The sequence below is a fragment of the Haliotis cracherodii genome, unplaced genomic scaffold (genome assembly GCF_022045235.1).
Source record: "Haliotis cracherodii isolate W230 unplaced genomic scaffold, xgHalCrac1.p SCAF_9, whole genome shotgun sequence".
NCBI classification, from domain to species: domain Eukaryota; kingdom Metazoa; phylum Mollusca; class Gastropoda; order Lepetellida; family Haliotidae; genus Haliotis; species Haliotis cracherodii.
Genome location: NW_027266343.1, coordinates 49,936,920 through 50,069,560, shown reverse-complemented (window position 1 = coordinate 50,069,560; position 132,641 = coordinate 49,936,920). Strand labels below are relative to the sequence as shown.

Genomic DNA, 132,641 nt, shown 5'->3' with positions numbered 1-132,641 from the left:
TGTCTTATAGCTAAGTGGATCAGGAGAATATTGTTTTTCAAGTCGTGTTTCCGCCCGCACCGTGGGTCGGCATTTGGTAGGTTTACAGTGCAAGTCGGCCTATTCAAATGTTGATTCAAACAAATCTGAGAGCGCATTTCGGTAACACAGAAATAACATTAATGCTTGTTACATTAGAAAATATCAGAATTATTTCAATCGATTTAATTCCCAATTGATTTACGAATAACGTGGGAATGGCAATCGGTTTAGTCTTCTGCCTGTGGACACTGGCTCTCCCACACGCCTCTCGCCCTTGCTCGCGAGACTTTGCCCGCCAACATGACAACTGCACACTTCCGGCAGATCCAGTAATTCGCAGCCCGCTGCTGAACAAACGGCACATACGGCGAATGCTTGTTTAACCGTGCACTCAACTTGAATACGCCATCAATAGCTTAATTTAATTTACATCCCTGAACAGAGGAGGATGAATGCAAGCTGCAGAGGAGATATAATCAGCTCCGAGCACAGGTGTACAGGGACGCCAATTTAGCCAAATAGATATGAGTCTTCCCACAGCTATTCAGCATTCTCTTCATCAGGAAGTATTCAATTCTGGTGCTCACCAGTATCTTCGTATTAAGCCAGTATCCTTTTAGTATCTTACGCCCCAGCGCATTAATCAGAACAGTCAGTAACCTTCAACTTGCGTTTACTACATGGAGGTGATGGGTCTGGTGAACGAGATGTGATCGGGTGGGGGTGATGGGTCGGGTGAACGAGATGTGATCGGGGGGAGGTGGTGGGTCGGGTGAACGAGATGTACTCGGGTGGAGGTGATGGGTCGGGTGAACGAGATGTACTCGGGTGGAGGTGGTGGGTCGGGTGAACGAGATGTGATCGGGGGGAGGTGGTGGGTCGGGTGAACGAGATGTACTCGGGTGGAAGTGATGGGTCGGGTGAACGAGATGTACTCGGGCGGAGGTGGTGGGTCGGGTGAACGAGATGTACTCGGGCGGAGGTGGTGGGTCGGGTGAACGAGATGTGATCGGGTGGGGGTGATGGGTCGGGTGAACGAGATGTACTCGGGTGGAAGTGATGGGTCTGGTGAACGAGATGTGATCGGGTGGGGGTGATGGGTCGGGTGAACGAGATGTACTCGGGCGGAGGTGGTGGGTCGGGTGAACGAGATGTACTCGGGTGGAAGTGATGGGTCGGGTGTACGAGATGTACTCGGGTGGAGGTGATGGGTCGGGTGAACGAGATGTACTCGGTTGGAAGTGATGGGTCGGGTGAACGAGATGTACTCGGGTGGAGGTGATGGGTCGGGTGAACGAGATGTACTCGGGTGGAGGTGATGGGTCGGGTGTACGAGATGTACTCGGGTGGAGGTGGTCGGGGGGAGGGTGGATGTTTTGTGGATGTGGGGATTTGAGAAGTTTGGCGTATGTACAGTCATCTTAAACTGCATAGGGATCCTTCCGTCACCAGCTGCACTGTGACCCTTCCGTCACCAGCTGCATAGTGATCCTTCCGTCACCTGCATAGTGATCCTTCAGTCACCAGCTGCATAGTGATCCTTCCGTCACCAGCTGCATAGTGATCCTTCCGTCACCAGCTGCATAGTGATCCTTCCGTCACCAGCTGCATAGTGATCCTTCCGTCACCAGCTGCATAGTTATCACTTCGTCATTAGGTGCATAGTGATTCTTCCGTCACCAGCTGCATAGGGATCCCTCCGTCACCAGCTGCATAGTGATCCTTCCGTCACCAGCTGCATAGTTATCCCTCCGTCATTAGGTGCATAGTGATCCTTCCGTCACCAGCTGCATAGTGATCCTTCCGTCACCAGCTGCATAGTTATCACTTCGTCATTAGGTGCATAGTGATTCTTCCGTCACCAGCTGCATAGGGATCCCTCCGTCACCAGCTGCATAGTGATCCTTCCGTCACCAGCTGCATAGTTATCCCTCCGTCATTAGGCGCATAGTGATTCTTCCGTCACCAACTTCACAGTGATCCTTCCGTCACCAGCTGCATAGTGACCCTTCCGTCACCAGCTGCACAGTGATCCTTCCGTCACCAGCTGCATAGTCATCCTTCCGTCACCAGCTGCATAGTGACCTTTCCGTCACCAGCTGCATAGTGACCCTTCCGTCGCCAGCTACACAGTGATCCTTCCGTCACCAGCTGCGTAGTGATCCTTCCGTCCCAAGCTACACAGTGATCCTTCCGTCCCCAGCTACATAGTGATCCTTCCGTCACCAGCTACACAGTGATTCTTCCTTCCGTCACCAGCCGCACAGGGATCCTTTAATCACCAGCTGCTTAGTGACCTTTCACTGTACATATCATACGTTAGCGATACTACATCGAGAACATGAACTGCACTGCCGCTTAGTCAGCACTCAAAGAATACTTCGATATGGCATTATTTCAATAAATATATAATTTTATTTAAAACGTTTACCTTTAAAAAGAAAAGTCGGGCACAGTACACGACTGAAAGATACAACAGTTCAAACATGGTTAGGGTCATGTGGTCGCACCTTCAGTTCTTACCTCAGTCTCCATTGAACCAATTTATGTTTACACAAAGTTACCCAGCCACAGATTACATTTTACAAACTGTTGCAGGAATGAGTGATGTTTAATTAGACATAATCAAATTTAACAACATTTCTTTCAATTTTCAATTACATAAAAACAAACACGGAATACTGTCTTTGCCCCTCGGTCTCTGATGCTACTTTCATCAAGCCTGTAATGCCACGTGGAGCACCTTCAGGTTAACCCCTACAGAGCCACATCAGAGCAGATACCAACGTGACTCTCGGTTTCAGCCCGTTCCTTCTGTCAATGCCTTAAACCTGCCCATAAAAAGTATATAATCTGTCTGTCAATAAACTACCGCAAGCTAACCGTCGAAAGAAAACATCAGAGAAGCGTTATTTCAAACCAGTTCCAAGTAGCAGTGACCGGAAGAGTTTTCGAAGTATGGAAGCGTATTTATGTCACATTCTATATTTAAACATATCACCGAAGTAGATGGTACTTTCATCTTAGTAGATCATACTACTCACATCTACGAAGATACTTACATCTACGTAGATGATACTTATATGTATGTGCATAATACTTTCATCTACGTAGATGATACTTGCATCTACGTAGATCATACTACTCACATCTACGAAGATACTTACATCTACGTAGATGATACTTATATGTATGTGCATAATACTTACATCTACGTAGATGATACTTGCATCTACGTAGATCATACTACTCACACCTACGAAGATACTTACATCAACGTAGATGATACTTACATCTATGTTGGTGGTACTAACATCTACGTAGATCATACTACTCACATCTACGAAGATACTTACATCAACGTAGATGATACTTACATGTATGTGCATAATACTTACATCTACGTAGATGATACTTGCATCTACGTAGATCATACTACTCACACCTACGAAGATACTTACATCAACGTAGATGATACTTACATATGTAGATCATCCTTACATCTACGAAGATTCTTACAACAACGTAGATGATACTTTCATCTACATAGACGATTGTAACATCTACGGAGATCATACTACTCACATCTACGAAGATACTTACATCAACGTAGATGATACTTACATGTATGTAGATCATCCTTACATCTACGAAGATTCTTACAACAACGTAGATGATACTTTCATCTACATAGACGATTGTAACATCTACGTAGATCATACTACTCACATCTACGAAGATACTTACATCAACGTAGATGATACTTACATATGTAGATCATCCTTACATCTACGAAGATTCTTACAACGTAGATGATATTTACATCTACGTAGATCTTACTTACATCGACGTATATCATACCTGCATCTATGTAGATGATACTTACATGCATGTAGATATTACATAAATCTACGTAAATGATACTTTCATCTACACAGACGATTCTTACAGCTACGTAGATCATACTTACATCCATGTAAGATCACCCTACTCCCATCTACGTAGATGACACTTACAATCTATGTTAATGGTTCTTACATCTAGGTAGACCATTCTTAGATCTGCGAACGTGATAATCTCCCACCTACGATGATAATCGTGAGTATCGTTACTCAGACAGTAGTTCGTTCGAAGATGGTACTTTCTTTTACGTAGATTATAATATCATCAATATATTCATTTTTAGAATATGGGGGGCACGGGTAGCCCAGTCGTCTAAGGCGCCGCGATTTGATGTGGAGAGTTGCGTCCCTTGGGCACGCCAGAAACCTATGATTGTGGGTTCGAATGCCGGTCCGCCACGATTATTTTTCTAGGTTTGTCAGCACTATACCCGTGCTCGTGGGTTTCATCGAAGTGGTAAACGTCTGAGACTTGCATCACTTCGGGCTTTCCTCCCACATTAAGCTGACACGCCGTGATATAACTGGAATACTGTTAAAACGGCCTTACACTCAACTCACTCACTCACTCATTTTTAGAATATGGCACTGATACTCTTCCATATCGAAGCAACACAGTTCACTCCACCGTCAACCCCATCTAATAACAGTACTTTCATATTATCCATCACTTTGGAACTGTCAGCGAGGTATTTTGCACTTTCATCATCAAAGTTTTCTCTAGTCTTGCATGAAATACAGGGAAAATAACTGCAGAATTTCTGTGCTGATGTCGTAGTACCAATACTACTGCCTCCATGCAAGTCCGCCGGCACTGTTCAATAAATACATCTGTGCATCAATTACGTCCTCTGCAACGCTTTTGTACCCCGAAGACATGGAGGATCGTCTCCATGACGGATTGCTTGTAAACAACATACGGTATCATTTATATAATGGATGACAGTTTGGAAAATAATTCATTGTGGGTTCAGTTTGCGTCAAGTCTTTGTGTTATATATTTGTTGAAAACAATCAAATGACCACCCCCCAACTTCCTCTCCCTATACCCCCTGCAAACTGTGAGCCCCTTTAACATAGTCGAGGGTTAGTTGACATTTTCATGACGAGATATATCGCTCCTAAAACCAAGAAACAAGCGTTGTTTAATAATCGCGTCTGGAGCAATCAAAACAGTGATTGACCATCTACCAAGTCGACGAGCCTGACCATCCAACCCCGTTAGTTGTCTCTCACGACAAGCATGTGTTGCTGAAGACCTATTCCAGCCGGATCTTCAAGGGTTAAGTGTTTTTGTGGACAGGACTTGGTAGATTGGGGTGGTGTGTAACACATAGCTTGAGGCGAATTGACATCATGATGACATTTGTTGTGGGCGAACTGACAGGTGACCAAATGACATGTAGGCGAATTGGCATGGCGGACTGTCATGTGAACGACACACCGCTGCACCGAGTGAGTGAGTGATCAGACGGGTCATCAGTGTAGCCTCAAGATGATAAGGATGAATTAACGGAAACAACGCTTGTTTCTTGGTCTTCAGGAGCCATATATCTCGTCTTGAAAATGTCACCTAACCCTCTATTATGTTAACAGGCCTCATTGATCCCAGTTTAACCCACACACTGCCCAAGGCCAGATCCTGGTTAGGATTGTGTTTGATCTAATTGATCTGTGTGATAGACTTTCCTCAATACACTCCTCACCGGGATCCAATGGATTCCCAATACGTGAGCTCCTCACAGTGTTTAGCAAGATGAGATTGATGTGGTTAGCCGAGTCCAGACACATGCCCTTGGGCTGTGTGGAGCTCTTTACGGCCCGGAAATCTTTCGTGCCTGATTATTACCAAGTTGTTGAGTGTAGGGGACGCACAAGGTCGACATTGAAGCTCATGGTTTCCCTATTGCCTTAGTTATAATTGGCCAGTATGAGTCGCCAGGTCTGGACTGGGCCCGACTGCCACTAGGCCACATATAGTTCTCACTAGGGAATCATTGTGAAACACGCCAAAGGAACTCTACTCCCTACAGGGGCGCGGGCCTATCAAGCGGTATAATTGCTTAACCGGCCACGTAGTAAACACGAGTCGCTGATTGATGGCGACCTGAAAAAATGCTTGCGGGAGGTCGATACAATAGGCAGATGGCAATCATATCAAAACACAAAGAATGTCAAACAGATCGAAATAAATGTGACTGCAGAATTACGAAGTTTTATTACGTTCGATAAAACACGCAGTCGTATAATAGATGCTTGACTTACAACTATATATCATATTCTCACGGTCATATGGGCATGTGGAGAAGTGAAGCGAGCGCTCAGTCATATTTTCCAGGTTGGACGCTGGTTCTTGGTTTGTGAGCACCGGACCCGTGAAGATCCGGGGTAGAATAGGTTTTCAGCAACCCATGCTTGTCGTAAAAGGCGACTATACTTGTAAGAGGCGACTGACGTGATGGGTGGTCAGGCTCACCGACTTGGTTGATGCATGTCATCGTATCCCAATGGCGTGGCTCGATGCTCATGATGTCAATCACTGGACTGTCTGCATGGTCCAGACTCGATTATTTACAGACCGCCGTCATATAGCTAGAATATTGCTGAGTGCGGCGTTAAACAACAAACAAACAAATTGTGAGCACCGTACCCGTGGGTTTCACCAAAGAGGTGACCGACCTGTATCATTGTTGAATTTACTGAACGTTCATCTTGTCACGTGAAAACAGAAGTCTGACACGCGCTAACTGAAATACGTTTCTAAACGGCGTTTAGTCCAACTCACTCACTCATCTTAAAGAGAGCGAGTGATTATTATTTAACGCCGCATCAGCAATCTTGCAGGGTTCGCGGCAAGTAATCTTCAAGAACGCTCTCCCTCTGTAATAGAGGACAAGCGCATCTCTGAACGCTGAAAGGAGGAGTGACTGTCTTACGAACTCGGACACACTCCATTATTGTGTGAAAGCATGCGTCACTTGACTCCGGGCAGAGTGCTCCTGGGAGATCCCAGAGGGGTGAGGAGGGCCGCGCTTCCGGATATAACCCAGATCAGCTGACACTTCTTTAAGAAGCGCCGGAAGTGACGATAGCATCTTGATTCAGTGTCCTGACATTTCCAGGCTCTTTCTCAATTGATCCCCGGTGTCTGATTTTAGACTTTTTGCAACAAGAATAGACTGAGCGGGAACGAGTGGTCATGTTCAGGCCGGAAAGAGCAAGGGCCGGGGGAGAAGGTTAAGGCTAGTTAAATAAGGAAGTGTCGAAATATCCGGCCAGTATTATAAGCTTTGATTCATAAAAACGTCACAATAACTAGGGCTGTCAGACAAATTACGCCCGGATACAGAGCATCATTTTGATACAGAGACGGATGTTGAAATATTTTGTGGATGTACACATTCTTTGTACGTAAAGGGAGTACTCCATTATGTTTCTAGGTTTGTCAGCACCAACCCGTGCTCGTGGGTTTCACAAAAGTGGTAAACGTCAAAGACCGACATCACTTCGGGCTTTCCTCCCACAATATGCTGACACGGCGTGACATAACTGAAATTGGTTAAAAGCGGCGCTAAACTAAACTCACTCACTCACTCACAACATACTCCATGGCCGTGGGGTTGTGTGTAGGTCTAGTGTCTGGGCCATCCGTGCACCTCAAACATAACAGACAAATAACGTGGGTTGAATGACTTCAGACACTTGCATGTGACAGACTGACAATTGGTCGGAGACGGATGTCTCTTTCAGGAACACTGTCTGGACCTCTTACCGTCGGTACTATACAATAAGTCTGTTTAATGTTTGTAGTTGCGTCCGGGCCCATGAAGATCCGGGCTAGAATAGGTCTTCAGCAAACCATGCTTGCCGTAAACGGCGACTATGCTTGTTTAAGAGGCGACTAACTGGACCGGGTGGTCAAGCTCGCTGACTTGGTTGATGCATGTCATCGAATCCCAATTGCATGGATCGATGCTCATGATGTCAATCACTGGATTGCCTGGTCCAGATTCAATTATTCACAGACCACCGTCATATATCTGGAATATTGCTGAGTGCGGTTTTAAACAGCAAACAAACAGACATTAACAGATTCACAGTTGTTTTCAGCGCACCTTGACAACACCCACGTGAGCTTACGTCGTCCCCCGTCCGTCCGTCCATTAGCACTGAAACTTAGCACTGAAATCTACTGAACGTAGCAGTATCATTTTTTAAATAACATGGTCCGCATGTCACTAAACAACAAATAAACGAACAGAGTTGCGTCTGTATGGTGTGCATCTGTCCGAAGGGTGTACATGTGTGTCTTGTGCATGTCTTGTGTATATATCCGTTTTGTGTGTATGTATGTTCGTCTTGTGTGTGTATGTCCGTCATGTGTATGTGAGTGTTCGTCTTGTGTGTAGGTATGTCCGCGTTGTGTGTACCCCTACGCCAGTGACGTCATTGAACTACCCTCCGATGTAATTTGACTCCGTAAGTTAGTTCCTTTGAATAAGTCCTAGTCCCCAAAGTCTCGTCAAACTACCATCAAATGACTACTTCAAGCGATCTACAACCAAGTAAATCAAAGCATCTAATTTGCTTCCTCGTTTGGGATAAGAAAAAAGGAAACATCCACAGCAAAGAGCTAGCACACCACGCGCTGAAGTATCTTTGGAATGAAAGAAGCCCTGCCACCATAAAGAAGCACATCATTGAACGAATCGTTTAACTTCAAGTAGATTGCCTCTGTACCCATCACCGAAACCAGCACGCCACGCGACCGTTTGACGCAAGCCTCGTCTCAAGGGTACGATATCTTCTAAGGACACAAGGGTTAAAAAGCAACAACGATCAAATCATTATAAATTATCTCATCTAACACAAACTATTTGCACTATGGTGTAATAAGGTAATATTTGTACAATGCTGAAAGATACCGCTGGTTGTTTTTGACTGGGGAGTCGAGAGGTAGTTTCATGTCTTGTCCATGCAGACAGGACCTGAACTTCAAGAGTAAATGGTTTTCGATCGTTGCCGACGTCGGAAAGTCGGCGACGTTGGAGTCGGGAATTCTTTACAGCGTGTTGACGCAAACCTATAATCTCCTCCATTTAAAACCCCGGATGATGGGTGGGTCGCAACGCGACTTTAGAATTCAATTTAGCAGTGTTACCTTGTGTAGAGGGCCGAAAGTCAACGGAGTCGGTCTCCTTAGATGCGGCAATTGTCGGGCAATCAGACAAGTGTATTTGGTAACCGGTCTGAATAGTGAGCGTTCCTTTGATGGGAGATGGAAGGCGTTGTAGCTCACCTCCCGACCTGGCGAATAATATAATACTGTAAACGTCCCCTGCGAGCTACCCGTGAGTGAATGAGTGAGTGAGTGAGTGTATGGCTGAGTGAAGGAGCGAGAATGTGAGTAAATGAGTAATCAAGTGTTATTCTTCTGGTCCCTCTCCTCTACCCGTGAAAGAATGAGTGAGTGTGAATATGGTTTTACGTTTTTTTTAAAATATTCCAGCAATAATCGCCCCTCATGTTGGAATCCGAACCCATGCCTTGTTTTATTTTCTAGAACTATACAATAATTATACAGTTTCTTAATGGTATTAGTGAAATTTCTTATTGACACCAAGAAAAGGAATGTGTGGTTATTTTCTGTCACGCCTCTCAAAAACAGGTATATTTTTGGGTTTTGTTTTGGTATTGGTAAAGTAGTGGTCCTAGTTTCTATTTTAGGACTGAAATATTGATACTTGATCTCATATCGGAAATAGAAAAGGCAGGCATTCTATTTTTGTCGACGCTGGTAATTTTTTTACCAATGCAGAGTAAGCAGATTTCCTTGTAGTAATATTGAGGAAGGGTTTGGTCCCGGTCTTATATTTGGAGAGATAAAGCGTGTTATATCACTTTGCAGTAAAAATTGAGAGAGAAATTCTGTGCTATGTTAGAGATGGAGGTAGTTACTTCACTTTCGAAACGAGGCTATGGTCGCAAAGTGGTCCAGGGTATTTATCCTAATGCTATGGAGATATAATACACTGGATTATCGAGGATGAGACGACCACTATTAATGTGTGTACGACGCGCTGTTGGAGGAGGGTGTCGTCAGGATGACAAGATGCGGTTATTCCACGCAACGCATTATTTCAGAAAAAATCTCCATCCACTTGTGCTGAATGTTTGCTGCTGAAATTATGCATAATTTCCGGCCCCAGAAATCCTCTGCAAGAAGCGCTTCAAACATTCCCGTTACACCCTGACGGCCCCTGGCTGTGCCTGTTCAATTTCGCCTCCTCCGCTATCTAAGAAACCAAGCTTTGATAAAATAGTCCCCTTGCAACTTCCAGCCTTGAGTATGGTAAACCCTTAATTTTATTTCCTTATCTCAAACAGGAGGTCAATTTCCGAGCCAGTGTGGCCATTTTAGGAAATAATTAGAATTTCGATGATCTCTTGAAGCTGAAGGCCGGGTACCGCGCCCCATGCAGTTGGCTAAATTGGATTCCATCGTTACTAGGCTTGCCGCTCCCCTGCCTTACCGATGTCCACTGATCGGTACGAGTGGGACACGCGGCAGCCAATACTAAACTGAAAGACCGAGACAAGTGATGAAAAGACTTCCATACAGTTTGGAAGAGGAAATCAGAAAGAAAAAGTATTTAAAAGTTTTATCTTCCGGTGACCCGGGACCGGAAGTGCGTAGTAATAAATTCTTTGCTTGTGTGACGGGTCAGCTTGGGCTTTTTAAAGTGTGAAAAGTTCTCGTTTTGTCAAGGTTCTTCCCGCCCTGACTCTGTACCTGAGGCCGAGGCTGAGGCTGTTTAGTCCGTAAACGGTTCATCTAATCAGAGATCGAAACACGTGTAACTTCATGATGGGGTAATTATTATATTTCTGATGTAGATTTAGTGAGTGTATGAGTGGGTGAACTGATGTCGATTGAGTGAGTGAGTGAGTTGATGTCGATTGAGTGAGTGAGTTGATGTCGGTTGAGTAAGTGAGTGAGTTGATGTCGATTGAGTGAGTGAATGAGTGAGTTGATGTCGATTGAGTAAGTGAGTTGATGTCGATTGAGTGAGTGAGTTGATGTCGGTTGAGTAAGTGAGTGAGTTGATGTCGATTGAGTGAGTGAATGAGTGAGTTGATGTCGATTGAGTAAGTGAGTTAATGTCGATTGAGTGAGTGAGTTGATGTCGATTTGGTAAGTGAGTGAGTGAGTTGGTGTCGATTGAGTGAGTGAGTTGATGTCGGTTGAGTAAGTGAGTGAGTTGATGTCGATTGAGTGAGTGAATGAGTGAGTTGATGTCGATTGAGTAAGTGAGTTAATGTCGATTGAGTGAGTGAGTTGATGTCGATTTGGTAAGTGAGTGAGTAAGTTGATGTCGATTGAGTGAGTGAGTTTATGTCGATTGAGTGAGTGAGTTAATGTCGATTGAGTGAGTGAGTGAGTGAGTTAATGTCGATTGAGTGAGTGAGTTGATGTTGATTGATTGAGTGAGTGAGTGAGTGTGTTGATATCGACTGAGTGAGTGACACCAGAAATGGTCTTGTACCGCTGTGGGGACTCGAACCCGAGTCTGGGGGATGACGTGTTACCCACTATGCTACCCCACCTCCCTATGAGGTACGGATACTGGGTGACGTAAAAGCCCTCCAAAACAAAAATACCAAAAACCGACCTAAATTAATAAATCAAATACTTAAAAGCTCCAACGACCTAACTAAGGCAGGCAAACAAATAACCTTCTTGTGGATACCCGCCCACGTCGGAATATACGGTAAAACGCCGATAAAGCAGCTAAACTATCCCTCAAAATCCCAGAAATAAGCTTAAACTTACCCATCTCAAAATCAGAAATTAAAAGTGTAAACAAGCAAAAAATCACAAAAAATGGCATAACCTATATCTAAACTCAAATAGCCAAATCAAAAAAGTGCTCAGCAAACCACTAACCAAACCAAAAATTCTCCATCAAAAAAAATCGACAGAGTAATCACTAAATTCCAAACAGGACACACCAACCTGAATAACCACCTAAAATTTAAAAAAAACAACACTACAGGTAATTGCCCACACTGCAAACAACCAGAAACCCCAGAACACGCACTCATCCACTGCACACACTACCTAACACATCGAACCGCATTACAAACCACCCTCAATCTAAACAAGGCTCTAACTCTAGAAGCAATACTAAACCCACAAAATAAACTAGAAAACTTCAAGGCCTTAGGCGTATTCTTAATAAAAACGGAACTAATAAAACCCATCTAAAAACACAATAACCTACCAAATCAAAATCACATAAACAAACAAACATCCACCATACCCAGCTCCCTTAGTTCTCCTCCCCAATCCCATCGGCATCTATTCCAAATCTCAAAATTCCCAAATTCTATATAAGCAACCCCTAAAACCCCCCTCTTGGATTGCACAGACCACTTTCGCCCCTTTCGGAAACACATTAAATGGCCTGGCCGGGCCCGTGTGCGAAATACGCATCAGTCGGAAAGCGCACGTTAAATCTCCAAAGTAAGTAAGTAAGTAAGTAAGTAAATCGTGAGCGGTGAGGTCGCGCTGAACCATCTTACCTGTTTTTAAAACTACCAAATACTTCCACAACAATGAATTCAGGTTCTCTGAATATTTGGGATATTTGAACTATCTAACAGTGGCTGTAAAAGTTTTAAATCTGATATCGCCCTGCTACGTATTTCGACGTAACACACCCATATATTTTGTTCACCATGTCGTTTCTGAGCGCAATGGAATCTACACCCAAAGGAGAGTGCCATTGAATGAATACTAGTATATGTGTTCTGTGTGGGTTTTCTTTTGTTAAAATCGAAATTTCTTAATCGAGATTGCAAAAAAATGAAACCGAGTCGATTTAGAAAGCTGATATCTGATTGACTCAAAGAACTATTCGTCCTTTTTTTAGATTTGGCGCCCACATTTCGCTCAGGGGACACCTGCCGCGACCTTCTGTGGAGATGTCCAAGATGGGTATGATCGAAATGAATTTTATAGCATTCTTAAAATAATCTCATGACTAAAATGCAGACTGACATTTAGTCCCAGACATAAAGTTATCGATAATTGAAAATATATATCTACAAAATCAACAAAATAAAATCCAAATGGGACCCAAAACAATAATTAATTTCAGAGCTGAGGCAATTTAGACTTGCCAAAACATTCTAGACTTGAGTTGGTCTCCCCCTTTCTTCAATTTATTCTCTAGGGCCTGGAATGAGTGAGTGAGTGAGTTAGGTTTAACGCCGCCTTTAACATTATTCCAGTTATATCACGGCGTGTCAGCTTCATGTGGGAGGAAAGCCCGAAGTGATGTAGGTCTCAGACGTTTACCACTTCGGTGAAACCCACGAGCACGGGTATGGTGCTGACAAACCTAGAAACATAATTGTGTAATAACAGTATTCAATCAGGGGATAACTGGCCTCATTAATATTTTATATAATCGGGCGGTCGGGTAGCCTAGTGTTAAAACGTTCGATCGTCACGCCGAAGACCCGGGTTCGATTCCCGACATGGGTACAATGTGTGAAGCCCATTTCTAGTGTCCCCCTGGAATATTGCTAAAAGCGGCGTAAAACCATACTCACTCACTCACTTTGAGACCTGCATCACTTCGGGCTTTACTCCCACATTCAGCTGACACGCCGCGATATAACTGGAATAATGTTAAAAGCGGCGTTAAACCCAACTCAATCACTTATGTCATGCTAAAACCATGAAAAACCTCTCATTATATATATTCCATGCCATGAATATTAGAAGCTTTTTAATGTCCATTGTGGACCTGACTATCTAAATGTACAGTGGGCCGATGGCCTACAGTGCGAAATGAATAAAGAATATCTATATCTACTGTGTGTCTCTGCAAATCTATCATTTAAAAGGATTTTATCAATTTGATCATGTGACAGCAGCTTGATAAAATCGGAATGAACCATTATTCCTATTGATGTGATTATAGACAGGACCCGAAGTGTAAAAAAACCCGACCTGTGGCTTTGTTCTGTGAGAAAAATGTTTGTCTGCTTGCATATCTATGCATATATTTTTCATTAAGGACAGCTGCCACCTGAATTGATAATCACTGCAACCCACCTATTTATATCAACCTACATGTAATTGGATGATGTGCCCCTGATAGTCAGAGTCTATATTGTGTATGGCAGTTTGTGCACAGAGAGATATTTACAAGTGAAGCTGTCATCCGATTGGCTGAATTCCATGGATGTTGTTTTTCTTATATTGATAACCAGTTATTAGTAGATCAGTCTGAATGACGTGATGCGCTGGAAACGACATGGTTCCTGTACTCCGGCTATATCGCGGTGGACTGTAAATATCTATGGCGGATGAGAAGTGACAAGTCGGAAAAAAGCGATGTCCTCCTGGGCCACCATAAGTACTCGTGTTTGGAAAGACAAACCAATGGTCAATATTTTCAGCAACATCCCATTCAGTCGGGGTACGGTACGACAAGCACAGGTTGTATGGAACAAATTCTTCCCCGGAGTGTCCACGGGGAGGCTTCACGGCTTTAGTTCAGATAGTTGTAGCAATATTCCTTGACCCATATTCCCTGGCCTTGTTCTAATTCCGTAGGTGAAATTGTCCAGAGTCTAGGTTAACATTGTCGAAGTCCATTTCAGTGTGGTGTTATGCATATTGTCAGTCCATGTAAAAGAGTGGACGTTACAATTATACAAGTCCATGTTAAAATTTCGAGGTTACGATGTATCGTAAGTTTATTTCAAAGTGTAAAGTGTTCCATGTCATGAGTCCATGTTCAAAGTTCGAGGTTTCGTAAATTCATTTCAAAGTGTAGTGTTCCATGTCATGAGTCCATGTTAAGAGTTCGAGGTTTCGTAAATTCATTTCAAAGTGTAGTGTTCCATGTCATGAGTCCATGTTAAGAGTTCGAGGTTTCGTAAATTCATTTCAAAGTGTAGTGTTCCATGTCATGAGTCCATGTTAAAAGTTCGAGGTTTCGTAAATTCATTTCAAAGTGTAGAGTCTTCCATGTCATGAGTCCATGTTAAAAGTTCGAAGTTTCGTAAATTCATTTCAAAGTGTAGAGTGTTCCATGTCATGAGTCCATGTTTGTGTCGAGGTTACGATGTATCGTAAGTTCATTTCAAAGTATAGTTTAAAGCCTTGCATAATTCCCATGTTACAACTACATGTATAGCATATGCAGCTATAATTAGTCGCTGTTAAAACTGCAATAGTTATCAAAGCGTAGCCAGCCTCCAGAACCAAATGATCAGATGCTTGAACCAGTTATAAATGTCACTGTATCGTGAAGGTACCCATGGAAGGGTTAGCAAAACTGCACATGCCTTTTTTAAAAAATTAATGAGGCTATGAATGATTCTGACAGTTTAATGAAATATGCAGAAAGTCAGATTTCGCAAGAACATATAATTACCGTTCGAAAGGTCAAAGTATGGCGTCAAGTAAAGCCAGGGCGGGGCGTCCGTGATCATTCTTGTCACGGACCTGTCAAATCTGATTAAGTCAGAGTAGTTCAGCGCACAAATAATTATACCTTTTAATGAGGACTCTGGGGTTACCCCCCAAGTGAATAGTTTTCTAACGAGAAACATGAGGCGTTTGTTGAAGTCAGTATGAAAATATCATGCCAGCGTTACATGTAGTATGCGAGAGTACCCCTGTGGTAAATCATCACTCATAATCAATGCCTGTTGTATACTTTCCTGTACACATGGTAAACGTGTCACGGTCATGCTTATAGTAAAACCATGAATAGTGCCTACGTATTTCGTAAGTCCATGTTTAGCTATCGTAAGCCCATGTTTAGTTATCGTAAGTCCATGTTTAGCTTTCGTAAGTCCATGTTTAGTTATCGTAAGTTCATGAAAACCGCCTACGCCTATCGAAGGTCCTTGTATAGCAATCGTAAGTCCATGTTTAGCTATCGTAAGTCCATGTTTAGTTATCTTAAGTCCATGTTTAGCTATCGTAAGTCCATGTTTAGTTATCGAAGTTCATGAAAACCGCCTACGCCTATCGAAGGTCCTTGTATAGCAATTGTAAGTCCATGTATAGCGGTTCTACCTTAACCATGAATGGTGCCTACGTATTTCGTAAGTCCATGTTTAGCTATCGTAAATCCGCGTATAGCTATCGTAAGTCCATGTTACGCTATCGCAAGTCCATGTTTAGCTATCGTAAGTCAATGTTTAGTTATCGTTAGTGCATGAAAAGCTATCGTAAGTCTACGTTTAGCTATCGTAAGTTCATGAAAAGCGCCTACGCCAATCACAAGTCCTTGTATAGCAATCGTGGGTCCACGTATAGCGGTTCTACGCCTATCGTAAGTCCATATATAGCTATTGTCAGTCTATGTACAGCTATCGTAAGTCCATGTCCTCCACCTATCGTAAGACTCTATACAGGTGACGCCTAGTCCGTGGTTAAGGTGGAGGCTAGCTGTACGATGTCTTGTGAACCAGGAGCTGCGTGTTGCGGCTGATGCTATAACAGTGATAATGATGGAGACGCGATGTCCCCGCCTGTCGGCGTAATCAAATCACCTAGTTGGGAGATACGGTTCATGGAGGACTAATGGCACCCACCGCTTGATCACAAACACCCTAACAAGATTCCTCTGTTAAATGCGGAGTTATCCGATCCTACATCAGACACGTCAGTTCTAATGAACATTAGATAACAACAGTAGCTGGAGCGGCTTCTGCCTAATCCGGGCTTACACGCGGCATCTGGTGATGTAAGACCTTGTTATACAATATCGCAGTCTCAGTTCATCCTGCTTCTCGGACCAATAATTGAAGCCCTGGCACTGTCACTGGCGCTGTTAGCGTTCACAACCATGAAATACATACCCTTATAGATGAAATAAAAGCCAAACCAAAATCCCACGAAAGTCATGTCAAGAACAAACCCCCGTATTCCCCTAGATGCGGTTGTCTCAGAAAATGAATATAGAAATTCCAGTGAAGTACCAAAACATAGTGAGTGAGTGAGTGAGTTGACGTCGAGTGTGAGTGAGTGAGTGAGTGAGTTGACGTCGAGTGAGGGAGTGAATGAGTGAGGGAGTGAGGCAGTTGATGTTGAGTGAGTGAGTGAGGGAGGGAGGGAGGAAGAGTTGATGATGAGTGAGTAATTGAGGTGATGTTGAGTGAGTGAGTGAGTGAATTGATGGTGAGTGAGTGAGTGAGTGAGTGAATTGATGGTGAGTGAGTGAGTGAGTTGATGTTGAGTGAGTGAATTGATGTTGAGTGAGTGAGTGAGTGAGTGAGTGAGTTGATGTTGAGTGAGTGAGTGAGTGAGTGACACTAGACATGGACTTGTACCGCTGTTGGGAATTGAACATGGGTCCTGGGGGTGACGTTTAACCCACTATGCTACCCCACCTCCCCAAGAGGTGCGGATGCTGGGTGACGAAAAAAGGTGAGGGGTGAGGACGCGCTATGCAATCTTACCGGTCTCAAAAACTACCAAATACATCCTCCATAATGAATCCAGGTTCTCTGAATATTTCGTGATACGTTTTTTTTAATGATTTGGGATATTTGAACACATTGACCAAAATATCTAACAGTGGCTGTAACAGTTGTAAATCTGATCTCGCCCTGCGACGTACTTCGATGTAACACACAACTCACTCAAATACTCACTTGTGCTGGCACGAATAAGACTCCTGGACAGAGTGGGTGAGTGAGTGAGTGAGTGAGTGAGTGAGTTAGTGAGTGAGTTGGGGTTAATGCCGCTTGGAACAATATTTCAGTTATATCTCGGTGTGTCAGATTAATATGGGAAGAAGCCGGGATTCGAATCGATGATCACAGGTTCCTGGTACGCATAAGGGACGCAACTCTGAACAGCGACTTGCGGCGCCTTGACGACTGGGTCACCCGTGGCCCCTAGTAATCAATACCCCGATATCAGTGCGTTGCAATCTTAATAGACTTAGACATCATTGTAGCACTTCACGCGATTGGGCAACCATGCCCCCAAATAAATGAGTTAATCGCCCCGAACCCTGCTGTGAACAACAGCCGATGGCCTCCGTGCACTGTGGCGAAAAATGACCTCCGTGCTGCTATGCGCTTTGCCCATCAGCTGATTTAACCAGATGAATTGAATAAGAGGTTTAGTCTGAAGTAATTGGTGAATTACCATGTAGGAATAGCTACATTAATATGGTCTTATGATTACGGTAAGAATGGCTGTTACGCAAGACTCCAAATTAGGATGGAGACACATTTTGTGGACGTGGGGCAATTACAGTAATAGAATTGCTGATGGTATAAATAGGTTATGGAAATGACATAATTCAGACGAGCAACCACTGCGCATAATTCGACAACATCAGTATGGGAATGGCGACGTCACACAGAAGATCACCTTGATTCAGAGAGATCACATTTCGTGTGTGTGTGTGTGTTTGTGTGTGTGGTAGGGGATTGGGGAGGTATGGGGGTCGTGGCGGTGGGGTGGGTGGGGGTGTTGGTTCACACTCTTATTGCAAAACAGATGTAAACTGCAAAACTGCTCGCAACAGATAGACAAATATATATGGACACAAAGCGTTTGTTTTAAATCTTTTACGTTGTCAGGACATAACTGGTTTGAATGATGTATTTTGTTGTATATGCTAACAAAGGAATGATGACTACAAAGTCATATTTCCCTTATCTATGAGACCGTCTCCGTAGTGTAGTGGATAGAGGGTCTGCGGAAGGTCCGGGGTTCGATGCCCGGCAGCCATTCGAAAAGACATTAAAAAATGGCACTTGTTGTTACCTGCCTGGTGCTCGGCATTAAGGGGCTAAAACATGGACTGGTCGGCTCGGAGTCGGTATACTGTGTCTGAGCGGGTATATTCATGTTAAACTGCGACATGGTATCTCAGGAGGCTAGCATCATAAATCGGCAATAGTCCGAACTAGTACAAGCAGCCACACACATACACACAGTCAGACACACACACACACACACACACACACACAAACACACATGCATGCACGTCGCTATATAAGCGCAATAATGGACGCGACCTTAAACCCCATTTCACTTCACCTCAACTTGTATCTTGGGTTCCAGTCAAATTCATGTAAACAGATACTATATATATGAAGGACTTTTTCTTTTCTTATTAATAAGGGGCGGTCGGGTAGCCTGGTGGTTAAAGCGTTCGCTCGCCAAGCCGAAGACCCGGGTTCGATTCCCGACATGGGCACAATGTGTGAAGCCCATTTCTGGTGTTCCCCCGCCGTGATATTGCTGGAATATTGCTAAAAGCGGCGTAAAACCATACTCACTCACTCTTATTAATAATGATGCTAGATACTGGTAGAAATTAGACGAACTAGACAGAGAGTTACTGGTTATTTTTCAAAGTGGCTGCCAAATCAGGTACACTCAATGAAAGAAGGACAGGATGCACAACAAATGTTGCTTGCCTTACATAATGAGATGTTCAATTTTGATAATGTTGAACTCTCAAACAAGTGGGAAGGGTTGATAGTTTACATATCGCCAGTGAACATAATGAGGACTTCTTCATTTAAGACAAATATACGCCAGAAACCTATGATTGTGGGTTCGAATCCTGTTTCGCACCGATTATGTTTCTAGGTTTGTCAGCACCATACCCGTGCTCGTAGGTTTCACCGAGGGGGTAAGCGTCTGAGGCCTGCATCACTTCGGGCTTTCCTCCCACATCAAGCTGACACGCCGTGATATAACTGGAATACTGTTAAAAGCGGCGTTAAACCTAACTCACTCACTCACTCTGTAAATAATCGTGTCTGGACCAGACATCATAAGCAGCAATCCATGCAGTTGGGATACGATGACATGCATCAAACAAGTCAGCGAGCCTGACCACCCGATCCTGTTAGTCGCCTCTTACACGGATAGTCGCCGTTGGGTTGCTGAAGACCATTTCTTACCGGGATCTCCACAGGTCGTATTACATGATATAACTGAATAATGTTTAAATCGGCGTAAATCCCAACTCACTCAACTCATGTTGCAACACATTCAACAGTTAAATTTTAATGAGGTTTCTAACTATAAATTTAACGTAAAATACTAATAAATCCAGGTATTTTCTGAAAACCTGAAACTGTTCCATGGCGAATACCTGTGATAGAGATACGCAAAATACCATGACGTTATGGCCATCATACGTTGTTTATGCAAACGTCGACTGTGTAGTTGATTCCATATTATTTGCAACAGTTTTGTCTTCTGTCTAATGGGGAAGGGGGTGGGGACTAGTTGAGAAAGGGAAACCTGAAAGACACAAGAATTATTAGGAATTACAAATAGATGTCATATACAGATATTACTCCTGAGTGGAATGAATTGACGGTCGCTGCTAAATATATATTGATAACATACGAGGGGTGGCTGGAAGTAGGAAGGATGTTTAAGTAAAATACTTTCTATTCTTACAGGCTGCATTTGAACCAAATACACAACCGGGCAGCGTGTTTCTGCAGGCTTGTAGGCTGGCTGGTTGGTTGGGTTTAACGCCGCACTGAGCAATATACCAACTATGTGACGGCGGTCTGTAAATAATTGAGTCTGAACCAGACAATCCAGTGATTGACATCATGAGCATCGATCCACGCACTTGGGATTGATGACATGCATCAACCAAGTCAGCGAGTCTGACCACCCGATCCTGTTAGTCGCCTCTTAGGAAAAGCATGGGTTGCTGAAGACGTAGTCAACCCCGGATCTTCACGGGTCGGCATAATGGTGACTAGATATTCTCTGTTGATGAAAATAAACAAAAGTTTCGACCCGACCCAGTTGTCATCAAGTATTTCAAACTAGAACTCCAATAGCCATCAATTCAGTGAATGATGCTCCTTCCTTTGCCAAATGCCGGCGGTCAGAAAGGACAAGAGAGAGCATGGAAGATTATCTAAGATCAGGGGGACTTTCTGCCGTCACATAGCCGATAGAGTCTCTCATGAGACCGTAGAGGACATTCTGAGGGATGAAGTGGGTATGACACAGATTCATCACGCTGGGTTCCACGTCTGCTGACTCCTGATCAGAAATGCTCCCGGCTCACCATCTCTTGTGTTGAGCCAGAAAAAACAGTGGATGGGTCTTGGGTTCACCACAATCAGTCAGATACTAGCAGTGGAAACACCTAACGACACCTCAGAAGAAAGCACTTAATGGGAGGTTATCGGTGGTTCGGTTCTACAGAACCCAACACGCACAGTCAGCGATCTAACCACTCTGTCACAGAGGCTTCCCTAAAAACTGAAGTCTGTAGGGCGCCATCACAAATCTGGAATATTGGCGTGAAATAACAATCACGCATTCACCCCCGCACACCATCGCAACTCATAAAGAAAATTCAAATTAATTGAACAACCTTGGTCCTTGGTCTTGAAACTCCCAAACCCATGCTCGTGGTTATAGGCAAAGTGACAAACGTCTCACACCTCCGCGACTCTGGCTTTCCTCAGAAACCAGGATGACACGCCGATGACCTTAATAGCGGCGTTGAAACAACACATTCACTTTCACTCTCTACAACATAGCAAACAAATATTCCAATAGTACGTCCGTCGATTCTAAATTCTAAATTGCAAAAGGTTCATGGATAATGTTTAGGCAATGAAAAGTATCCCGTATTGGCAATGAAAAGTATTCAACTGTAAAAGTCTGTATTTAAATCGTTTCTAAATGTGAATGTGTAGCACTTTATAGCCTGATTGATGTGCGTTCAACGTTTTATGTGGATTGCTGCTTCGGGGTGCTGCTCATGGACGGGATATGGTTATTTTGCCATAAAAACGCAAACATTGAAGTTGAAATATCAAAACATATTTGATTGATATGCGTGCACTTCCATTCGATACTTCTCATACAATTACGTACCGGAAACGAATCGTAACTTCTTTATGGTTGGGAAAGTCGTAAAATTATTGAAACGTAGCGTAAAAAACAGCAATGATTCTGAATAGCAACATTTACATTAACGAGCTATGGCCAATACAATGTCATGAAAAAATAGACAACGAAAGATTCATCTTGCCATATATATCTGACCATATACCATGTCATTCTGCACTGGTCTATCGTGGTGGTCGTCTGAACAAGCACTTAACAAAATAAGCCGTTGCGGTGGCCATGTTGAATGTTTCATAATGAAAAGTTTACGTTGTTGTAGCTAGTGACATGCGAACCATGTAATTAAAAAAATGATACTGTTATGTTCAGTAGATTTCAGTGCTAATCGACGGACGGACGGAGGACGACGTAAGCTCTCGTGGGTGTTGTCAAGGTGCGCTGAAAACAACTGTGAATCTGTTAATGTTTGTTTGTTTTCTGTTTAAAGCCGCACTCATCAATATTCAAGCTATATGACGGCAGTCTGTAAATAATCGAGTCTGGACCAGACAATCCAGTGATTAACATCACGAGCATCGATCTACGCAACTGGGATACGATGACATGCATCAACCAAGTCAGCGAGTCTGACCACCCGTTAGTCGCCTCTTATAGGAAATGCATGGGTTGCTGAAAACCGATTCTTACACTGATCTCAACGGAGTTCCAGAATAATCAATGGCCTAAGGTCCACAATTCTAACCAAGAATCTTCACGGGACGTACAAGACCCATCAAATCTATATACAGTGTGGACTCGTTGGAAGGTTGTCACAAATTCCATTCGATATTTCTAATACACATTTTAATACGTTCCTTAAACGATTGTAACTTCCTTATGGTGGTGATAGTCACAAAATTACTGACATGTTGCGTAAGAATCGACAAACATGTACTTTAACGAGGTATGGCTAATACAATTTCATAATAGACCGAGATTCACCCTGCGATATATAGCTGACATTAGCATGTCATTCTGCTTTGGTCCATCATTGCGGTCGTGTGAACAAGCACTTAAACCGATTGTCCGTGCAATCCGGATATAACCAGATACATCTTGCTACTCTGGGATATAGAAAAATACAGTTCGATTTCGTGAGAACAGACGATCGTGTGTTCCCAGTATAACTCACAGCCAAGGTCAGATAGAAGATAATGCGATGACAAGATACCTGTGCATGTTGTTTTTTTTATGGGAGGTGTGAAACTATCAAACCCTTCTGCCACCAGTACATGTAATACGACCCGTGAAGATCCCGGTAAGAAATGCTCTTCAGCAACCCAACGGGGACTATGCGTGTAAGAGGCGATTAAACAGGATCGGGTGGTCAGGCTCGCAGACTTGGTTGATGCATGTCATCGTTTCCCAACTGCGTGGATCGCTGCTCATTATGTCTGGTCCAGACTCAATTATTTACAGACCGCCGTCATAGTGCTGGAATATTGCCGAGTGCAACTAACAAACCAACTAACTTGTGATACAATACTATTATCATACACACACGAGTGACATGTGTGGCTAGTTTTGTTTAGTTCTAGTGGACAGTACTGTCCTTGTTAAGACTAGAAAGTGGCTTCAAGATGGATTTCCTAATGATATCCGTACCATCTCTGATGTATATTCATCGTTAGGCCAACTTTCACAAATTTACCCCCAGGCAGGTCTAATCATTAGGAGGCAATACCATTCCTCGCACAGACAACTGATTATACACTACTCCATCAATAAGTTAAAGTATCTTGTATGTCAGGTTCTTGTTCTTTGAAACAAAATTGAACTTTAGGCACAGAAGATCACAGATTAGCTTTGGTTTGGTCATTGAATGACAGTTGTTTTACTGTCATTAATGTTGGCAATGACAAAAGGTAGCCGTGTCCGTTTTGAAACTAACACAATACTACTCAACATTTGCTTGGGGGTTGTTCACACACTATACCAATAATGAAACCACAGTTTGTGTCTGCGGGAGCAAACCGTGAGGTACTGCCTGGCCAAAAACTCTGGGGCCATTTAAAGTAATTGCATAGAAGCGCATAAGCCATTTAATGTAATTGTGTAGAATTGAATAAGCCATCTGGAGTAATTGTGTAGACGTGAATCATCTTAGCAGTTTTGTTGGCATGGTAGATTTCAAACAACTGCAAAACAGTTAAAGGTATCCTCCAATTGTTGATTGATTCCTTTGAACACAACACTTACCATGCCTATCTGTTTCTATTGTTCAATCCAATAACTGTTCAATGAATAACTTTATCCTATATTTCAGAATGGGCAATGTTCCTCATGTTAGGACTTGAAAAAGATGATCAGGCTTGAAAAAACAGGGTTTTTCAATTACATAACTTTAAAAATGATGGTCAATCACTAGAAACAAGTGCTTTGTTCAGAAAATTAGTATTGGATCTGGACATCAACACAGTGGCTCCAACTATTGTGGTTAGTCAGGTAATCATTCTTTTTATGCCCATCTTTGGAAGCAACTAGGGAAAGCAGCTTCTGGGTTAAACGGCAATACGCCGAACATTCTGTGGCGAAACATGCATGCAAAACACCTCAACACTTCAATCACATCCTTGATAACTTTAGTAGACATTATTAATTGCTTAGTCCTTGAAAGCATGCTTTTGGCATACATGAATAGTATGTCCCAAACACCAGTGGAGCAAGCTACTAGTAACATGTTAGTTGTGTTAGTATAACAAGCATGCTATTTCTATCGAAAACCTTTATTTGCCTGAAGAAATGTCATACACAAATTGTTAAGGTTAGAAAGATATTAAAAATTAGTTGAAAAATATAAATAACATAGCAGCAAAAAAATTGAAACATACCAACCACAGGTTACTAATACCCATAAATCTGTTGACCATTGAAAGTGCTCTACTTAGAAAACTTACAAAAACCTTCATTGGTGACCATTGTAACTTAGTTTCCAATGACAGCAATGGAACTGTAATAGTCATGTAAAAAAAGAACAAGTCTTGTTTTATTAAAACATAGAAACTTTATGATAATTCATAACTCTGCATCCAACAAAATAGCTAAGAAAAACTCCCCATATACAAAACACAACTGGTATGAAAATTGGTCAAGAAATTGAAATATTCCTCATGCAGCTACCCAGCATTCCACACACAGCTAAGAATACAAACTGCTTAATTTATCGAAGTCCAGATAAATGCCAACCTACATACTACAGGATTATTCTCATAGGTAGTGTTTATATATTAAAAATCCATAGCTCCAAAAATAATTAAGACACAAAATAATTTGAATATCTTATAACATTAAATAATAATAATAACTTAATCACATACTCCGGCAGCAACAGATGAAACATCAAGACTAATACTGTGTTACTGAATGAAATGATAGCACACATCACAGATGACACCGACAACAGATCAAACTGATCATGTCACACACATGTCTGGCTGGAAAAGGTGAACAGGAACAATATCTTGAGACATGCCAGTGATCATCAAAGTGGGAGATAGAAAATTATACTATATATTAAATTTAGAATACTAAAATAACAGCAACTGTTATTTGAACATGGAATAATATAAACTTTAGATGAACTATGTGTACATCTGGGTTAAAATCACTTGGATACAGTCACTGTAATCCTCGGCAACAGTTAATGTGCTATAAAAATAAGCATTTGAATAAATACATACACATAATAACCAAAATAGAAAGTCTCCTGAAATATTGCACTTGTAGAAAGATTCTGCTTATCCCAACACCAACAGAAGTGGAATCTATGACCCCTGCCTTTATCTACTATTGTATACATTTGTAATGTCCATCTCTGAAACAGAATGGAAGGAGTCGTGGGGGAGGAGGGGGAGGGGGAGAAAGTGCTCCTCTCCTCTGTTCCCCCACACATCTCTCCCTTGGGGGCTGAGACAGTATCGGGCCATGCTGGCAAGCACTGGGGTTGTAGTTCTCTACAATATAAATAAATAAGTTAATTTAAAATACTTGCAACTTTAACAATGGTTTTAAAACTTGTCTGAACCATTCAGACAAACCTTAACTCCATAAATGATTATTTTCCAGAGTATCTCTGGCTTCACATACACAACAGTATGCTTGAAGTTATTTCTTTGACTAGCATTATGTATGCATTTGCACTCCAAAGTTCTGTAGGGATTTTCCTTATATGCAACAGTCCACATACAGAAAATAATATTCATAATCATAATACAACTGGCCATAAAAAATAAACAGAATAAATACACATATATATCTACAGATGAAAATGGGATAAATAATTTGTTTATGTTTACACTTTGATTTTCATCTGTCATTTTAGATAAAAATTTCAAACAATACAAATGCTTTGCATTTCATTGGAAATGATGTCAGACAGTCTTAAGTAAGAGACAATTACATACTAAAATACCAAAACTCTACATTTTTTCACTGTATCAAAATATGTAACATAAACATATCAAAACTGAGTATTAAATGTACAAAAGGTGGACCTATTTTCAGGAGGAGTCTGTTTTCGCTTGAAATTGAGGCAATATGTGAATAGGAAGAAGTTACAGGAAGTGATATTTCACACTTTCCCACTATTTTCGCTGTAAAAAAACTTTGGCATAAAGAATGGGGCGGCTGATTAGTGTGACAAAATCACTTATAATTGCATTCTCTGGAATTGATTCATTTGATGATATCAAAATGCAAGCAAAAACTGACTCCTTTCCAATTATCTGTATCAAAAAGTGTTTACTATGCAGTGTGCCTTTTATTGTAAGTTTCAGGCATGTTGGCATATACTGCATTTAGTTATGATCACAGGTATACCACTACAAATGACCCGCAACATTTTTCAATGTGGAAAAATATAATAAAGTACAAATTCTTCTTTACTGTGAATGAGCTAGCACATTTCATCAATAACTGATCACAGATCTGAGAAAAGGCAATGTTAAATACAGTTAACTAATTCAACAACACAAGCATGGAGAAAGTACAACTTAGGATAATAAATAAAAACAAGTTGTGAGGGTGCACCCCTCTCAGTAGCAAGTGCAACAATACTCTTCCTAATGTAAAAAAAATTGGAAGCATATGTCTTTTTTCTCTCACTGTTTAGGTAGCTAACATTATAAAAAACAGACAAAAATACAAAATACCCAACATCTATTAAAAAACTGTAGTAGATAAAAAATAATGTGAATTATCTTATTACAAACATCATGCAAAGTTGAAAAAGTCCAAATGTCAGAACAATGTAACAAATTCTGCAAATTGCAAAATGTCGAGTAAGGATTAATGCAATACTTGGCAATTATCAATTAACTTGAAAATCGGTCATAAACACAGATAGCCCTCCTACTAATTTGATAAAGAGAACTGATAAATATAGAATCAGTTCCATAGAAAAGCTTCATATGGAAGCTAAATAGGAAGGATAGAATTGTGCATATTCCAATGTGCCATGAATTATAAAAAGGATACATTTAAAGTCAATTTGTGCCAATAAAAGGGAATAACTTTGTGAAATTTTAAATTCTTAAATGCATGTAAAACAGATCCAACAGGTAACTGTGGAAAAGAATCAAAGGTTTAAAATCAATCTCATAGTCTGTGCCCCATGCTTGGACAAAGAGTGTGATTATACAAAAATAAGGTGTCTTTGAAAACATTAACAAAGATGAAACTAAATCTCTAAGGTTCAACAACAAAATATAAGTTCATCTTCATTGAGCAATATATGACTGAAACAAAATATATATAGTGACACAACCTTAAACAAATTGCACGATTGCACCAGAGAAAATCTATGTGCGACTGACAGGAATCAGAGATTTATCACAGGGAAATGTGTCAAACATTCTTGCAGAGAGGTGAAAAATAGCCATTTCATTATAATTTCAACCTTTCACAGTGCAAGACTAGATACATGATGTACAAGTTAGTGAGTTTGACTGAAGCAGTCATGATCTGACTATCTCAAAAAACTATCACCAGAGATAATGACTGCAGGAATTGGCAACTGACTTGATTAGTTTGAGAACATTTGACACATACCCAAAGAAACATAAGTTTCTTCCTTTCCTGCACATTAGGAGAAGGGTACAGGTCTGGAAGCCACTATGGCACTAAATGACGGGGAATGCATGTGAAACGTCATGGCACACTGCGCACATTCTCCTTGCCAACTACAGATTTGCTTTTGGTGTAGTGAGGAGGCCAATCTATGATCATAATAATTGCCAAAAATACCCAGTGAATGTGTTCAGTGAATCACAGTAACGTTCATAAAAAAGAAATGGCAATTGGTAACAAAAATAGTCTTTTGCATGCAATAAAAGATTTCAATTCTGCGCAATGTATAAAATTGACTATATAAATAGTAATCTTACAAAGTGATAAATGCTGAATTTCAAATGAACATGTTACAATTACCATACATATCTCTCTACAAAATATATATTCCCTGCAGATTTACACATATGCATAACCCTTTCCAATGTGCACTAGCTAAGGTGCATCATGGAAACTCTGCCTTGGTGACTAGATACAGCTCACAATAGAAATGGATATCACCTCAAAATGTCTAGAGATACATGAAACATACACCATCATTTATTTTGTCATAATAATATAGGAAGTGATCCTACCTTATATGCCAAAATAAACTTTTTTTTTCAAATTGTTCTTCCTCCTGTATATAATCCATATAAAATACCACAGACACTGAAGACTAGAAAAGGTGAAAAGATTTACGTACCACTGTTGCCAACCATCTACTTTGAATATGCACATACACATCTTTGGTATCGTGAGATCGACTCATCTTTCATTTGAATCTGCACGAACAGTTTCAGTTGTACCAAATGATTACCTTTATCTGACCTCATTCTCGGTAACGCTGTAACCTTGGCAAGTACATTTTGTGTTGTTTCGTAAACAGCCACCAGCTCATCGTCCACTTCCATGAAATGAGTGTCATCAAATAGTAAGATGATTCACAATTATCGCAGTGTCAATTCAAAGGTTGACGTTTACTTCAAGGACAATATCACAATAATTGAGGCAACCCTGAAGAAAATTTTCAACTATAGAAAAAGTGGATGAACAATAAAAAAGCATAAGCCCTATGTAAGAGTTGATAGTCAAAGGGTCAACATGTTCATCCTGCCTTGCTTCCATTGCTGGTTAGCACCAACGAAATGGCACAGCACGTGGTCGATCTGCTCCCTCCTTGACTAGTGGCTTGTGGAACTCTCGGCCGGGTCGGGAGTGGATCTGTGCCCAGCAGTATTCACAGTAATACTGCAGGCACGTCACATTTGCACAGAAGAACGGGGCAAACTTGCCTCCACATCTTGCTCCCTGGCACTCATCACACATCTGGTCATCCAATACGTATGGCTTCACCTCAACCTGAAATACAACACATCAATATTTATTTTCAGTTCAAATGAGCATTTACATACATAATGAGCCTACTCCAAAGGTTTTACTTCTATTTCTATTTCTAGAAACATAGACACACACTTATGTACAAAAAAGAGATTGATGCAGTGTTTGACATAATGCATCACATCAACAAGACATGTCACAGAATGATCCTTCCTTCAGGATAATAGGCATGCTTTATTATGCTCATTATGTTATCTTAAAAGGTAAGTGAATAAGCATGGTTTTACGTCTCTTTGAACAATATACCAGCAATATCATCGCTGGGACATCATAAATGGGCTTCACACATTGTGACCACATGGGGAATCAAACCTGGGTCTTTAGCATGAAGAGTGAATGCTTTTAAGTCCTCTGACTAACACTTTAATCACTAGGCAACCCCACTGCTCCCAGTCCCCATGGAAGACTTTCGGGTTGTAGTTTGTATCTGTGAAGTTCAGGCACAACATGCAAGATACTTACTCTCTTATCAATATCACCATGTTGTAACTGGACGAATCGGGCACTGATAGCAGCTATGTAGCTTTGTTGATTTGAAAATGCAACCCTCCCAGCTCCCTTTGGGTACTTCAGCTCTGGGTCTGTGTCGATTCCTGCATAGCATACTCCTCCGTACAGGCGGTCCATTATCATTGCTAGTTCAACTGAAAAATAAAAAGAAGCAAATTATAATGTGTTTGTGTCTGCTAGCCAGAGCATGGTTCTGAGCATCATTTCCATCAGCTTGTAGCATCATAAGATCGATTGTGATTAGCTGAGATTCCAGGGTTAGTGCTTTTTCTATTTCAGGGTAATGATAATATGATATAAGTATATAGTATTTATCAGTTTCAGCAAGGCAAATATAGGTCATCATAAAGAGGCATAGGGTAAAAAATAACAAACCTGCTCTCAATGGTCTGGGAACACCACCCACAAATATGGTCTTCCTTGGATCCAAAGGCTGAGAACCATCCATGACAAAGTCAGAGTCACTTAAGTTCCATGGTCTGATCTGAACCTGTGTCAGGAATTATCACAGTCATTAACTTTATGGTAACAATTTCCTTTCTCTCTATGACAGCCTAGGACAACTATTTGCCCCTCTATCTTCACAAACGTAAATACCGGTAACACTTTCTGATGTTTCTGCCAGGTGTTTTTTTAAAAGATACACAACAAATAGTATCACAATATTAAAAGGGTGACTTCTAATATATGAATATTTGTGTCATTAACATATTCAAGCAATAGGATGACTGCCACGAAATATATCAATTATAGCAGCAGTAACAAAAACAAATAGATATACAGCTAAATACGGGAAAAGATTTAAGTGACAGTCATCTTTGATTTCCGCAACTGCTCAATTGTTTCCTTAATATTGACAAATTAACAAGAAATGGGTTTCCTTGTTGAAAGCACCAAACTTACAGGTTTATCCTTCATGGTTGGGCTTGACACACACCAATACAGCTTGTCATCATCCACCAAACATGACTCTATAAGTGCTTGGACCGACATTTCATCTTGGAAAATCAGGAAACAGTAGCCTGGAAGATATAATTTCATTAGTTAAAAAACGACAGCCATTGATATGATACAATTTCAGTTAATGGACGGGACCAGAATATTGATCGTTTTCCTTGACTGACTGAAGTGCCATAAAATATCCACCATCCTGAACTAAGTAATGCCAGCACTCAAATATTGGAGGACATACCTTTTGGAGGGAAGTATGACTTGGACTCTGCTTTGTGTGGCCAGTCAACAACAAGAGGGCCAAACCTTCGGAAAGCTGCAGTTATCTCCTCTGTAACAGAACAACATTAACAATGATGAAGCAAAGTATTACATTACAGATTCCACTCTGTTGTTACAGTGACACTATGTTGTCAGCAGCTTTTCATACTCAAGATACACTTCACAGCCTAGCTAGTTCACATGTTTTTACACTACTCAAAACTGATAAGCTTCCTTGCTAACTAAACAACACAATACTCATTTTGGTGGCAATATCATTCTCCATTATTGGTGATTTGGGGAATCAAAAAGTAACTGATATGAAAAACATCTAATCTAGATCACCCTCCCTCCTAGATTAATTAAGTTAACAATGAGTCCTTTACTACTTAATGATAATTCAGTTAATCATTAAACCTACTCCATGCCTCAAACCCTGAAGATGCAACATACTATATCAATGTATCTTACAGAATCTTTTTCTGATACAGAATAACAATGTTTGAAACTAAGCATGACCAAACTAATAATTTTCAAAAATTACCATGATTACTGGCATTGGGGGGAAAAAAGTGCTATCAATGTACAGTAATCTACATTAATAACCGACACGCTTATGATGAACTGACGAATATAACAAACTGTTTTTTGGTCCTGTCCCTTTGCTATATATATGCTAATAATGAACTACCGTCATAACGAACAAAAATTAGTGGTCCCCTTAAGTCTGTTAAAACCGTAGTTTATTGCATGTTGTTACATAAGTGAAAAGTATTAAATTACAAGCTGCAATATTCCTACACAGGCCACTGGTACGTGTAGCAAGTATAATTAACAGTTGTTAACTGTTGCAAAGCATTTCCTCATCATGTGCACTGGTTACCTTCATCAATGTCTGGAGGGAGACCCCCGACAAAGACCTTCCTGGAGAATCTCTCGACTCTATCTCCAACACCAGACTGTGAGCTGGGTGAAACACGGGGCGGAGTGCCTATGTTGGGAACTGTCTGATCTAAGTTGCCAGAATTTAACTGGTTCTCTTCCAAGTCAAACGGAGACTTCCCTGCAAAGTACAAATCATCACATGGGGTAAATTTCACAAATAAAACAACTTTGCACAAGTTGAGTAAATCTCGAAACTCTGGTGCAGTCCCTTTAGTCATCCTTACATACGTAAACTGGTTAAGTTTGACTGCCAATGTCTTATTATTTGGATGACATTTTGTCTGAAATGCACAAATCTAATCATGCTAATTATCCTATTTTTATTAAGGCTTAGAAACTGGTACTTTTTCTGTTTCCCGAACGAGCATAATAAAAGATCTATAAAAGATAATAAAACAGTATCTTGGGACAAGAACTTACTAAACAATGAAGTATTTACATAACATACTTAAGGTTCACACATTCTAATAAATGTCATATGAACATCATAAGATGTACCTAGATTCAAATATTTTCTGTGAAAACCTGAAGGTGTCCAGGCCCCACTTAATTTTTAACACTGATAAACATAAATAGATATTTGTAAGATATATTAACAAGCTTTGACTTACAGATGTTAATTCTATCCAATTACAACAGCATTTAAATGAACCCTTACAAGCTTTATACTGAACAATATTTTCAGTAAGCATGTATGATTGAACACATGGACTATGAATGCTAAGCTGACTAGACCAACAAAATTTTATAACTAAAACTTAGGCTTTGAAATTGTGGCTTTGTGGTGTTGCACTAAAATTGCAAGCATAAATTTGGCATTAGAACCAGATCTCCAGTTTCAGGTAAATCTGGCAGACATTATCACTTGTTCATGTTGATGTGATACATAATACCCTGCTGGGCATGAGTGCATGGTAATACTTTGGACAAGTAACTGTCAAATCAATGCTAATTTTATGCTGAACAAAGCTGACGCTATAAATAGTCCACCTGGTAAGGTAATTGCATCAGCAGGTGCCCTACGTGGCGTCTAGTGTTGCAGCATATGTCTTAGTTGTTTCAGGAATCTGGTGCTGAACCAGTCAACATTCCTGCATAACCTGGCCTCTGGTACTGAACTCTGACATTACTTTGCAGGTTGAAAAACGGTCCAAATGTTATGCAACTCTTCTGAATTGGTTGATATCATTTGGCCAATGAAACAAGAGCCATCAGAAGATGACAAATCTCCCCGGCCCCCACAATAGCAAAAAGCTACACTTCAGCCCCTGGTTAATACATGAACCAAGTTTGGATGAAACATCTTTCACAATTTTCAAGTTATGCACACGAAATACGGAAGGACAGTCCATATGATGACTATATCCAGCATGCATTAAATGCCAGGGGATCAAAATATGAACAACAAATAACAAAATGAATGTTTCATTCAGTTCAATGATATCATATTAGGTCAAAAGAGGGTCAAAATTAATGTTTAATATATATGTTGACAACAAACATTGCTTACCAAACTATGCACCCAAAACATTCATTTATGGGTAGGTTCTGATTTCAAACATAGACAGACATCTGGTGACCATCTACAAGATCTTTTTCAAATTCTGTGAGCATATTTTAGACACTATTGTGACCATATATGCCAGGGTTATAAATTAATTATAATTTTACTTGTCTGCAAAAATAATCTGGCAAAAGTTGCTATTTCTTCAAAATGGTAGGGGTAGCAGTCCATAAGGAAATTTCACCTGTCCTTACTGAATTTTACAAGTCTCTGACTAGCAGATTTATTTTAATTTCTGACTCTCTATGTAAATTTTTTATAGTCTTTAGCTCCCTGCAGTTAAAATGAAATGTGGTCAAATAGCTGCGTAATGGGACAATTGAAATGACAACATATTAGATCAGGGCTTTGGTGAACATAAAACAGTTAATCATTCGACAGTCAATCAAAACAAATCAATTGTTACACTCCCATTCAAAAGCAAATTGAATCTTCCACTCATAAAGAACAACCTGTCATAATACAGGGTTTCAGATCGGATAATTTTCTAGGACATGGAGTATAATCCAAAACGTCCAAAAGATATTGTTCAAATTACAAAGAGCCATAGAAGAATGTCCTATCAAAAATTGAAGTCCCAATGCATTGCCTCCTGCATGCAAAATCCCTGTAATATATTGTGTATGAAGGCTGTAAATGCATGGTAAGAAAAAAAGTCAACCTGTCACCAATTTGTAGAATCGCAAAAAGCTGGATGTTGCAGCTCATTCTAAGTCATGTATATGCAGGCTTGATGAGCATCTGATGATGACAAGGCAGATAACTTGTTACTGCTAGAAATATACACATTGAATATACAGCCATGTTGACTATGCCAGTCATGATCTCACTATCTGTTGCCAGGTCAAATCACCAAAAACATGGCACTGTCAATAATGTGAGTACTAGTTGATCCCATTAGGAATTGCCTGGATATACAACACCAGCCAGTGTTTGAAGGGAGAGGACAAAGAGCATAACATCAGAAGCTGATAACCATGATAGCATGACTAGAATAATATATACCCTTCATATGTTCAGCGAAGTGTTCAGGTCCTCCTGTCTTCATGATATCAAGCAGCTGACTTTCCAAAGCAGGAAACCTCATTGTGTCAAAACTTGTTGGACGGTCCTGAAAAAATATTGTCCAAGATATAAAATAAAGAAGAACAAATTATGCAATGAATATACATAGATATTAAAAACAACTGATTATTAACAATAAACTGTCATGTGTATTCTAATTTGTCGTCCATGTTGTTGTAGTTACTGTCTAAAAGATAAAAATAACAGAAGCGTGTTGTGGCTTCAGCTTGCATAGTCATTTGACAATAAAGCAAGAAATGTGATCAACTTCTTAGTAATCCTTTCTTGATTTTGAAGAAATGTTAGAAGACATACAAAACTTGTTGTTATTCATTGAAGCTAAATAGTAACTTGTACTGGCAGTGTACTATTGGGCTTTAATGATTTCATACATTTTTCTAAAACCATAATCATCATATGCTGTTTGCAGTTCTGTACAAATTCCTATGATCACAGTTACTCTTGTTTTCGGGTATATATCACTTGAATATCATACCATTTAATTCAAACTGCAATCAAAATTTAGAAAGAGAGAGTGACATTACTGCACCTGAATACAAGAGGTACAGAAGCTCACCATAATTGGAGTTTGGATGACTCAACCATTGGTCAACACGTTTCATGAATTTATACAGGCTTTTCCACACAAGGTCAGTCGAAATACAAATTAGAATAAATAGTGATGACATTCATTTATTTATGTATATGAAAGTCATTCTGCCATGGAGTTAAAACTGCAGCTGGCTTCTTGAATCTCTGATAAAGATATAGACGTGGAATTTATACATAACATTTTATATTGTACAAGAGGGTCTATATTACTAGCAGCAGACATAATAAACATACATATTTTTATGATTAATTTATTTATTTTCCAGCTAATTTTCAATGGGGGCAACGGGCCCCTGAAACGAAAACCAAAAAATGCCTTATTAAGTACAATGTCCTTTGTTTCCTTAACATTTCTTTAAACCTTTCAAACTGTTCTAGAAAGGCACTTCAAATTCTGTTTAGTTGTGTATCCTGATTGATGATATCGAATGCTATATTCTGAAATAATCTTAATGTTTACACAACAAAGACATCATGATCTCATAAAAGTTGTATCCTCAAATGATACATGAAGAAACTTTACAGTAATGAGTAAAAGCATGCATTCTTAAACTGGTAAAAAGACATCCAAAGATCTGATATCAGACCTCCATTTTTAGACACAAATGTCGTTCATGAGGCATAAGATAAAAGTGAAAATATAAGTCCATGATAAGTCATCATTTCTTGTAATAAATAAATCAGAAATAGAAATGAGGTAGGGAGCTCATCAGTTAGGTTACTACTATAGACTTCAGACATGTAAGAACAAAAAATCTAATTATCCTCTCTTGTCTGTGAGAGTTACAAGTTGATACAGCACATTTTTGGCAGCAGTTTCTGAGAAATAGGAGAAAACTTACTTTTTTATGTCTAGAACGGCTGAAGTTGAATTCCGATCGTGATGCCTTGAAAAAACATGAAACTACTTATAACCATTATCATTCACAAAATTTCAGGTTTCTAAGTCTTGTCATTAAATTTGGACATAAAATGCTGATATTTGATTCTTACAGATGTTTTGGTCTTATTCTATAACAAACAACTGACAATAAACTGGTGAAATCAGTATCCAAAGTTCCAAGCCTAATCAGTTTACAAGTTTCAAAAAGGCTCAATTTGCACTATCAAAACATAAATAATGATTTCAAAAAATTTCATAATGTAGAAAATTGTCACATGCTAAATTTCAGTTAGCATTTTTGCATAACTTATCTAAGTAAAATAACATTCTCATACAAAAAATTAACAGCATCAGTCTGTGACAAGAACAAGTTTGGGCTAGAGATTGAGACTCAAAAGCTTTTCGTAGATTGAAAAGCACTGAAAAGGATAAAAGTTTGATTGGCCACTGTAGCAATAAATGCTTGAACTTTGAATATTTGATGCTACTTAATACAAAACAATGTTTATGTTCATAATCATTTCAAAAATTTAATTTAATACATTTTGATAGATTCCTAATAATTTCCAGCAGCACAAAATGACAGCTTTTAACTTCATTGAAAACATTTAGTCTTATCATTAATTATCAAGTAAAATGTAAACAAAAGCTAATGATCATGATGATAGATGAACCAAACATATTTGCTGAATTTTCAAGAAGAACTTGTGATTACTATGATTTAGATTAAGTTTGACTGACCATAATATATTATGACCAGATATTTGGTGCAAAAGAACAGATGGATAGGAGGGACAATGGCCGATAACATAAGCTCACTTTCAGCCTGTTGATTTCAAGGTGAACAAATATGTGCGATTGGAAAATGTCATAATAACACATAATATTATATGATATAAATACATATTAATTTCCAAAATGCTCCCTCAAGCAGGACAAGCTGTCCCTCAAGCAAGACAAGCTGCTACTTATTAATAGATCAGCTTAAACCCGACCCTTTTTCATCCAAATCCCTAGTTCCTGAGGCTAGCTTCATTTAGGTATTGCTAACACAAATGCATGTCGGCGACATATGTCAGGAAAACCAATAATCACAATATTTCTGAATATTTCTGAATTTTTACCTTCAAACATACTGGTTGTCCATACATTTCAATCATTAGGTAGGGAGAAGAAAAAGAGGGGTGTGGTGTCTTTTAGATCATAACTTGAATTGTTGACATCATATTGCGACAATGAATGATGCTAGGATATTATTATTTTTCCAATAATGTTCATAATAGACATAAACAAAGTTGTTTACTTTTGTTAATAATTTTTTTTATTCTAAGGTCGGCTGATCCATAAACCAAGCAAAACGAATTGCAAGGCCTTACTCATGTTTTCCAATACCATACTTATTTTCTATTTAAATAATTAATACATGTTAAATAAATAAAGCAATCAACCAAAATGATTCTACAAGCCTGAACCTGTCATGTGACCAGTAGAACTTAGCACTAATCTGTGGACTATTGTTAGAAAGTTTACCAAACATGCTACAGAGAATGAAAGTTTACAAGACATTGGCTTTGGATTAGTGGCTAAATTGGTAGATTGATCAAATTATAGTATTATTGCTCTCAACATGCACAAGAAATGGTATATTCGTATAAAGCAAAAGTGATTCCAGTATTTTTATCGATGCCATAGGGAAACCTTAAAGCAATGTTTGACTAACTGCAGCCTTTAATCAACAAAAAATAAAGTTTTAATAAATGTAGTAACATTCATATATTTTAGTACACATTTCAAACTTAGCTCATTTTACTTAATTTGTCTATTTGCATTCTGGTGCCCAAACCAGGTTAAAATCTGGGCTAAAAACAACTTTTGTTAAGAACTGTAAATGGGCATAAGTTGATCACCCCTAAGTTATAGAAGCAAACAATTTTTGGGTCTGTCTGATCAGGTGGCAATAGGATCATTAAAGCTCTCAATGCTACTGTCGAACCAGTTCGACAGAGTTTGTCACTACCAGTGTTGCTACTGTCGAACCAGTTCGACAGGCGAATAGCATAAGGACACCCACAAACAAAACTCGCCATATCTATTTACCAAGAAGGCTTTGCGTTACATTTAAATTACGTATGGCATGCATAAATGCTCAGCTTGCTCAATATCAAAGCTTTCAGTAGTGTATTTACCTCAAAAAGAAAATATCGCGAGTTTAAAAAGTTTCAGCCAAACTTCGCGGCACACAACTACCACAAACGGCCATTGTTGACTTTTGGCACCTCACGCTGATCGGCATGCAGTCCGACATTTTCTTTATAATGTTATGATTTTTCACAATCGATCATAATTTATTGTTTGCCGACGAAAGGAACACACTCAAGTTCCTTAATTTCTAAAAATTAGCAATTTTCGAAGTAATTAATTATAAACAAAAACAATCTGAATCGTAACATCATCGATTGGATGAAACTTGTGCGATCATGGCAACGGCGGTAAACAAACAACTCCACATGCATAATGATCCCGTAAGACTATTATAATAATTTTGTTACATCTAACTTCATTTTCTAGAATTATTGACACGAATGTATAAATCTGCGTAAAAAAATATAATTTTTATAGAGTTTTCAAATGATTTCGTTTGATAAACTTTCGGACACATCAACAAGCCGACAAACGTCGGTGATACGTTTGGGCGTGGCCTAACTCGCGATTTGTGTAGTTGAATTAAGTCAACAAACACTGCAAATAATGACAAATATTGGATGATACGCAAAATCTGAACTGTTATACATTCTAGGTAAATCATGCAATAGCAATATAATGCAGTTTACGGAAAATAATCGAAATACTTGCAATTTTACCTATTATTTCTGAAACCGGAAGCACGTACCGCATGACACATTGAAGCAAAATATGCAAAAGTTGGTAAGCGATCATAAAACAAATTCCGAAATAGATTCAAATTCAAAAGAAAATACATAGTTTACTTTTTTTCGACATTTGTTTACTATTTATTGATCTGGATAGCAGTCTTCACTCCTATTTGTTTCATATTTATACGTGATTGCCGCCGATGCGTAACATCAAATTTGTAAGTCTAAATCCGAAACCGTAAAGGATTCCGCGCTCGATGATTTTAAAATTATTTTCTGAAAACGACGACAGCGGAGAGCGATTTAACATATTAATATGCCATAATAATAACAACAGAAGATTGTTATTGTTCTGTCATTGCAAGAAGGACAATTTAGAATATTAAGGATTGTTTTTAGAACGTTTACTCCCCCTCCCCAATCTTCAGAACGGATGGAAGTAGGTACTCACGTCGACTGGATAAATGTAGGGCCTATGTGATTTTGTACCCAAAACAAAATTGTACCCAAAGCACTTGATGATTTTGTACCCAAAAAACTAAACTAAATCTTTTTGATCATATTTATTTTTTCATGTTTATTGCAAACAATGAGCTGAACATTATGGTAAAACATTTCATCAATAATATGACTAACCTAAATGTACGTGGTCCTTGAGTGTAGTCAGTCCACATTGGCACAACTCAAATAGACTGATTGTGATAGGAAAGTAATAAATTCTTGTCACTAGAGAAGAGGCCAGTAAATTGGTAAACCGTAAGGTAATTGTAGATCTAGCGTTTTGACAGAAAAGTGATAATAAATTAACTTTTTTCATATAAAAAGCAATGTGTAAGTTTGAAACTACAAAACTGTAATACAAAAATATTCTGGGCACAAAAGCACATACCTGTTTGGGTACAAGCTCTCAAGACATTTTACGTACAAAAAAGCACATTTCAAATGGATTTCATAGAACAATGAGATAAAAAAGATATCTAATCAGTGGAATTCCATTTCACATTTTAAACAAGTATTTGTTTACGTAACCAAGCTCAGGTAGACGGCTCATGTTTTGTCCTAAAAGTAGAAAAAAAATATGGACACCTCAGAAATGAGGGCTTTTAAAGTAATAATTCAGTCTAACTTGTCAGATGGTTTGATATTGGTCCATCAAAGAAAAATCCTTAGGAAATTTAATAATTAATTTATGACACAAAAAATTTGAAGCACTAATCCTAAGATTATTCAAGAAAGGACAAATGTGGATTTTTTGTTATTGCAAATGCTTTTGTTTTTGGCATTTCTTGTTTCATGATGGCAAGGGCACTTTTATACACACCAACTGAGGAACTAGTGACACACCAGCTGATTAAGTTTGATACTGTGATTGCATATACAAGGGAAAAACAGGTTTGCAGCAGTACATGTATGCGAAAATTAACCACATAAGGTGACATAAAGTCAGGGGGTGAGGCTGACAGGACAAAATACATCTGACAAAGGTAATCATGTATACAGGGACATTTCTTTTCATTCCACCCAGAAGGCTGAGACACAAAGAACATAAGGACCTATACTGACTGTATATTCAGAAACCCATCAAAATGATTAAGGATGTCAGATCCAAAGCTGGTGATGATCTGCATTTATTTAGAATTTTTGTACATTATATTGACTGAAGACGAAAACCTGTTGATCACATTTCACAATGGTTCATGTTCCTTCAGGGGACATGCATGAGTGTCACTGTCAAGCACACGAGAGCATACTGCAACAAACCTGGAAAGTCCTGCCACACTAATTACACATTATTTCATTGGTGAGAACCCTGAAAAAATACATAAGGTAGGATATTTCCATGTACATTTCTCCAACCGAACAGAACTGCAAGAATTGTCAATGTATGTATATGTGCCCTATTCCTTTTTCAAAAGATAACATTCTCTTATAAATATATGGCTAACTCACCAGCTAAGTGCCACCCTGGTTCTTGTGATTAAACAAACAAAAATATCATGTTCTGTTACAAGAAATTAATGTATCGTATTCATATTACAATTATATTTAAGAATTAGTTTTTTGGAAACAAACAACTTCATACACAAGATTAATGTCCATATGAGTTGTGTATGTATAGGTTCATATAAGGATCTTATCTATTTCTATATTATTTTATGAAATACTAAACTTAAATAATGACATCAAATAGTTACTTATTCACATAATTTATGTTCAGGTGAAAGAAGACAATTGTTGAATAAAATATGTAATTAAAGTCTGATCAGTTACACTGTGCTGATGCATTGACCTGTTGACCAATATTTAGTATCCATACACATAATCATTGTGGAAAAAATAGATACTAAATATAACTTAATATTTTAGAAGCTGTGAACAGATGTATCTAATTAAACATTAACAAATCTATCATCAATACGCAATCATGGCGGTCTCTATATTGATGGAATAAATTTTAAGATGATCCATGAATTGTTGTAAAATCATGCTAGATCTAGAATTGATAAATGTATTAAATTATAAAAGGAAAAAATATTTAAATATCCCACATTTAATTAGAAACTAACACTGAAAATATGTATATCGTATTTTTTAATATATATATTTACATCACCCACCTGCGTATATCCTACCATATTCGGCATCGCATGAATGCTATTTTGAAACACGTTTTGTGACGCCTATTATCGCGCACCTGTTGTGGGGTGTGATCGTCGCCGATCGACGATTTCTATGGACTTATTGCTTCAAACACATAATTATTAAAGTGAAAACAAAGTCATCAACATGTACATCGCAGATACATGAATCATATCACTTTATATTCAACGTAACATGGAATGGTGATCCTTATGTATCAACAAAAGTTCAAATAAAAGATACCGAGAAACTTGCATGTGGCGTGTTTCCGGGTCACGGGAGCATGCAAGGTCCAACGGATTAAAAAATACGTCAATTATATCGTGAAAATCACTTTGTAATTTCATGTTAGTGGCGATTACTGATAGTATGTAGTGATTTGTGTTTATTCTTTATAATACAGGCGAAATATTTCAAAATTGACTGTAATTGTTTTGTTTCGAAAGATTATCAGCAGACTACCCCTGTCTGTGACATCACATCCGGTGACCTTTGCGCAAACTGAAATATTGCTGTCAGAATTTACGATCTTTATTTTCATTTTTCTCTCGTCATATTAAACGGAAAATGACAAATGAAAGAATCTTCGATTGAGAAGATCGTCAACTTTCGCCAAGTTATAAACATGAAGACAGTGTAAACTTTGTTGATATTAAAATAGCAATAAGTTACGACGAGGTCGGGCGAAGCGCGCCATGTTTGATGTTCGAACGTCTGCTAGCATCATGACACGGTATTTGTATTTTCGTATATCGTAAATATTCAACCAAAACACTTGAAATAAGGATTGGTGAATATTCATGAGTCATTTATTGTTTCCTGCAAATTTGATAACGTGACATGTTAGATTAACGCGAATGTTCGTATTTCTGCAACTGACATGGTGACCTCGAAAATTTAGTTTTTTTCTGTTTAACGTTTTGATAATAAATTTACAGAAATGGTTCATAATTTACCACCGCGCTGTTACTTACCAATAAAAAACATCGAATTTATACTCAGTTAAAATTAAGATATCGGTGATCTGATTATTGAAATCAATTAGCACAAATTTAACGATTTAGAAAGGTTCCTAACATGAAACGTAAACTACCTTCAATATCGTAATTCAGGCAAGATTACGAAAATTTACAAATTTTGTGTTCGTTTTGGTCTTAACCTTGGTATGATTGAAAACATCAGGATTTTTTTACATAGTAATGTGTATTTTTCTGTCAGGAATAAATGTGCAAAATATTTCTTCAATTGGCCCTTGTATAATGAAGCACCAGCTGTTTGAAATCACCCACCCTCTTTAGAGCGCCTTATGCTAAAATTAATCCAGCAGGCAGGGCCAAGAAGTCTGAAAACAATTCAGCAGGCTAAAGGTTAAAACCAGAAAGTCACTCTTCCAAATCTACTGCCAAGAATGGTATCACAGAAGCTCACTAGGTCAGATATTCAAAAGCATTAGCAGTGTGTGAAACTAATTGAGGTCATGGGGGTCAATAAAGCTTGCAGCCACAGTATCTTTAACTAAAGGAACCTCTAAATTTGAACTCTTAACATGAAGATTATGACAAGAAACCCTTTGGATTTCATTCTTAATTACAAACAATGATAATTAGTGGTCGAAGCCTAAAAATAGTGGGTTATGTCCTGCTCGCTACTAACCTAAGAGTCCAAATTTTGGTGTCATTTTGCATGTCATCATATTCCAATTGTGTAGATATATGCTCATGATGTCAATCACTGGATTATCTGGTCCAGACTCAATTATTAACAGACCGCCGTCATAGAGTTAGAATATTGCAGAGTGTGGCATTAAACAACAAACAAACAAAGAATCCAAATGCTAAAGCAGCAAACCTCTAAAACCTTGGAAAACCTCTAGGGAAGGGAGGGGGAAATATTAAACAGTACTAAGACCAATCTTGCCCCACCCCCCAATAATAAATGACGAGTCCCTAAGTACCAATGTTGGGTATGATAATGTTATAGAAGTTCATATACTAGGACATTGACTGGTTGTCATGCAAAATGTACTATCGAAAATGTACTCTTGTCATTTGTCTCCACCAAAATCACAGTTATAGTTGGCCATTGTTTCAATGCAAAATACTTAGATTCACACAAATTTGCTAAATCTTTGGGCTTTGAAGATGATTTACAATGTGCAAAATAAAAGCATAAAAATCAAGGGGTCTTTGTCATAACCTAAATGTTTTAAACTATAGGTGATTTCGGGGGCCCTAATACCAGAATTACATCACAGTGAACCTAAATGATCCCATGACACCCCCTTACTTTCAATCATTTGATACCAAAACAATATATTAACTTTTGTTAGAAGAAACAACATTTTAATCTTGACACCTTGAACAACAAGTTATGTTAAGAGCCTTGTCTTTGCCAACAGGATCTGCATAATTTACAAAAAAAAGTTCTTATAGATTGTTATTCAAGTTATCAGTTGCGTTATCTCCAAATGAATAAGAACTAGACTTGTTCAGTTCAAAACTTGCATGTTGCACCATAGTAACATTATATGGCTAAAAAGTGCCCCAAATGCAGTTTGTAGCTTTTCTTGGAGCATTTCCGAAATATTTTGACATGAGAAATTCTTTGACCTGAGCTAAGTTTCTAAGATTATGAAAAACTAATTCATCTTGGGTGACAGACAAGCTCATTGTTTGATTTTCTCTTAGGTGTTATAAGCCTCTTTATCTGGTTTTAGCCATTCTGATATACTTGATCATGACAGAAGTCTTGCAACGTAAGATAGAAAACAGGCATGTTGTCAACCATTGAAATATGTCTGATAATTTCCATTTGATCAATTAAAAGTTATTTGTAACTTTCACTGCTCTTTGAAGTTGAGAATAGTTGATATTTTTCACGAAATTTCTTTTTTGGTTGTGTTTTCATTTCCCCTGCAACAAACTGCACACAGAGCATTGTTGAAGGCTGTTAGTTTGACAATCAAGGCAAATTGCTTTAGAAAGCAACTTAAGCCAGGGATAGAAGTTAAGACCCAGCCACGTACCCTAAGGGTTAGTAGAATTTTGAACATTTGGGGGGTGTTCCAATATGTTTGTCACTATTTGGTCAAGTAGATGTCTGGGTTAATATCTATCCCTGAAAGCTAACATCTGATTGGCTCAAAAGCCCAATCATCCTTTATTTTGATTGGGGTGGTCAAAGTAGGATTGCAAGGGGTTTGTCAGCTCTTGATGGTGAGAGGTATCGAAGTGCAGCAAAATATTTTAATGTGATTGGAAATCAAGGGGATTCCTGATGTCCTTGATGTTCAGGGTTGCTGTTTTTCAATCTCTTTGAAGAGAGAGACTATGCTGCTTACTGAAATGTTTACCGGTGTATGTATCATTAATGACAATGTTCACTTAAAGGATGATTTCAGCTCTTGCACTTGCTGTGTCGACATGTTAATTTTTTATTTTTTTAACATTACAAAAGAATATATTTCAAATTTTTAAACATTTGTTTCTGTATAGATTAAGTATGATAGTAGGTCAATTGTGAATTATTGACAAATTTGTTTATCAATAAAACTAACAAGGAACCTTCCACATATCCTAAATCTGAACATCTTGACATTATTTCAGAATGACAAGAACTCCTTGATGTGCATCCTATCCTTGAACGCTGCTTAGTATTGTTCATCACTTGCTTGATAACGATATTATGAGTCTGATATTATTTCAGCGATAGAAACTGAAAGTTTTAGTCCACTAGTCCTTATAATGATAAGATATAGCAAAACCCTTAAAAATGGCAAATTTCTACTAGTCCTTGTGATACCTTAACTATTGGGCAGTTTGGCAAGGACTACAGGACTAGTGCCAATTTCTAACGCTGTATTTATCTTTATCTGGGCTCGTAACACTTTTTAGTTTAGCTTAACCCTGCCATGTATGATGACACTCAAACGAAGTTCTCGAGTCTGAACAACCACTGCGTCATGTCACTTCTTAGAACAAGCTGAGCAGTTGAGTAGCCTGGTGGTTAAAGCGTTCACTTGTCATGCCAAAGGCCCGGTTTGATTCTCCAAATGGGTACACTGTGTGAAGCCCATTTCTGGTGTCCGCCACCAGGATATTGCTGGAATATTGCTAAAGTGCTCCCTAACTCAATCTTACAAGCTTAGGTTGCTGGGGGCACCATGAGTCTTTGTGAAATCAATTGTAAACAAGAAGTTGATAATCAACACTATTCTATTCTTCACATGTTTAGTTAATAAAAGATATATTCTAATAAACAAGATAAACAATGATGAACCCATTTGTTTGTTGTGCATGAGGTACTTTACTTCAACAATGTTCAACTTGTCTTCAGAAAACATCAAAAGGTAGATAAGCACAAGTCCCAGCATTGGTGAAGTTTCATCAATCAAATACAATCATTATAAAGGAGTGAGTCAGTTGGGTTTAACGCCGCTTTTAACAGTATTCCAGTTATATCACGGCAGCTTAATGTGGGAGGAAAGCCAGAAGTGATGCAGGTCTCAGATGTTTACCACTTCGGTGAAACCCGCGAGCACGGGTATGGTGCTGACAAACCTAGAAACATAAATGGGGCGAACCGGGATTCGAACCCACAATCATAGGTTTCTGGCATACCCAAGGGACGCAACTCTGCACAGCGAATCGCGGCACCTTAGACGATTGGGCCACCCGTGCCCCCTCAATCATTATTAAAAAAAAGAGAAAAAAAGAAACATGTGGAATTTTGCCTGTGTTAACTTTCACTGAAAACCCCCTTAAATCCTTACTGGGAACATTAGATAATGACCATGGAGTTTTCAAAAAAAAAAGCATGCAAGTCAAGGGGTCTTTAAGCATGGCCTGATGCAAAAAAGTAACCGTTTATTTCTTGGATTTTTTAGAAATATTCAAACTACAACACGCCACCTGTAAGTAATAGAATCTGGTCCAGAGAAACCAGAAGTTGCCATTATGAGCAACGTCTCAAGCCTGCTGTGCATGGCTTTACTCGATGCAGGAATGTGCGTCCAGTATGCACAATTGAGAAGAATGGATGGAGAAAACAATATAGTGCATTTCAAAATAATTGTTTTAGCCCCCCTTGCCCAATTAATATAACATCGCCAGGTACAATATGGTGACTAAAATATTGTAAGCACAAGTAGTGTCCTCCTGAAAATGAAATGTAGTAATCTGGCATCAGCATCAAGTCTTAACAAATTGCATATCAGTGTGTCTACCATCTTTTATCATGATAAGTTGAGTGCTTATTAGACAGATATTTCTAAAAAAAACATTGATACTATTAGCTAACTCTTCTTGATAACTAGTATGTACACACAATCATGCATTGTAATATTACCAATAGCAAAGTAAAATTAATGTCTCTGCATCAAAGCTGTTGGAAACTAAGGGCCCTGACGTTTGTTAAGAATTTTAACAATGTCATATTACATCCTGAGAATGCAATTGTACCTAATTTACACTCTAGTTTCCCTAGGGACAATTTCCTGTAAACTGGTAAAGTCCCATATATCATTTCATCACCATACTGTTTTTAGAAAATAACCTATGTCAAATTTGTTGAACATAGGAGAGAAATACTCCCCTCACCTCACTCCCAACAATGAGATGGAAAAAAAGATAATATTATATTATTTTAATTGAAGTGATCAAAGGAGTCCTATATCCAAAATATCAAGATTTTGACATGGACATGTTCGAAACTAAGATTGAAAGTCACTGATCAATAAATGATTAAAAATGTGATGGTCCCTGGATTCAAATAATACAGAGAAAAAACACAAAGATGTCTTTTAATGTTTTAACATTGAGGACTCTTTAACTTAATTTGTACATTCAATTGTGCAGTCTGTAACTTTAGCCACTATTGGGCTTGACCACGGCCATATATCAGAGGAAGAAACAAACATTTTTAGTCCACAAGTCCTTATAATAACATACAGCAAAACCCTTAAAGATGTCAATTTTTCACTGGTCCTTATGATACCTTAACTATTGGGCAGTTTGGTAAGGGGAGTCCTATAGACAGTTAGTTCTAGTGCCAATTTCTAATGCTGTATATTAAAACTTAAATGTACTGGAAACATGCAAAGAGATAGTTGATTCATTTTGTATGTGCTGGATATATCACTTGCTTTTTTTTTAATAATTATGTAATACAATTTTTTACAAAAACATTAATTATAAGCTATCCAGTGACTACCAGGGATAGACGACAACTATTTCATCAGTCCGACACTAGAAAACACCCAGGAGGACTAGTTGTTTTCTCCCAAACCTAGAGGCCCCTTAATCGTCAACTGTTTAACATTCAGGCTTTCATGCATAATTTCGAACACGGGAGCTGGATTTGACAAGGGTGTCTAGCACTTTCTACACATGCATAGGTTAAACATCATTGGAAATAATCTAAATAAAAGTGTGAAACGGAAACATAAATATTAAGTAAATAACTCCATGTTCTATATTCTTTTACAATGCCGAAAAGAATCACACATGAAATAAGGAGCAATATTTTCCAATCTTACATAATGATTCAATGTGTTTTAATTCTAACCTGAAACAAACCTTTTCATCATGTATGTCTACATTAAGGACGTCCACAGAAAGCCATTCGATAGCTAATGCTGCTATGCCTATCCTGCCCTGTACGCACACTCGCTAACCAAACTTGATGTCAGAATGTAAACACTGGCTTCCTTCCCACATCAATTGCAGTTACATTCACCAATATCGCCTGGAATTCAAAGTTGATACATGGAACATACTCAGTGGACTTGGTTGCAACAATACACATGCATATATGACCAGAAAAGACGCCATAAACACTGCTACTCTAGGACATATGGAAGGATGGTAAAACAGGTGCCCCAGGACTAGAAATCTAGGCCATATTGAGGTGACCTGACACAAAACTGTAAATGTAAACACCACAGAAACATACTCAACGAAAAACATCCAATAATGTACACAAATGAACTGAGAATGGGTATCCATTTGGTATATACTCCAATTTTGTTGATGAATGACACAAACCCTCACCTGATTAAACACAACAGAATTCATTCCGTCCCTGTGAAGGTCATCATATGCTTGGTATTCAAACTGCGGTTTCATTCCAAGAGCAGCCTGTTGTATTTGACCAGGAAAGGAAGTGCTCCGACGAAATTTGGACGGAGCAATGAAAGAAGATTGGGGAATTTGTGGAAAATTTGTAGCCCTCTTCATGGGGGCGAGAGCGTTGATATTTGGCACCGATCTACGCTGATGATTTGGCTGAACATTCCCCCAAGGTGACAACGTAGCTGGGTTTTGTTGACTAGACCAAGATGTTTGGGGTGCGTTACTCCAGTTGGGGTAACTTTTCGCATTATTCAACATAACATTTGGACTCTGGCGTTGTGGAAAATTATGATGGGCTGTTATGGCCCGTCTCTGAGGAGGGGGTACATTCATACTCATATGCTGTCCAGTAAAGCTTGCATTCATCACCGAATTTGGTGCAGGGGGAAATTGTTGAAATGTAACTGTTCCATTCAACGACTGGAAACCGTGTACAAACGTATCATCAGCAGACGCAGTAGACCAAAAATTAGGTGCCGATGAAAGAGATGTAACAACCGTGGTACTAGGTTCAGAAAGACCGATTGACAGCTGAGTTACTGAACTCAAACTCATGTCATTTTTCTTCTCTTCCGATAACCCTCCATTTACTGTGTTTGTAACTATATCTCCATTTTGTTCAGAGGTTGAATTTCCTTGGCCAATGGACACGGGTAGCTGTTTGGGTGATTGTTGTTTAGAAGCAGGCTTTTCGAGCAGCGTGTCATCTTGCATGATTTGACCACCACAAACACTAGGGAATGGGTCCGATGCGAATAAGGACTGATTGTTTGCAAGCTGGTCAAAATCCACAGGCGATAAAGCTCTTACGTTTGAGATAGTGTCCAGTCCAAAATCACCCATGAGCCGGTCGTTATACCTTGTTCTCAATATTATATCCTTTTGGTGTGGAGAGGCCCTCACAAACTCAAATTTAGGCTGATCTTATCGCCACGTCTGCTTGATTCCGAACCACGTCTGCTATCACAGCTGAACTCTCGTACCCAGTGCTCTTTGTTGCCTATGTATTCAGTGACGTTTTCAGTCACCCCACAAGAAACAGTAAATTATGTTAGAAATGTAAAACAGTGAACATGCAGAGAAAACGGTCAGACTGGGATGTATTCTCAAACGACACCAAAGTCAACTATGGCAAATTTACCCAGACCCGCTCTATTTTAACAGCGATGGGAGTATCGCGCAGATGAAGCGGGCACCTTGAAACAGTCACGTGCTTTGGTATACACATTCCGGGCCTGAGGAGGCGTGTTCTGTTATTGGTCGCTTTTTACGTTCAGTGACTTTAGTTGCTGTTAAGTTTATTTACCGTTATATCTATTCACAGGTATGTGGCAGTGTTATTTCTTTGATCCAGAATTTGATTTTGTGTTTTAATGTCGTTCTGACGTGTACAAGTCGATTTCTTTACACCAAACGTAGCTATATTAGAAACAGACCTGTTATATAAACTGGAGTGAAAGTATAACAATCTGTGACAAAGTTATAAATACAAATAGTCACATGGCCATCACATGGGATAGTGGACCGTTCTAAGATCCGTTGTACATAAATACAATCTCACGCTGTATCGCCATGCTGCCACAGAAAGTTATCTTAAATCAGCCAGTATGTCCAATGTTACAGAAGACGGCGGTATAGACAATTTAGAAACGCGGCACGTGCCAATTATTTATTTATTTAAGCGAAAGTGATATCCATCATTGACGTATTTACCTGTGTTTTTGTTCTGTATCTAATTAATTATTTGTTTCACGACAGCGAACGCGATCGGCTTACTCGTTGTGTATGGAAGTAGGGTATAGGAAGGTGTTATCTGTTATCAATGAAATAAAAAGTTGTTTTTTTTAACACTGCACATGATTTCCGTATTTGGCAGTTTGGTTTTCAGGACGTATATTGAAACACTGTGACATTTATAAAGCATTCATTTTAAAGTCGATACAGCACGGGTAACCGTTTCTTAAAATAAGCTGTATTAAATTGTATTTTCATGACAAAATCCAATCATTCATTACACTCAGGCTCACTCTAGCTACGTATAACAAGCTAGGCAGTCAACTATCACCCATCGCCCACCCATCAGTAATAACTAATACAGGATCATTTTTCACAGATTAAATTCTATACAATTTTGATTAGAAATGCAAACTTTCTTATTTTTAATTAAATATATAATCATGCTGACATTGTCTCCCCCTACGACACATATACTAACGGGTGACAATAATTTTGACAATGGGTATGTTACATTTAAATATTTTTGGATATTTCTTTCATAGGTTTCTTGTATCAATATAAATTATACTCTCTGTTTTATTCAATCACTGTAAGATTGTGTCGGGTAGTATCAATTACATAGAAGTACTTTAAATCTTTCATAGGTTTCTTGTATCAATATAAATTATTGTCTCTGTTTTATTTCATCACTGTAAGATTGTGTCGGGTAGTATCAATTACATAGAAGTACTTTAAACATACCAAAAATAAAAACAGTAAATAAGACTGCTGGTTTATTTAAACCTCGCACAACCACGTTGTCTCAGCGTGAACGCGACTATGACGTCACGGAAGTCAGTGTGTGGGATATCGAGCGCATTCCCAGCTGATACCAAGGTGACAGGCGACCAAACTAGAGGCATAATCGTCAGAGCTCCTTGGTTGCAAGTTGGATTAATTGATTAATATTGTGATATTAGATCATTTGAGTCTGCAAGATGATGCATTTGGGTGTTTTATATAAATGTAACCAAATATTTCTGGTGTTTCAGAAAATAGTCAACATAGGTATTATTTCACTGTCGGCGCGTATAGAACTTTCATATGGATGTTATGTATGTGTAACAAACTCGACGATCAGAATAACATCAGTTTTAAACGTATATAATTAATAAAGAATAGATTTAGTCCTTCTACACGACCACAACACTGTGCACAGTGTGCATACACGGGTCCCGTTTCACAAGGCAGTTGTATAGCGCTAAGACGATCGTAAAGCCCCCGTTACACTATCAAACTCCCATACTTATATACTTCAACATAGACTTGTGGCAGTCATAGTGCTACGATCGCTTTGTGGAAGGGGCCCAGGTATGCCTAGTGTTGCTCAATGGCTATGAAACACCCAAGTTTTAGTCCCAGCATGGAGATGATATTCAGTGTAGGCATTGATTCCGGCACCGCGAGACAGGTGATCGACGTGAGGATTGTGAGAATATGCTGGAAATACTCACCTGTGCATAAAATGGATTTGTCCGACAATGCCGAGGTCGGATTCTATTTAGGGAATCATCAATATTTAAATACGGGTAAATATTTTTAAAGCTTGTACATTTTATCACCACCCTTAAAAGAGGCTGTACATAATATTGATATCTCATATAAGACATGATCGTGGTCGTTGATTTGATTATCGTACAATAAAACACTGCGGTGTGAATAAACCACTCGGGGCTGGACCCTTGATGGTTTATTTTCCCTGCAGTGTTTTATTGTACGATAAACAACTCCCGCTCGTCCTTTATATCTAAACACAGTGTCCGTCGCCGTGACGGCGATACACAAGAGTAACATGGTCTCTCTCATTCTCTCTCTCTCTCTCTCTCTCTCTCTCTCTCTCTCTCTCGATCATCCCCCAAAATAGACTTGGATACGGACGTCATTACATGTTAATTTAAATCGATGCTCAAAGAAGTATTAATATGCGCATAGTTGACACGTGACAAAACCAGACTGGAAAGGAAGCGGCTTATTCGACCGGCAAAGTGAGACCCTTCCAGGGGGTTGTTCATGACCACCTGTCCCAGAGGGAGGGAACGGTGGGGGCGGGGCTACAGGGCGTGGACACTCCAGGTCGTGTCGTTTAGCTGGAGTAACGCCCTATCACGCATTGCATAACACTGCGCACTGCAGGAACACAACCAGTTTAACAGATGGCCATTTATTTGAGGAATGCCTATCCAGGACTCTCTGACGGTGTACATGCACATGTGACACGGCACTGCCTCATAGTAAACAACTGTATGTACAGTATAAACAAGCAAAACAATGTCAGTAATCCCTAGATATTCTATACTTGTAGGATGACGTTAATATATTCCGAAAATGTTTAAACGCCGTAACAAATCCAGCAGGACAAAATGTATACAATTACTGTGAATTCATCCATGCAGTGCATTATATATCATATCACCATTTAATACATATTTATAATATTATTTGAAATGTAAATAAAATTAGATTGATAACTATTTATGATACGAGAATGGAGTTCTAGTTCTGTCTGTTTTTTTTTTTGTTTAACGCCGCACTCAGCAATATTCCAGCTGTATGACGGCGGTCTGTACATACATGAGTCTGGACCAGACTATACAGTGATTGGCATCATAAGATCTATCTACGCAATTAGGATACGATGACATGCATCAAGTCAGCGATCCTGACCACCCGATCCTGCTATAGCCGCCTCTTATACAAACATGGTTTGCTGAATACCTATCGTCACGGGTCTATATATGTAAGCAAGGATTATATCCTGCCTAAATATTATCCCGGGGGAAGTTTTACTCTAGAGTATAGAATAGGATACATGATTAAACACACTGGTATGGGTTCAAATTCACTAGGGAGAATCATCCTGACACTAGAGAATTTCATCCCCGGGATAAAAAAAATAGGGTAGGATAATATTCACTCTTACATGTACGCTAGCAACTCGACGATGCTGTCAACTGCAACCTATACATATTGTTCACATTAAATGAGGCATGTATTTACATATTGTAAAACTGCAACGAATACAAGTAATAAATGTTATCCGCCACGAGGGACTAGCGTTTCTGGGACTGCTTTTATTTGGTTTAGGCGAAAAAGAATCTTTATGAAGTATGAGATGTTCTGTAGATTTAATTTAAAGAAAATGTGATTTATTGCGTTAAGTGAATAATAATGACAAAAATCCATCTCATCACACGTGCAGTCACACCGCAGTATAAATATGTAATGTATCACGATTGTATCACACATACATCTGCACACATCCAGTGGAATATTGAGGCAAAAGCATTCAACAACAATGTTAAGCAAGTCGCGGACTTCAGTGTCACGCAGGCCGCACGTGCTAATCACGGCGCGTGTCCTCACAGTAATCACCGGCGTTGTATCGATCTGGCACGTGCTACCCCCACGTGCACTCACACACGGGTTGTGGCATGTCTCGCACGCCTACACATGCACGCGCTCACGCACATATTGATCATGTGCTGAGTCATGGTCCATCCTTTTCGGGACGCAAGCTGGAGTTACAGATGGTAACCTCTGTATCCTTCAAATTCGACAAATATTTCCAGTCACTCTTGGAGTGAAACGTGTATCTAAATATGCAAGGAAAATTGGAAAATACAAATAGCGAGAAAAAAGCATCCTCGATTATCTAGGGTATAATATCTCCATTGTATTACGGTAAATTCCCTGGACGCTTGCGCAGGCAAGGCTTCATTTTGTTTCCATCTCTCGTATCACTGGCCAACGCATGATTTACCTCGCTCGTGAGTGTAATCTGATTGGACGGCTATATCTTTTTCTTTAAGAGAATGGAGTCCTAGTTCTAGTTCTGTCTGTTTGTTGTTTAACGCCGCACTCAGCAATATTCCAGCTATATTTGACGGCGGTCTGTAAATAATCGAGTCTGGACCAGACAATCCAGTGATTGATATCATCAGCATCGATCCACGCACTTGGGATACACTGACATGCATCAACCAAGTCAGAGAGCCTGAGCACCCGATCCCGTTAGTCACCCTTACGACAAGCATAGTCACCTCTTACGGCCGGCATGGGTTGCTGAAGACCTTTTTCTAGCGGCGTGGATTTGGAATAGGGTTGAAAACGTAACAATGGTAGCCAATGGAAAGATCCACGGCATTTATCATTATACTGGATTGACATGTCATACAAAGGGGAACTGATGAGTAAGAAGCCATATATGTTGCTGAACAGTACTATATGGTAGACGTATCTAAGGGTATATATTGGTTTTAAGTCCAATTGTAAATGATATATATCGTACAACCCAGCATGCATGCTATGCAAGCGTCTCGTTACTCCTCCCTCTATTGAGAATTTTATAAGACTTATGTCAGCTGAAAGCGAACAAATTATAAAAAGCTTAGGTAAATTTCTCTTCCAAGTCATGAACATTCGAACGGAAACACAGTGTTGAACGGTAGATCATTACTAAATCTACTCAGCATGCAAAGATATATACAGTTATTTCCATTGTATTATGGGCCGGTGGCTTGAAGTACCGAATATATTTGTGTGTCTGTCTGTATTTCGTACATCAAGTTACAACCGTTACTTTATTTCTTCCCATCAGTATATCTCTTTCACTTTTTGTGCAGATACTTGACGGCGGGATGTCCTAAATTTCAATCGTCATTATGAGATAGAATAATAGTGAGTGAGTGAGTGAGTATGGTTTTACGCCGCTTTTAGCAATATTCCAGCAATATCACGGCGGGGGACACCAGAAATGGGCTTCACACATTGTACCCATGTCGGGAATCGAACCCAGGTCTTCGGCGTGACGAGCGAACGCTTTAACCACTAGGCTACCCGACCGCCCCAGATAGAATAATACATTTCCCCCCCTGAAGTAATACTCACACAGCAACATTCCAGCTATACGACTTGGGCCTGTAAATAATAGAACAATAAATAAATAAATAAATAAATAAATAAATAAATAAATAAATAAATAAATAAATAAATAAATAAATAAATAAATAAATAAATAAATAAATAAATAAATAAATAAATAAATAAATAAATAGTGTGGAGGGACGGATCCATAATCAATAAATGTGTTTTTGTCAAGCAACGCCGATAGGGTGCTGGTGCATAAGAAGGCCTGGCATTCGACTTCTGTGGAGTCACAAAGTTGTTTCAACAAATACCAGAATATTAAGATCCCCTGGAAGCATCAGGCTATATATAAATACCTGGAACATGATTAAGCACATCGTATATCCTGTATTTATTATCTGACGAAACAAACTAGTGTTTGTTCACAAAGTGCCGTACTGCCTACCATGAAACTGACACCGATTATTCAGTAACATGTTTTGTAACTGTTGCACAGCAATGGTTGTTTTACTCCCCACTCAGTGCGCTTCCTCTGCTCCTTGACATATGATATGATTCAGTCGAAGGTGCATTAAGACCATCTGCAGATACATACAGTGTTCTTATTTATAGTTTTCACCAGCTATCAGTCTATCTTAGACACTTATGAAAATGAGGTGGGTGTCGTATGTAGATATCTCCCCCAAACACACAGACGTTCCCGAAATATGAGTGAGTTGGCTTTAACGCCACTTTAACAATATTCCAGTTACATCACGGCGTGTCACCTTAATGTGGGAGGAAAGCCCGAAGTAATGCAGGTCACAGACGTTTACCACTTCGGTGAAACCCACGAGCACGGGTATGGTGCTGACAAACCTAGAAACATAATCGGGGCGAACCGGGATTCGAACCCACAATCATAGGTTTCTGGCGTGACAAGGGACGCAACTCCGACACTGCACAGCAAATCGCGCCGCCTAAGACGACTGGGCCACCCGTCGCATTAGATAGAAAAAACAAAGTGATGTCAATAACAATAAACATATTTATATGGAAAGTTCTTTTGCTCTTTTACGGCGTTCAAATTCGCATAACTGTTATGAGCTCATGAAACCCGCGAAGGTGCGAAAGTATTTCGCTTATATTACAGATTATTTTTGACATCATATATATAATGATCCATCGTTGCCCTGGTGATATATTTTTAAACCATAGTTCATCTCCTACGTTTCTGTTCGTGGTCATGTTTGAACGCATGTCTATGTTGTTTATTCAGAGAATTAATCACACTGGCTTATACATGTTCGTAAATAATAAAGGATACAAAACTATTTCTTTGTTTGAAAGAACATATTTGTTGGTCGTTGAATATAATATTTTAATAATCCGAGCCGACCGCCATCAATATATAACGTGTGTGTATGCATATATGCACACACACTCCCACACAAAGGGCTGTCTATGTGGTTAATGATGCATTTCAGGTGTGTCCTGTATCTGACTAGACATGATAAAGAAGGTGCCTGTATGTTGACTGCACAGATGGTTGCCATTTTAATTTGCACTTTAACTATACTATTGAAAAATTGTCCACGTTCGCATCGTGTATAGACAAGAGAGATGTATATCTGTGAGCAGACAAGCCATGAATATTAAGCCTGCTATGCCAGGTACATACATGATATGAAGCATACATGGCCGGGAGGTATGACGTGATATGAATATACATACTGTACGTGGGATACTACATTGTAGCCATCCCCATACGTACTGTTTAGTATACATCGTTTGCATATATGCCGTAATGCGTTATCTACACTGTATACCCATACAAGTTGTATAAAAGACACATTGTACAACGATGTTACATTTTGTTCGTGGTATACATTGTATTAAACATAGTAAACCAAACGTTGTAAACTCCCATACATGTACTTGTGTTTGATTGTTGTTTAATAATGCCGGACTTAACAATTCTCCAGCTGTATGGCGGAGGTCTATTAATAAATGAGTCTGGACCAGACAAAAATGACTGATGTGAGTAGCAACCCACTTGGAGTGATGGTGAAGTCCGTTACGCGAATGACACATGTTTGTTTTGCTGTTTTATTTTGTGTTTTTTTAACGCCGCACTCAGCAATATTCGAGCTACATGACGGCGGTCTTGTAATACTCGAGTTTGGACCAGACAATCCAGTGATTGACATCATGAGCATCAAGCAATTGGGAGACAATGACATGCATCAACCAATCAGCGAGCCTGACCACCCGATCCCGTTAGTCGCCTCTTATATTATACGTCAAGCATGGGTCGCTTTAGATCAGTTCTACCCGGATCTTCACGGGTACGTATGGAATGGGGGTGAAGTGCGTGACGCGAGTGACGGACACATTCATGTGTGAGGTGGATGTAAAAACCTTCTAGGGCCTGTTGGCAGCATGGGTTGTATACTGCCCAGGGAGTTGAGAATAGCAACTGAAATGCATACTGATCCACTGGTCTGGGAACAAATATAAACTTGATTTGAGCAGAGATATGTGGGTAAGGGTGATATATGAATTGATAATATAATCATGCATGAAGGGAGGGTGAAGCCTAGGGCGTGACGCAAATGACGGACGCAGGAATGAGGATAAAGTTCCGTGAAGCGAGTGACGGACACATATAGTGAAGGTATATAGTGCACGGACACCTGGAGTGCTGGCGAAGTTGTTAATTATTGTTACTTTGTTGTTTAACGCCGCACTCAGCAATATTCCAGCTATATGACGGCGGTAGGTAAATAATCGAGTCTGGACCAGACAACCAAGTGATTAATACCATGAGCATCGATCCATCCATCGATTAATACCATGGGATCGATGACATGCATCAACCAAGTCAGCGAGCCTGACCACCCGAACCCATTAGTCCCTCTTACGACAAGCAGAGTCGCCTTTTACAGCAAGCATGGGTTGCTGAAGACCTATTCTACCCCGGATCTTCACGGGTTGCTGGCGAAGTGCGTGAACCGAGTAATGAACCGAGTAACAGACAGCGGATCGAGCAGATCAGTTTACAGATCGCCGTCATATAGCAGGAATATTGATGAGTGCGGCGTTAAACTAACAAACCTACGTATACATCAATCATTCACTGCAGCTGGTTCGGTTATGTATGTGTGAACATATCAATCGTGATAACTAACAAATGATCAACAATTACACTAAATTACTGAAAGTATACAGAACTAACTTCGTCATTAACACACAATAACGCAACCAGATGTTGGGGGTGTGTGGACTAGTGACACCATCTGTTGGATAAATACAACGCAGGTAACTCAGGTAGATATCGCAACGCATCTTTTTCGGTGATGTTGAAAGCATGATTGCTTGTGAAGCCTCGCTAATGTCGCTGTCAGTTATGCAACAGATCTCGCAGCAGGGTGTCTCGTCACATCTGGCGCAACTCGGCTTGTTTACTTGCGCCACGCGCCACGACACCAGGGGTCACAAGGGTAGATAATGCACGTAGTCGCCCCACATCTTGCCTCCAGCACCTTGCCGATAAACCCCTTTGTAGCAATGAAACCACAACACCGGTTACCTTTTGATTAATAGTTAATACCCTTTTGTGAATACACCCCTACGCTGTCGCCGGGATATACCCTCGTTATCAAAGTCCCCATCCCCCATACACCACAGCTGTTAGCACATGGGCGCCGTCATGCGTTATACTGGTTGCCGGGCCAGGTCAGCATAGCTTGACAGCACTGCGCCACATGTAGGGCAGTATAGAGAGTATACTCCGGGAACTATTTGGAAATAAACAACATCTGTCACAAGTAAAATACAGATATCACAAATATCACAAACTGTTTGGTCAACAACGCGACAGAACATGTTTGGATCTGACCACCTTACCGATCGTAGCCACACCAATTAACACGTGGTTGTCAATTAATTGTTGACCTATATTGTTTACACTGAATCTATTGGAATCGTGTCAGCCCAGCTTAGCGTTGTGTGAGGTGGTTATTTCCTAACGATGTCAGTAATACCCATTAGAGACTGTGTATTTATATTATGACGATGGAAATGCGGGTAGTTCGATATCGACACTAATAGCACCCTCATGTGATATAGGCTTGTATATTTATAATATAAGACTCCTGCAATATACACAGCAGAATGGTTAAACGGCTGTCTCGTTCTCCCAGTACTCACTTGCTTGTAACACAGGTAATTGGACACCCTATATACTGATAGTGGTACCTAGATACCCGATTCTCTCAGTAGTGCCAATATAATTGATACTGTCGATGGTATCCACGCATGCAGATTTCAAATTTCAAAACCCAGGACGAGCCAGGTATCAAACCCCTGTTGACCACGGTATATTTATTAACCGAAGTTAACCTTGGTTGACCAGAGTTAACACAGGTTAACTGATTTACATCATACTTCGGTTAACCTTATTTGCCCACATTTACTAAACCCCTGGGGTTAGCAAACTCCAAGTGACGTCATCGTTAGTATTTCGTTTCATTTATTGATTCATCATGAACGAAAGCATTTGAATGAATAAAATTAACTAGGTATTGATAGTATATGTGCATTATGATATGCGTCAGGGAAAGCTAACTCTCGATTGTTGATATAAATGCATTAGAATCAATAATTAAACTTTGATGATGGCTATGATCCCTGTTACATGTTCTTTGCGATATTTTCAACTTTCTTGTAGTTTTTCATGCATTAAATGGCAGACAAAGCAGCTCTCATGACCGCCATATTGTATTATATCTAAGGTTACATATTATGCGTTTTATTTGGGATACTGCCCTTGGTTATGCTTGTTTAACACTGGTTAACTCGGGTTTAAATTTGCAAGGACGGGCCCAGCATTTTTAAAAGGGAGGGTCAAAAATATCAAAATCCTCTCTCTAGAAATATTTTTACTGCTAAAACAATAGTATCCAGTTCTCTCAGTAATACGTACAGTATATCCCTTGTCTGCGGTACCCGTATACCCGATACTGTCAGCAATACCCGACTGCAGCAGCAATCAGGGGAGTAACTGAACACTACAATCTGCTTCTCTTTGTTCCTTGGAGGAACAATGCGCGGTAATGATCGTATTGATCTCCTCTAATTCACCAGTGTCCATGGCAAGTGTGATTGACCGCCTTGTGTGCCGGCAGAGTTGACCACGCCGGGGCGACCGACACACGTGCCCCCACCTGCTCCTCAATGACGTCACGGACAATCCACTCATTGTTTGTGTATCGGTCAATACCCTCCTACGGTCAAAACTCTTAATTGGGGCCCCAATGAGGGTTCTATTTCTGATTAAATTCAGGGGACGCGTGTCTGTAATGGCATTTGACAAGGGGAAATCTATATCCAGATTACATTCTCTAAAAAATAAAATAATCAAAAGCATAAATACGGAAGTAGAGGAATCAGTGAATAAACAAATGCTAGTTCAGTCAGAGAAGGGCGGAAGAAAAATATATTTTGTGTGGAGCCCTTTTCTGGTGTCCCCCGCCGAGATATTGCTGTAAAAGTCACTCACTCACTGAACCTGATCGGGGTTCAAACGGGCCTCGGTGTCGTTTCTTGACTACCATTTTCTGCTTGACGGTCATGACGTAAACTGATCTCATTCTTCCAGAATTTCTTATATCTTAGTTCAGATATTATACTTATCATATTACCTGATTGGAGTTTTGAAATAGGATACATAGATACATATAAGTCGAGGTGAGTGTTTGCTCGTCAAACCGAACATCCATGTTTGGTACCCCACATCGGTACACAATGTGCAGCTCACGAGGTGTCTCATCACCGGGATATGGTTGGCTAATCGCGATTTAAAATCCCAATTACTCATCCACAGTAGATCAGTCACATCAGACACTGGAAGTCTTGTTTTTGCTCGCCGGGTTGATCTATCAGGACGTGTGGTCTGTTCGACTTGCAGTTTCAGTGTGCCAGTATGACGCCGCACAATCATAACAATCACAGTTGTTTTTGTTTGTTGTTTAAGGCCGCACTCAGCAATGTTCCAGCTATGTGACGGCGGTCTGTAAATAATCGAGTCTCGGTAAGAGCATCGATCCATGCAACTGTGATACGATGACATGCATCAACTATGTCAGTGAGCCTGACCACCCGATCCCGTTAGTCGTCTCTTACAACAAGCATGTAGTCGCCTCTTACGGCAAGTATGGGTTGCTGAAAACCAATTCTAACCCGGATTTTCAGGGGTCCAAACCCAGTTGTTAAATGGCCACGCACCTTGGCATTGTTATCGATCAACCATTGATGCCCAGACGCCAACAATATCCTAACGTCGTCAATACCATGACGCCAACAATACCCTGACATCGACAATATTATAACGCAAAAAACCATGACGTCGACAATATTATGACGGCAACAATACCATGAAGTCGACACTACTTTCCGTCCGCAAACCTCTGACGACAACGCTACCCTGACGTCGACAATACTATGGTACCAAACGTCGGCAAGATCATGACGCCAACAATACCATGACGTCGGCAATACAATGGCGCCAATACCCTGACGTCGTCAAAACAATGACGCCAACATTATCCGTACCTAGACAATAAGTTTATCGTAAACAACGCCGACAATACACTGACATGAACAATGCTTCGATAATCCCACCACTGCAGTATAATAACTTACAATAATAAATTCGTACATACCGATGTGTAAATGTTGATGACTTTTATTCGCAATATGACAGTACATCAATGATGATATTTAATGTAATTGTAATACTCTTTGGCAGAGGTTTCAAATCCGTCATGCCGGGTAAGCTGGATGGAACATATGACAATCCTTCTGAACGACGAAAGAATAGTGAAATTCATGAACAACAGAGTGTGTACATGAGTTACATCATCTATCTTTTCTTTGGATGTTTGTCCCCCCCCAACGATCCGTCTCTTATGGCAGGTGATGATTTACTTCTTCTATATTTCACAATTTGTATTAGGATATCATTTCATGAAAATTTTGGTAATATTCTTATGAAGTGGGGTGAACTGGCGTTTAGTGTCGCGTTTACGATTATCTGACTGACGCATATATAGCGACGTGCTTACATGTCTGTGCGTGTGTGCGTGCGTGCGTGCGTGCGTGCGTGCGTGCGTGCGTGTCTGCGTTCCTGCGTCTGCTTGTACTTGTCCGGACGTTTTCTGGTTTTGTAGCGCTAGCCCACTGAGACACACGCAGCAGTTTAACGTGGATACCTAACTCAGACACAGTTGACTGACTCTGAACCGGCCAGTCCTTGTTGTATTCCCTTAATGCCGAGCGCCAGGCAAGGTAAGAGCAAGTTTCATCTTTAAGTGACTTTTTGGTATGACGCGGCACGTGAACCCAACCATTAACCTTCCGCTCTCCGGGCAGATGCTCTATCCACTACGCCACGGATACAACATATTCAGGCGCTGGTAATAAATACTTTTTATCATCCAAAACTGGCTCCCACAGGAGATATCGCTTGGATTAGATCAAGCGATATCTACACTGTAGTTATCGCTGCAATGACATTACATCACAATGCTTTGCAGACCTTTGTGACGTCACTGGTTACAATGACGTCACAATCAAATGACATCACTAATGGCTCTGCTACTGGAGCTGTTAGCAGTACTTTTTACACCGAAGAAACTGCTTATTACTGTCTACAAATTGAAAAAGGTTGGAAGAATGATGTTGGGTGATAAATAAAATCTAACCCTCGTGTCTTTTGATATCAAATATATCAACACTCGTTGATATATTTGATATCAAAAGACTCGAGAGTGAGATTCTCTATTTGAACAGTCCCTTAACGCCAACAATACAATAACACCAACAATAACGTCCGCAAACAAACACATGACGTCAACAACACCTTTTTGCCCCAACTAGACCATGCCACTCGGGGAAACACGCATGCAAGAGCTGACAACGCAGCAAATACACGGACGCCACAAGTTGCCAAGGAAGGACATTATTGAACAAGATCGTGTAATGAAACAGTTTAGACGTTTTGACAAAGATACATTGTGTCGGAGCTGCATGGCGTCCGACATATTAAAGAATCAGAAATTGAATTAACAGAAATGGAGCCAAATGTTTTTTAAAACCTTATGTCAGAATGTGTGTACAAAACCGACAGCCTTCCTAATTTTTTGCGAACCAAATGTACTTGCTCTTCATGACGCCGGCAATGACTGACGAAACACTTCATTATTATGATCATTCATCGATTGGTATTATTTTGACCGCTATAATCAGTCCATTTTTTACGACTCTCCCTCCGATACTGTCGTTTTTCACCAAGACTCTCCCGATTCTCCTACGATTCTGATTCCTATGATAATAAGAATATCAACATCATACGAGCCATAAGTACTGGGAAAATAATTTTTCCTTCAAAAAATATTTATTCACTGGATGAATTGAGAAATGGAGTTGTCCTTCTCCATTATAAATGATCGGTCCCTAACCTGTGCATCGTCAGTAAGGAAGGTTGGCGAGCCCGGACACAAACTATAGATATGGCTCTCAAGACAAAACATGGTAAACTGTCATGTAGGAAATAACACGGAATTACATGCATAATTCACCTTCACTTGATTAATGTATCCAATTATTTTATGCGTGACACTTTAATAAACAATTCATTTATTCATTAATGAGGATTCAAGTGGGATCGGCACTTCAAACTGCCTGCTCTTAGTGTGAGCATCGCCCCGCTGTCATGGCGGACAAGCAGTAATTAATGTCGTAAACAAACATAAGAGACATAAAAAGATCTGACGATGAATTAAAAGTTTTACAAAGTTTTCAAACTCATGTGATCAGATTGTAGTCAACTGGTAAAGTCGTCCTAAGCAACAAAGTCACTAAACACGTTAATAATTTCAGTACAGATATATTGCGGCAACCATTGACTCGAATGTAAGGGTTAACATTTTGTATTATAGATCCCGGGTGGATTAATTAAATGACTGTTTGTATTGTTTGATTCTGAGAGAAACGTATTGACATAACATGTGGATAATGAGGTTGTATTTGATAATCCAGGACGGGTACACGGATGTACATTTGCAATGTTAAATTAGGCCGAGAAGGAGAGGCTATATCCTACACTATACGTGGAGACTTATATAACCATAAAGCATCTATTGATTGGATCTTCTTTTTGACGGAACACGGGGTGAGGTACGTCAGCATCAACTTGGTGAGCCCTCAGACATCCTAATGAGGGGTAAACGATAAATGTTTCTAGGATCAGATATGGTCAGACTGGAATGGGAAAATTCTGATTAAAACAATAACATTTATATGCCTCTACACTATGCCAAAGAGCAGTGAGAAAATGAGTGAACGTGAGTTTAACGCTGTTTTTAACAGCACAGTATTTCCGTAATATCAATGGAAACAGTAATATCAATGTGCGATGTCGGTGTAAGAATCTACACCGAAAGGTCGCTAAATGCAATAAACATAAACCAGAAGTTGTTATCAATAAAGATGTATGTTTTCTTATTTACTCACCAGAATTTATTGCAGAATGTCAATTAAACACTTTGGGAAACAGTTGATATAATATAATACGAATTGATGTGATAAGTCTTTGTTGGTGGGACCGACACCTCGTTGGGAATATAAGCCTTTGTCTACTTTTGACCTGTTACTATAAGACAATTACTCTTCAAGAACACAATTTCTGAACACAAAACATTTTGCTGAATAAACGATTATCATGGGGGAAAATGACTTTTTCATTTTGATGTTTATTTTCTCATATGAAAATGAAGATATAAAATTTACAGAGTAGTTTAAGATATATTCTCTAAGGAAAAATACATATTTATCATCTCTATGTTGACAAGCAACAAACTTAAACTATTCTTACATTTTTGTTGTCCACTACCACGACAAATCAGAAACACACACACGATTTCTGTATACGTTTTGATGAAATGACTGGTCCCCTTGTTCTTCCACTTCCGGTGCAACAAACGTTTCCGGTTTTAGCCGTGACCGAGAAATCATCTGATAATTTTCTCACGCATTATGTGAAAGTTAGATAAGATATTTTGTTAACTAGCATATTGCTCGCTATATTTTGTTTCTATACATACTAGTGCACGAATGAAGACAATGAATGACAGCCGTGTTTGAGGAGAAGCGCTTAAACTGTCCGTGACAGTGTTTTCATAAATATTAGACTCTTAGAGCATCGAGTTGTGAAGGAAATGGCACAAAGCAGATTAAAAGAAGATGAAGTCGACACCCGGTAATTAACATACTATTGTGTGATTGCATATCAATTTCCTTTAGTCGTCGCCTGATTGTAATAAATCCATATTTCTGTTTTCCAGTAAATTCTAGTTTGACCCAAATCGTATAGCCGACTGTAATAGTTATTAATGAGGTAATATCAATTGAAAAGTGACATGTAAAAGGATCTTTGGGTCTTACATGATATGTTTGTACCCTGGTATTTAATGTCATATCTTTAAAAAAAATGTGATGGTATAATGGTTGTTGCAGTCTCCGACTTTGGCCACCAGCGTGAAGCCAGATTCTTGTAATATACTATTTAGTCTAATGAGCTCAGCTAACAATTGTCTGTATCTTTACACTACAGTATCTAATAAAAATGATGCCAAGAGGCAAGTCCAAGCTAGTAGACACAAAGTTTTTGGCACAAAGTGTAGTTGCATGTGAAATGAAAGAAAACATGTGGCTTCTTATGGCATGTAATAGCTTACTGGTACAGCTACTGTATCTCCCCATTTTTGTCCTTGTTTGTTTACAGCTGTTTTAAATGTCACATCTGAAGCTTTGATTCGTTGAATATCACAGAAGTCTTTCCCCCAAATAAAGCAGACATGCGCTGACATAATTTTTGGCAATATTCTAGCTATGTGATTGTGGTCTGTACATAATCAAGTCTGGACCAGGCTACTGTTATCACCAGCATCAATCTGCACATCTGGGAAACAATGACATGCATTACCAAGTCAGCTTGTCTGATCCCCTGATCCCAGGCGCATGATGACCTCTGTGGCCAAGTTGAAAGAACAAGGGATTAAAACAAGGACTGGTCGGCTTGGAGTCAGTATACTGTGTCAGAGTGGGGTATCCAAGTTAAACTATGGTATGGTATCTCATTGGGCCAGTACTATGAAACTGGCATCAATCCGGACTAATACAAACAGCCACACATGCATGCACTTCACTATATAAGTGCAATCATCTTGACTGACGTTAAGCCAATTTTCACCTAATCTTGCCCAGATCCAATTGTGTACATAATAGACAAAGCTCACAAGATCATCTTCAAGCTATGTCCATTTGTGAATCGTGGCATTTATATTGGTTCAGTCTTCTGGACGTCGGGAGACGAGGGACTTTGACTGTATCTTCCTTCATGTCTGTTTCATTCCTTTCAGGCGTTCTTGTTGGGTTTGTTTTGCCACTGATGATGATGACCGGGATGCTGCGTGGGTGCGCCCATGTCGGTGTAAAGGAACGACAAAATGGGTCCATCAGAATTGCCTGCAGCGCTGGATAGATGAGAAACAGAAGGGAAATAGTACAGCCAAAGTAGCCTGCCCACAATGCAATACAGAGTACATGATCATATTTCCTAAATTAGGTAAGGCAAATACTTATCAGATTATGTGTGAGTTGAACAGTAAAGCATGACAGGCGAATAGTGACTTGTCAAAGTTGTATTATGTTTGTCTCATGACAAATTAAGATAAGGACTCTCAAATATATTTTCTTGCTTTATGGCTTTTCTTGGTCAGAAGCAAGTATTGATAAATGGGTTCAGCATTGATTTGAGGTTAATTTTCTAAAAAAAACAACCCTGTAAACAAATTTGCTTACAATAGTGAAAACAAGAGTGAGTGAAAAAGTTAATATTTTCAATCAAAGCATTCTAAATTTGTTTTCTCTCTTTTGAAAATTTAGGGTAAGCTCATACATTAAACAAAAATAATATATTAATCTGGCCTCAGATTGTAAAGTGTCTGTTTGAAAGAGGTGATTTGCAATGAACAGTACAGTCTGCATAATGGGACATGGTTAGAGATGAGTAGGATGCAGTTGTCACCAGTTGTTTCCAGGTGTGTGTAAATTGTGCCAATTTTAATGATAAAGCTGACAATATGCTTGTATTCCCAGGTCCGATTGTGTACATAATGGATATAGCAGACAAGATCATCTACAAGATGTGTCCATTTGTGGCTGGTGGCATTTTTATTGGTTCAGTCTACTGGACGGCAGTCACGTACGGCGCCGTCACCGTCATGCAGGTATGTTCCCATCAGGCTTTCCTGGCATCACTCTTAGATTAAGAGTGAGGTACTGTCACGCTTTCATGTAGAATGAAGTGCAATCATGCAGTTGTGTCTCTGTCGAGTTTTCTTGGTGGACTGTGATGCAGGTACTTCACTGTTATACTTTCATGTTGATTGAAGAACTGTCATGCAGGTATGTATCCATGTCGCTTTCATGTAGAGTAAAGAACCGTGATGCTGGTACGTCACCATCCCGCTTTCACGTAGAATAGAGTACTGTGATGCTGGTACGTACCCATCACGCTTTCATGTAGAGTAAAGTACCGTGATGCAGGTACATCACCATCACGCTTTCATGTAGAGTAAAGTACTGTGATGCAGGTACGTCACCATCACGCTTTCATGAAGAGTAAAGTACCATGATGCTGGTACGTCACCATCACGCTTTCATGTAGAGTAAAGTACCGTGATGAAGCTACGACACCATCACGCTTTCATGAAGAGTAAAGTACTGTGATGCAGGTACGTCACCATCACGCTTTCATGTAGAGTAGAATACTGTGATGCAGGTACGTCACCATCATGCTTTCATGTAGAGTAGAGTACTGTGATGCTGGTACGTCACCATCATGCTTTCATGAAGAGTAAAGTACCCTGATGCAGGTACGTCACCATCACACTCTCATGAAGAGTAGAGTACCATGATGCTGGTATGTCACCATCATGCTTTCATGTAGAGTAAAGTACCGTGATGCAGGTACGTACCCATCACGCTTTCACGTAGAGTAGAGTACTGTGATGCTGGTATGTACCCATCACGCTTTCATGTTGAGTAAAGTACCGCGATGCAGGTATGTCACCATCATGCTTTCACGTAGAGTAGAGTACTGTGATGCTGGTATGTACCCATCACGCTTTCATGTAGAGTAAAGTAGCGTGATGCTGGTACGTCACCATCATGCTTTCATGAAGAGTAAAGTACTGTGATGCAGGTATGTCACCATCATGCTTTCACGTAGAGTAGAGTACTGTGATGCTGGTATGTACCCATCACGCTTTCATGAAGAGTAAAGTACCGTGATGCAGGTACGTCACCATCGCGCTTTCATGTAGAGTAAAGTACCATGATGCTGGTACGTCATCATCACACTTTCATGTAGAGTAGAGTACCGTGATGCTGGTACGTCACCACGCTTTCATGTTGAGTAAAGTACTGTGATGCAGGTATGTCACCATCACACTCTCACGAAGAGTAGAGTACCGTGATACTGGTACGTCACCATCACGCTTTCACGTAGAGTAAAGTACCGTGATGAAGCTACGTCACCATCACGCTTTCATGTAGAGTAAAGTACCGTGATGCTGGTACGTCACCACGCTTTCATGTTGAGTAAAGTACCGTGATGCAGGTACGTCACCATCACGCTTTCATGTAGAGTAAAGTACCCTGATGCGGGTACGTCACCATCACGCTTTCATGTAGAGTAAAGTACCCTGATGCAGGTATTTCACCATCACGCTTTCATGTTGACTAAAGTACCGTGATGCAGGTACGTACCCATCACGCTTTCATGTAGAGTAAAGTACCATGATGCAGGTACGTCACCATCACGCTTTCATGTAGAGTAAAGTAGCGTGATGCTGGTACGTCACCATCACGCTTTCATGTTGAATAAAGCACTGTCATGCAGGTGTGTATACATTCAGGGTGTATGGAGGAACATAGTGTGTATATTCAGGGTGTATGGTAACATTGTGTATACATTCAGGGTGTATGGATGAACATTGTGTATATATTCAGGGTGTATGGTAACATTGTGTATACATTCAGGGTGTATGGATGAACATAGTGTATATATTCAGGGTGTATGGTAAAATTGTGTATACATTCAGAGTGTATGGAGGAACATGGTGTCTATATTCAGGGTGTATGGAGGAACATAGTGTATACATTCAGGGTGTATGGAGGAACATGGTGTATACATTCAGAGTGTATGGTAACATAGTGTATACATTCAGGGTGTATGGAGGAACATTGTGTCTACATTCAGGGTGTATGGAGGAACATTGTGTATACATTCAGGGTGTATGGTAACATAGTGTATACGTTCAGGGTGTATGGAGGAACATGGTGTATACATTCGGGGTGTATGGAGGAACATGGTGTATACATTCAGTGTGTATGGAGGAACATGGTGTATACATTCAGGGTGTATGGAGGAACATGGTGTATATATTCAGGGTGTATGGTAAAATTGTGTATACAATCAGAGTGTATGGAGGAACATGGTGTCTATATTCAGGGTGTATGGTAACATTGTGTATACATTCAGGGTGTATGGATGAACATAGTGTATATATTCAGGGTGTATGGTAACATTGTGTATACATTCAGGGTGTATGGAAGAACATAGTGTGTATATTCAGGGTGTATGGTAACATTGTGTATACATTCAGGGTGTATGGATGAACATAGTGTATATATTCAGGGTGTATGGTAAAATTGTGTATACATTCAGAGTGTATGGAGGAACATGGTGTCTATATTCAGGGTGTATGGAGGAACATAGTGTATACATTCAGGGTGTATGGAGGAACATGGTGTATACATTCAGGGTGTATGGTAACATAGTGTATACATTCAGGGTGTATGGAGGAACATTGTGTCTACATTCAGGGTGTATGGAGGAACATTGTGTATACATTCAGGGTGTATGGTAACATAGTGTATACATTCAGGGTGTATGGAGGAACATGGTGTCTCTATTCAGGGTGTATGGAGGGACAAAGTGAATACATTCAGGGTGTATGGAGAACGTGTATACATTCAGGGTGTATGGAGGAACATGGTGTATACATTCAAGGTGTATGAGGAACGTGATGTATACATTCAGGGTGTATGGAGGAACATAGTGTATACATTCAGGGTGTATGGAGGAACATGGTGTCTATATTCAGGGTGTATGGAGGAACGTAGTGTATACATTCAGGGTGTATGGAGGAACATGGTGTATACATTCAGGGTGTATGGTAACATAGTGTATACATTCAGGGAGTATGGAGGAACATGGTGTATATATTCAGGGTGTATGATAACATGGTGTATACATTCAGGGTGTATTGAGGAACATGGTGTATATATTCAGGGTGTATGATAACATGGTGTATACATTCAGGGTGTATGGAGGAACATAGTGTATATATTCAGGGTGTATGATAACATGGTGTATACATTCAGGGTGTATGGAGGAACATGGTGTATACATTCAGGGTGTATGATAACATGGTGTATACATTCAGAGTGTATGGAGGAACATGGTGTATATATTCAGGGTGTATCATAACATGGTGTATTTGTTCAGGATGTATGGAGGAACATGGTGTATACATTCAGGGTGTATGGAGGAACATGGTGTATACATTCAGTGTGTATGGAGGAACATTGTGTATACATTCAGGGTGTATGGAGGAACATGGTGTATATATTCAGGGTGTATGATAACATAGTGTATACATTCAGGGTGTATGAGGAACATAGTGTATATATATTCAGGGTGTATGGAGGAACGTGGTGTATACATTCAGAGTGTATGGAGGAACATGGTGTATACATTCAGAGTGTATGGAGGAACATGGTGTATACATTCAGAGTGTATGGAGGAACATGGTGTATACATTCAGGGTGTATGGAGGAACATGGTGTATACATTCAGGGTGTATGGAGGAACATGGTGTCTATATTCAGGGTGTATGGAGGAACATGGTGTATACATTCAGGGTGTATGGAGGAACATGGTGTATACATTCAGGGTGTATGGAGGAACATGGTGTCTATATTCAGGGTGTATGGAGGAGCATAGTGTATACATTCAATAAATGAATCAGGTGAGGTGCTTGGTGCCTTTTCTCCCATCACATCACTCTAATGGTTTCTTCGCGCCATTGCTTGCTGTGGTGCAGAGCACCAGTCCTGTACACTTTGACAAATTACATTTGCCGCTCAATCAAGCAAAGGATGCACCTGGCCAGGTCAGCACCATTACCGGTCCTGGAATATCAATGTTCCTGGTGGCGCTGATCAATGACTGGCAATACTCACAGGAGCCCATCTGGATTACTAGACTTTGTGTTGGCTGTAGGAATGTATGTGTTCTTTCAGCCTCCTTGTTAAAGCTCTACTGGGAACTTGAATACATTGTGGTAGTGGTGACATGAACGCTTGCCAGTGACCACTTGTGACATTTGTTGTTTAAAGGGCCACTCCTTGCCCAATTCCACGATGCATTCTTAGGGCTGTGACTGTCAGTAGTGTATGGGATTTGTGATCGTCTTAGTGCTTTGACTGTCATACGTAAGTCTATGTTAAAGTATGGGAGTTAGTGTCATCTTAGTGCTACAATTGTTGTCAATCTGTGTTAAAGTATGGGATTTACGATCCTCTTAGCGATACGACTGTCGTAAGTCTATGTTTAAGTATGGGAGTTACAGTCATCTTAGTGCTACAATTGTTGCAAGGCTGTGTTAAAGTATAAGATTTACGATCCTCTTAGCCTTACGACTGTCGTATGTCTATGGTCCAGTATGGAAGTTATCATCGTCATAGTATACAGTTGTCATAAGTTGTAGGTAAAGTATTGGCGTTGTTTTCGTCTTGGTGCTACGATTATCGTAAGTCTAAGTTAAAATATGGGATTTATGATTGATCTAGTGCTGCAACTGTCGTAAGTCTATGTTAAAGAATGGGATTATGATCATCTTAGTGCTGAAATTGCATTGTGGAACAGGGACCTGGTAGGGATCATTTGGGCCACAGACGATAAATGCTAGCAATGTACAACACCAGTTAAGTGTCAAACAACATTTGTGATCAATAGTATGGGATAAGGTGTGGCTTTAAGTTTGGGTGTCAAGTCTCATATGTAATCTGTTAATGGCAACAAGTGGTAAACGGTGCAGAAAACTCCTGGGGATTCATTTTCAGCATCAGTAGACTTGCAAACTGCTTTGATTTGAACAGGAATTGAAGCTTAAGTAAGCTGAAGCTTTGAGCTAAACACTTCATGTTCCATTTTTTATAAAATGCACACTTTGTTCACATGAGCTCATGTATGTCCCATTTCTGGGACCCATGAAGATCCGGGGTAGAATAGATCTTCAGCAACCCATGCTTGCCGTATAAGGTGACTATGCTTGTAGTATAAGGCGACTAACGGGATCGGGTGGTCAGGCTCACTGACTTGGTTGATGCATGTCATCGATCCCAATTGTGTGGATCGATGCTCATGATATTAATCACAGGATTGTCTGGTCCAGACTCGATTATTTACAGACCATTGTCATATAGCTGGAATATTGCTGAGTGCAGAGTTAAACAACAAACCAACTAACCAACCCATTTCTGGTGTCCCTGTTGTGATATTGCTGAAATATTGCTTATAGCAGCGTAAACCCATTCCCACTCACTAATTCTACCTAATTGTGTGAGAAAGACCTGTTTGATCATGACGAAGTTGCTCATAATCATAGAGATATGTCAGTACAGCCCTATAAGTAAGTGTACGAAGTGTCTCAGTTAGCCCTATAAATAAGTGAATGAGGTGTCTCAGTACAGCCCTATAACTAAGTGTACAAAGTGTCTCAGTACAGCCCTATAACTAAGTGTACAAAATGTCTCAGTACAGCCCTATAATAACTAAGTGTACCAAGATATCTCATTACAGCCCTATAACTAAGTTTACCAGGATATCTCAGTACAGCCCTATAACTAACTGTACCAGGATATCTCAGTACAGCCCTATAACTAAGTGTACCGGGATATCTCAGTACAGCCCTATAACTAAGTGTACCAAGTGTCTCAGTACAGCCCTATAACTAAGTGTACCAAGTGTCTCAGTACACCCCTATAACTAAGTGTACCAAGTGTCCCAGTACAGCCCTATACTAAGTGTACCAGGATATCTCAGTACAGCCCTATAACTAAGTGTACCAAGTGTCTCAGTACAGCCCTATAACTAAGTGTACCAAGTGTCTCAGTACAGCCCTGTAACTAAGTGTACCAAGTATCTCAGTACAGCCCTATAACTAAGTGTACCAAGTGTCTCAGTACAGCCCTATAACTAAGTGTACAAAGTATCTCAGTACAGCCCTATAACTAAGTGTACCAAGTGTCTCAGTACAGCCCTATAACTAAGTGTACCAAGTGTCTCAGTACAGCCCTGTAACTAGGTGTACCAAGTGTCCCAGTACAGCACTGTAACTAAGTGTACCAAGTATCTCAATACAGCCCTATAACTAAGTGTACCAAGTGTCTCAGTACAGCCCTATAACTAAGTGTACAAAGTGTCTCAGTACAGCCCTATAACTAAGTGTACAAAGTGTCTCAGCACAGCCCTATACTAAGTGTACCAAGTGTGTCAGTACAGCCCTGTAGCTAAGTGTACCAAGTGTCTCAGTACAGCCCTATACTAAGTGTACCAAGTGTCTCAATGCAGCCCTATACTAAGTGTACCAAGTGTTCCAGTACAGCCCTATAACTAAGTGTACAAAGTATCTCAGTACAGCCCTGTAACTAAGTGTACCAAGTGTCCCAGTACAGCCCTATACTAGGTGTACCAAGTGTCTCAGTACAGCCCTATAACTAAGTGTACCAAGTGTCTCAGTACAGCCCTATAACTAAGTGTACAAAGTGTCTCAGTACAGCCCTGTAACTAAGTGTACCAAGTGTCCCAGTACAGCCCTATACTAGGTGTACCAAGTGTCTCAGTACAGCCCTATAACTAAGTGTACCAAGTGTCTCAGTACAGTCCTATAACTAAGTGTACCAAGTGTCTCAGTACAGCCCTATAACTAAGTGTACCAAGTGTCCCAGTACAGCCCTATAACTAAGTGTACCAAGTGTCTCAGTACAGCCCTGTAACTAAGTGTACCAAGTGTCCCAGTACAGCCCTATAACTAAGTGTACCAAGTATCTCAGTACAGCCCTATACTAAGTGTACCAAGTGTCTCAGTACAGCCCTATAACTAAGTGTACCAGGATATCTCAGTACAGCCCTATAACTAAGTTTACCAAGTATCTCAGTACAGCCCTATAACTAAGTGTACCAAGTGTCTCAGTACAGCCCTATATCTAAGTGTACCAAGTGTCTCAATGCAGCCCTATAACTAAGTGTACCAGGATATCTCAGTACAGCCCTATAACTAAGTGTACCAAGTATCTCAATACAGCCCTATAACTAAGTGTACCGGGATATCTCAGTACAGCCCTATAACTAAGTGTACAAAGTGTCTCAGCACAGCCCTATAACTAAGTGTACCAAGTGTCTCAGTACAGCCCTATAACTAAGTGTACCAAGTGTCTTAATGCAGCCCTATACTAAGTGTACCAAGTGTCTCAGTACAGCCCTATAACTAAGTGTACCAAGTGTCTTAATGCAGCCCTATACTAAGTGTACCAAGTGTCTCAGTACAGCCCTATAACTAAGTGTACCAAGTGTCCCAGTACAGCCCTATAACTAAGTGTACCAAGTGTCTCAGTACAGCCCTATAACTAAGTGTACCAAGTGTCTCAATGCAGCCCTATACTAAGTGTACCAAGTGTCTCAGTACAGCCCTATAACTAAGTGTACCAAGTGTCTCAGTACAGCCCTATAACTAAGTGTACCAAGTGTCTCAATGCAGCCCTATACTAAGTGTACCAAGTGTCTCAGTACAGCCCTATACTAAGTGTACCAAGTGTCTCAGTACAGCCCTGTACTAAGTGTACCAAGTGTCTCAGTACAGCCCTATACTAAGTGTACCAAGTGTCTCAGTACAGCCCTATACTAAGTGTACCAAGTGTCTCAGTACAGCCCTATACTAAGTGTACCAAGTGTCTCAGTACAGCCCTATAACTAAGTGTACCAAGTGTCTCAATGCAGCCCTATAACTAAGTGTACCAAGTATCTCAATGCAGCCCTATAACTAAGTGTACCAAGTGTCTCAGTACAGCCCTATAACTAAGTGTACCAAGTGTCTCAATGCAGCCCTATACTAAGTGTACCAAGTGTCTCAGTACAGCCCTATAACTAAGTGTACCAAGTGTCTCAGTACAGCCCTATAACTAAGTGTACCAAGTGTCTCAATGCAGCCCTATACTAAGTGTACCAAGTGTCTCAGTACAGCCCTATACTAAGTGTACCAAGTGTCTCAGTACAGCCCTGTACTAAGTGTACCAAGTGTCTCAGTACAGCCCTATACTAAGTGTACCAAGTGTCTCAGTACAGCCCTATACTAAGTGTACCAAGTGTCTCAGTACAGCCCTATACTAAGTGTACCAAGTGTCTCAGTACAGCCCTATAACTAAGTGTACCAAGTGTCTCAATGCAGCCCTATAACTAAGTGTACCAAGTATCTCAATGCAGCCCTATAACTAAGTGTACCAAGTGTCTCAGTACAGCCCTATAACTAAGTGTACCAAGTGTCTCAGTACAGCCCTAAAACTAAGTGTACCAAGTGTTTCAGTACAGCCCTATAACTAAGTGTACCAAGTGTCTCAGTACAGCCCTATAACTAAGTGTACCAAGTGTCTCAGTACACCCCTATAACTAAGTGTACCAAGTGTCTCAGTACACCCCTATAACTAAGTGTACCAAGTGTCTCAATGCAGCCCTATAACTAAGTGTACCAAGTATCTCAATGCAGCCCTATAACTAAGTGTACCAAGTGTCCCAGTACACCCCTATAACTAAGTGTACCAAGTGTCCCAGTACAGCCCTATAACTAAGTGTACCAAGTGTCTCAGTACAGCCCTATAACTAAGTGTACCAAGTATCTCAATACAGCCCTATAACTAAGTGTACCAAGTGTCTCAGTACACCCCTATAACTAAGTGTACCAAGTGTCTCAGTACACCCCTATAACTAAGTGTACCAAGTGTCTCAGTACAGCCCTATAACTAAGTGTACCAAGTGTCTCAGTACAGCCCTATAACTAAGTGTATCAAGTGTCCCAGTACAGCCCTAAAACTAAGTGTACCAAGTGTCTCAGTACAGCCCTATAACTAAGTGTACCAAGTGTCTCAGTACAGCCCTATAACTAAGTGTACCAAGTGTATCAGTACAGCCCTATAACTAAGTGTACCAAGTGTCCCAGTACAGCCCTATAACTAAGTGTACAAACTGTTGGTTGCAGGTGCTGGGACACAAGGAGGGGCTGAATGTGATGGAGAGAGCAGATCCTCTGTTCCTCCTTATCGGATTACCCACAATCCCTGTGATGCTCATCCTGGGAAAGATGGTCCGCTGGGAAGACTATGTGCTCCGGCTGTGGAGAAAGCACTCTGCCAAACTGCCTCTCCTCAACTACCTGTTTCCTGATGGTAAGTGTCGCTGTGTGTACCGGAATGCAGTGGTCCAGGGTAGATCCTGAGTTGATCCTGGGAAGATCCAGGGTGTAACTGGTTTGATCCTGGTTTGATCCTGGGTTGATCCTGGGTTGGTCCTGGATAGATCCTGGGTAGACCCAGGGTAGATCCTGGATAGATCCAGGGAAAGATCCTGGGTTGGTCCTGGATAGATCCTGGGTAGACCCAGGGTAGATCCTGGATAGATCCAAGGAAAGATCCTGGGTTGATCCTGGATAGATCCTGGATAGATCTAGGGAAAGATCCTGGGTTGATCCTGGATAGATCCTGGATAGATCCTGGGAAAGATCCTGAGTTGATCCTGGGTTGATCCTAGATAGATCCAGGGAAAGATCCTGGATAGATCCTTAAAGTTTTTAGGCTACAGTTTGCTGTGCAGAGTGGTAAACATCTAAGATCTGCATTACCCCGGGCTTTCCTCCCATATGAAACTGATACACCGTGATGTAACTGAAATACTGTTCAAAGCAGCACTGAACCTAACATACTTACTCTCTCTGGAGGCTCCCAGAGCCACCTGGGATGCAGTCTTTTCCAGATATATGATCTGGAACTTCACTGGGAGTTTCAGGATTACTCCTGCTGCGGTTTTCTCATGTCCTCACAAAACAAATGTTTGGCGTCATGAAAATACTTTTGTTAAGTCGTTAAGTGAAGATACTGTGTGTCTTTGTTGTAACATATAGTTTCTTTACACTGTGTCTACCATCTATCTACCTGGATATACTTGGAAGGGGTAGAGTTTACTAATTTTCACCAGGTGGTTTGTTCCCCTAAAATATTCTCCTAGAATTCTGAATTCTGTGAAATTTGAACACATTAGCATTAATAATTTTGTTGTGGTATTCCGCATTGCGGAATTTGTCCCTTAATAATTGAAGGCGGTATGTTTCATTCCAAAATGGTAAAATATTTGAAGGTTACAAGTGATATGACATGATATGCTGCGGAATTGTGATTTATGTTTTAGAATGTGCTGGTTATGGTGCCAATTACGTTGGTGAAATTGGAATGGAATTAAAAGTCTGTGTTAGGGTACATATCGTCTGATCTTAGGTTTACAGAGACATCCTACATTTTCAGACGACCATGTTTATCACGATTACTTGCGCTAAAACGGGGGGGTGTAGCATCACTCAGACATTGTCAATACTCAGATGATGGCTTGTTCTTAAGAGAAAGTTGTCTTTTATAAGTGAGTGAGATGTTTTACAGTTCGTGTGATAAGAGAGAAAACTACGACTGTTTCTTAAGTGTCCGAAAACCTCTAACACGGGGATGAACAACACATCTATCCGAATGTAGGGTGCTTTAAAATGAGGGGACACATTGATCAGTGTGGTAATGGAAACTGAAAGATTTTTCCATTTTACAAAAAAAATTCAGATGAAAAATCAATTCACCAAGAGGAAGAGACACTGTTCATAAACATATTTCAACCAGTACTGAGCTCTGGTAAACAAGAAATGCAATGATGCTGTATATAATGAATGTATAAAAATAGTTTATTATTGATCCATGTAAATGGTGTACATTGCCGCCCATGTGTCATTGCAGGTTATGATGACATATTGCAATGACTATGACGTCATATTGTTATGATGACGTCATATTGTAGCAGTTATGAGCTGACGAACTCCTGAAAGGAGTGAAAGTACTTTGTACGTAAAGAAGAGTATTTGGAGATCATAGTTACTTTGTTATGTGTATATGTAGGACTCAGATTGATGGTACGACTCTGATCTGTGGCGGATTCTCAGATCTATGGCACATTCCACACAGGGGGCAGATATTGGCGTTTGCTCAGATCTATTGCAGATTATCATATAATAGAAATAATTGGCAATTTTGATACTGCTAAACATTGTATAGATTCATCTATAGCGGCAGACTTTTGAGGATACAATGTTGTTATTTATCTGGATTATTTTTAGCGTTTCCCCTTTGGAACATCGTCGGTGCAGGGATTTCATATTGGTACTTTCCTTAAAAACGTTACCCGAAGTTTCATCGTAGAAATAATTCTAAGACCATCCCCTCATTTTCCCAAGTTGATAAAATCCTGAAATTGAAGTTGAAAAATGATTTTAAAATGAATCAGCATTAGGGTCTTTCCCCTCTTTTGATATTGGTTTCTTTCTCTGCCGGCATGAATCTGCTTTAAGAAAACTATAATTTTCTATGGTGTCTGGCTCCATCGTTTTCAACCGATCGCTGTGTCTATCGGTAATAGATGTTAATCATTCATGACGTCATCACAGGCAAGGAGTCGTGATGTCATCTCAAGCATGACGTCAGCCCACAATTGAACTGGTTGTCCTTTCACGGATAAGACATCATTGCAAACATGAAGTCACATAGGAATGAGAATCTGCCACGGGTCTGAAAATCCACCATGAATCTCACGGACTGGCATATTTTGATGTTTTCTCTATGCAGTGACCTTTGACCTTCCGATCCCCTCATGTATCCTGGCATGGAATTCATGATGTATTTCTGTAAGATAATGAAGCCCTATGTTCTGTGATACTTTGATTTATTCATGTTGCGTAGGTGATGTGTTGGGGCTGTAGGTCACACATAGTGTGTGAGAACAAAGAAGGGTTGGCTCCAAACTGGCTGTACTGCGTTGTCTCATCTTGTGTTTTTAATATTACATAGTTTCTTGGTCTGTTTCATTTTCAGAAATGTAAAAAGCAATCTGCACAGAAAAACATTTTTCTTGATGAACAAACGCATGGGATTGAAATTAGCAGTGGCTTGTTAGTCTGAGCCAATTTACCTATATGGGGTAGGTTAATGATTTCCTCATGCAGATGCATGTTAGAATTGGTCTTCAGCTACCGATGCTTGTCGTAAGAGGCAGCTAACGGGATGGGGTGGTCAGGCTCACTGACTTGTTTGATGCATTTCATCGATCTCTATTGCTTAGTTTGATGCTTTTGAAGACAATAACTGGATTATCTGGTCAAGACTCGATTATTTACAGACCACTGTCATATAGCTGGAGTGTGGTGTTAAACAACAAACAAAACAACAAACTAACAAAGTATATAAGTATATATGTGCGTGTATCATAAAATCAACAATGATCATTTCCACATTAAATAAGTTCCATCCGGTGTAAATGTAAAAACTGTTCCATGGGAATAATCCCCTTGAGAAATATGGTACAAAGGAGCAATTTCACTACAGGAACAGATACTCTGTGACAAAGGACCGCCTCCGTGGTCTAGTGGTAGAGCGTCCGCCCAGAGAGCGGAAGGTCCGGGTTCGATCCCCGGCCGCGTCACACCAAAAGGCGTTAAAAGATGGTACTTGTTGTTACCCTGCCTGGCTCTCGGCATTAAGGGGCGAAAACAAGGACTGGTCGGCTCGGAGTCAGTATACTGTGTCTGAGTGGGGTATTCATGTTAAACTGCAGCATGGTATCTCAGTGAGCAAGCACTATAAATCGGCATCAATCCAGACTAGTACAATCAGCGACACATGCACACACGTGCATGCACGTCGCTATATAAGTGCAATAATCTCAGACGCAACGTTAAACCCCATTTCACCTCACGTCACTGATACTGGCCATGTTTCTCCAGGCATACTACAGGTGACTCATCTCCATGACTTGGGGCCAACGGAGGACATGGTTGTTGAACCATTATCAATTAAAACATCAAGTCTTATGATTATTGATGGTGCGGCCGGGTAGCCTAGTGGTTAAAGTGTTAGAGTTTGTGTGGAGGGATATAGGAATATGTGTGGAGAGGTTTGAGGGATGTTCGTGCAGCATTCCAATCTCCCGCTCAAGAGAAGTCTAATCTGTCAAGGGGCGGTGGGGTAGCCTAAGGGTTAAAGTGTTCGCTCGTCATGCCTAAGACCCGGGTTGGATTCCTGGCATGGGTACAATGTGTAAAGCCCATTTCTGGTGTCCTCTGCCGTGATATTAATGGAATATTGCTAAAAGTGGCATAAAACCATACTTACTCACTCACTATGATTATAGACTTGTGTCTCTGGTATGTGAAGAGTGAGGTGAGTTTAATGCTACTTTCAACGGCATGCCAGCTTAAGGTGGGAGAAAATCCCAAAGTGATGCAGTTCTTAGATGATCACCGCTTTGAAACCCATGAGCACGGGTATGATGCCGACAAACCTAGAAACATAATCGGGGTGAACTGGGATTTAAACCTACGATCATAGGTTTCTGGCCAGTGAGTTATGGGACCTTAGACAACTGGTCACCTGTGTGCCCATGTGAAAAAACACTTAGAAACTACACTGACGACTCATAACGCTACAATGAAGATACCAAGGGGGTGCTTTGCAGAGCGTTACTCCATTGCAAGCGATTTACAGCGATTCCGCTTGCAGTCATTCCAATCGCTGACTGAGGTCACTTCGTTCTCAAACCAAAATGGCGTCTGAGTTCGACAGCTGAACAAAAAATTCTTGACTGGATCAACGGGGAAATGAGCAAAGGTAGCTGACACCCCATCATCCTCAGTCTGCTCCACATCTTCCAAGTAGTCATAAATTTCATCAGTTCGTCATCGAGCCTCTTCTATTACGTTCTTCAGTAGGGCAAGGCAACCAAGTGGTAGTTGTGCTGCCATTTTGGAAGAGTGTACAAGCGCTTCAAGGTGTTGGAGACCCTATGACGAGTGACAATTTGCTTACTCTAAGTGATTCATGGCTTCCAACGTGCCCCATGAGGTCAGGGGTCAAAATGTACCCTGGTCAGCTTGTCTGAGACACATAACATTCAGGAAGGACTAGTGACATTTTCTTGTGGACTACCACTTATACCATTTGTTAGATGGCAACTCTAGAAGACCTTTATTATTCCCTGCTATGAATTTGAAGGGGATATAGGAATGGGTGTTGTCCTTCTGTCCGTCCGTCCGTCTGTCCGTCACGTTTTGTTTCTGGAGCAGAACTCAAAAACCATGAGAGATATCTTAACCATACTTGGCACATGGATAGGCCTAGTGGTGATAGTTGCTTGTTGCAGACCAGTGAAATCAAAAACCAATGTCTCACTCGGGTATTTGGAAGAAAGGCAAGCATGTCCTTCTGACCTGTAGCAGTCATGAGTGTAGGTCAAGGTCATACAGTTGGCACTAGAATAGTTCTAATATCGTATAAGTCCAGGAAACAGTTTGTAGTCTGAGGACTTCTTTGTTACTGTACCGTATTCGACGTAATTAGCACCCTGCTCCAATAAGCGCCCAAGGCGATATTTGCTAATATATTGGCAAGTGAACAATCCCAATTAGCACCCCTTCCGATATATCAACTGTGCACAAGATTTATTTATTCGTGTATAATACGCACTCGTGTGTTATATGCACCCTTAATTATAGGCAATAAAATTATGGAAAAATATATCTGTCGTATATAAACATTTCAGACTGTCAGCATAAACCACAAAATTTATCTTTCAACTCTGTTTTTTACACCAAAAAAATATTCTAATAAGTGCCCCATATTTCTAATTTTGAGAACGCCCTGAATACGTTGAATACGGTATACATGGTTTTCTGATGCAGAGTTAAGTGAACACAGTTTGGCAGTATTCACGACAAGATATGACAATTTCAGGTTAATCAAAATGAGATTCAGTTTCACTGCATTGTCAAATAGTCTCCGCTTGTGTTAATTAGAAATGTATCATGTTGCATGATTTTATGGTTATGATATTTCAAAATGTTTGTTGATGATTGGCGTATGACATATATAAAATATGGTTTAATAGTTAGCCACTTTGGTAGCCGATCGTGATCAGTTCTCACATGCCAGTGACTAGACTCAGAACATTGACTGATGTGAAGAAAGCACTAATAGACATGTGATAGACAATAAGATAACATGTACATTTAATGACCGAAACTTCTTCTTCCGTTCAGTGATTGTCTTTTTATTGACACTTCGCTGCTGCTGTTTCTCGTTTTCCTCAACATGTTTAAATACATGTTTCAAACACATCATTCAGATCCCCAGTATTAGTGAGTGAGTGAGTGGAATTTAACGTCACATCGGCAATATTTCAGCCATATTGTGACGGAACAATAATTATATTTTGATTTAATTAAAAGCTGTCAACGATGGACAGTAAGATAACTAGAGTATCACATTTTCGATGTTAAAACTAGTTGAGAACAGTTAAAAAAATACATTATCATTCAACAATACAATATAAAAATGGGCTATAGATCACCAGCAGCCAAAGTGAGGCCACCTCACTAGGGACCGTGGGGACTTACATTACTTTTGCTACCTGCACGGCTCCCCAGCAGGATTTACACCAACCCTTCAGCTGCTGGTGATGGGATGCAATTAAGCCAACACTTAAAATATACAAATATACTACGTTTTAAAACCAATGTTAGAATAAATGTACTTTGAATGATGTGGTCTTACATCCCCAGTATTAGCCCAGTAAGAGTGACAGAATGTCATCAATAATATATCTAGCAAATTCAACAGCCTTACTTGTAGATGTTGTTAGTACTAACGTGGGGAGATATTTTGTTCTTTTTTGATGTATTATTCACAGATTTTCGACCCTGGTGACTTGAAGTCGAGTGTGCTTTTCAACTTAGTGCATACTGTGTGAAATGGGGACAAGTTTTCTCAGAAACTAGCGAAGCTACATAAATGAACATTTGCATGCTTATATAAGAGATACTTCTCAAGATTGAGTTCGAAAAGTGGTCTGGTCAATTATGTTTTTACAGAGCTAAGGCCCTTGATCCATGTTATATTACCTGGTGCGTAGTGTCTGCAATGGGGACATGTTTCTGCTAACTACCGAAGTTAGCTTATCTAAGAGATACTTATCAGTCCTGAGTTATTTTTTTCAGGGATTGGGCCTTTTGTATGTTCACATTTAATCACTTTTATCCCCCGCCCCGAAGTGGAAGGGGAATATAGGAATGAGTGCTGTCTCTCTGTCCTTCCATCCTTCCATCTGTCCATCACATTTCTTTTCCTGGGCAGAACTAAAAAACCATGAGAGATATATTAACCAAACTTGGCACATAGATAGATCTAGTGGTAAACTGGTGCCTATTGATAGTTTTGGGATTTAAAAAAAATAATTTTTTTTCGAGTTTCCGAGGCAATGACTTTGACTTTAGACTGAAAATGGTCCTTTCTAGACAGATCTTGAAAACCGTAGAATATTTCTTGACCAAACTTGACACATTGGTAGGTCTAGTGGTAAACTGATAGTTTAGGATTTTAAAAATTATTTTTCGAGTTTCTATAGGAACGACTTTGACTGAAGATGGCAGTAGTGCTCGTTTCCAGAACATATCTTGAAAACCGTAAATATTTCTTGCCTTGCACACAACCGGACACGGGGAATATGAGTATTTCAAGATTGTTTCTGATGACATAAAGCAGTCCAAGTGCCTATCTCTTCTTAAGGCTTTATAAGACTCGTATTGTATGATTTATGTTCACTACTATATGAACATCCCATATTCTAATATGCCTCATGGCGGGGGATAGTGATGACGCAGTTTTCTTGTTTTCAATTTGATCAGCAAATGCAAATAGTCGGCACAGTATCATGCGTTTTGGTACGCATGCAAATTAAAATTAATTGCATAATTGTGTTATTTCGTGGATATTTTACGCAAATAACAGCTTATCTGGAGTGCTGTTAATAATTATTAATGTTCAGCAGAGTGAAGACCATGGCCTGGGTGAAATGTCACACAAATATTGATGATCTGGAACACATTCAATTTATAGACGTGGAAGCAGGTCAATTTTGATAAACAGTAGGGTCAAGGTTAAGTTGGACCAAGACTCCGAATGATAGTCCAGTTGGGCATGATGGGGCTGGGACTGCTTTCTTGACAACTGTTGATTGATGCGAATGAATATCCATATTTGATTGTATATTGACAGTGCTTAATTGCAGATTGCTTCAATGTTTTATTTAGCTTTGTGTTTGAAGTGAGGGTTAGACTGACTTGAGATGGGCATTAATGTAAATCATTTGTATCATGTCTCCGTATTAATAACTCATTGGATATTTCTTCTTCTGATATTACTTCTTGAACGATGTCTCCTGTTTCCTGCCGAGCTTCAACCCACTCACAACTTCAAGCAGTTGACCTTTTACTGCATGAAGAGTGATCCGAAGACAATTCTTGTTTTTTCTATTTCAATCAGTCATGGTCGACATCTTGCCCTGGTGTGTGTGTGTGTGTGTGTGTGTGTGGGTTTGGGTGGGCGGAGTGATGGTTGTATAGAGCAGGGAGTTAGTGGGCTTCAAGGAAAGAGGTGGAGCTTAAAAAGAAATCGAGGACAGATATTGACTGGGGGCAGGGTATGATTACATTGTTTTGTTGTTGTTTTTTGGGGTTGGGGAGATGGTTGATAAATCTGGATGATGATATTGATAGGGATGGATCTGCCACCCTTCTCAAAGAGACCCTTGTTTCTTGTAGACCCACCTTAACAGCAGGCCTCCTGTATTGGTAGACCCACCTTTACAATTAGACCCACATTCACAGTAGACACACCTTCACCATAGATCAACCTTCACTGTGGACCCCCTTACTGGTAGACACATCTTCACAGATAGACCAAACTTCGTAGTAGACCCACCTTCATCTGGTCTGCTTTCACAGATAGACCCAACTTTACAGATACAGATACCTACTTCATATGGCCTATGTCACAGGTAGTCCCACCTTCATCTGGCCAACATTGACGCATAGACCCACATGTACTGGCCAACATTGACACCTAGACCCACATGTACTGGCCAACATTGACACCTAGACCCACATGTACTGGCCAACATTGACACATAGACCCACATGTACTGGCCAACATTGACACATAGACCCACATGTACTGGCCAACATTGACACCTAGACCCACATGTACTGGCCAACATTGACACATAGACCCACATGTACTGGCCGACATTGACACCTAGACCCACATGTACTGGCCAACATTGACACATAGACCCACATGTACTGGCCAACATTGACACCTAGACCCACATGTACTGGCCAACATTTACACCTAGACCCACATGTACTGGCCAACATTGATGCATAGACCCACATGTACTGGCCAACATTGACACCTAGACCCACATGTACTGGCCAACATTGACACCTAGACCCACCTTCATTTGGCCAACATTGACACCTAGACCCACATGTACTGGCCAACATTGACACATAGACCCACATGTACTGGCCAACATTGACACATAGACCCACATGTACTGGCCAACATTGACACCTAGACCCACATGTACTGGCCAACATTGACACATAGACCCACATGTACTGGCCAACATTGACACATAGACCCACATGTACTGGCCAACATTGACACATAGACCCACATGTACTGGCCTACATTGACACATAGACTCATATGTACTAGGGCTGCAACGATACAGGAAGGTCACGATACGATACGCATCTCGATATTCTGGTCACGATACGATACGTATCTCGATACGCAATGATAAATAAAACAAGACTTAAAGCATGTCAAGATTGAACCTTTCATGATTTTGGAACAGTCAAAATTATTTTATAATAACAAGACTACTGAAGTTGGAACTTTCTCTAACTTTCCTTAAAAACAATTCAAAGTTCAAACACCAGAAAATAATTAATGTACTCCACCGGTGATACAACTTCAAAGAATTTTATCAGGAATAATATATTCCAATATCGTGTTACCTTAGTTGCAGCTTTTACTATATATATATATATATATATATTTCAAATTATAAGAACCACAAGTGTAGCATTTTGGTACTGGTGATTGCTGTTGCAGGATATTTTTACGTATGGAACAATTTGATCAGTCACCCTAGGGACTTCCCGTGCTACATGTATTTCGATTGCGAAAACCTTATGTTGACATATATTCACCAAATTGCCACACACATGACTTTTAAGGAGTCAAAGTATGGCATTTTTAATATATGTATCCATTCTCTAGCAACTAAAGTTCGTTTCAATACGTCAAAAGCGGTAATCTGACCGTGGTTGCAGTATCTCTTCACACACGATTTCACATAACTTAATGAAAAAAATATTAAATGAAATTTTGAATAAAATTAATAAAATATATTACAAACACAAGTCCAGATATATAATGAACACGTTTTAATAACAAGATAGTATAGTAATGGTATTTAATTGCGTACTTCAGTTCGGATTTGCTGACAGGTATTTCCGGTGTTATGTGCTTGCGGGGATCAGCTGATAATGTTTTTTGAGATGGGGAAAAACATGTCGGTGTAAAACCTGAGCTGATTAAAAATGTAAGTACGTTTTGGGGAGCCATGCGTTACCGCGCGCTATAACCAATTTAGCGGTTTATTGAAAGGCACAATAGCGAGGAAACGCTTTACTTGAGATTTGTGTTCCGTATCGTGGCGTATTGATAAATGGGCCCACGTGTATCGTATATCGTATCGTGGGTCAAGTATCGCGATGCATCGGAATATCGGTGTATTGTTTCACCCTTAATATGTACTGGCCAACATTGACACCTAGACCCACATGTACTGGCCGACATTGACACATAGACCCACATGTACTGGCCAACATTGACACATAGACCCACATGTACTTGCCAACATTGACACCTAGACCCACATGTACTGGCCTACATTGACACATAGACCCACATGTACTGGCCAACATTGACACATAGACCCATATGTACTGGCCAACATTGACACCTAGACCCACATGTACTGGCCGACATTGACACATAGACCCACATGTACTGGCCGACATTGACACATAGACCCACATGTACTGGCCAACATTGACACATAGACCCACATGTACTTGCCAACATTGACACATAGACCCACATGTACTGGCCTACATTTGAAAGAGCACCTTCATTAGCACACTGGCACACAATATCTGGCACATCTGGTCCCCAAGAACGCATGTATTGTTGCTGATTCTGCCCTTGTGAATTACACAAAAGTAAACCTGACCTTTGCATCCATTGATGTTGAGGCTTGTTGGAATGTGGTTACTCTTAACATTTGCTGGCTACCCCTGCAAACTGATGCTGATTAAGTATTGATTAATGAGTGGTTGCATGCAGCTCCGTGCCGCCTGCAGAACCGTGATTAAAGACATGTACGGCCGGCCGTGCGTCGGCACCACAACTGGGCAGTCCACAGGAGACACGTGGAAGTCTCTGATGGTGATAGAGTGTCCAGGGAAAACTGTTGTGTGGGGCAGGCGGTGTCCTGTGGTGTGTGCATGTGTGTGTTGGAGTGCATGTGCATGCATGCAGGTACATGTTGAAATAATATGCATGCACGTGTCACATGTGTGATTGCTTGTAATGTCTGGACTCTTTTATAGTTATTTGGTGCTAGGTTGCTGATATTGAACAAGCAAATTTAGTTAATTTCGAACCCTTGACCACTACCAAGTAGTTTTTAGTACATGGTTATGGTTGGCACAGTGTTCTCTGGAAGTTCTCTGTGCAGAGTTATGTCCCTTGGCTACATGAGGATCTGCTGATCCATGGTTCAAATTCAGATTTGCCTGATCCTCAGCCTCCAACAATGATATGATTATGAAATAACTGAAACTGAACAATTAAACCAAACACACTGACACAATGCAGAACTGGGATTATTATTTTAATTTTTTATAGTTAACAGGGAGCATTCTGTTTGTAAGCCCTACCCAACTATGATCCTAAGTAAAAAACCATTTACCCTTTTTGTAGATTCCGTCAGTATTGTGACGGGGTGGTCTAGTGATAATGTACTCACTTGTCAAGCTGAACTTCCAATTCCTCCCCATAGAATCAATGTATTTAAACATTTAATAACTAGACCTGTCATTTTTCAGTTAGTGAAGTAGAAACCCTATTAGTTTCTTGGTTTACAGATATTTTTGCCAAAAGTCTGGTTGATTGGTTTGAAAAAAGAATGAAAAAATAAGAATTAGCGGGGGTCTCGAAAACATTTCCTGCCATGTTTATTAAGACAGTTTTATTAGTCTTATGATTAATATATTGTGTGCACATTTGTTTATATAGATTTTGGTTTGGATAATATAGCAGTGGTAGAAACTAACAGTTTCAGTCCGCTAGTCCTTATAATGATAACATATAGCAAACCCCCTAAAAATGGCAAATTTCTACTGGTCCTTATGATACCTTAACTATTGGCCAGTTTGGCAAGGATTATAGGACTTGTGCCAATTTCTAACACTGTAAAGTGCATTTTGTATTGTTTTTTACCCCCAACTGTTCTTTATTTTATAAGGTTGACTGATCTGTTAACCAATTACAAAAAAGAGTATTGCTTCAGAAGAATTTGACCAAGATTTACGATGCCTCTGTCAGCATCATCCCAAATTTATCTTAACCGTGTTGTCAGTGGATTCTGGAAGCGACGATGTCCCAGTTCCTGGACTAGTGGAGATACCCAGCTGACTTTGTCGTGGTATGATTGTGATGGCCTTGTACATGTTGCATCGGCTCTGCCATAGATTGGAAGGTACATGAGAAGCAATCGGATATTGATGAAGCAGATTCTAGTTGGCATCGCACACCAGCATGGTCTTAACCGAATGATCAAGATTATAGAATTCATTGATTTCTGTAAACTACGTCAGTGCACTGTTGAATGGCTTCTTGATTCCCACGTGTTCAATAAATATTTCAGCAGCGGTTCCATTTGTAGAGACTGTTGTGCCACCGTAGGACTCTGCCACCATCACTCTTGCCGTAGTTGTCTATAGCCCATGATATGCTAGTAGTTCCCCATAACGAGCAGATCAATCATTTGTCTTAATAGCCACCGTTGCTCTGGGATTATCCAAATATGGCGGCACAAGAAGTTATCTTCTTCCACCACTTTGAATAATGTACAAGATGACAGTCTTGGACAGGATGTACTGCCACCAGCTGGTGGGAACGTGTACTTCTTTCTTATATCAAATAATCGCAAGATCCTATAATCAAGATAATCAGATTTCCTATGACTGTTGTGTTTGTTGCTTGCACTGCCATAATGACGGGGGAGATTTATCCGCTACACGGCGGGAATAATGGCAGTAAATTGGCTCTGTTAAGCTGCGGCATTTACTGGCAGCGTGAAGATGGATGAAGCATTTACATGAAATTACGGCTCAATTTGCTATGCTTTGCCAACAATCAAGAATTCATGACTTCATGTCATGCATACAGGTTGTAACATAAAACAATTGATTCTCGTCAAACTTGGTGATCAAAATAGTATAGAATTTTATTATCAGTATCATTTTTAGTACAGCTGCTGGCGACTTGTATTGCATCATATCAAGGTGTGTAGCTGTTAAATTACTAGCCTTCCCGCAGTGAGTGAGTGAGTGTTTATCACTATTTAGCGTGTTTGTATCAGAAGCAAAGTGTAATTTATTCCCTACAGTTTGTACTTAAACTGCCCCTAAACACTCCCAGTCATGTCACTTCTCCCGCCAGGTACCCCTTATACAACTTTGTCGAGTGTGTCCAAGAGCAGATTCACATTGTATGTAAATATCTCCAGGATATTTTGAGAGATGATACAAATAGAAGGTCATGTATCGATACAACTTGGTACATGTTGATATACACTGAGAAATAAAAAGTTAGGGATCATGAACGTTTGGGCGGATATTTTTATAAAATTGTGTGCTCAGTCTTCACTACAATAAAATATCCAAAAATTATACTCATGATCCCTCATATTTTTGGTCCATATGTGATATGAAAATGAAGATAATGTTACTTTAATGCTCACTGAGTTGAGACCTTAGATATGTCAGATACATATTTCAGATTCGTCCTGATAAGTTTCTGGCTTTGTCAGCACCATACCCATACTCCTTGTTTTCATCAGTGGTGTAAACAGGGTTAGAAACTAACAGTTTTCGTCCACTAGTCCTTACAATGTTAACATATAGCAAAACCCCTAAAAAGGGCAAATTTCTACTAGTCCTTATGATACCTTTACCATTGGGCAGTTTGGCAAGGACTATAGGACTAGCGCCAATTTCTAATGCTGTGTAAATGTCCCACACCAAACTGACGCAGCGCCGTGATATACCTGAAATTCTTCTCAAAGCAATGTTAAATCTCTCACTCACTCATTCACTCACTCACTCACTCTGCAGAGTTGCGTCCCTTGGGCATGTCAGAAACCAGTGATAGTGGGTTCGAATCTCGGTTCGCCCCAATTATGTTTCTAGGTTTGTCAGCACCATACCCGTGCTCGTGGGTTTAACCGAAGTGGTAAATGTCTGAGACCTGCATCACTTCGGGCTTTCCTCCCACGCCACGATATAACTGGAATACTGTTAAAAGCGGCGTTAAACCCAAGTCACTCACTCACTCACTCACTCACTCACTCACTCACTGACCCACCCACCCACCCACCCACTCACCCACTCACTCACTCACTCACGCCATACATGTGCTTTTTAACTGACTCAGGTGTCCATGGTTTGTCTGCTTGGTGTGACAACATTATCAGGCGTTTCCTCATCACACCAACTACCCTGGATTGATTCTTCACACTGTGTAATAACCCACAGGTGTCTGCCATCATGATTTATTCATGTTACATTTTTATTGAGAAATATATTTTATCATGACAAGTTGTATCATTCAAGCCCTAAATGAACCCTGAGTCCTTCTCGCTTCATGGCCCACCAGCTTGCCCACCAGCTTGCCCACCAGCTTGCCCACGACCTTGACCCCGTGGTACGTGAGCCCCTTCTGCCGCCTTCACTCAATAAAGCCTGGGTGGCCAAGTGGAAACAGATATCATATTCCTGGATCTATTTTAGCCTGAAATACAATATGTAGCTAAAGACAGCGCTATTATTTCAAACCCACATTGACTTCTTGATTGTTCTGTGTTATGGTAAACATGTACATATGTATAAACATTTATAACTAACTGAATATTGGACATTGTTATGAATGATACTCTCTGTATTAGATCTGTCCTGACATGCCATCATCGACTATGAATTTGTTATTAAAGCAGTATTTGAATGTCCTCACATATTTGAAATTTTTAGTAACGCATACATTTTCTGAAGCGTTTATCTTCTTTTGGTTTGGCTATTGCCCATGATGGTACTACCATTATCGAGGTACTCCTCTTTGTGGAGGTACTGATTTCAGTTATTCAATCTTCATCTCCTTGGGGTGCCTGGGTGGAGTAGTTTGCAAGAACTAGCTATTATTAAGAATTGACTTAAATTTTTCTTGCTTTTCTAGAATTTTAAATGTAAAAGCTGGTGTGCATGATGTGGAAATCCTCAGAAATGTCCTCAAAATGTGGTCACCAGTTTTTATGTTTGTAATTCCATAAACGCTAAAACATATTGCAGTCAATTTTAGTAAATAAATAAATAAATAAATAAATAAATATGTCAACAATAATAACTTCCTAAGCTGCTTATTTAATAATTAACTATAAAAAACTGTAGACAATACAAAATTATTTACATCGCTAAGCACAATAACGAAAACAAGCCCCGCCCATTCTATTGTCAGCCAATCAGGAAACAGTAGACTGTTTGTGGGCATTGCCTAATTACTTTGGTTTATGGAAACAGAAATTCAAGAAAAATTGCTTGATTATCCAATACAATGCCATGTAACCACTTGCGATTTATTTATTGCAGATTGGTTTGGGCCTGGTGTGACCTGGCTGATTGTTTGTCGTTTGACCCAGTTTCTCATGCTATCCACCACTTGTTTCTCTGACCTAGAGCCGGACATATACAGGCTGCCATGAGATATCACCTGACCTCGTCTTGGCGCATGAGTTGTAGTAGGATCACAAGTATACAAAGTTTTATGAGTCTCGGGTTAGGTTGTATACTACAAGCCAGAGGCAAGTGGTATAAAACCTAACAAGGGACGCAGAAAACCCCATGTACCCTGAGTGAATTCATTTTATCGACACGTTTTATTGTGACACTGTAAAAGAATTAAAACAAATTCAAAATTGATAGAAAACAGCTGTTCGATTGAGCTGAGGTTAATTTGTGCTATGTCACATGACTTTCATATTGGATTTATTCTGCCTCTTAGAAATCCACGTGCAGCCTGACTTGCTCATGGCGGGGTATAAGGGATTTATTAACCCGTTGTGAAATTCATTTCCCTCCAAGGCAGGATACACAGTATTTTATCAAGATCACATGGACCAATCAAATTTCATACTAACATGGAGGTATGATAATATGCTATATTTTGAAACATTGTTTTGGCAAAGTGAGGTGAGGTGAAATTGGGTTTAACGTCGCGTCCAAGATTATTGCACTTATCTAGCGACGTGCATGCATGTGTGTATCTGTGGCTGCTTGTACCAGTCAGGACTGATGCCGATTTTTAGTGCTAGCCCACTGGGATACCATGCCGCAATTTGACATGAATACCCCACTCAGACACAGTATACTGACTCCCAGCCGACCAGTCCTTGTTTTAGCCCCTTAAATGCAGAGCGCCAGACAGGGTAACAACAAGTACAATCTTTTAGCGTCTTTTGGTATGACACGTCCGGGGATTGAACCCCGGACCTTCTGCTCTCCAGGCGGAGAAGATCTGCTATCAAGTTACCATCCATCTAATGGTAACAGCGGTAGTCTGTAAAGAAGATCTGCTATCAAGTTTCCATCCATCTAATGGTAACAGTGGTAGTCTGTAAAGAAGATCTGCTATCAAGTTACCATCCATGTAATGGTAACAGTGGTCGTCTGTAAAGAAGATCTGCTATCAAGTTACCATCCATCTAATGGTAACAGTGGTCGTCTGTAAAGAAGATCTGCTATCAAGTTACCATCCATCTAATGGTAACAGTGGTCGTCTGTAAAGAAGATCTGCTATCAAGTTTCCATCCATCTAATGGTAACAGTGGTAGTCTGTAAAGAAGATCTGCTATCAAGTTACCATCCATCTAATGGTAACAGTGGTCGTCTGTAAAGAAGATCTGCTATCAGATTCCATCCATCTAATGGTAACAGTGGTAGTCTGTAAAGAAGATCTGCTATCAAGTTACCATCCATCTAATGGTAACAGTGGTCGTCTGTAAAGAAGATCTGCTATCAAGTTACCATCCATCTAATGGTAACAGTGGTAGTCTGTAAAGAAGATCTGCTATCAAGTTTCCATCCATCTAATGGTTACAGTGGTAGTCTGTAAAGAAGATCTGCTATCAAGTTACCATCCATCTAATGGTAACAGTGGTCGTCTGTAAAGAAGATCTGCTATCAAGTTACCATCCATCTAATGGTAACAGTGGTAGTCTGTAAAGAAGATCTGCTATCAAGTTTCCATCCATCTAATGGTAACAGTGGTAGTCAACAAAGAAATGTCACTAGTCCTGTCTGAATCTTACTAGTCTCGAACAAGTGGACTTAGAACCCTGGCTCTTCAATGATGGCCATTCAGATTATATTATATTTTCTTTTGCAATGAGAGTTGGGCAATACAGGTTTGAACAGATAGAAACCGTTGTTTGCTATATTGTAGGATGATAATGAAGAGCTTCCTGTATTAGGTAAACATTAATGTGGGTTTAATGTAGCTGATCAGTCATGTGGAACCATGGTTGTCACATATCGATCATGTAGAGGTGTGTTTGGCTTGGGTGAGATTCTGGCTCCCACATAAATGCAACTTGGATTCAACCACAGTTATAAATTTGCTAGTCCACTCTTCAGGTTTGGAGCAATGTTGGGTGGGGAGTGGATGGGGTGTCAGGTTAGGCAGGTGGGATAATATTAGTTGGGGTGGGGCTAGGTAGCTATGATTGAACCACAGTCCATTACCACACAGTTATTATGTGGGTTCAAGTATTATTAGCTGTGTTTACTAGGACTAACAGAATTTTACTATTTTCAGGTTCGGGTGTGTGTAGGTGATTGCAGAGGCGGGTGTGGATGTGTGTCCTGGTGTGTGTCCTGGTGTGTGTGTGTGTCGGTGTGGGTGTGGGTGTGGGTGGGTGGGTGTGGGTGTGTGCTTTTTGAGGTGTGCGTGCGTGCGTGTGGGTGTGCTGGTGTGTGGGTGTGTGCTGGAGTGTGGGTGTGGGTGTGTGTGATGGTTCATTCACAGAGGTTTGTGTGGGTGCGTGTTGGTGTAGGTGGGGGTGTGCTGGTTCATTCACAGAGGTTTGTGTCCGCGTGTGTCCTGGTGGGGGTGTAAGTGAAGGTTAGGGTTGGGAAAGTGGTAATTTCATTGTTGATATTATTTCTGCTGGTCACCACCTAAATCTTGACATTTAAAAATTAGAGTTGATAGTACATTGACCCCTAGACCTTCATGCCTATTTTTTATTTTTGAACCCTGTCAAGTATTCCTATTCAATCAACCATAAATCCACAATTTATTGCCTATACCAATCACTGATCAATATCATATGTTTACCATTAACCACCCTAGTTGATGAGGGCGAATAGTGGTTGTGGGGAGTTGAGGTGGAATGAGTAAATGAGACACATTTATGTGAGAGACTCTGGTGAACCCATCTCATCAGCCAGTGTACCAGTATAGGTGGAAAGTATTACCTATTAAACATACACATTTCATGAGGTTGACTGTTACATGTCTGCCTTGTCTAGTACGAGGCATGGTCATTACCAAATTGTTGGGAGAAATAATGCTATAAATTACTAATATGGCTTTCCCCTTGACTAGTCTTGTGGGAGACACAAGTAGATTACTTGTACATAATGAATTCTCCCTTGAGTGAAGGGGAGCCATCTTGATGGTCACTTCTGGCTGACATGCTGTAACTGTACATTGATTATTCATGGCTGAATGGCAAGGTGTAAGGTTCAAGGTTCCCTCATTTCCTATCCCATTTACCACAGCTATGATCAGATGGCCTACTTCTTAGTTTGGGGCCAGATGGTCTGGAGGCTGGCCTATGACAGCTGTGTCTGAAGACTGGCCTATGACAGCTATAGTGTGGAGATTGGCCTATGACAGCTATAGTGTGGAGACTGGCCTACGACAACTGTGTCTGAAGACTGGCCTATGACAGCTATGTCTGAAGACTGGCCTACGACAACTGTGTCTGAAGACTGGCCTACGACAGCTGTGTCTGAAGACTGGCCTATGGCAGCTATAGTGTGGAGATTGGCCTACGACAGCTGTGTCTGAAGACTGGCCTATGACAGCTATAGTGTGGAGACTGACCTACGACAAGTATGTCTAGAGACTGGCCTATGACAGCTATGTCTGGAGGCTGGCCTATGACAGCTGTGTCTGGAGGCTGGCCTATAACAGCTGTGTCTGGAGGCTCGCCTATGACAGCTGTGTCTGGAGACTGGCCTATGACACCAATGTCTGGAGACTGGCCTATGACAGCAATGTCTGGAGACTGGCCTATGACAGCAATGTCTGGAGGCTGGCCTATGATAGCTATGTCTGGAGGCTGGCCTATGACAACTGTGTCTGGAGGCTGGCCTATGATAGCTATGTCTGGAGGCTGGCCTATGACAGCTGTGTCTGGAGACTGGCCTATGACAGCAATGTCTGGAGGCTGGCCTATGATAGCTATGTCTGGAGGCTGGCCTATGACAGCTGTGTCTGGAGACTGGCCTATGACAGCTGTGTCTGGAGACTGGCCTATAACAGCTTTGATCACTCTTTATAGCATATGTCTTTGGTCTTCTATAGCTGTGGTCAGACGGTCCAAACTAGTGCTATAAATTATCATTATTGAAGTCAATTCTTAAATAACACAAGACTGAATTGCCTGTTGTGATGCCTGTTTCCTCCAGACAGTGATATATTCACTGCCCTGGTGTAGGTGCTGCGTGAAGTAGCTTCCCCGTGGCAGTTCAAGTCAATACTCATTGAAATATTCATCCTCCCTGTTCAATCAGGTTTATTTCCATTCAAATTCAAAGAAGTTTAAAGCAAGGAGTGGCGGGTGAGAGAATTGGGTATTGGTAAATCTGTTGATTGTATGATTGTATGATTGTATATAGAGTGTTTGTGTGGGGGTGGGGTGGGGTGGGGTGGGGTGGGGGACTTGTGTGCAGAAACTTATGATTGTGGGTTCCAATCAATCAATCAATCAATCAATCAATCAATCAATCAATCAATGCTTGTCATAAGTGGCAACAAACAGGATTGCTGACTTGTCATGTCATGATATCCCAATTGCGTGGATCGATGCTCCTGATGTCAATCACTGTATTGTCTGGCCCAGACTTGATTATTTACAGACCACCATCATATAGCTGGAATATTGCTGAGAGCGGCGTTGAACAACAAACAAAATTCATTCAGTCACTCTCACTCACTCACTCTCTCACTCACTCACTCACTCACTCACTCACTCACTCACTCACTCACTCACTCGACTTGCACATGGTATTAGGTTTCATGTGTTGCTGATTCTGGATATATTAATGTGTCAAATATTCTGCCTGATATTTTAGTCAATTTGTAAAATAACTGACATTTTCTGTCAGTTTTGATTCAGTTGGTCATTTTACAAATTGACTTATTTAACACATTGATTGTAACATATCCAGAATCAGCAACACTATACAAGCCCTGACATTTCAGTGTTTATTTGAAGGTGTCAACATAGTTAAGCACTTCAAGTTAATAATGTTTCGCGTGTATGGTTTCTGTGACAAAGTAAAGGTATGAAGTAATGTACAAGGCCCATACAATCTACCATGCAAGCCAATCTCATTAAAATCAGACCTGAGTTCTCGCTACCACTAAGCAAAGGTCTGAAGACATCCCATTACAGGCCACATAGGAACGACCTTTCATCCGAACAATCAGAGTGTCGCTTACCAGATCAGGAAAGTGTCTGTCAGAATGTGTTTTCTAATCATGCAACCTCAAAAAATCTAACAGGGGGTAATCTGAACGACAGTTACAGGCTTTGCAACTGAATCCATACAATCTAGGCCATCTAATAGCCATTCCAGAATGTTCTTTTGTACAGTTTTCAAATTTTGAATCGAGAATTGTCAAAATATATTTCGAAGAGTATTTGCCAGTTTGAAACTAGTGCCATAAAGAATGAGAAAGCTGCCCTCTGAATTCTTGTCAGTCATTCCATTGGTCAGTCAAAGTTTGCAAAAGGACGGTCTGACGTGACCCATAATGGGATGTCCTCAGAACATTGTTTTTGATGGTAGCAGGAACTAAGATCTGATTTTAAGGAGATTGCCATGCAAGTTAACATTGTGTCCTTCAGAGGGAAACTTACTTTAACTCTACATCCCCCTTGGGGATTCAGGGTTAGATCAGACTCGAGCAAACATTGTGTCCTTCAGAGGGAAACTCACCATCCCCCTTTTGGGATTCAGGGTTAGAGTCGGCCGCAAGCAAATGTTGTGTCCTTCAGAGGGTAATTCCACATCCCCTTTGGGGATTCAGTGTTAGAGACAGCCACAAGCAAACATTGTGTCCTTCAGAGAGAAACTCTACATCCCCCTTGGGGATTCAGGGTTAGAGTCGGCCACAAGCTAACATTGTGTCCTTCCGAGGGAAACTCTACATCCCCCTTGGGGATTCAGGGTTAGAGTCGGCCACAAGCAAACATTGTGTCCTTCAGAGAGAAACTCTACATCCCCCTTGGGGATTCAGGGTTAGAGACAGCCACAAGCTAACATTGTGTCCTTCCGAGGGAAACTCTACATCCCCCTTGGGGATTCAGGGTTAGAGACAGCCACAAGCTAACATTGTGTCCTTCAGAGGGAAACTCTACATCCCCCTTGGGGATTCAGGGTTAGAGTCGGCCACAAGCAAACATTGTGTCCTTCCGAGGGAAACTCTACATCCCCCTTGGGGATTCAGGGTTAGAGTCGGCCACAAGCAAACATTGTGTCCTTCCGAGGGAAACTCTACATCCCCTGCCCAGCCAGACACAGCCAAGAAGGACGTAGTTGAAGCAAGGGTCTGACTGATGTACATTGTTAGGCCCTCCCTCCCAGCACTATGCATACAAATCAGTGTTTGTGATTACCTGATGTGTATTTTAGCTCGTCTGTTTTGATAGACATGCAGCTGAAACCCATTCTGCCCCCCCTGGGGAAGGAGCATGTTCCACCATTGTCATTTGTAGCCATAGCGATGAGCCTAGCTGCAGTTTGTCAGTAATGGACGGTTGTTTGGTGGAACATGGTATTTGTCAGCTTGATGTATAGTGGGTAGCCCTTGAGTGAGTGAGTGATTGAGAGAGAGAAGGAGAGTGAGAGGGAGAATGATTTATAGCGCTGGGCCACCTGTGTCCTTTATGACCTTGGGAGACAGATCCGATAGAGAGGAAGGTCACTATTTTCCCTTGGTTCCCCTTCTACTGGATCATGCCGATGCCTGCTTCCTCCTTATAAACAACAAACCTACAATTAATCAAAATACAATAGCTGCTGTTAATTTGGTCAATTACCCGCAGACATATCCACATATACCAGTCACAAGAGTCTAGAGTTGGAATCAACAGAAATTGGTTATTTAATCTACAAGACACTGGTATTTAAATCAACAGGAAATTGAAGACATGAGACCTTTCATGGATAACAGTTTCTTTATTGTTTGTAACACTTAACAACAAAGAAGTTGTTGTCCATAAAAGGTTTCATGTCTTCATGTTCTTTCAAATTCTAAAGGTCTGTCAGGGCGGTCGGGTAGCCTAGCCTAGTGGTTAAAGCATTCGCTTGTCACACCGAAGACGCAGGTTCGATTCCCGACATGGGTACAGTGTGTGAAACCCATTTCTGGTGTCCCCCGCAGTGATATTGCTTTATATGCTAAAAGCGGCATTTAGAGACTAGTATTTGAAATAGCAAGATACTGGTGCTTAAATATACAAGACACTTGTATTTGTATCAGCAAGAAGCTGGTGCTTTTATGTACAATGTACTGGTATTATGACCTGTGTGACTATGCATCTCTGCGTGTGCAAGACACTAGGGGCTTGGCTTTGCATGAAAGCTGTAATGGCAGGACTCTCGAAAGACTTCGTGATGATGAAGGTTTGGCTCTCCACTGCGGCGGACTTAGAAGTTAGATGACTTCCCAATATCTTTCTACAGCAATGAATGCCCTACACAACAGTGGTATCATTTATAGGAGCGATTTATTGGTGGAGGCTATTTGCACTAAATGAGGATGTAGCATGACTGTAGAAATATAACTGGTGGCATGGCTGTGATGGACGACCACTTCACTCAGGAGACCTGACTGTCGTCGACTGCAAGGCAACTCGTTTTATTCTTTCTGACGCTGTGACCAGAGTTTCGATTTCACAGAATTGTTGGGATGATTGTATTTGTAAATGAAATGCAACCTCTTGGTTCGTACCCTTACTTGTGATCGATGGACGGAATTATATGAAAAAATTGATGAAGTTTCAATGAAATTGGGGAACACTGATGATGAGTTTCTGATCGTTTGACAGGAAAAGATTTGTTTCTGATGCTGATTTGACAGGAGAATAACAAACCTGGTTTCTTATTTGCATGATTGGAGAATTGTGGATGAGTTTTATCCTCAAATTATTGTTAGGTTGATAATGTCTGCACAATGTCCCGTGAATGTTCATGTGCTGCAATGACAGGGGAGGGGAGTTTGTGCTTGGATATTGAGGGATGGGAGTTTGTGGTAAGAGATTGGGGGTCGGGGGGTGGGAGTTGAGTTTACGTTTAGATATTGAGGGATGGGAGTTTGTGCTAAGAGATTGGGGTTAGGGGAGGGGGAGGAGAGTTTACGTTTAGATATTGAGGGATGGGAGTTTGTGCTAAGAGATTTGAGGTGGGGGTGGGGAAGGTGGAGGGGAGTTTGTGCTTGGATATTGGGTGAGGGATGGGAGTTTTTGTTAAGAGATTGGGGATGGGGGAAGGGGAGTTTACGTTTAGATATTGCGGGATAGGAGTTTGTGCTAAGAGATTGGGGGTGGGGAAGGGGAGGGGAGTTTACGTTTAGATATTTGGATATTGGGTGAGGGATGGGAACTTGTGCTAAGAGATTGGGGGTGGGGGAGGGGGAGGGGGAGGAGAGTTTATGTTTAGATATTGAGGGATGGGAGTTTGTGCTAAGAGATTGGGGGTGGGGGTGGAGGAGGAGGAGGGGGAGTTTGTGCTTGGATATTGGGTGAGGGAGGGGAGTTTTTGTTAAGAGATTGGGGGTGGGGGAAGGGGAGTTTACGTTTAGATATTGCGGGATAGGAGTTTGTGGTAAGAGATTGGGGGTGGGGAAGGGGAGAGGAGTTTGTGCTTGGATATTGGGTAAGGGAGGGAGTTTACGCTTAGATATTGAGGAATGGGAGTTTGTGGTAAGAGATTGGGGGTGGGGGAGGAGGAGGGGGAGTTTGTGCTTGGATATTGGGTGAGGGATGGGAGTTTGTGTTAAGAGATTTGGGTTGGGGGGAAGAGGAGTTTACATTTAGATATTGCGGGATAGGAGTTTGTGGTAAGAGATTGGGGAAGGGGGAGGGGAGTTTGTGCTTGGATATTGGGTGAGGGAGGGGAGTTTGCGCTTAGATATTGAGGAATGGGAGTTTGTGTTAAGAGATTGAGGGGGGGATGGGGGAAGGGGAGGGGAGTTTTATGCTTAAATATTGAAGAGGGGAGTTTGTGTGGAGGGATATAGGAATATGTGTGGAGAGGTGTGAGGGGTGTTCCATACTCCCGCTCAAGAGAAGTCTAATCCGTCAATGTTACACCTGTAAACCAATTTTATAAAAAAAACCAGTAGACTTTGCATGGAAATAAGATACAAGCATGTTCCAGAATAGTACACCTGCATATATCATTGATATTCTCACTAAATCTCCATACTGGAGTGAGTCAAGGCAATGTGCTGAACCTGTGCTTGAAGTGCTTTCTCATGTGCTCATTCTGCGGCTCAGAGATTTTCTACAGTTGACAAGAAAGGCAGACAAGCAACGAAGCAGAAATCAATGAGTGCAGTTTGATTTTTTCAACACAACAGGGTGTGAGGTTTGATTTACGTAATTCCACCAGAATGAGCATAAGTGTCGTTAATCAACCCTTACCACTACGGTCGTCAATGATGGGAAATTTCACTATCGATATATCACCTGTTCAATGGATATCAATACATCTAATAATGAAGTGTAAGAAAAACGTGATTGAAAGTAGTGCACTATATATGTTAGGCTCATGGAAGCGTTCAATAATTGTAAACAATATTGATGAATCAGAATCAGGATACACTGCAGAAGAGTTGCCACCATTGTCTCTCAAGCTCTGGCCAGATTCATGATGGCTGGTTTGTTGTTTTACGCCGCACTCAGCAATATTCCAGCTATATGACAGCGGTCTGTAAATAATCAAGTCTGGACCAGACAACCCAGTGATTAACATCATGAGCATCGATCCACGCAATTGGGATCGATGACATGCATCAACCAAGTCAGTGAGCTTGACCACCCGATCCTGTTAGTCGCCTTTTACAACAAGCATAGTCGCCTTTTACGGCAAGCATGGGTTGCTGAAGACCTATTCTACCCCTGATGATTCATGATGGACCAGAATATAGTAATTGTATGATTTTCATCCCCACCTGCCTCTCTACAATTTGGCCTCTTTCACATCATTTTATTGTCCACAAACCTACAATGGAAGTTGCTTCATTTGATCCTTATTTCTTTCTATGAAATACAACATGGTGGTAGTGTATACTCGCCTGTGGGAATTCTGGGTAAAAATGTCGGTCCCCCGAAACCTATGTGACTAAATGGATCAGTTATGATCGATGCTCATGATGTCAATCACTGGATTGTCTGGTCCAGACTTGATTATTTACATGCCACCTTCTTTTGGCTGGGATATTGCATTGAACAAAAAACAAACAACCTACCAAATATTTACTCGTGTGAATCACATCTGCTGACAGTTCAGTACACAATTAAATTGTGCTTCAAAAATGCAAATGTCTCCCACCTCGCATTTTTCAAAATCTTGAGAGGAAAATCTAATAATTTGTTATGGAAATTGCATGCAAAGCTTGTTCATCAGATGTTCCTTTACCCATAAAGATCCGGGGTAGAATAGGTCTTCAGCAACCCATGCTTGCCGTAAAAGGTGACTATGCTTGTCGTAAAAGGCGACCAACGGGATCGGGTGGTCAGGCTTGCTGACTTGGATGATGCATGTCTTTATATCCCAATTGCGTGGATTGATGCTCATGATGTCAATGACTGGATTGTCTGGTCCAGACTTGATTATTTACAGACCGCCGTCATATAGCTGGAATATTGCTGAGTGTGGCGTTAAACAACAAACAAACCAGACAAACAAATAAGATGTTCCCTGATTTATATCACACAACTTTCTTATTTACAGAAACGTCCCTATCAAATGTTGAGTCGTCTATCTCATCATCCATGTTTCTCCTACTTCTTAGCCAAAGACTTTCTACTGTTGACAAAATAAAAAAAAAATATTTTAATGGACATTGATCCAACATTTCCAAGGTGAAATACTTTTATCTGTATTCCCGTTTCGATACTTCAATCAACGCCATCCCTATTTGCCCCTCTCTGCAGTGATCACAACCACAGTGACTGACAGTCAATCAGGGACAACTGTGGTATCCGGAATAGCACAGGGATAGCACTCAGTGATGTTGATGCAAGCGGAGTGGCTCTAACATAGAAGACATGTATTGGATGCATGGTGATATATGTTTGTGACAGGTCATGCCGAGGTACTCCTCTTGGCACGCTGTAGTTGGGCTATAGCCACTTGACTACCGTATTCGACGTAATAAGCGCCCAGGGCGCTCTCAAAATTAGAAATAGGCAGCTCTCATTAGAATTTTATTTTGGTGAAAAAAGAGCGCTGAAAGATAAATTTCGTGGTTTATACTGACAGCCTGAAGTGTTCATGTACGACAGATATATTTTTCAAGAATTTATTAGCCCATAACTAAGGGTGCATATAACACATGAGTGCGTATTATACGCTAATAAATAAGTCTTGTGTACATTGATCAATCGGAAGGGGTGTTAATTGGGATTGTTCACTAGCCAATATATCAGCAAATATTGACGTGGGCGCTTATTACATCGAATACGGTATATCCTAATTCCATCCATATGTGGGCTTTCCTCCCACATCAAGCTGATACACTGGGATATAACTGGAATACTGCTCAAAGCGGCGTAACCCAGCTCACTCTTTCCATATGTTTCATACAGGCTGGTCAACATCAGCCAAATAAATACTAAACATTCAGACCTCGGAGGTCAAGGTCACCTGGACTTCCATGCTGAAATTCAAACTTTTATTTATACAGGAAGTTTTGTTGGCGTTTGAGTAGAGTAAAACTTTAGGCCATTACTTATAAAGTGACATGTTTTTACCAATAACACTATATTGGGATTCAGTCAGACCTGATCAGCGGTGTCTATTTCGCCCCAGCAGATGTCCCACAGCGGGAGAAAACAACCAAATCATGATATAGTCCTAACTAATGTTATGGCTTTGTCGAGGTGATTTGTGTTTGATAACAGGATCAATAAGGAGGAGGATGCTCTAAGACTATGTTATGAAATTTTGCATTGACTACAATGTTAAAATACCCCTGAATTTAGGAAATTAATAACTATAGAATTCCCAATGTTGGACCAAATAAAGATTTTTTATCCAATTTTCCTCCTATGGGTAAATTATTTGCATTCAACCAGCACTTGCAAATAAATTGCACTCGCAATATCTCCCTTTCTAAAAAGCTGTATCCAGTTTTGTCAGCAGACTTGCTTCACTCAATGAAACAGTACCTCTCTCCAGACTGTTTATTTTTACAAAACGTGTTGGGGGCACGGGTGGCCTAGTCATCTAAGGCGCCGCGATTCGCTGTGCAGAGTTGCGTCCCCTGGACACGCCAGAAACCTATGATTGTGGGTTCGAATCCCGGTTCACCCCAATTATGTTTCTAGGTTTGTCAGCAGCATACCCATGCTCGTGGGTTTCACCGAAGTGGTAAACGTCTGAGACCTGCATCACTTGGGGCTTTCCTCCCACATTAAGCTGACACGTCGCGATATAACTGGAATACTGTTAAAAGCGGCGTTAAACCCAACTCACTCACACTCATACAAAACCTGTCATTTCTTTAGAATAAACTTTATCCTCCTAGAAGTTTTGACATTAGCGCATCCTTTCACCAAGATGAGGTGGCCTTGGTAATCTCCACTGTCTTGCTGGCATTAACATGATGCTGTCTGTATCTTCTTGATATTAGATTGGGGGCGGTCGGGTAGCCTTGTGGTTAAAGCGTTCGCTCGTCACGCCGAAGACCCAGGTTCGATTCCCAACAATGTGTGAAGCCTATTTCTGGTTTCCCCCACCCTGATATTGGTGGAATATTGCTAAAAGCGGCGCAAAACCATACTCACTTCACTCGCTGATATTAGACTGTGCAGGATAACAGAAGAATTCAATAATGTTGGAAAACTTGTAACCTTTTGTGAAAACACACACACTCCTTCTATGTCCCTTAGGGAATATGTGGTTAGGTCTACTTTACAGCTAACTGTTTTGAAATAAACAGAACTTCTGACTATCATAGCTGAAATATTTATCACGATAATGTTGTCCAATTTGATGCATGCTCTCCAGGTCATCAGAAAACAGGGTGGGATTGTAATGAATTTCCATTCATCTGATTACAGGGCAGGCTTCAATCAGATGTGATACATGATTAATACGTTCATCCCCACCTGTCAGTCTCATTCATGACAACACAACACTTGGTGCAAGTGAGGGGAAAGGGGGTTTAGCATTGCTTTCATGAGTATTGCACTATATAGTGAGATGTGTGTCTGTGTCTTTTTCAGTGTCTGTGTTTGTGTGTGTATTCTGTGTCTGTCAGTGACTGTGAATCTGTGTATGTGGTTGTGTGGGTGTCTGTGTGTCTGCGACTGTGTGTGGCTGCTTGTACTAGTCCAGACTTATGGTGGTTATAGTACTTGCTCACTGAGATACCATGCTGCAGTTTAACATGAATACCCACTCAGACACAGTGTACTTGTCCTTGTTTTAGCCCCTTAATGCTGAGTCCCAGGCAGGGTAACAACAAGTACCATCTTTTAATGTCTCTTGGCATGATGTGGCCGAGGGATCAAACCACCGACCTTCCACCCTCAGACGCTGCATCCACGAGACCTCGGAGGTGATCCAAGTAGTTGCAAGGCAATTATACTGAGGGTGTAATGATACATCTGAAATGATACATCTGAAATGATACATCTGAAATGATACATCAGTGACCTTGCTGTATTGTTTCACCCCTAATCATATTTCCCTTCAGTGCTGCTAAACATTTCTCTTAACAAAATCTGTAATATGCACAAGAAAATATTAACTTTCATGTAAATTTTAGGTCTATGTTTACTTACAGATTTGTCTTGAAATTGGTCAAGTGGTGTTTATAGGAACAGCGCGCTTAATACAGCAAACATAGAAAAAATATTTTCAAAGATATATTTCAAATTTGACTAACTGTGTCACCTAAAATCTTAGCATCCAGGTATTGAAGTTGGTTTTTTTGGTTGCAGCTGTTGAATATTTCATATCTTACATTCAACTTGGGACTACAAACGATCACAATGACTTCTTTTGTACAAATAGTTGTTTGACTTTCAGTGGTGCTTACTAAGACTGATTGCTCATCCCAGCATATGTCCTCCCCTGACTGCTATCTCAAATGGGGCATAAACCATAGTCGCTGTACTGCAATATGCATCATACTTGTCGCTACCTGCCGACACCTGCAGATTTATGCGTCATTGCTCTGCCCTACCTGGCTGGGCTGATACCCATCATTGAGTGTCTCAGTGTCAGCGTCACATTGTCTTGACTGTGAGTGAGTGAGTGAGTGAGTGAGTGAGTGAGCATGGTTCGACTCTTTTAGTAATATTCCAGCAATATCACAGCGGGGGACATTAGAGATGGGCTTCACACATTGTACCCATATGGGGAATCGAACTCGGGCATTCAGTGTGATGAGCAAACACTTTAACCACCAGTCTACTCCACCACACTTTTGATTGTAAGATTATGCATTGTTACAACAAACTGATAATAATGATGGAGCTCAGAAGAGTGGTCTTGTATAGTGCTAGCCTCCCTAATGTAGCCTGCTCAAAGTGCATGACACATAATTACCCTGACAATAGGTCAGTGTGTATTCAGATTATATTCTCAGCTCCCTGGGGATCAGTCAACCATGTCATTGCTAACTGCTCAACTGGACGGACGTGATTGCCAGGAGTAGTTGCAAGATTAAACAATTATCACTCACTCACTCACTCACTTGATATATTGTGGTGTGATGTCCATTGTTGAGTTTACATTTGGTTGTCAGGTTACTGAGGTGGCTGGGCGGTGGCGTAGCCTAGGGGCTAAAGCGTTGGCTTGTCACACAGAAAACCTGGGTCCGATTCCCCACATGGGTACAATGTGTGAAGCCCATTTCTGGTGTCCCCAGCCGTAGGAATATTGCTAAAAGCTGCGTAAACCATACTCACTCACTCACTGCTAAGTAGGATATGGATTTTACCAAGTTTGTTGTAGATAGGTCAGAATTGATGACCAGCCAAGACAATCAATAGATAATCGGTCAATGGTGACATAAATATTTAGCTCAGACTGCTTTCTTATGAGATATATTGACAGATTTCAGCCTTAGTTAACTGAAGTTTGTAGATAGGTTATAGGTAAACACAAATCTGTTTTGATAGTTTTCCAAATCTGTAATCAATGATAGCGAGGTCAGAGGGTCACATGGCATGATATTGATTCGTGGATGCTCCCAGCTGGAGCCTGGACAAGGCTGCATGTGAGCTTGGGATACAGCTGAAGACACTCTTGATGATAGATTATTATTAGTTGTAGTATTATTATCTCATCTGACTGACAGCCACGTGGGGATTCCAGGTTGGAATGATCCCAGCAACCATTGCTGTAGTAAGAGGCGACCCAGATGGATTGGGTGTTGAAGCTTGGTGACGTGTGATAGCCTATCCTCGGACCTAACAGTGTGGATCGTTGCTCACAATATCGATCACTGGATTGTCTACTCCAGATTTGATTATTATTTGGCTGCCATCATGTAGCTGGAATAATGCTGAGTGCGGTGTTAACAATAAACACACATACACATTATTATTGATGAACAGACAACCATGCTGTTGTAAGAGGTGACTAACGAGATCGGGTGGTCAGGCTCCCTGACTTGGTTGATGCATGTCATCGTATCCCATTTGCGTAGATCGATGCTCACGATAACAATTACTGGATTGTCTGCTTCAGACTCGGTTACTTACAGACCGCCATCATATGCGAGGAATAGTGCTGTGTGTGGTGTTAAACAACAAAGAAATAAACAAATATTGGTGAGCTTTTACCACTAAGCTGGTCTACTATTCCTGTAGAGTTGTGAATGAGATATCTAGTCAACTTGACTATCTGCGATGTACTTGTCTCCAGCCAAGCATGGAAACATGTTCATCCAATCAGAGATAAATGTGGTTCCATCTTGCTGCGTTGGTGGGTGTATCGTCACATTCCAGCTGTTGTATACGCATCATCGCCACAGCCTTCCAATGTCGGCCATGAAGGAAATGTCTGCATATCATCGTGTGAGAGCATTGAAACATCGCCATACAGTAAAAGTTAAGTGCAAATAAAGAACGACGTCAACATTGCAGCGATGGTGCAATCAATCATGCTGTTGTTGATGATAATAATGGACATTGAATGTGATTGTTGTCGAAATTGAAGTGTGCATGTTGTTAATTAAATATCATTATTACCAAATTCCCAGACATTATGTCGGTTATAATATTAGTGGAATTGGGTGGAATAATCAGGAATTTTTGCATGTTATCAAAAACAATCTGATGCCTGAGTGAATTTGTAGATTTTTTGCCCCGATATAATCATTGATGGAATCTTTATATATTATATATTCCTTTAATAATAGTAATATATGTATTGACACCTGATGGTCACAGTTGATAGAGCTAGGTCACACATCAGTTCTAACATGCATAGCATCTGTGTGTGTCCCGTAGCCGTGATGGATGAAGGGGCCACGCGATTGGGCAGCATGTGTGTGGCCCCTGTTGGCCTTGGTGGAAGTAGGGGCCGCATGAACAGTCAACACCTGTGTGTGTGACCATTGTTGGCCATGATGGAAGTAGGGGCTGCATGAACAGTCAAAACCTGTGTGTGTGGTCATTGTTGGCCGTGATGGAAGTAGGGGCTGCATCAACAGTCAAAACCTGTGTGTGTGGCCATTGTTGGCCGTGATGGAAGTAGGGGCTGCATGAACAGTCAAAACCTGTGTGTGTGGACCCTGTTGGCCATGATGGAAGTAGGGGCCACATGAACAGTCAAAACCTGTGTGTGTGGCCATTGTTGGCCATGATGGAAGTAGGGGCTGCATGAACAGTCAACACCTGTGTGTGTGGACCCTGTTGGCCATGATGGAAGTAGGGGCCACATGAACAGTCAAAACCTGTGTGTGTGGCCATTGTTGGCCATGATGGAAGTAGGGGCTGCATGAACAGTCAACACCTGTGTGTGTGGACCCTGTTGGCCATGATGGAAGAAGGGGCCACATGAACAGTCAACACCTGTGTGTGTGGCCCCTGTTGGCCATGATGGAAGTAGGGGCTGCATGAACAGTCAAAACCTGTGTGTGTGGCCATTGTTGGCCGTGATGGAAGTAGGGGCCACATGAACAGTCAAAACCTGTGTGTGTGGCCCCTGTTGGCAGTGATGGAAGTAGGGGCTGCATGAACAGTCAAAACCTGTGTGTGTGGCCATTGTTGGCCGTGATGGAAGTAGGGGCCACATGAACAGTCAAAACCTGTGTGTGTGGCCCCTGTTGGCAGTGATGGAAGTAGGGGCTGCATGAACAGTCAAAACCTGTGTGTGTGGCCATTGTTGGCCGTGATGGAAGTAGGGGCTGCATGAACAGTCAAAACCTGTTTGTGTGGCCCCTGTTGGCCGTGATGGAAGTAGGGGCCACATGAACAGTCAAAACCTGTTTGTGATGTCCTTGTTGGCCATGATATAGGCAGGGGCCACATGAACAGTCAAAACCTGTTTGTGATGCCCCTGTTGGCGATGATATAGGCAGGGGCCACATGAACAGACAAAACCTGTGTGTGATGCCCCTGTTGGTGATGATATAGGCAGGGGCCACATGAACAGTCAACACCTGTGTGTGTGGCCCCTGTTGGCCATGATATAGGCAGGGGCCACATGAACAATCAAAACCTGTGTGTGGCCCCTGTTGGCGATGATATAGGCAGGGGCCACATGAACAGTCAACACCTGTGTGTGTGGCCTCTGTTGGCCATGATAGAAGTAGAGGCCACATGAACAGTCAAAACCTGTGTGTGATGCCCCTGTTGGTGATGATATAGGCAGGGGCCACATGAACAGTCAAAACCTGTGTGTGGCCCCTGTTGGTGATGATATAGGCAGGGGCCACATGAACAGTCAAAACCTGTGTGTGGCCCCTGTTGGTGATGATATAGGCAGGGGCCACATGAACAGTCAAAACCTGTGTGTGTGGCCCTGTTGGCCATGATATAGGCAGGGGCCACATGGACAGTCAACACCTATTTATGTGGCCCCTGTTGGCCATGATAGAAGTAGAGGCCACATGAACAGTCAAAACCTGTTTGTGATGCCCTTGTTGGCGATGATATAGGCAGGGGCCACATGAACAGTCAAAACCTGTTTGTGTTGCCCCTGTTGGCGATGATGGAAGTCGTGGACACAATATGAGGTTGCGTGTTCTGTTGTCCCAATGGAGGAAATGGGGCAGTCGAGTGTTGCGTGTATTTCAGGTTGACAGCAATATCACTGAGAGTGACCCTGACCCGCTACCCACACTCTCGTGATGTCTCTGTCCCCTGTTGGCCACAGTGGAGGTAGGGGACATAGGATCTATCAACGCCGGTGGTACACACTCCCTCCCTGCATGCCTGCCTACCACCGGTGTTCATTGATTCTGGCACATGGCCAACATATCTGCAAGCCAACTGATTGATGCAGGACCACAAAATCAATATGGGGCTGGTATATGCAGTCGATTTCTTTTGTACGATGTGAAATTTTATTTGCTTTCTGCAAACTTCAATCAGCATTGATAGGAGAATTATGTTTATGCTTGGAATCCCCCCTGGACTCCAGTGAATGTTTTCCTCTTCTGGCAGCTGAAGAGAGAGTGAGGAGGCGCAATTAACATGCAGATAGTAACACTGGTGCTGATAGTGCATGCCACACTCCTTGTGTAATGTTAGTTCATACCATGCTCCTTGTGTAATATTAGTTCATACCAAGCTCCTTGTGTAATATTAGTTCATACCATGCTCCTTGTGTAATATTAGTTCATACCAAGCTCCTTGTGTAATATTAGTTCATACCATGCTCCTTGTGTGGTATTAGTTCATACCATGCTCCTTGTGTGGTATTACTTCATACCAAGCTCCTTGTGTAATATTAGTTCATACCACACTCCTTGTGTAATATTAGTTCATACCAAGCTCCTTGTGTAATATTAGTTCATACCAAGCTCCTTGTGTAATATTAGTTCATACCATGCTCCTTGTGTGGTATTAGTCCATACCACGCTCCTTGTGTAGCATAGTTCATACTATGCCTGATGTGTAATATTAGTTCATACTATGCCTCTTGTGTAATATCAGTTCATACCACACTCCTTGTGTAATATTAGTTCATACCAAGCTCCTTGTGTAATATTAGTTCATACCATGCTCGTTGTGTGGTGTTAGTTCATACCACGCTTCTTGTGTAGCATAGTTCATACCACACTCCTTGTGTAGTATAGTTCATGCCACACTCCTTGTGTAATATTAGTTCATACCAGGCTCCTTGTGTGGTATTAGTTCATACCACACTCCTTGTGTAGTACAGTTCATACCAGGCTCGTAATGTAGTATAGTTCATGCCAGACTCTGTGTGTAGTATCAGTTCACACCAAGCTCCTTGTGCAGTATTAGTTCATACCAGGCTCCTTGTGTGGTATTAGTTCATACCACGCTCCTTGTGCAGTATAGTTCATTCCACACTCCTTGTGTAGCATAGTTCATACCACACTCCTTGTGTAATATTAGTTCATACCATGCTCCTTGTGTGGTATTAGTCCATACCATGCTCCTTGTGTAGCATAGTTCATACTATGCCTGATGTGTAATATTAGTTCATACTATGCCTCTTGTGTAATATCAGTTCATACCACACTCCTTGTGTAATATTAGTTCATACCAAGCTCCTTGTGTAATATTAGTTCATACCATGCTCCTTGTGTGGTGTTAGTTCATACCACGCTTCTTGTGTAGCATAGTTCATACCACACTCCTTGTGTAGTATAGTTCATGCCACACTCCTTGTGTAATATTAGTTCATACCAGACTCCTTGTGTGGTATTAGTTCATACCACACTCCTTGTGTAGTACAGTTCATACCAGGCTCGTAATGTAGTATAGTTCATGCCAGACTCTGTGTGTAGTATCAGTTCACACCAAGCTCCTTGTGCAGTATTAGTTCATACCAGGTTCCTTGTGTGGTATTAGTTCATACCATGCTCCTTGTGTAGTATAGTTCATTCCACACTCCTTGTGTAGCATAGTTCATACCACACTCCTTGTGTAATATTAGTTCATACCATGCTCCTTGTGTGGTATTAGTTTATACCACATTCCTTGTGTGGTATATTTCATACCATGCTCCTTGTGTAATATTAGTTCATACCAGGCTCCTTGTGTGGTATTAGTTCATACCACACTCCTTGTGTAATATTAGTTCATACCACACTCCTTGTGTAATATTAGTTTATACCATGCTCCTTGTGTGGTATAGTTCATACCACGCCTCTGTAATATTAGATCATACTATGCCTCTTGTGTAATATTAGTTCATACTATGCCTCTTGTGTAATATTAGTTCATACCACGCTCCTTATGTAATGTTAGTTTATGCCAAACTCCTTATGTAGTATCAGTTCACATCACACACCTTGTGTTGTATTAGCTCATAACGTTCATCACTGCTTTAGCATGTTTAGATTGGTATTTGTGTGGCTAATTTCTTGACAAATACAAATTAACTGATTCTTTTGATTTTTCATTTTTCCTTAATGATGAGCCTTATAATTATGTAGATGCCAGCCGCTGCCAGCTTCATTTACCCAGGTGTTTCTCACTCACTGCCACACCACTACAATGGAATCGACACAGAATATGTTTTTATTCTTAAGGCCTTTTTTTCATTCACATGATGCTTTTCTTAAGGAACCAAAAGGTCATTGTAAGATCAATATAAAAAAAGGCAAAACTTATATATTTGTTACGTAGCCCCAGAACCGTTGAAAGTTTAGTCTTTCCTGAAAGTGATGTGGTTCTGATTTCCTGACTGACCCTAATTTGGGTGCTGGCTCATATTGTGTTTTTAAGTGGAACTCATAGTTCATGACAAAACAAAGGGTACACATGAAACTATATACAAACCACCACTAACTTTGTTCTCCAACAATCATTCTCGATCATTGTAGCAAGTTTTTAAAAATACTGCCTACTGCCAACTCAATGTTAAAAGTTTAATGTAATTAGAACCACAACATATTTTTGTGTGAGGAACAGATTCCAAACCCCTGAGAATCCACGGGTCCTTGGTTTTAAGACAATTCAGGACGTTGGCAATGCTCTATGGAGTGTTGCATTAATCCATGGAATAACCTCTTATAATGCATCTAATGACAGTGTCTTGTCATGTATAGCAATCAAGGAATAATCTCCTATTAAACTTCTAAAGACAGATTGATGCAAGCTAGTTAATGGACACACGCTACCTGTCACTTGCAAGCTGACAGATCTTGGATCACATCGGACTCAAACAATGATGTCCATCATCTTCCACACTCCTTCTCATGCAAATAACCTTATTATTTCATGTTGATGAAAAAGGGCTCTTTAATCTGTTTAAAGAAGCCTCATTTAATTATACGTCCAAAATAGCACTTTTTCTGTCACGGTAGATGATTGACCATAATTATCTCCCCTTTGTATCTGAAGTCACAGGATGGCAACAGATGGCGGAACAGGTTGCGTGACTACTTTTTAGTGCATGCAAAGCAAGGACTATGTGCTTTCTCCCTCTCATGCGAATACATACATGCCTGCAGTACATGACTGGCAGTGTAGAGTGTCTTTCTGGGCAGGAGCCTGAAGCTCTCAGGTCTGCTCCACCATAAGCTCCAACATTCTTGAGTGTCGTTATGCGGTATTTGCTTTCTGATTCCTAATGGTATACATCAACGACTCTGTAACATGCTGGTAACCATGGCAATGCACAACTGCATGTTATGAAATCAGTTCACCATTACTGACTTAATAAACATCCACACTACAAAAGTAGTCCAAACAAACTAGATTATTCCACAACAATATCACTTACATTATGACGTCAAGTTATTCTTTGTGTGGGGGGCGGTGGGGTAGCCTAGTGGTTAAAGCATTCGCTCATTACGCCGAAGTCCCAGGTTCGATTCCCGACATGGGTACAATGTGTGAAGCCCATTTCTGGTGCCCCCCGCCGTGATATTGCTGGAATATTGCTAAAAGCGGTGTAAAACCATACTCACTCACTCACTTTGTGTGTGACGAGATAACATTTTACCAGTAAACCAAGTTAGGTTCGGTTACTGTCCGCTAGAGCACCGTTGTCTTGTCATACAGTCATGAAAGCGTTACAGGGGAGGGATATCAACCAGAGTAATACTTGCGCTGTGGTTAGGTTAGATACTCGTAGAAACGCAAGAGAGGCAAGTGTAATGGTTATGTTGCCTATATGAATACCTCGGATTGTAATGATTACATCACTTATATGAATACCTCTGATGGTAATGATTACATCACCGATATGAATACCTTTGATGGTAATGATTACATCACCTATATGAATACCTCTGATTGTAATGATTACATCACCTATATCAATACCTCTGATTGTAATGATTACATCACCTATATGAATACCTATGATTGTAATGATTACATCACCGATATGAATACCTCTGATTGTAATGATTACATCACCTATATGAATACCTCTGATTGTAATGATTACATCACCTATATGAATACCTCTGATGGTAATGATTACATCACCGATATGAATACCTCTGATGGTAATGATTACATCACCGATATGAATACCTCGGATTGTAATGATTACATCACTTATATGAATACCTCTGATGGTAATGATTACATCACCGATATGAATACCTTTGATGGTAATGATTACATCACCTATATGAATACCTCTGATTGTAATGATTACATCACCTATATAAATACCTCTGATTGTAATGATTACATCACCTATATGAATACCTATGATTGTAATGATTACATCACCGATATGAATACCTCTGATTGTAATGATTACATCACCTATATGAATACCTCTGATTGTAATGATTACATCACCTATATGAATACCTCTGATGGTAATGATTACATCACCGATATGAATACCTCTGATGGTATTGATTACATCACCTATATGAATACCTCTGATTGTAATGATTACATCACCTATATGAATACCTCTGATTGTAATGATTACATCACCTATATGAATACCTCTGATGGTAATGATTACATCACCGATATGAATACCTCGGATTGTAATGATTACATCACTTATATGAATACCTCTGATTGTAATGATTACTTCACCGATATAAATACCTCTGATTGTAATGATTACATCACCTATATGAATACCTCTGATTGTAATGATTACATCACCTATATGAATACCTCTGATTGTAATGATTACATCACCTATATGAATACCTCTGATTGTAATGATTACATCACCTATATGAATACCTCTGATTGTAATGATTACATCACCTATATAAATACCTCTGATTGTAATGATTACATCACCTATATGAATACCTATGATTGTAATGATTACATCACCGATATGAATACCTCTGATTGTAATGATTACATCACCTATATGAATACCTCTGATTGTAATGATTACATCACCTATATGAATACCTCTGATTGTAATGATTACATCACCTATATAAATACCTCTGATTGTAATGATTACATCACCTATATGAATACCTATGATTGTAATGATTACATCACCGATATGAATACCTCTGATTGTAATGATTACATCACCTATATGAATACCTCTGATTGTAATGATTACATCACCTATATGAATACCTCTGATGGTATTGATTACATCACCTATATGAATACCTCTGATGGTATTGATTACATCACCTATATGAATACCTCTGATTGTAATGATTACATCACCTATATGAATACCTCTGATTGTAATGATTACATCACCTATATAAATACCTCTGATTGTAATGATTACATCACCTATATGAATACCTCTGATTGTAATGATTACATCACCTATATGAATACCTCTGATTGTAATGATTACATCACCTATATGAATACCTCTGATTGTAATGATTACATCACCTATATGAATACCTCTGATTGTAATGATTACATCACCTATATGAATACCTCTGATTGTAATGATTACTTCACCGATATGAGTACCTCTGATTGTAATGATTACATCACCTATATGAATACCTCTGATGGTAATGATTACTTCACCTATATGAATACCTCTGATTGTAATGATTACATCACCTATATGAATACCTTCAATCTCAATTATTTGATTTCCTGTATGAATACATCTGATCATAATGATTATATTACCTGTATGAAGACCCGTGAAGATCCGGGGAAGAATAGATTTTCAGCAACCCATGGTTGCAGTAAAAGGTGACTATGCTTTTCGGAAGAGGCGACTAACGGGATCAGGTGGTCAAGATTGCTGACTTGGTTGATGCATGCCATCGTGTCCCAATTGTGTAGATCAATGCTCATGATGTCAATCACAGGAATGTCTGGTCCGGGCTCGATTATTTACAGACCGTTGTCATATAGGTGGAATATTGCTGAGTGTGGCATTAAACAAACAAACAAACAAACAAACAAACAAACAAACAAACAAGCAAACCGGTATGAATACCTCTGATCATAATGATTATATCGCCTACCTGGTATATGAATACATTTGATCAAACCATTGGGGATTCTGGGTCAGAATCTAGGTATCCAGCAACCTTTGCTTGTCCTTAGAGTCAATAATAGATCCGGTGGTCAGACACAGGGATTTGGTTAATTGCAGGTCCTAAAATGCATGGATCAATGCTCATATTGTCAATCACAGGATTGTCTGGACACAATTATTTACAGTCTATATAACTGGAACACTACTGAGTGGGGAAAACAAACAAACAAAAACAAAAGAATAAATTGAAAAGGACGAAGAAGCAATATATTCATAACACATTTATACCCAGTCTTATCAATGGTCGCCATCAAGCCCTCTATATAATGCTTTCAAAGCCAATGACAAGAGGAAACGATTCATCAGTTAGAACTGCTTATATTACAGCTGACATTAATTCCCCATCCCACGTCATTTTCAACCAACAGAATGATAAATCACATGACCATGCTGTGTCGTAACCCATTGAAATATTATTTATTGAACTTTGTTGTAATATTTAAAACAGGAAGGCTCTTAATGTTTCTCGCCATTAAGTAAATGATATTGTTTTGTCATCTGTTGCCACAAGGACTGACTTTGTATATATTAGCTTATTAAAGTGTGCATGTGTTCATGGTTGCGGCAGTGATGAGGCAGCTCGGCACCACGGGAGGGGGTAGCAGCACCGAGCCACCCATCTTGCAGATCACCACCGACTACACACACAGATCGCTGACTACTCAATAATTAAGCTACAAATACAGCTGTAATGGAATTCTTTGCTTTTACATTGCTGATGAAAGGCTGATGTGGCCGGATCCATCTGCCTTGTGTTACGGAGGTTGTCTTATAGAAATTGTGTTGTGGAGGTTGTGGTGTGTTTGTCGGGATGAGGATCCTTGTCATCTTACTTTATCACTTCTGGCAGCCTAATGCCATCTCCATTCTCACAAGCTGTCATTAGGGAAGTTGTCTTTGATCAGATAATTCTCCATTAATTCCTCTCAAGTCAACCGTGAAGTTAATTCAATCAAAGCTTACTGTTCGTTAGTGGGGGGAAATCCATATCTCTCTGTTAGCAATTTGTGAGGAAAACGCACTGCTGCTACAGCAGTAGGGTTTAGGGTTGGACTTAGGGTTGCAACTGAGGCTGTTGTTGCTGTTTGAGACAAGGATAACTTGATTTTCATGATACCCTGGTTTTTGCTTTTAGACCAGTGTGTTTCAACTGCAAGATCCTGTTTGTAAAGGTCCTGATGTTTTAACTTCAACATCCTGTTTTTTAAAGTCTGGATGTTTTAACCACAAGATCCTGTTTGTAAAAAGTCCCATGTTTTCTGAGGAAGGGATGGAGTTATGACCGACAGGCAAGAGGCTGAGTTATGGCTGAGAGGCAAGGGGTGGAGAAATGACTGAGAGACATGGGGTGGAGTTATGACTGGCAGACAGCGGCTGGAGTTATGACTGGCAGACAAGGGGTGGAGTTATGACTGAGAAACAAGGGGTGGAGTTATGACTGACAGACAAGGGGTGGAGTTATGACTGAGAAACAAGGGGTGGAGTTATGACTGACAGACAAGGGGTGGAGTTATGACTGACAGACAAGGGGTGGAGTTATGACTGAGAAACAAGGGGTGGAGTTATGACTGGCAGACAGCGGCTGGAGTTATGACTGAGAGACAAGGGAGACTTGAGTTATGACTGAGAGACAAGGGGTGGAGTTATGACTGAGAGACAAGGGAGGCTTGAGTTATGACTGAGAAACAAGGGGTGGAGTTATGACTGAGAGACAAGGGAGGCTTGAGTTATGACTGAGAGACAAGGGGTGGAGTTATGACTGGCAGACAAGGGGTGGAGTTATGACTGACAGACTTCGGGTGGAGAAATGACTGAGAGACAAGGGGTGGAGTTATGACTGAGAGACAAGGGAGACTTGAGTTATGACTGAGAGACAAGGGGTGGAGTTATGACTGAGAGACAAGGGAGGCTTGAGTTATGACTGAGAAACAAGGGGTGGAGTTATGACTGAGAGACAAGGGAGGCTTGAGTTATGACTGAGAGACAAGGGGTGGAGTTATGACTGGCAGACAAGGGGTGGAGTTATGACTGACAGACTTCGGGTGGAGAAATGACTGAGAGACAAGGGGTGGAGTTATGACTGGCAGACAAGGGGTGGAGTTATGACTGATAGACAAGGGGTGGAGTTATGACTGATAGACAAGGGAGGCTTGAGTTATGACTGACAGACAAGGGAGGCTTGAGTTATGACTGACAGACATGGGGTGGAGTTATGACTGGCAGACAAGGGGTGGAGTTATGACTGACAGACTTCGGGTGGAGAAATGACTGAGAGACAAGGGGTGGAGTTATGACTGGCAGACAAGGGGTGGAGTTATGACTGATAGACAAGGGATGGAGTTATGACTGATAGACAAGGGAGGCTTGAGTTATGACTGACAAACAAGGGAGGCTTGAGTTATGACTGACAGACATGGGGTGGAGAAATGACTGGCAGACAAGGGGTGGAGTTATGACTGACAGACATGGGGTGGAGAAATGACTGAGAGACAAGGGGTGGAGTTATGACTGACAGACAGTGGCTGGAGTTATGACTGACAGACAAGGGGTGGAGTTATGACTGAGAGACAAGGGAGGCTTGAGTTATGACTGAGAGACAAGGGGTTGAGTTATGACAGAAAAAGAGGATGTACTTTAATTTGAGTTTGCTCATTGTTTTCCCAAGTTGACTTTTTGCTGGAGTGGCTGTTTGATTGGCAATAGTTGTGGTTTTGCTGCAAACACTCAGTGTAGGCTCTCCTTGTTTCCAGCAGCTGGTTGTGTCAGTGCACTAATACAAAACACCTTGCTAACAGGGACGGCAGTGTTGGCAGCTTCACCTCAGTCTCAGCCAAGGAATTGTGGAAGATAATGAATACCAAACGTAGGCATTAGGACGTTACTGGTGTTCAAACCCCGGCAAACACTGTAATCCGGTGAGGGAACATGACAGATGCCGGCATTGGCAGCGTCCCCAGCAAGGGGGTATGTTGACGGTCGATGCAGTGGTAGCTGCTGCTCTGTTTACAAACATACCGCCCACTCACAGTCTGAGTAGTAGTACAGTCTCACCCAGGGTAGATGAGTACTACAGTCTCACCCAGGGTAGATGAGTAGGAGAGTCTCACCCAGGGTAGATGAGTACTACAGTCTCACCCAGGGTAGATGAGTAGGAGAGTCTCACCCAGGGTAGATGGGTGGTACAGTCTCACCCAGGGTAGATGAGTAGTACAGTCTCACCCAGGGTAGATGAGTAGTACAGTCTCACCCAGGGTAGATGAGTAATACAGTCTCACCCAGGGAAGATGAGTAGTACAGTCTCACCCAGGGTAGATGAGTAGTACAGTCTCACCCAGGGTAGATGAGTAGTACAGTCTCACCCAGGGAAGATGAGTAGTACTCACATGATACATCATGATGTATAACATATACTCCCAGGATACTCCTTATTATATAACATATACTCACAGGATACATCATGATGTATAACATATACTCACAGGATACATCATGATGTATAACATATACTCGCAGGATACATCATGATGTATAACATTTACTCCCAGGATACATGATGATATGTAACATATACTCGCAGGATACATTATGATGTATAACATTTACTCCCAGGATACATCATGATGTATAACATATACTCCCAGGATACATCATGATGTATAACATATACTCCCAGGATACTCCTTATTATATAACATATACTCCCAGGATATATCATGATGTATAACATATACTCCCAAGATACATCATGATGTATAACATATACTCCCAGGATACATCATGATATATAACATATACTTGCAGGATACATCATGATATATAACATATACTCCCAGGATACATCATGATATATAACATATACTCCCAGGATACATCATGATATACTACAACAAACTCCCAGGATAGCATGCTCATGTTATATCCGACTCACAATGTGTAGCTTTGTATTCCTGTCAGTTTACCTGAGCTCCAAGGTAAAGTTTATAGTGCACCTTGGCTGAAACCCTAGCATGTTGTCCCTAGTTCAAGTCTGTGCATGGGAAAGCAGTGATAAGGCAGAGGTTCCAGTCCCAAGAATGGCTAATTGAACAAAGATGGGAAAATATGCAACACACCTAGCTAAGATAGTGTGTTTGTCTTGGGGCGGTAGAAAAAAGTGCTTTTCTTTGTCCGTGCCAGGGGTTTGTGTCAACATAAGTGCCAGCTTGCCTGTGCTTCCTCAGTTGAGCAAATAGAGCTAAGCACTTAATCTAATTTGTATCTGGAGCTAAAACCAATGAACTCTGTGTTAACAGTGTCTTGGTGCTTGACAGCTAAAGGGAGATAACTTATGGATGTCATGGTCTGTTGATTAGGTCATAGGCCATTCTCTCATCATGTTATGATTGTGTATCTGCTAGTGATTTGTTAACATGCCTGTTGTCTGTAGGTGCAGTTTAGTGGTGCTTTATTACACTCACATAATTCAGTAAATGTGTTTCATCAGTGTATGTTATGACAATGTGAAGACACTGACCAAGGTTCTATTCCCCATTAGGGTACGACCGCCACTGTGGTCTCGTTGTAGAACGTTCGCCCGGAGAAAGGAAGGTTTTGGGTTCAATCCCCGCCTGTGTCATACCAAAAGACGTTAAAAGATGGTTCTTAATATCACCCTGTCTGGTGCGGAGTCAGTATACTGTGTCTGAGTGGGGTATTCATGTTAAACTGTATAAATCGGCATCAGTCTGGACTAGTACAAGCACGCACACACACACACACGCACACACGCACACATGCACACACGCACGCACACGCATGCACACCTCAACAAGCACACACACTTCAACAAGCACGCACACACACACACACACACACACACACACACACACACACACACACACACACACACACACACACACACACACACACACACACACACACACACACACACCAAAGACAACAAAACAAATTTAGCAATTTAGCGTTTAGCAACATTCACTCAATCACTCACCTGCTGAACTACTGAGTCTGTGGTCCCTCGGGGTATCCCAAATAATGAGTTCGTATGATTGTACCGCATGGAAAATACCCTGTCAGATATCGATGAGTTGTTGGGCGACACTGGTCAAGCCTGACTATAGCCCTAACCCTAACCCTAACCCTCACCCTAACCCTGGACCTAATCAGGGTGTCTAGCAGTGCCTGTCAGCACTAATTAAGGTTCTGACCTTCCCAAAATATTGTTGCAATGGACAATATCCGTCCATCATTGTTGGACTCCCATGACCCCTCCTGACGCCTGACCTCTCATGGCCTTGTCCTGTTCGCCAACAGCGGTGCTTGATGCCTTTAGGGACAGTAAGGCCGTGAGGTGGCGCCACCAGTCAAGTTCGTTAGTCAACCCCTGTTGGTGTGGCCTTGTCCTGTTCGCCAACAGCGGTGCTTGATGCCTTTAGGGACAGCAAGGTCGTGGAGGTGGCGCCACCCGTCAAGTTCGTTACAGTCAACCCCTGTTGGCGTGGTTTGAAAACTTAGGCACTGTGGGCATACAGGCTATTTCTCTTCTTCTTATCACTGTTGAGGATCACAGCTTGATGTAGCTTCTTAAAATTAGAGGATGGGTGAGTTGTTGAAACGAGATCAGGCTCTTGTAATGACTTAAGTGAGAGTATAATGTGGTAGAGCTCCTACAATGGCGCCAGTTTTCCCATCTACCTGTGATGATCCAGGTTAGAATAGGTCTTAAGCAACCCATGCTTGCTGTAAGAGGCGACTATGCTTGTCGTAAGAGGCGACTAACAGGATTGGGTGGTCAGGCCCAATGACTTGGTTGAAGCATGTCATCTCATCTCAATTGTAGGGATCGATGCGCATAATGTCAAACACTGGATTGTCTGGTCCATATTTGATTATTTACAGACCGCTGTCATATAGCTGGAATATTGCTAAGTGTAGTGTTAAACAAACAAACAAACAGATCTGGTCTCTATTGTCACCTTGTTGTTTACGTCCCGAAAATAAAAAGAGCCGGGTAAAAGCAGACTCACTGACTCCATGTAGATAGTTTAGGAAACAAAGTAGTGGTGTAATAATAGTGGCGATTCCAAGGGGGTGGGGGGTCCATTTAAAATTAGAAATGGTCCCCAGCGACAAAAAAAATAAATACCATCTTATTAGTGAAATGCCTGTGTACAGCGTTGATTTATTGCCAGTTGGACCTCCCACAGGAGGTTAAAAATAGACTTCACACTCTGTGGTTAGAAAAACCTGAACTGGCCTTTGAACAATTTTACATCTTTTATAATTTGATGTAAGCTTGTAATCGAGTTTATCTTGATGATGTCTTGTGGAGGATGCCTTAAAACAGCACTCACTCACTCACTCACTCACTCACTCACTCACTCACTCACTCACTCACTCCGTGTAGAGTACTGGACAGTTTACTGCTGTGAGGAGCTGAGGGTTAACGTGTACATACACTGTGACTAATTGCCAGCACAGGTTGCCTTTGTACAGGTTGTGTGCTGAAAGTATTCCCCATGTGCAGTTGGACCTGTTTTGGATTTGAAAAAAACCCTGCCAGAATCAAATATGCAGGGAAATATGACTCTTTCAGAAGGTGCAAAAATTCTATACTTCAAAACTATCAATCTGCACGCACTTCTTCCCCCTGATCCTTGAATGAGACGGGTTTTCCAGAGTTCTGTTGCCTTATTGCTCTCAGGTTTAATAATCATGTGCATTTTGTATTAACTCAAATCCAGCAGTCTTCTTCAGGATATTGATCGGCTTCATGAATTTGTTAAGTTCTATCATCTGTTGTCTGTGATGCTGAGCTGATATCTTGTGGTCGGGCAGAATGTCGAAGGATGACATACTGGTTGGTGTGTTTCATTCCCACGTTTTAGACACAGGTTTGATATTCGCAATAAGTGGAGTAGGTAGTTGGGGTATGAGATGGGTGAGTGAGTGAGTATGGTTTTACGCCGCTTTTAGCAATATTCCAGCAATATCACGACGGGGGACACCAGAAATGGGCTTCACACATTGTACCCATGTCGGGAATCGAACCAGGGTCTTCGGCGTGACAAGCGAATGCTTTAACCACGAGGCTACCCAAGGGTATGAGATGGGATGTGGTTAATTTTGATTAAAGTGTTTTAACATCTAGTGGTTCCTCTGAGACAATCCATGAGACAGAGAAGCATTGAAATAAATCCCTGGCTGTCTTTGTACAATCATACCCGACGTGATAAATATGTAATTATGAACTAACTCAAGAGAAGAGCGGTTTGCCTGCTCCAAATATCACCATACAGCACCTTTTTAAGGGACCTATGAACATCCAGGGCAGAATAGGTCTTCAGCAACCCGTGCTTGCTGTAAGAGGCGACTATGCTTGTAAAAGGCGACTAACAGCATCGAGTGGCCAGGCTCACTGACTTGGTTGATGCATGTCATTGTATTCCATTTGTGTAGATCGATGCTCATAATATCAATCAATGGATTGTCTGGTCCAGACAATTATTCACAGACTGCTGTCATACGGCTGAAATATTGCTGAGTGCAGCGTTAAACAACAAACAAACAAACTTTGTTACAGCTGATCACAAGACTGCAGGGTAATGTCTGACACCCATGCAGTGATGCACACTGTCAAGCTGATACTAATCAGCTGATGAACACTCTCACCTGCCCTGGTGCTCACACCCTGCGTTCCACCGTGAGTCATCAAGCAACCTCCTTACTCTTCAACTGCACAAAAAATTGACGGATATTATTTGAGCCTATTTTTGTTGCTTCCCCTCTCACTTGGCTGGTAGAGAGTGGAGGGAGTGGGATTCACAATGTTATAAATGTTTCCCTCGTTTGACTTGTGCTCCCTCCTGGCGATTGTCCATGGCTTCTGTAGAATGTTGATACAAGCTTGCCGCTGCTGCAGATCAGGTTCATTGTAGACATGTGGGGTGCAGCATTTATACCAAACCTGCCCGTTTCCTTAACACAGCACACTCACTCACTCACTCACTCACTCACTCACTCACTCACTCACTCACTTGTCAGATGCCACAACTAGAGCTGTCAAAGCACCCCTGGCTCTCTGTTTCTTTGGTTATTGATAGTTTGGGTTTAGTAACTTTGTAATTTATGATGGATGTCCACCAAACTTTGTGTGAATAACATCAAAAGCTTTCATGTTAATGAGTGAGTAAGTTTTAGAAGAAGAGTGAAATACTAAGTTATGTTGCCATAGTGTGTGAAATACTAAGTCTTGTTGCCATAGCGAGTGAAATACTAAGTCATGTTGCCATGATGAGTGAAATACTAAGTCGTGTTTCTATAGTGAGTGAAATACTAAGTCATGTTGCCATGGTGAGAGAAATACTAAGTAATGTTGCCATGGTGAGAGAAATACTAAGTCATGTTGCCATAGTGAGTGAAATACTAAGTCATGTTGCCATAGTGAGTGAAATACTAAGTCATGTTGCCATAGTGAGAGAAATACTAAGTCATGTTGCCATAGTGAGTGAAATACTAAGTCATGTTGCCATAGTGAGAGAAATACTAAGTCATGTTGCCATGATGAGTGAAATACTAAGTCATGTTGCCATAGTGAGTGAAATACTAAGTCATGTTGCCATGATGAGTGAAATACTAAGTCGTGTTTCTATAGTGAGTGAAATACTAAGTCATGTTGCCATGATGAGTGAAATACTAAGTTGTGTTGCCATAGTGAGTGAAATACTAAGTCATGTTGCCATGGTGAGTGAAATACTTAGTCATGTTGCCATGATGAGTGAAATACTAAGTCATGTTGCCATGGTGAGTGAAATACTAAGTCATGTTGCCATGATGAGTGAAATACTAAGTCATGTTGCCATAGTGAGTGAAATACTAAGTCATGTTGCCATGATGAGTGAAATACTAAGTCGTGTTTCTATAGTGAGTGAAATACTTAGTCATGTTGCCATGATGAGTGAAATACTAAGTTGTGTTGCCATAGTGAGTGAAATACTAAGTCATGTTGCCATAGTGAGTGAAATACTAAGTCATGTTGCCATGATGAGTGAAATACTAAGTCATGTTGCCATGGTGAGTGAAATACTAAGTCATGTTGCCATGGTGAGTGAAATACTAAGTCATGTACATAAAGGTAGGAGATGATATTGAAGAAATAAAAAGTAAAAAGATGTATATATATTTTTTCAATCAAACATAACATTCTACAAAATGTAAAGGAGGTTTTTTTGGATCGGGGTTTGACATGATCTTAATACAATACTTTGTGTTTCAGAGTATTCGCGGCTGACCCGCGTCCCGGCTGAGACTGTGCCGCTGTCTGACCCCATCTCTGCCACACGGGTGCTGTGTGGGGCCCTGATCATGCCCACCATTGCAACCATCGTAGGCAAACTCATGTTTGGGTCTGTGGAATCTAATTTCCAGAGGACTTTACTGGTGAGTTGATACATATTTCTGATGGGGCATTTGGGAAAATGTGGGCATGGGGTGGCTGCTTCTGTCTTTGCATGTAATGTGAACACCTTCCTCGTGAAGCTAGTAATTGTTCAGGAGTCTTTTATATACTTTTTAAAATGTATACATGGTGTATTTTACCTTTCATTATAAAGTCATTTGATATGTTTTGTTTGAATGTACATTTGCCATTTTCCATCAGTATGTGACCTTGCAATACGAGCATGAAAAATAATGAAAATTAAAGCGTAGATTCTTTTCAAACTTGGTGAACACTTTCTAAACCAAAAGGAGAAGTTCAGTGCTAAGTTTGATTTCAATATTTGGATTTTCTGACAAAAACAACTATTTATTTTTATTAGCTCACCCGGTCCAAAGGACCAAGGTGAGCTTATGCCATACCGTGGCATCTGTCCGGCGTCCGTAATTCACAATTTTTCCAAACGACTTCTTCTTCTGAACCACTAATTGGAAATTAACGAAACTTGACTGGAAGCATCCCTAGGTGGTGGGGAATAAAAATTGTACAAATGGCATCTTTGACCTCCCAGGGGACTGAAGGCGGCAGCCAAATAGGGGTAATTTGGCTATATTGCTTTAAACAACTTCTTCTCTGGAACTAAGGATGGATATCAACGATATATGGTTGGAAGCATTTTCCTGTGGTGAGGATTCAAAAGTTTACAAATGGAGGGGCTGAAGCCCCAAGGGGCTGAGGGGCGGGGCTAAATAGGGATAATTTGGCTATGTTGCTTTCAGCGACTTCTTCTCTGGAGGCGGCCTCCGTGGTCTAGTGGTAGAGCGTCCGCCTGGAGAGCGGAAGGTCCGGGGTTCGATCCCCGGACGCATCATACCAAAAGACGTTAAAAGATGGTACTTTTTGTTACCCTGTCTGGCGCTCGGCATTAAGGGGCTAAAACAAGGACTGGTCGGCTCGATGCAGTATATTGTGTCTGAGTGGGGTATTCATGTTAAACTGCGGCATGGATCTCAGTGGGCTAGCACTATAAATCGGCATCAGTCCGGACTAGTACAAGCAGCCACACACACACACATGCAAGCACGTCGCTATATAAGTGCAATAATCTTGGACGCGACGTTAAACCCAATTTCACCTCACCTCACCTCTTCTCTGGAACTTAGAGATAGATATCAACCATATTTGGTTGGAAGCATTCTCCGGTGGTGAGAATTCAAAATTGTACAAATGAAAGGGCTGATTATCACACCTCCCAAGGGGCTGAGGGGCGGGGCGAAATAGGGGTAATTTGGCGTAATTGCTTCTAACGACTTCCTCTTTGGAACTAAGAGATACATATCAACCATATTTGGTTGAAAGCATTCTCCAATGGGGGGGATTCAAATCGGATAAATGGAGGGGCTGACAATCCCTCCCTCTTCGCCCCAGGGGCTGAGGGGTAGGGCCAAAAAGAGTTTATTACCTGGACACAGTTAACATCCCCACCATATAACTATATGTACAATTGCTGAGTATAATGAGAGGAATGCACATATGCTACCAGGACTGTAGCTCCGTCCTGCAGTCTCAAAGGAGTTAGAACCTTGACCATAACATGCAAACTGATATTATCCCCACCCTATGATAAACAGATACATTGTATACATATGTTTGTTATGAAGAGAATAATACAATTATGCCAATAGGATTCACCCTTGGGTCCAACCTTGCCTCTGGAAACTTAGATCCTGGATAATAACATGGAAACGGTTCAGATCTTTATGCAACATTTGTATCTAGAGGAGTACACGTTCATGCTGTCAGATTTGCCATCCACCCCTTTTTAATGCTGACAGAGTCAAAATTATGAAATATTTGCAGTGTTATATACATGTACAATGCAAATGTATATTATGTCATGATTGCTTAAGGGGGCACGGGTGCCCCAGTGGTCTAAGGCGCCGCAATTCGCTGTGCAGAGTTGCCTCCCTTGGGCACGCCAGAAACCTATGATTGTGGGTTCGAATCACGGTTTGCCCCGAACCATACCCGTGCTCGTGTGTTTCACCGAAGTGGTAATCGTCTGAGACCTACATCACTTCCGGCTTTCCTCCCACATTAAGCTGACACGCCGTGATATAACTGGAATACTGTTAAAAAAACAGCGTTAAACCAAACGCACTCACTCACTCATGATTGCATAGATATCCAGGTGAGCGATACAGGCCCTGTGGGCCTCTTGTTGTTACTCAGAATTCTACTTAAACATTTGTGCGACCTATAACTTGACAACTACAGCATGGATAGCGAACAGTTCTCATATAAATAGGAGAGGTGCATTCCCAAATTTGATTTAGATATGTTAATTTTCTGAGAAAATATGAATTTTTAGAAGTTTTGAACTTATGTGGTTTTTTTACTTTAACATTTGTTCAACCTATAACTTGTGAACTATAAAATTGATTCTTTTTAAATTTGAATTTAAGGAACACTTTCGCTAGATTTTGATATGTATATATTTTTAATTTTTATTTTTTTTCATGTTTTCAACTTCTGCCTGACTTGCTGTCTGTTATCCAATAATGATTGACAGAATCTAGGCTGGAATCTCTAGATCATAACGATTTCAGTTTACAAGATAACGTATTTGTCGTATTAGACACCACCATCCAAGCACTTTTAGACTGCAATGAATCTCTATAAGCCCCTCATACTATCCCTGAAAATGTTTCTCGTGTTTAACACATTTTTTACAGAAAAGTCAGCTGTGTAGAAGGGGTGCATAGCATTCATGCACGTGTGAGCGTGTTTCCTTCACCATAATCACTCAATGGTCGATTACAAATGGTGACTCATCAAACTGTTTCGTGCATACAAAAACTACCTGACATACCAAATGCTGGGAATGTGTTTCAGAATGACGACAGGTTTTCAGTCACCTGTCTCATTACCTGTTATCCCCAAAGTTTCACATTCAATGATGTTAAAACCCATTTTGGATACATGTTGGTGGGGTACATGCTGAACTTACATGTGGGTGGAGTGAATGTGGGTGGTGTAAGTGTGGGTGGGGTGAGTGTGGGTGGGGTGGTGTAAGTGGGGTGGGGTGGTGTAAGTGTGGGTGGGGTGAGTGTGGGTGGAGTGAGTGTGGGTGGGGTGAGTGTGGGTGGAGTGAGTGTGGGTGGGGTGAGTGTGGGTGGGGTGAGTGGTGTAAGTGTGGGTGGGGTGAGTGTGGGTGGAGTGAGTGTGGGTGGGGTGAGTGTGGGTGGAGTGAGTGTGGGTGGGGTGGTGTAAGTGTGGGTTTGGTGGTGTATGTGTGAGTGAGTGAGTGTGGGGTGAGTGTGGACGGGGTGAGTATGGGTGGGGTGAGTATGGATGGGGTGATAGAGTGTGGGTGGGGTGAATGAGCGTCGGTGGGGTGAGTGAGTGTTGGGGGGGTGACTGAGTGTGGGTGGGGTGAGTGTGGGTGGGGGGAGTGTTTGTGGGTGGAGTGAGTGTGGGTGGGGTGGGTGAGTGTGGGTGGGGTGAGTGTGGATGGGGTGAGTGAGTGTGGGTGGAGTGAGTGTAGGTGGGGTGGGTGAGTGTGGGTGGGTGGAGTGAGTTTGGGTGGGGTGGGTGAGTGTGGGTAGGGTGAGTGTGGGTGGGGTGAGTATGGGTGGGGTGATACAGTGTGGCTTGGTTGAATGAGTGTCGGTGAGTGTGGGTGGGTGGGGTGAGTGAGTGTGTGGGGTGAGTGTGGGTGGTGTGAGTGTTGGTGGGGTGAGTGGTGTGAGTGTGGGTGGTGTGAGTGTGGATGGTGTGAGTGTGGGTGGTGTGAGTGTGGGTGGTGTGAATGTGGGTGGTGTGAGTGTGGGTGGTGTGAGTGTGGGTGGAGTGAGTGTGGGTATGGTATCTATCACAATCAAAGGTGTACAAAAGGTCACGCTTTCTGTTTGCAGGGTGGTATAGCATTTATCGCCATCAAGGGTGTACAAAAGGTCACAATTTCTGTTTGCAGGGTGGTATAGCATTTATCGCCATCAAGGGTGTACAAAAGGTCACAATTTCTGTTTGCAGGGTGGTATAGCATTTATCGCCATCAAGGGTGTACAAAAGGTCACAATTTCTGTTTGCAGGGTGGTATAGCATTTATCGCCATCAAGGGTGTACAAAAGGTCACTATTTCTGTTTGCAGGGTGGTATAGCATTTATCGCCATCAAGGGTGTACAAAAGGTCACTATTTCTGTCTACAGGGTGGTATAGCATTTATCGCCATCAAGGGTGTACAAAAGGTCACTATTTCTGTTTGCAGGGTGGTATAGCATTTATCGCCATCAAGGGTGTACAAAAGGTCACAATTTCTGTTTGCAGGGTGGTATAGCATTTATCGCCATTAAGGGTGTTCTCAAGATTTACTACAAGCAGCAGCAGTATCTCCGGCAGGCCAACCGCATCATCCTGGACTTCCCTGAAGAAACATCATGTGCAGCTCAGACGCCGCCACAGTGAGCCCAGCTCCAGGTGACACTGGAGCCAAACAAAAGCTCCATGGGACACTGGAGCCAAACAAGTGGACTTTGTGTGGAGGGATACACGGATGATGTAGATATTTAACTTGTGATGTATATTTTGTAAATAATGATCATCAGGGACTGATCTAGTGACAGACATTGTCAAGTTTGAACTTGAGTGTACACAAACAGAAACACTGCCTTCTGTGAACAGACATGCAGACACAGGCATGTTTTGTGTGAACCCGTAATTTATCTCTGTCTTTTTCGACAAACTGACATATACACAGACATAGCCAGACACTTCAGAGACACCCATAATTAGTTCTCCTGACTACAAACATCAAGTCACATACACAACAAGAGGTTAACACATGGACACAGTGATATGATGCCACAGCAGGATCCAGGGATGATCCACAGCAGGATCCAGGGATGATCCACAGCAGGATCCAGGGATGATCCATAGCAGGATCCAGGTCTGATCCACAGCAGGATCCAGGGATGATCCATAGAAGGATCAGTGGATGATCCACAGCAGGATCCAGGGCTGATCCACAGCAGGATCCAGGGCTGATCCATAGAAGGATCAGTGGATGATCCACAGCAGGATCCAGGGATGATCCATAGCAGGATGAAGGGTGGCATGACCTCTTCCTTTCAATAGTTTTGTAGATTTGTCAATGATTGCTGCAAATTGTGTTTTCTAATTCCCCCTATTTCAATATTCCTAGATTATGATATACACATCAGCATAAAGACTGCTGTAAAGATATAAAGAATATTGTAAGAGAGACTCACACACATTCTGGAAGTGGTGGGAGAGTAAAAAACAAAACGTACAACACTATGGATAACAAAATGATTAATGAAATATAGCGACGTTTCAATGTAGATTCGTACACTGTTATCAAGCTACAAACACGCAAAAGCAGAGAAACACACTCACACACAGACATGATCAACCACAGTCACACGTATTGAGCTACACACATGATCAGACACATATATTAAGAAACATATGATCAGACACATTAAGACACACATATTCAGCTTCACATATTAAGACACACATGATCAGACACATTAAGACACACATATTCAGCTTCACATATTAAGACACACATGATCAGACATATTAAGACACACATATTCAGCTTCACATATTAAGACACACATGATCAGACATATTAAGACACACATATTCAGCTTCACATATTAAGACACACATGATCAGACACATTAAGACACACATATTCAGCTTCACATATTAAGACACACATGATCAGACATATTAAGACACACATATTCAGCTTCACATATTAAGACACACATGATCAGACATATTAAGA

At 40.8% G+C, this 132,641-nt stretch overlaps 2 protein-coding genes across 3 annotated transcripts; one reads left to right on the top strand and one right to left on the bottom strand.

Moving 5' to 3' along the window:
• Nucleotides 1-24,577: 24,577 nt before the first annotated feature.
• Nucleotides 24,578-49,833, bottom strand: LOC139451663 (cytoplasmic polyadenylation element-binding protein 2-like). Of its 2 annotated transcripts, XM_071232983.1 has the most exons (9): nucleotides 48,667-49,833; nucleotides 36,064-36,108; nucleotides 34,550-34,655; nucleotides 31,919-32,098; nucleotides 31,016-31,105; nucleotides 30,727-30,845; nucleotides 30,199-30,313; nucleotides 29,776-29,957; nucleotides 24,578-29,274 (listed from the first exon to the last, which is right to left on the bottom strand). In XM_071232983.1, the coding sequence occupies exons 1-9, from the start codon at nucleotides 49,588-49,590 to the stop codon at nucleotides 29,047-29,049; spliced, it is 1,989 nt and encodes a 662-aa protein (XP_071089084.1). In that variant the 5' UTR covers nucleotides 49,591-49,833; the 3' UTR covers nucleotides 24,578-29,046. The 2 variants fall into 2 exon arrangements, with proteins under 2 accessions (XP_071089084.1, XP_071089085.1); XM_071232984.1 differs by lacking the exon at nucleotides 36,064-36,108.
• Nucleotides 49,834-65,414: 15,581 nt separating this feature from the next.
• On the top strand, nucleotides 65,415-132,440 carry LOC139452642 (E3 ubiquitin-protein ligase MARCHF5-like). The gene is made up of 7 exons (XM_071234180.1): nucleotides 65,415-65,689; nucleotides 66,852-67,057; nucleotides 67,591-67,721; nucleotides 76,875-77,061; nucleotides 126,658-126,821; nucleotides 131,150-131,768; nucleotides 131,907-132,440. Exons 1-6 carry the CDS (start codon nucleotides 65,649-65,651, stop codon nucleotides 131,285-131,287), a joined length of 867 nt encoding a protein of 288 aa, XP_071090281.1. The 5' UTR covers nucleotides 65,415-65,648; the 3' UTR covers nucleotides 131,288-131,768; nucleotides 131,907-132,440.
• The last annotated feature ends 201 nt before the right edge of the window (nucleotides 132,441-132,641 follow it).

What these genes read in the sequence shown, in the direction of transcription:
- LOC139452642 (XM_071234180.1), top strand. Translation starts at nt 65,649, where the DNA reads ATGGCACAAAGCAGATTAAAAGAAGATGAAGTCGACACCCG. An exon ending in CAACTACCTGTTTCCTGATG is followed by an intron (nt 77,062 to 126,657) that starts GTAAGTGTCGCT and finishes TTTGTGTTTCAG; the next exon opens with AGTATTCGCGGCTGACCCGC. An exon ending in ATTTCCAGAGGACTTTACTG is followed by an intron (nt 126,822 to 131,149) that starts GTGAGTTGATAC and finishes TTCTGTTTGCAG; the next exon opens with GGTGGTATAGCATTTATCGC.
- LOC139451663 (XM_071232983.1), bottom strand. Translation starts at nt 49,590, where the DNA reads ATGGGTGATTTTGGACTGGACACTATCTCAAACGTAAGAGCTTTATCG. An exon ending in GTCATACTTCCCTCCAAAAG is followed by an intron (nt 30,846 to 31,015) that starts GTATGTCCTCCA and finishes TATATCTTCCAG; the next exon opens with GCTACTGTTTCCTGATTTTC. An exon ending in TCCCAGACCATTGAGAGCAG is followed by an intron (nt 29,958 to 30,198) that starts GTTTGTTATTTT and finishes TTTATTTTTCAG; the next exon opens with TTGAACTAGCAATGATAATG.